The 144,179-nt window shown below is 36.4% G+C and overlaps 6 protein-coding genes across 11 annotated transcripts in view; 3 read left to right on the plus strand and 3 right to left on the minus strand.

Annotated features, from left to right (window-relative positions):
- Positions 1-21,550: 21,550 nt before the first annotated feature.
- Positions 21,551-30,520, plus strand: LOC105696167. 2 transcript variants are annotated; one of them, XM_012418405.1, is made up of 4 exons: positions 21,551-21,593; positions 23,792-23,931; positions 28,239-28,372; positions 30,220-30,520. In XM_012418405.1, exons 2-4 carry the CDS (start codon positions 23,805-23,807, stop codon positions 30,388-30,390), a joined length of 432 nt encoding a protein of 143 aa, XP_012273828.1. In that variant the 5' UTR covers positions 21,551-21,593; positions 23,792-23,804; the 3' UTR covers positions 30,391-30,520. The 2 variants fall into 2 exon arrangements, with proteins under 2 accessions (XP_012273828.1, XP_012273829.1); XM_012418406.1 differs by lacking the exon at positions 21,551-21,593 and having other exon boundaries at positions 23,788-23,931.
- A 20,204-nt stretch (positions 30,521-50,724) lies between these two features.
- LOC105696175 (ras-specific guanine nucleotide-releasing factor RalGPS1) lies at positions 50,725-79,816 on the minus strand. Of its 3 annotated transcripts, XM_023432906.1 has the most exons (13): positions 79,617-79,816; positions 79,402-79,482; positions 76,778-76,947; positions 76,234-76,427; positions 75,015-75,255; positions 74,196-74,359; positions 73,840-74,035; positions 73,562-73,734; positions 71,029-71,229; positions 58,493-58,675; positions 55,852-56,037; positions 53,872-53,993; positions 50,725-51,732 (listed from the first exon to the last, which is right to left on the minus strand). In XM_023432906.1, exons 3-13 carry the CDS (start codon positions 76,916-76,918, stop codon positions 51,605-51,607), a joined length of 1,929 nt encoding a protein of 642 aa, XP_023288674.1. In that variant the 5' UTR covers positions 76,919-76,947; positions 79,402-79,482; positions 79,617-79,816; the 3' UTR covers positions 50,725-51,604. The 3 variants fall into 3 exon arrangements, with proteins under 3 accessions (XP_023288674.1, XP_023288675.1, XP_012273838.1); XM_023432907.1 differs by lacking the exon at positions 79,402-79,482; XM_012418415.2 differs by lacking the exon at positions 79,617-79,816 and having other exon boundaries at positions 75,015-75,252; positions 79,402-79,598.
- An 828-nt stretch (positions 79,817-80,644) lies between these two features.
- On the plus strand, positions 80,645-85,717 carry LOC105696165 (small ubiquitin-related modifier 3-like). The gene is made up of 3 exons (XM_012418403.1): positions 80,645-80,837; positions 80,919-81,044; positions 83,983-85,717. The coding sequence occupies exons 1-3, from the start codon at positions 80,820-80,822 to the stop codon at positions 84,115-84,117; spliced, it is 279 nt and encodes a 92-aa protein (XP_012273826.1). The 5' UTR covers positions 80,645-80,819; the 3' UTR covers positions 84,118-85,717.
- Positions 85,718-87,726: 2,009 nt separating this feature from the next.
- LOC105696171 (integrin-linked protein kinase homolog pat-4) lies at positions 87,727-97,984 on the minus strand. 2 transcript variants are annotated; one of them, XM_012418408.2, is made up of 7 exons: positions 97,595-97,984; positions 94,909-95,074; positions 94,641-94,833; positions 92,550-92,630; positions 92,017-92,459; positions 89,960-90,190; positions 87,727-88,794 (listed from the first exon to the last, which is right to left on the minus strand). In XM_012418408.2, the coding sequence occupies exons 1-7, from the start codon at positions 97,681-97,683 to the stop codon at positions 88,648-88,650; spliced, it is 1,350 nt and encodes a 449-aa protein (XP_012273831.1). In that variant the 5' UTR covers positions 97,684-97,984; the 3' UTR covers positions 87,727-88,647. The 2 variants fall into 2 exon arrangements, with proteins under 2 accessions (XP_012273831.1, XP_012273833.1); XM_012418410.2 differs by lacking the exon at positions 97,595-97,984 and adding an exon at positions 97,438-97,545.
- A 1,678-nt stretch (positions 97,985-99,662) lies between these two features.
- Positions 99,663-108,098, plus strand: LOC105696172 (mitochondrial carrier homolog 2). Its single transcript, XM_012418411.2, has 7 exons — positions 99,663-99,828; positions 99,911-99,995; positions 100,760-100,940; positions 101,065-101,196; positions 101,280-101,466; positions 103,814-103,881; positions 106,227-108,098. Exons 1-7 carry the CDS (start codon positions 99,727-99,729, stop codon positions 106,390-106,392), a joined length of 921 nt encoding a protein of 306 aa, XP_012273834.1. The 5' UTR covers positions 99,663-99,726; the 3' UTR covers positions 106,393-108,098.
- A 15,607-nt stretch (positions 108,099-123,705) lies between these two features.
- LOC105696170 (USP6 N-terminal-like protein) overlaps positions 123,706-144,179 on the minus strand; it is a 53,742-nt gene continuing 33,268 nt past the window's right edge. The window contains exons 8-9 of one of the 2 annotated variants that reach the window (XR_001103684.1): positions 124,084-127,523; positions 123,706-123,946 (exon numbers count right to left, since the gene is read on the minus strand). Coding sequence is in view for 1 of the 2 variants with exons in the window: in XM_012418407.1 (XP_012273830.1) it covers positions 127,096-127,523 (428 nt within the window). In the remaining variant the exon portion in view is untranslated. Of the gene's footprint in view, positions 127,524-144,179 lie in introns of both variants that reach the window. The other variant, XM_012418407.1, reaches the window with a different exon arrangement.

A 144,179-nucleotide genomic window follows, 5' to 3' on the forward strand; every position in this document is an offset into this window, starting at 1 on the left:
TTCCTACGGTGAACCTGATTTCAAAAGCAAGTACTCTGCGACCCTCTTTGTGTGCATAACGCATGTTTTACAATTCCTTCCATTTTACGTGTATCCTTAGCTAATGAATCCAGACTTCGCAACATAATTTTGCAAATGCACTTTAATATTCTCACGTTACTTATTAATTTTGCAGCTAAACTTATATTATACTAAATATATTAATGACCTATCGCCTTGTTAGTAATATGCCCACATTTCGTTTATAACAAGTGCGTATTTCTGAATTATAAAACGGACAACCTTATGGCTGAGAATAAGTGAAGAATCATCTCTTAGAAAGGCCCTATCGATATTGTCCCTACTCGTGTTATTAGCGATATCGTGAGTAGCAAATTTGCAAAGTATTCTAGACCATTGACATTGTTTTTGTCACTAGGGGTACCAGATTTTGTAATATTTAATTGTCGACATCTAATATTAAAATTGTAGTGTCTATAAAATACGATTTTTAGGGTAAAAGGCTATAAACATTTAAGTGCAACTTTATCATAGACAATTATAAATTACGTATACTGACGTCGAATCGTAATGCCGTCATTAAATGTAGTTTTATACTTCCAAAATGTATATGCACGTGGAACAGAAGGGAACTGGATGTCCGCGGAAACGATGTCCGGTGACCACGAGAGAAGACGGTTGCGCCCGAGACCAGGAAAACGAGGAGCCCTCAACCCTTCCAGAAGCCTTCTTATCAAACTTGGGATTAATCCCTTTTCGTAGCGAATTAGTCAGTCCTGAGTAAGACCTCCGAACCCTTCGGAACGAAGCACCAGACATCCTCCGAGAACATTGTGCATTGTTATAAGAAACTGGGTCCAAGCCAAAAAGGGGAAAGTTTCTCTGATGAGAATCCAACCACCCTCCGCGTCATAACGGTATCGCCAACAATACCGCTCATGATAATAGCGTAATTTGTACGTTTTAGTAGTGGACCTACAATCGTGTCATAATATGTGGAATATTGATTATAACAGTTCCAGGAATGCTATTCTTATTAAGAATACTAGCATAATTACATGCAAAATCCTTCCTACTGGTATCATTAAGGTGAAGTGAAACACCCTCCAAATCAGTTGATACGAATACAACACTTTTTTTTAAGGGCATTAGACCAAACTGCCCGAAACTTTGACACATCACTCCTGATCATCTAAGAATTGTCCTGACACATTAAAAATTTGGATTGTACGAAAACGACAGGTGAAGTATGCCATTTGGTACAATACCCAATATAATTCGACACAGCTGTCAATATAAAAACGAACGTCGACAACGTAGGCATTTAGAAAAATCTTCTTTATCGACGTCGATCAAGTTCCTCGACGTGTTTCATTTCACCTTAAAATGTCCGTCTGTAACATGAAGGACCCCGCTTCCCTCTAAGGGCAACGACCCCACCATAATTCAATTACACCCTCCGACCGCTTTACATTACCCGCCTTTGTGAGATTTCTGGTAATCGCAACTACACACTTTTCCCCTAAGTTCAGCGGCCTTCACCCCTGGATATCGAAGATACGGCAGAAAGGATGCGCCATCGTAACCGGAGTCGGGTTATGTAGTAGCAATATGTTTATATTAGCCAGATAATGAATTCATGGTGCGCGCCGGGGTAACCTATTTGCGAACAGGTTGCATTGCCGGCTAGTAGATCGGATCGCACAGATGCTCTTTTGTCGGCAGATGAGCGTTAGCCCTGGGGATGGAGGGCTCGATGAGATCAGAATGCCCGGGGATTCTGGAAGGGTCCCGCCAGTCCCACTGGGAGATCACCACCGGGGCTTCGTGTCAATTTCGACTATTCTATACCACTCAAATGCTCGTTTGCGTTTCTTTCTGGGCGTTATTATCATTCCTGTTCCGTTATTTCGCACGAGCTCTTCCGAACCTCGTGCAGCCCTTCGAAGAGCCTGCGGTAGTCGTCGAGTTCTATCGTTTAACGCTGCCTTTTGGAAATGGTTACGAATGTCGATTGTTCCTTTTCCATTTTAATTGATAGAATTAATAGGAAGCGGATTTCAGCATACATGTTTAGAATGAAAATATTCAATCATGGACAGGCTTCAGGAAAGGCTAGTATGGGAACAAATTTCTCGACAAGTGTCGGACGACTTAAGGTGAAGTGAAACACCCTTCGCATCGATCGATTTGAATACAACACTTCTTTTTAAGGCTATTAGACCAAACTGTGCGAAACTCTGACACGCCACTCCTGAACATCTAAGAATTGTCCCGACACGCTCAAAATTTGGATTTTGTAAAAAAATTTTTTAACTCAGTCCAGACCAGAACCAAAATGGCGTCGAGCCCTCATATTTCGATCAATATACAATTATCGAAGGCTCTGATATGAGAAACGAAAGGGTCAGCACAATTTTACGACAATTTAGAACACTCTGGTAATCGATAAACTCGCATTTGAACGGGATAAAGGCAAAAAAAGTGTTGTATGCGCTTCTTTGCCAAAACGATGGTAATACGAGGTCTCGGAGTGGATTTAATTGGCCTGGAAATCACAGATTTCTTAGCTTTACTTACTTGCATGTACAGTTGTTAGCAGAAATATTTCTGCAAAAGTCATCTGTAATTGCAACCGAATATGTCTGTTAATATTCTCAGTGTTAAAACTGGTATATTTGAAGCATTAAAAAATAGTAGGTGTGGCGAACAATATCTACAAGCATTACAGATTCGGTCCGTTCAGTTTACTGTTTTTAGAACGATTAAGAATATTTGTAAGTATTACGGAATAAATTTAACAGATTCAATCTACAGATTTCTCCCGTAGAAGTACCATGAGCATAGAATAGTTGAATGCGCATGCAAATAGTTGCGCATAGGAAATGCCTTTCTGTTGCTGAACGATTCCCGCATTGAACCGATAATTCTTGGATCCGGTTTCATTTTAACAATATCTTTCAGTTATAAATATTTACATGTTTTACATGTCATTCCAGGAGTTCTACAAATCCTGGCAATTTTATACGGAGAGCCTAATTACACATATGTCAAAAACTCAAGAGAATAATTCTGTGCTAGAGGTAACGTTGAAAACAAATCGACTGTTTCTAAACAAAATAAATATTAATACACAACTGTTTTATACGTTAATTTATAGATTTGATTTTATGTTAGTTGTAAGAAACGCATCAATTTCTATTCAAACATTCTGGAGTTGCTGATTCCCACTAATTGTAAGAAGGAACACGTCATGTGCGAAGGGTTAAACACTTCACAGTTGAAAAATTGCTTTCAAAGGCAACAGAATGGCTTTCGCCCTGCTTTTATAAGGTAAATTAAACGTTCATCTGTTGTTTCTGTAATTTCACTTTTTGTGCCTGTTTTGCTTAGAAATTCATGGTAAATTACCGCGTAGCTCCCAGCAGGTAACATTTCAAAATTTTCAACCTCATTTTCCCTAAATGTATTTTTCGCATTTGCGTTATTTTTGCACCCACCCTCTGAAATGTAAATAAAACACCGTCACTCAGGACTCGCTAGGGAAATTCTTCTATTTATTTAACTCGACTGAGCTGATTTCCTTTTTTCAAAACAAAAACTCGGCGGTGGAAAGAAGTAGCTAATACATTTTCCACTTCTTGCTCTTTAATCAACTACTCCATGTTTGTTTTCAGATTAAAAAATTGTTAAACCCTTTACTGTCTGCATTTTAGCGATTCAACGGAATCACATTGAGTCATTCGTTTATTATAATTGCATTAATGCATCAATAACCGGGGATTTTCAAACAGTAATTTTTGTCATATGCGGACAATGGATCAATTTTATCGTAAGAAGGGAATCTGACTTGTTTAATTTATTAACAAACTGATTTCCCGGGTCGTTAACATTATTTTACACTCCTGATATAATATCAATGATACACATACATCTACTTTTCCCGGAAACATTTCTTCATACATCCGCTCCCAATCATAGAAACGTAAAATTGAAAACAGTATTGAAATAATTAACTCGAAGCTGCGTACGGTCTTTCGGATGTGCAAATACGGTGAAATGAAATTTGTTTAACCGTGTACAAACACACGATACTCGACTTAGACTGCTGTTTAACTTTTCGGGTTCAATGAAGCGCGTGGTGTATGTAGAAAGAACATGTATGTACAAACACGTAGGTTCGCCATGGGGGCGACCCGGCCCTCCTGGGATCGAAAAATCCCAGGCGGATATATCGACCCCCATAATATTTACGACCCGACACGCAGGGTCCCGATACATTTCAAAAGTACTGTAAAGAACGCACAAAACGCACATCAAATCACACTTGAAACCGAAATATTAGAATTTATGTCGGGCGTCATCTACCTATTCCCAAAAGACGCAATGGTGCCTTCTTCATCCTCTACGGCTTCGATTATTTCAGAACCGTTTCTTCGGCTCTTATCCAACTACTTATAATAACTGTTTTAATTAACAATTCGAGAACCCGGGAATATCCACAAACAAAGTAATTCTGTAATCTGTCTTATATGAAAGTAATGCAATTTTTACCGTGGCGCGCTATTTAAATGAATAACTTCAACTTTTACCACACAAATTACAAGAAAAGGCAAAGTAAATCTCGATATATAATAGATTGGTTGTAAAAACGTTTAAGGGGCTATACCACTGTGAACATTAAACAAATTACACATTTTTCACAATTTTTTTTTTCTCAAAAAGTAATGCATGTAATGGCATAAACTTGTTTTTTCCATAAATGGTCTAATGTAGGAGAATATAAGAAAATTTTTCTTTTTNTTCAAATCCTATTTAATGTATCCATAGTTCAATACATAATTTAAAAAACAGACCATTCTATACAGTGTTACAAAGATATTAGCGACATTTGGTGTTTAATAAATATGCATTCTTTACTAAAAAGAAAAATTGTCCTGCATTCTCCTACATTAGACCTTTCATGGAAAGAAAAGTTTGTGCCATTATATGCAGTACTTTTTTATGAAAAAAATTGTTAAAAATATGTAATTTTTTTGACGTTCACAGTGGTACAGCCTCTTAAGCTATTTTGTGTGCAAGAATCGATGCTCCTAGAGTTTACTTTATCAATATTAAATACCATTAATGATATACTTGCCCATAGGAAATTTGTTGGAGCATAAAATGGAACCCTTGCCAGGCGTAACATCTTTCATTCGTAAGATTTCAGTTAACCCTCCCTGATCTTCTCTCTAATGCTAATTTTACTTCAAAGGGTTAATGAGGAGTGAAATGAGGACCAGTCTTGGAAGATTAATGAACTTCTTATAAAATCTCCTTCCTTGAAATCATGATAATGCCATTAGGAAGAAAATATTACGAAACTTTTATAGAATACATGTCTTTTTAATAAATATCATTAGCGAAACGATGCGTGATTAACTTTTCAGAACAGACGCTGATTTAAAAAATAGTAATGAAACAATCAAAATCTACTCCATTTTAACAACCGGAAGACTTGTGCTTTCAAAAGTGATAAGGTTAAACTGTACGAGATAATGTTTTTCATTCGGTATAAAGTTTGTCTACATTGATATTATTATTATCAAAACTTTGTTAAATTAGGACTATACTACGTGGAAAAATTATTCCAGGGTGTGGATGACGTTAGGCATAACTATATTTTATTATAAAATATTATCACCGTATATCAGCAACTAAACCAAAGATAAATTTCGCTCAATGATCGTAAAGTGGATCGACGAAATCGTTACAGTACAAATGTTTCTTTATACGATAGGACAATGGAAGCCGCAGAATTCGATGACCCAGAAACGTATCCAGAAAATACGTACGTGGCCCTGTAGATAGTTATACTTAGTATAGTATCGGTCACTGTCGGGTTTAACCATCAAATCGATACGGAGAATTCAAATATAGCGAATCGTCCGAATTCGCTATCCTTCGCGTACAACATAGAAGGACTACAGTGATCATTCCCAACGAGTTATTGTACATGGATAAGTGCGATTTACATTTTTTCATCTGCAGGGAATTTACAAGAAATTATTATTCGACGTGATAACTGATTATTTTGCTTACCATTCTTTACATCATTTACAAGAGAAGACACGTATAGTGTGTACAACATAGAAGGGGTTGAGGCAATTCGGCATGCTTCTCGTTAATTGTTGAAACAAAATAGTAGTCTCTTTACAATTTCCATGCGCGCCATTTTAGATATTAGTGTTTTAGGTACATTATTGCATAACTACGCTTGTGCAACATAAATTTGGAAAATGCATGCTTCTCGTTTATTGTTGAAACAAAATAGTAGTCTCTTTACAATTCCCATGCGTCCCATTTTAGATATTAGTGTTTAACGTACATTATTGCATAACTACGCTTCTGCAACATGAATTTGGAAAATGCATGCTTCTCGTTTATTGTTGAAACAAAATAGTAGTCTCTTTACAATTTCCATGCGTGCCATTTTAGATATTAGTGTTTTACGTACATTATTGCATAACTACGCTTCTGCAACATGAATTTGGAAAATGTCTCTTCTTTGCGCGATTTTACTGTAATACCAAAGTGAAAGGTAAAAACGGAAGCTGAAATATGCGATACACATATTGTGTAACAAGAATGGGTTACTTCTTGAATTACAGGTGGCTTGGTTTCTTAATGACTGTTAATTAGTTAATAATATTAATACACTCTGCCTAATCAATTCCGAAATATTTTTTTCAACAGCATGAACCACAACGGAGATGTGGTTCATGGTTCAAAGGCATCTACAAATAGCGATATACATTTTTGCACGAAGTTTTAGAGTTAAGGTGAAGTGAAACACGTCGAGGAACTTGATCAACGTCGATAACGAAGATTTTTCTAAATGCCTACGTTGCCGACGTTCGTTTTTATATTGACAGTTGGGTCGAATTATATTGTGTATTGTACCAAATGACTTTTTTTTCCATAAAAGGTCTAATGTAGGAGAATACAAGAAAATTTTTCTTTTTAGTAAAAAATACATATTTATTTATTTATTATTACAAACGTGGAGTAGTAAAAAAAACCGTTTGCCGCTGGCGTAGTTGATTGAAGCCTTCCTGGCATAAACTTTTTTTTCCATAAAAGGTCTAATGTAGGAGAATACAAGAAAATTTTTCTTTTTAGTAAAAAATACATATTTATTTATTATTACAAACGTAGAGTAGTAAAAAAAAAAACAGGTTGCCACTGACGTAGGTGATTGAAGCCTTCCTGATATAAACTTTTTTTTCCATAAAAGGTCTAATATAGGAGAATACAAGAAAATTTTTCTTTTTAGTAAAAAATACATATTTATTTATTATTACAAACGTAGAGTAGTAAAAAAAAAACGGTTTGCCGCTGACGTAGGTGATTGAAGCCTTCCTGGTGATCTGAAACAAAAAATTAAAAAGATTCTTAATCCGTAAGGCCGTCGCTATCGCCCGTACCTCAATCATGGTAAAATTTTAATTTTAACTCACACCTTTGCCTCAATTATAGCGCAAAAAACGTATTTTCTAACACTTTTGCAAAAAATGCCGCCATTTTGTTAATGTATGGTATAAATTAATAATTGAGGTACGGGCGATAGCGACGGCCTTAAATATTAAGAATCTTTTTGAAATTTTTGTTTCAGATCACCAGGAAGACTTCACCTGCAACAAACAATTGTTTTTTTAACTACTGTACGTTTGTAATAATAAATTATAAGAATTGTCCCGACACGCTCAAAATTTGGATTTTGTAAAAAAATTTTTTAACTCAGTCCAGACCAGAACCAAAATGGCGTCGAGCCCTCATATTTCGATNTTAGATGATCAGGAGTGACGTGTCAAAGTTTCGGACAGTTTGGTCTAATACCCTTAAAAAAAAGTGTTGTATTCGAATCGACTGATTTGAAGGGGATTTCACTTCACCTTAACCTCAATGTCCTCGTGACTGGAAAGTTTATGCCGACAACGATAGCATGCAATTAGGGTTCATATCGTGAAACTAAAGGCGTTATTATGAACACCCCGACAGGAGTTCCGAGAGCGCACCGCTAACTTATTGTGTCTTTTCGTGGGACAATACTCTGTTCCTTCGGTTGCACGCTACAAGTTTTGTTAATAGTGCGTCAACTTTAGGAAAGTATAGTTTGGAAAGTATAGAGAAGGCCAATGTTCATCTGGGAAGGAATTCTTGCAAAGGATATTATAAAGCATCGCAGTAACAATTATTACCTGCGTTACGTGTTACGATTTGTTAGTGGTAATTTATGAAACATCCAATACCTTGGACATTATTTTTTTAATGGTAAATAGATAAAAAGAAATAGGTAACTGTTAATAATGAGACTTATGAAGAAAGTGCGTAATAGATAAAAAAAAAGTATACAACTTGTATAGTTTTCGAAAACTAGCAAAAAATAATTAAAGAAATCACAACATGTGATCGAGTGAAAAACGAAACCTATGCTTATCACGTCCTCATCGTCGTTAACTATGTTTTGTGAATAATTCGTTTGTAGATTATGATCCTTAGTAATTTACTTAACTTTTATATCATCGCCGATATTATCATTGTATCATGAATACATTAGCGAAAGTATCGAAGCTAAAGAACATCATTGACTACATAATGTAATATGTCGTCGAATATATGTGCGTGTTTTCGATGTTTTACGCTTCTTGGGGGCTTTGAATCGAAAATGATGAGTTACAGGACCTAGCTCGAACAATTTAGAATACCGTAGAAATAAAATATTACAGAGTCTGATGGGAAAATGTGGAAAATACTTTCATCAAGGAACGCAAAAAAAATGCTGGCTTGTTCCGGGGCTGACACGTGTTTTTAGAGCAAACATTTAGTTGCAGCTAAACGTCACAGATGGCGACGTTGGTCCGTCAAAATATAAACGATCATGAATTCACGGGATTTCGACAGCTTTACATCGATCATTTTATCATAACTTTACCGAAATGACATATGGAACGCTTCGGTTCGTACAATTCTCAACGTAGACTGCAAGAAACTTCAACATAAATATAAATGTCGATAATGGGACGTGCCAGGTTATGTTACCACTTGAGTATTCAAAACGGCATAACCACCAACAAAGGTATATATGAATTTCATTTTCTCGGCATCGATTAAGGTGAAGTGAAACCCCCTTCAAATCAGTCGATCCGAATACAACACTTTTTTTTAAGGGTATTAGACCAAACTGTCCAAAACTTTGACACATCACACCTAATCATCTAAGAATTGTCCTGACATATTCAAAATTTGGATTTTTCAAAAAAATTGTTTAACTCAGCCCAGACTACAACCAAAATGGCGTGGAGCTCTCATATTTCGATCAATATATAATTATCGAAGGCTCCGATATGGGAATCGAAAGGGTCAGGACAATTTTACGACACTTTAGAACACTCTGGTAGTCGATAAACTCGCATTTGAACAGGATAAGGGCAAAAAAGTGTTGTATGCGCTTCTATGCTAAAACGATGGGAATACGAGGTCTCGGAGTGACAATTTAATTGACCTGGAAATCACAGATGGCGCAGGGTGTCCCGCTGCAGTCAATTAGGGCCCCAGAAAGCTTGAATCCAAAGGATTTCTGGAGTTTTACTTCGATTTCTTGATATTTATTATACGAAAACGACAGGTGTAGTATGCCATTTGGTACAATATTCAATATAATTCGACCCAGCTGTCAATATAAAAACCAACGTCGGCAACGTAGGCATTTAGAAAAATCTTCTTTATCGGCGTCGATCAAGTTCCTCGACGTGTTTCACTTCACCTTAAATTTCTCAGCGCCTTTCGCATCAAATTGGCTAAAAATGTCGACTCGAACTGGTAACGTTGACGTCAAGTTCAGCGCGGGATCGTAAAACTAATGTAAATACATATATTAGGATAATCGCATAAGCCTTCGGCGAGTGGCTCACTCAACTTACTCATGGTGGATCAGACGATGATCGTTTTAAGTTCTGATTCGCGGGGAAGATCTAAAATCTTAAAAGCACGCAAAGCGCATTGAATCGGGATTATGAATAAGGGAGCGGACCCCAGGAGCACCGACGGATGAGATGGGCGGGGATCGAAGGGAAAGCGCCGAGGGAATAAACACGCTTGTTGCTCGGCTATGATACGGTGAACATATGCGATGCATTGTCGTCATGTGCCTACCCGGTTACGCACATGAATACGCGATATCTCCGTGTACGCACTCGCATGTGCGCGCTTACTAAGGCCCCATAAAAGATACGAGACATTGCCTGGCATGTGCTGCCCGTCATGCCTTTTTAACCCCGGGATACATTTTCCGAGGAAAAAAAACGTGCAAAGTGCGCGCGCGACACGCGCACTCGTCAAATATTCAGGAGGACACCCATTATCCGCTTATCTTTAAACATTACCCCACTGAACACCAAACCTAACAGTTACGTAACTTAAAACTAACAAATAACGTAACGTTTGTTGCAATGTAATAACCTAACGGTTACGTAACATAGAGCTAACTAGTTACGTGACATTTGTTACAATGCAGTAACAGTTATGTAACATGGAGCTAACGGGTTACATAGCATTTGTTAATATCATATGTATATAAATGTAGCGTAACTTTGTTACTCTCATCTTACATTATGTTACTGTCCTGATATTACTGTGTATATGCAGCACGTATTTGTAACAAAACAGAACTACATTGGTGCTAACTGTCATTTATTTTATTACATCGTCATCATCCGCATTGTCATAATACATCGTCAAATGACATATGATTAGTATATGTCATATTTTTTTTACTACTCGTATGAAAAAATGTGACTTTAATTCATACGATCTTTTTTATTAAATGTATGAAAAATTAATATTATTTTAAGGTAACTGAAATTATAACATTAATATAACATTAATATAACATGTTGCATAACATGTTACCTTACCGAGTGGGAAATAATAACTAACATCTAACTTCCATGTTACTTTTATGCTACATAACGTGTTAGTTTCGAAAACGTAACATTAACCCAACAGTTGTACAACAGTGTTCACTGGGACGTTATCTTACCATTTTCGCTTTCGTTGCAATTAAGTCGATGATTAATCGATTACTTTGTTCTACAGAGGACGAGACAGCGTGTTTTAACGTAAGAGGAATAATTTTCATTTCAACGGAAAAGTATAAGAACGATAAGGTAAGAAATTGAAAAAATTATTAATAGGTATGAGAAAGAAATTCTCGTGTTTAAAATAGTATATAGTAATAGAGCACATGTAAGGATAATATCTTCATTGGAAAAACAGTGTTTAGGAAATTAAGGTGAAGTGAAACCCCCCTCAAATCAGTCCATTCGAATACAACACTTTTTTTAAGGGTATTGGACCAATCTGTCCGAAACTTTGACACATGACTCGTGATCATGTTACTCATGACTCATATTTCGATTAATTTACAATTATTGAAGGCTCTGTACGAGAAACGAAAGTGTTAGGACAATTTTTCGACAATTTAGAACACTCTGATAATCGATAAACTCGCATTTGAACGGGATGAAGGCAAATAAAGTATCTTATGCACTTGTATGCTAAAACGATGGGAATACGAGGTCTCGGAGTGAAAATTGAATTGACTTCGAAATCATAGATGGCGCAGGGTGTCCCTCTGCAGTCAATTAGGGCCCCAGAAAACATGAATCCAGAGGATTTCTGAAGTTTGACTTCAATTTCTTTATAATTATTGTACGAAAATGACAGGTGGAGTATGCCATTTGGTACAATACCCAATATAATTCGACACGGCTGTCAATATAAAAACGAACGTCAGCAACGTAGGTATTTAGAAAACTCTTCTTTATCGACGTCGATCAAGTTCGTCGACGTGTTTCACTTCACCTTAATACAATAAAATTGGACATTTCGTATGTTACAAGCTAAATGATGTTTCATAAGTAGATGCGCATCTTGTAATGGGAATTGATCCTTGATTTCCATTTACGTACTTGCGTACATACACATACTATGAGAATTTGAATAATATGAGATATTAAATAATACGAGGTGACGCTCATCTTTTAAATCGGGAATTATGCTTCCGATGCGAAGCGAAATATGAAATATTAATATAGACTTAATATAGATATGAATTTTTTGGGAAAATATGAATTAACGGAATTAACCACTTATTGTCGATCACTCGATTACGGTTCCAATCAAATGATGCAAATATTGAAATTACATTAATAAATAAATGTATATTACTTACTTATTTTATTCGGCTAGTTCTAATTTTGTACTCGTGTTCGCAACAATCAATTATTGTAGTATAATAACAATATTAATATGCCACTTGTTTATTATGTATTTATTTACATTAAAATTACGTCATGATTCCATTGCTCTCATACATTCAAAAATTATAATAGAATAAGAAAGATAAAATTTTAAAAAGACAAAGTTTAAAATAAAATTCGACTAACATTACAAATTAAGTAATAATGGAATTTATCAAACTTCCGACATAAAATAATTTAATTCCTTCGAAAAGATTTGACTGACATTATTCAAATGTAATTGAATTAGACTGTCATAATCAGATATATTAAAACATAACCGTGTTTGTTAACAAAGATTGCTTGCAAAAAATAAATATTTCTTCATTACTCCTGTAATGTTACTCCATTCCAAAAACGAATGATTAATTTGTAAAAATGTTTCATCTATGTTTGAGGTATAATTTATTTATAATAATGAAATAATTTTTGTAATCAGAGGTATTTCTTGTAAGCATTGTTTTTCTTCTGTGGGACAAAATGTGAAAATTTGGTCGATCCTTAGAACAAGATCTCCTTGGGTGAATGTTTTCATGAGAAAGCATCATTACGGACGACTGGGATTCGTAGTGTCCAGTGCCCTTTCTAATCTACTAGCGAATGTCCGAGTGGTTCGTAATGTTCCCTAGGAATAAGAGACATCGCATCGGAGGCCAGAATGCAATAGCACCATGTCAAGTGACCCATGGGGAAATCAGTCCGGCTTCGCTGGAACTGCGCTCATTTTTCTACACCGGATAGTCGTAACACCGAAAGACCTACACACGTCCCGCTGCTCGGCCCGTTTACGAATTCGGCTTTTAAATCTTCTATATCCGCAAACTGCACACTCCAACGTTACCCGAACAAAAATGTTTCCAAATCTGAGAACTGGAAAAATTCATCGGCCAGATCATTTTACAGACTTTACTGTCAACATAGAAGCGAAATAAAAGTGTCTTAAGGTGAAGTGAAACACGTCGAGGAACTTGATCGACGTCGATAAAGAAGATTTTTCTAAATGCCTACGTTGCCGACGTTGGTTTTTATATTGACAGCTGTGTCGAATTATATTGGGTATTGCACTAAATAGCATACTCCACCTATCGTTTTCGTACAATAATTATAAAGAAATCGAAATAAAACTCCAGACATCCTCTGAATTCATGCTTCATTCACGCTAATAAAATAATTTGTTACGCGATATTGAACCACTTATGAAAAATAACCGTTAGTTGCAACTTCTGGACCCGGATAGTTAACCGTTGAAATCTAATGTAGGAAAACACTGAAACGTTGTTTCAATTATTCCGACCAGACCAATTAGCATTGTGCGGTCGCATGATATAAGCTGCACAAAGTTGATTGGCCAATTCGGAGTGGCCAACAGTGGCACCAACTTGGATTTCTTGCACGGCAACTTTATTGCGAGAACCAGTCTCTTTATGTCTACCCAACCATGAAATCTTTTGAAATCTCATAAAATATGGTGTACGCAAGAATTAATAATGGTCAAGCCCTTAGGCGGACCGTTGGGATTATTCGTGAAAGCCTGGGAACTTCTTTATGAGTAGGAACTCATTCATATCATGAATACCTACCTAGAATCTGCGGAAAGAAAACGCGTTCCTCTTTCGTTCCTCGTTTTCTCTTACCCGTATAGTTTTTTATGTCCACTACTTCATTTATAATCATTCGCTTTTGAAATAAAAATATATAAATTGATATGAACAATTCAGCGAATAGACCTTGTACATCTGAAGTTAAATTGAAAGTGATATTGTTTTCTTAAATATTTCGAGATTTCTTCCATCTGCTTTTTCGATTAATCCTGGAGGTCACTTAGATGTACGTACTCATAAATAGATCTACCTTTCAATGTAAAATACATAATTGCCCGTAATATTTTCACTGACAACGTGATGGGTATTTTTTTCGATTAATGATTTACATATTTTTCCATTCAATAAATTAAATGTATGGAGTTAACAAGTTAACGGTAAGGAACTAATGAAGGTGTTAAAATTGGCAATTATGTAAACAGTTAATTCAATGGTTCAATAAATTGAATCGAATTTGTTTGGAAATAGTTATTTCAAATGCTTTTGTTCTCAAATGTATTTAATGACAGTTTTCAAGTAATTACTCATTGTGGTACCGATAAAACGCAAATAGGTGGTATTCAACGAATGGAAAGAAATTGTAAATATTGTTTTGAGGTAAAATTTGAGTAAAACTACTTCAAACAGATGAACGGCTGGTTGAAGCTTTGTACATTACTGGAGTTCCATTTTATAGGTGTATGCCCATTACGAATGTGTGTCGCCATCTAGCGCAGACATATTGAACTTGGGGTTGAAATATTGATTTTGTGTCGGTATAGAAAACTTTTGGTGGTATTTTATTTATACGGCGGATGGCGCCAGCTACGCTATTCCGCGCGGGTAAAATGCTAACAGCTATAAATCTGAAGTTAAGCGAGACCGGTAACTCTCATCACCTAGTATAATATATGGTTATGTAAAAGATGCCAAAAGAGAAGTTCTAAGACATCACGAGAGAATTGTCTTTGTGCAATCGTGTTCTTAGAGTAGAGCGAAGAAAACAAAAGATGCTTCATATAAGGCATTATTACGAAGAATATTAGATATGTATTATTTTTGTAATGCAACAGGGAAACAAATTATCACTGATGGTATTGATTTTTTATTAGAAATTTGAATTTTGAATATATTATAGAGCCACAGAAATTAGAGGTAGAATGTGCCACGAAAGATCCAATCAAAGAAATCTTTATGCAGAATAGTATGTCACGTAACGAGGAAGGGAAATAGGCGATTGCGTACAAGGGTGAGTTTGTTGTACGAGCGAAGCAAGGGCAACACATGAATCGCTCTACCTGGTAAACTTCCGAGATACGTAAACTATTTTTCATCTTCCCTGCAAATCAGAAGTTCCCCTTTGAATGCCCGTACGCGACCCTGCGATATTATGGTGAAAAAATGGAGATTCCCAGTGAACACTGTTATATAACTGTTGGGTAAATGTTACGTTTTCGAAACTAACATGTTATGTAGCATAAAAGTAAGATGGAAGTTAGACGTTAGNGTGTCAAAGTTTCGGACAGTTTGGTCTAATACCCTTAAAAAAAAGTGTTGTATTCGAATCGACTGATTTGAAGGGGATTTCACTTCACCTTAACCGAACGGTACTTCTATAGGGCTCTTACATGCATCACAATGAAATTTACATAAATATAATAAAATATTCAAATCCTATTTAATGTATCCATAGTTCAATACATAATTTAAAAAACAGACCATTCTATACAGTGTTACAAAGATATTAGCGACATTTGGTGTTTCATTTGAACTATGAAACAACCTCCTTCGTTCGGCATTGAATGTCTGATGTAGTAGTCGCCGATATTTGCGCGATATTACAAACGCGCTTGGGACGAATCGATCATTTCAACCAAGTAATGACTTTTACTGTCAGTAGTTCATTTGATCGACATTGGGTAAATATCGGCACGGCACTTTCCCGTTCGGATAATCGTGTTGTGAATGCCAGCAGTGATCCAATATGAGGTTCATTTGGGTGCTGATACCATGTCAGTGGTATCGTTGATTTTATTATCTAAGCCGTCGACTATGTCGAACCAGTGATCTCAAAACGGAAATTCTTGTCAAATCTGCCAATCTTGGGGAGACGTTCCGATGCTTCTCTTATTGGCCTGCTAATTAAGGTGAAGTGAAACACGCCGAGGAACTTGATCGACGTCGATAAAGAAGATTTTTCTAAATGCCTACGTTGCCGACGTTCGTTTTTATATTGACAGNATAATGATTATGCGGCTTAAGTGTGAAGTTGGTCGTGAAAAAAAAAATTAAGTCCTCTGTTGGGAAACAACGAAATTACTTTCCGAACAACCCAATATATCTACCTCATCTTCTTAATTTCTCCAGCGTTCTTTCAAAACCCGGAAATAATGATCCCACTTGAATGGTTCTAGATGACGAATCGAGAATCGAGGTATTTTTGAGCGTCCGGAGAGAAGAGAAATTCTGCCTAAGAGTTTAACCAGTTACTTCTTAAGGTGAAGTGAAACACGTCGAGGAACTTGATTAATGTCGATAAAGAAAATTTGTCTAAATGCCTACGTTGCCGACGTTGGTTTTTATATTGACAGCTCTGTCGAATTACATTGAATATTGTACCAAATGGCATACTACACCTGTCGTTTTCGTATAATAAATATCAAGAAATCGAAGTAAAACTCCAGAAATCCTTTGGATTCAAGCTTTCTGGGGCCCTAATTGACTGCAGCGGGACACCCTGCGCCATCTGTGATTTCCAGGTCAATTAAATTGTCACTCCGAGACCCCGTATTCCCATCGTTTTAGCATAGAAGCGCATACAACACTTTTTTTGCCCCTATCGTGTTCAAATGCGAGTTTATCGATTACTAGAGTGTTCTAAATTGTCGTAAAATTCTCTTGACCCTTTCGATTCTCATATCAGAGCCTTCGATAATTGTATATTGATCGAAATATGAGAGCTCGATGCCATTTTGATTCTGGTCTGGGCTGAGTTAAAACATTTTTTACAAAAATCAAAATTTTGAATGTGTCAGGACAATTCTTAGATGATCAGGAGTGATGAGTCAAAGTTTCGAACAGTTTGGTCTAATACCCTTAAAAAAAAGTGTTGTATTCGAATCGACTGATTTGAAGGGTGTTTCACTTCAACATTCTTTCAAAACCCGGAAATAATGATCCCATTTGAATGGTTCTAGATGACGAATCGAGAATCGAGATATTTTTGAGCGTCCGGGGAGAAGAGAAATTCTGCCTAAGAGTTTAGCCAGTTACAAGGTGCGAGTTAAAGATTCAGCCTCGAGCCATGACTTATGGAGTGGCATCCGGCTTGGGAATTACGAGCACATCCAGCCGTTACTTGCCGCTGGTCAGACACCACCTAATGGAAACGAGATTCGCCCGGCGGTACGCGGGATGTGTCCACGATATCTCATACCGGCCTTCCCTTATCTATTAATGAATTCACCCGAATTACCAGCGGAGAGGAAACTGGACATTGTGGCCTGCCTCAAGTCTACCCTCGCTTGATCCAGTTATCCTTTTAATCATTCACCAAATATCACTATTTCACGGCTCGCCTACCGTATTTCCTCACGGTGGATGCTTCCGTATCAATCCGTTTAAATTCTGTTCAAGAATTTTATCGAGCGCCGTTCATAAAGGGTACACGAGCCTTAATTAGGAGCTCGTTCCTTCTACAATTAAAATATTATGCCTGATTTAACAGTTTATTAGTAAATATTTAATAAACACTTGTGAAGTATTTTTCCGCTAAATTGTTCATGCACACACATTAATAGTTAATGAACTGTAGCAAAAATACCTCCTGCTTGTGCAATAATGATCGATTTGTTTGATCTTTCAATTGTTGATACCTCCTCGTTTATTTACAAGGCTTATTACTAACAAATCGTTAAATTTGTAAGATGACGCTGTGACGTTATTTGAGCAGTTTATTTTGAAAGTGGCGTAAGTCCATTTATGTTCGAATCAAGATATTGAAGGGTTTGCGTTGGATTAAATATAAAAATATGGGTAACAGATAACATAATAGAATAATGTTTTTGAGTTTCTGAGGGTGTCAAATTTATCATCCCAATTAGCATAATTAACATTATTTAAGAAATGATATGTTTTTGATGGGTATAAATGGACTTACGCCACTTTCAAAATCAATGAAATGACGTTTTCAATTCTTAAGAAAGCACAAGTCCATAGGAAAAGTAAATTTTCCTTGAAATTAAAATAAATGTATACACTGTTATGTTATAAAATCAAAAAAATATTCAACTTTGATTCTTTGTTAAATAACTTTTACATTTAAATTAATATTGTTTTATTAATCATTATTCAGTCTTCTCCAGTTGGATTTAAAATTACGTTTTCGAAACTAACATGTTATGTAGCATAAAAGTAAGATGGAAGTTAGACGTTAGTTATTATTTCCCACTCGGTAAGGTAACATGTTATGTAACATNGGATCCGCAAGACCCCTAGTAGCACAAAGTATTTCTCTTATATTTTTTATACATTAAACGAATATCATACATTTTGTAAATATTTACCAGACATTGTTTTATAAATTATTATTCAGTCTTCTCCAGTTGGATTTAAAATAACTATTGTGTACAGGTGGTATAAAATGTAATAAATCCATTAAGTCCTTGTATTTTAGGTTTGTAAGTGGTCTCGGTTTTTTGTATAGTGGTGTCAACTTGATATTATTAAAGTAGCTCGGTCTTCCCCGTTGCGATGATAAATCCAATGTTTTGAATGGTGCATCCTTGTTCGTTGTCGTTTTGTAGAATAACTCACAAGGATAGCTTCTCAAAAATCATGGACCAATCATGGAGAAAGTCTTCAAGACCCCCCTGACGCCCCAACAGGACATCTACAGGCTTCAAGTACTCTACCTTCCCAGGACCTACTACAATCTGGCCCTTAGGGGAGCCACCGTGGGGAACCTACGCAAGGCGGATTGAATCATTCGAGCGGCGACCCGGAGATGATTGGCCCTGCCAAATGACACCCTGGTGCGATACTTCTACGCCGTTACGAAGGATAGAGGACTGGGCATCTCCTCCCTCAGGTAGACTACTTCCGCCATGGGTCTATCACAGCTCCAAGGATACCTCCCTCAACGAAGGTCTGGGATTGCTCTAGACAACAACTACCTGACAGCGAAGGTCTGGGATTGCTCTAGACAACTACCTGACAGCGAAGGTCTGGGATTGCTCTAGACAACTACCTGACAGCGAAGGTCTGGAGACGCACAAGAGTCACCGATCAGAGATAGCTCCGGATCACCAAAACCGATTTGAACACAATGTGGGCGGTAAGACTTCACATCATCGGTCGACGGAGCTTCGCTGAAAGACTCGAGTCTGGTGCACCAACGACACCAGTGGGTCACAGACGATACGCGCCTCCTCTCTGGGAAGGATTACATCAATGTCATCAAGACAAGGATCGCAGCCCTTCCCACCCTCTCCGGGCAACGAGAGGAAAGAGACAGGAACAGATGTGTCGCGGCGGCTGTCTCCACCCGGAGACCCTCAACCACGTTATTCAACATTGTTACCAGACACACGCTGCCAGAATGAAGAGACAATACCAAGGTGGGATATATCTCCAGGAACCTCCGCTGCCAGAAGTATACCGTCCAAGAGAAACTTCATTTCTGGACCCCCTCTGGCTCCAGAAAGCCGGATCTCGTGGTGGTCCAGGGGTGGCAGGCGGTAGTCGTCGACGTGCAGGTGCTCAGTGACCAGGCCCCTTTGATGCTGCCAACAGGACCAAGGGACGGTACTACGCTGATACCCCGAGCTTCAATGGCGAAGTTCACCACCTCACTGGAACCGCCGCGATAGACCACCCTGAATTGGCGGAGGATTTAGAGTTAGAAGCCGGCCCAATATCTGCACCGGCTGGGAATCGTTAGCATCAGAAATTTGGCGGTTACCCACACCAGGGTGCTCGTAGGGACGTACACTGCCTTGAAGGTGTTCTTCAACACCACCACCGTCACAAGACCCTATGCACCGGAACGAACAGAGATAGGCTGGGCAGAAGAAGTGGTATGTCTCCCCCTACTGAGTAGTACCTAACCCATTCGCTAGGTATAACATGTCCGAAACATGATGTAACGCGGCACACCGTTGATTAAGCTAAACAAATTGTAACAAATAAAGGAGTCCGAGAACAAATTTTTATTGGCCGAATATACGATCATGTTGTTAGAATTGTTAGGGATCTTTTAGAAGGCGGACAGTCCCCAATTAATGGGGCCTCGCCATTGTTTTGGAAACCGGTAGCAACGAGGATGTAACCCCACGGCATATAATAACTAGCATTATTTAGGTCGGGAATCCGAAACTGCAGGTATTCGTTGCCTCGATGATATAGTGCCGCCCTTCTTAAGACTGTAACAAATTGCAGTTCGCTGACGCTTGCCTTAAAACGGAAAGACATTCATGTCTGAATATCAAGGTGGATCATGGAGCTCCAGAACTCTGACACACTGATTATGCAACCGAACGCCGTGAGGGTGGAAGAATAACTCACGTAGATGGGCTTAGCGGCAGTAAATAGATAGGTATTGTAAATAAACTTAATTGTGGCGTAAAATAAAGATAACCGGATTGTCGACACCAGGAAACGTATCGAAATAGTGCAGGACAAGCTGCATGGATTAAAATATGGTGTAATTTATCGCAGAGCGGGTAAGGGTGATACACTTTTATTCTTTGTTCCAAATTTAAGGGAAAAAAAATATTTGATTTTAATATGAATTAGAACACCTAAAACTTGTAAAGGCGTATGAAACGGTGCGTAAAAGCTATTGGTTTCCGGATATAAAGAATAGGATTGCCGAGCACATGAAAAATTGTTAAAAATATGTCGCGTTTATGCCGATTTCATAAGATTGACGGCAAGGTACAAATAGTTCCCAAGGGTGATAAGCCTTTTAGGTTTATACACGTAAATCACATTGATATTTGCTGGATAATATTGTGTTTTCACCGTCCTTATACAGAATACGTTTATACCAAGTTTCGTCGAAATCCCCCCATTGCATCTATGAAAATTATTATACAAATTGAATTTTTGCCAAACTTTGGGGGGTTGTTTCACCCCTTAAATGCGGACCATTGCTGATATAAAAAAACACGTATCTCTTAGATTTTTGTGTTGTTCAACATGTATGAAAATCAATAAGATCGGGGGCGGACACTTGGGAATGTTTCCTTGTAAGTGACCTCGAGAGTTCACACCTTCAGTTAGTAATATCGTTGACTCCAATAATTACTTTGAATCGGTAACTGAATAAGGAAATGTAATGTAATGGAAAGTTAGGTGTTCTGAAAATAATTCAGGAGAGTAGACGTTCCGATTCGATAAAAATAACTGAAACATATGGGGATATGTTATAGTGAAAGATTGTTAATTTTTCGTTTATAACTCGTATTTAACAAACGTTATTACAGAGAAATATTCGTTTTACGGCGAACAGTATCCACGATATCACCAATCGAAACGGATTAAGATCCGAGCAGCACAATCAGGGTGAATCAATTTGAATCTGATAGGAAGGCGACGTGGAGACATCGGGTACCATTACTCCTTGCAGTGCCTCCGTGCAGGTGACCAGATAACGTTTTCTCCGCAGGTAGGATGACAATAAACAATAGTCATTACCAAGTCACCTGACCTATTATCAAATTAAACATTAGAAACACATTACGCTCTCTTCGTTTAATTGAACATTGCCCGTAATGCACACTTTTAGGTTACTAAAGGTTAACTTACGCTATCATGAAGTATTTTAAATATGTTGCAAAAGAATTGTATAATAGAGTTATAGAAAAGCGTTTAATACGTACGACCGAGCATTTTATTCTGTAGACTAATTTTAATATATTTAAGGGGCTACATACACTTTGGTGCGGTGAAAAGGACGATTTTTTAAGTTTTTTTTTGTAGGTTATACCTTTTAGCTATATTCCCTGAAAATTTTATTCCGAAATTCGTAAAATTAACGAAGTTAACACTAGGTTTACGGGCGTTTTTTATATACCTGTTTCTACGAGCACCCGTCAAATTGACGGGTAAACGAAAACACGCATTTTCTTTAAAAAATCGATTTATTCAAATTAAGTCTGAATTAAACAACACTAGGCTACGTTTAAATGAATGATTAATAAGTAAAAAGTCCTTTTTTAAAAATTATCACGGAAATGATTGGAATGCTCGTCCTCTCATCCTTGGAGTCAGAACTAGAAAGAATGCGCATCCTTTTCTTGCTACGACACCCTTTCAAGAAGTTTTCCTCTTCACTATCCGAAGATCCTTCTATCTCTCCACTTTCAATGCAAACTTTCACTCTCATCTTCGCCTTACACTCTCTGCAACGAAGCAAATATATATGGATTGCTCATGAAATTAGCTAATCCGTCAATTTGACGGGTTTCGTAGAGATAGGTATACTACATACAGATTTTAATAATTAGAAGGCTTAGGAAAAAATAATTGCGTGTACAAATTCTTTGGATGAAATGTTTAATTTACGACACAAAAATGGTTAAAATTAATGCTATGGTTTTTCCGGTATTTCTTTTTGAAGTTTGAATTCCGTCAAATTGATGGGTCCCGTAAACCTAGTGTTAAAGATTATGACAGGCAGGTATGCACGTAGACATAGCGCGCGAGCTAAGTGTAATCAAGTATACATTGATCTGCAAATTCTTCCAAACAGGCCGGGGCAAAAAAGGTGAAACTTGATAAATTGAAAGCCAATATATCCGCAAGGTAGTTACGTATGTACTTAAGTAATTGACAATTGAATGTCTGAAACGAAAAAATGACATTGGTAATACCTAAGTCGGAAACTTTAAACGCGTTTTTCTCAGAACTACATTTTTTAAAACAGTGTCCAATAAATCTCGAGAACTAATGGACCGATTCAATTGAAATTTTTCATAAATTTTCTTTATACAATTATCCACTTACTGGCATAGGGTTTTTTAAACAGTAATTATTTGTTATTGATAAAAACACATCGATTTTTATTTGAAAATCATACCTACATCTTCAAATGGCCGCAATTCTCGGAAAAATTAAATTTAAAAAAATCGATTATGACAAGTTCTCTTTCTTATGTACTTTAAGACGATATTTTCAGTTTTTATTCAACATAAGAACTGTCAGAATTATGATGGGAATCGCAGAAGCCCTTATCACCAAACCTAGATCCTACGGGATCACATGTACACGTTTTCTTTTATGATATTTATTTCGGAACATTTAACTGGACACACATAAAAGTATGAACTTTAAGAGGGATTTATTAATTTTGAGATGAAACAAACTTTTCTATGAGAAAAAAATCCCAAATTTCACTTTTTTTTCCTACTTCTAGGTGTATGTAGCCCCTTAACTGATGAAACGTTTTCGCATGCTTTGCATTTCAAAGAAATTAACCTAAAAGGAAGCAACATGAAAATTATAATAATAACTAGATTAGTAAATGAACGTTTAAAAAATTCGGTAAATCGCTAACAACAAATACAGTTTATGTTTCAATTATCTTGCTTACTCGCGTTCCTTTCAGACTTGCAACCATTGTACTTTTTCGATCTTGCAAAATTATATTAGGTTAAGGAATAAATTCCCGCCGTTTTAATTATGTTACGTTACGTTAAAAACGGCGGGAATTTATTCCTCAACCTAATAGTATTCCATCTCCTAGAATTAGATATCTCTCGTTCATTTCTTATAAATCGCATAATATTACTAAAACGCGATATTTATAATTATTACGATAAAATTATATTATTAGTAACTGTCAAGTCTATTTCTTTCTTCCAGTTATCAATTTAGAATGAAAGGCATAAGATGTCTTACAATAGCATTGATGTTGGCTTCATGGATTTCAATGACTTATCAACGTGTCATGAAAGATGCTTTAACTCCTGGTCGAAAACTCGTGGAATCATTACCGAAACATGGTACATATTGTGATATTAAATTCTCTAAGAATGTCAAATAATCCCACAAGCTACGTCGAACAACTATTAAACTGAATACAATAGTGTACGTAAATGTCGAAGGGGTTAATATACGCGATGAACTGTAAAATAATGTCTTATGAATACGTATATCCAGTGAACACTGTTATATAACTGTTGGGTAAATGTTACATTTTTGAAACTAACATGTTATGTAGCATAAAAGTAACATGGAAGTTAGATGTTAGTTATTATTTCCCACTCGGTAAGGTAACATGTTATGTAACACGTTATATTAATGTTATATTAATGTTAGAATTTCAGTTACCTTAAAATAATATTAATTTTTCATACATTTAATAAAAAAGATGACGCAATTTTATCCAAAATTATATAATTTTTTATTTTTAATTATTTTTTGGTACTTACAATAGTTAGATATTAAATGAAAAATCAGACTTTCAATGAAACTATGTAATGAATTAACTATCTGATTTACTCTTAAAGACAATTAGGATTTCATTCGACTAGCAAACAATGACTTTTTGGATAATATATATGCGCGTATGAATTAAAGTCACATTTTTTCATACGAATAGTAAATAAAATATGACATATATTAATTTTATGACGTATGACGATAAATTATGACAATGACGACGACGATGATGTAATAAAATAAATGACTGCACCAATGTAGTTCCGTTTTGTTATAAGTATGTGCTGCATATACACAGTAATATCAGGACAGTAACATAATGTAAGATGAGAGTAACAAAGTTATGCTACATTTATATAGATATGATAATAAGAAATGTTATGAAATCTGTTAGCTCCATGTTACATAACTGTTAAGTTACTGCATTGTAACAAATGCCATGTAACTAGTTAGCTGTATGATACGTAACTGTTAGGTTACTACATTGTATCAAACGTTATGTTATTTGTTAGTTTTAAGTTACGTAACTGTTAGGTTTGGTGTTCAGTGGGATGTGGGTGAACATGTGGCAGAATTTCATTTTTTACTTCTACGTGTTTGTTAATGAAGTTTCAAAATTAATATCATATTTAGGACTCGGCGACTCTACGAACCCCTTCGAAAATATATTCTGAATATTTCGGCTGCTTAACAATAAAATTACTTTTAGAGCAAATATTAATAACCAAAGAATGAACCATTTAACGCAACGGTTAGTATTATGTGAAATAATATAAAATGGATGTTAGCACTAATATAAGATGTCAACATACCTTTATGAACTCTTCCTTTTGATACATTATTCATAATTCTGCAAATTTGAACAGGTGTTTTTCCGCAAGATGTAGTGAACTTTGCTTGTGATTTATTTATTTAATTACAAATTTATTAAATGACGTTCTTAACTTCTTAATAGACTATATTTACAATCGATTCATCTTATTTACAAAAATGCATATAAAACCTCCGCTATTTGAAGAAAGAATTGCGAAATAAAAATAAAAGTCGATTCGGACCACCCGACCCCACTGAAGTATAATCATCCTGAAAATCGGGAATTTCTCGTGCGTTATTTGCCTGGAGCCGAATCGGGAAGTTGGGAGTGAACCTAGGGACTAATTTTTTTGCAGGAACTTCCGAGGGTGCTAAGTCAGAATCCATAGTTGGATTTCGGAAATTCCAATTAACCCTTTTAGTGCCGGGCGAAGAAGAGGTGCTTATGCGTAGATAACCGGCCGAATTTTACGATTTTACTAGGATTTAGAAAAAGGCTCATAAAAACCAAACGAAAAGCAATATTTACATAATTCAAAAAGCAGGGTATTAAGGACAAAATAGAGAATAAAACGGTGACGCTAATTTTTCTATATTCATTGAAAATTACATAAATAACAAAGGTATAAGTGATAAAAAAAAAGAAAAATTGAGTTCTCTGTTTCAAAACGTAATTGCACATAGGAAATGCTGCAATTTTGCTTGAAAGTGAGGTATTCGGAATCGAAAGCATACATACAACGAAACATCCAAAACACGTACAAATCGGCTCGCAACTTGCGGCAAGAATTTCGGGACCAATTCAAAATTGACTTGTGCAACTTCAACTTCTGCGAGCAGGCGTGTACACCAGATTGCGGGAGCGGGCAAATTCTTGCTTAAGGGGTTACACCACTTTGACCCACCCAAAAATTACGATTTTTCAAATTTTTTTTCTTAAGAATTAAAACGTTTTTATCCAAATTGAAGTACAGTAAAGTATTATACTACTATTAAACAATAAAATATTTTTTTGTATTTTTTTTATTTACAAAAATGGCGGCTTGAAAGGCGATTTACCGGAGCGCTGCGAAAATCGATGATCGTGCGGTAGGCACGATAACTCAGTCCAGGTTTAAGTTAGAACAATAAACGAAAAAGAATTAGGTTCTGTAGCCCGAAAGCTAGCGAAATACGTAGCCGTTTTCAAAAAAATGCATTTTTCACAAAATGGCATCGATTTGAATGGAAAGATACGTATTTTGTCCTAAATTTCGTTAATTAATGTTGCATAAAAAATGCGAATATCAATACATTGAAAAAACCATACGTATTTCGCTAGATAAACATATCGCGAATAAAATAAAAAAAGAATCAAGACGATTGATTGAAAATTGGCGGAGCTAGAATGCCCACCGATTTTTAAAATGCAGGTTTAAGAAAAATGCGTTTACACCTATACACCTGCCCACCGCACGATCACCGATTTTCGCAGTGAGCGAGTTTAATAGTAGTATAATACCTTACTGTCCTTTAATTTGGATAAAAACGTTTTAACTCTTAAAAAAAAATTCTTGAAGAAACCGTAATTTTTGGGTGCGTCAAAGTGGGGTAACCCCTTAAGTTCTCTTGCACAACCGTGTACACTATGGCAAGAACTCTGAGAGACAGCTCTCGCACGTTTTACTTGTACGTGGACGCGAGCTGTTGAATCATTCGACCATCACCGAAACATAGCGATCATTTGTCAACAATTAGGACCGCGACTTCATTTCTGCAAATACGGAACTGTTAGGACTAATCCATAATCTAACGCTAAATTTTAATTGGAATACTCTCTGCAGCGATCTAGGTATTCTATTTCTTTCTTATTTCAAATTCTGTTTATCTTTCATCGTGTCTCTCCATGTCATCTAGCACTATTAATTCAGTAACGTATTATGCTCATAACTTAAATTGCTGTATAAACAGAAACTCTAGCGCTTCGCTCTTTTATCTACTACCGCGGTCCTTTAGCCCATGATTTTTTTACTTCTAGGAACTCATGGTCCTACAGCCCATCTTTTTTATTCCCCACCTAAGCCTCCTTAAACAACATTAACTTTTCCCTTTCTCAGTCCACATTAACCAATCGCCTTCGATTAAAAATCCCACTCTTATTTCACTATGCCTATCAGCGAACGTTTTGCAAAAAACTCCGCCCTAGAGGACAGCATCCGAAAACGCTTAAAAAAGGAGTCCCTCTGGGCACAGTCAGAATCTTCTACATTCTCCGGCGGACTAACTTCAATCGCTTCGCACGCGACATTGCACTGGACTTAGTTAGATTTCCGCGCGTTATCGAACACATTGTACTTAAAGAACCGGACTTCAATTGTACACCTTCGAACATAAGCTCAGATCGTTAAAATAAATTGTTAAGTTTTTCAACGATCCAACACGAGCTATTACAATGTTTGGTCGATCCGACTCCGGCACGTGCCAGAAGCGAAATGTGTCGAACAGGGGGAATCCACATTAATTTGCTCCCAAATACATTTTTTTTAACAAATGCAATGAATATTTTAATTCAAGAGAAATATTGAAAGCAAAGAATCAACGATGTAAAATAAGGAATGTATATGGGATTCAGGCGCGGAACCCCAGGGCAAAGTGTCGAAGAAAAAGCCCTTTTCATTTATGATCCTTTTCATATAAAATGTTGGACGCAAGGGTCGCTTGCATAGTTAATCACATCGGAAAGTAATTTTTGATCGAAGCTCGCAGGTGCACCGAAACAAGAAAGACATTGCTCGAAGTATACATGCACAGTGGAACTTCTTAAAAGAAAGTTAGCTTAGAAGAAATTAAGAAATTAGCCATTTTGCGTAGGCCCTACACGGGTCGAAATTCAAACATTCGATGCACGTGTTATAGAAAATATCACTGAATCTAGCGGTATCCGTTTAAAGACATATAACGTATCTGCAGATTATATCCTATATAGAGATAAACGTAACAGCATTTCATATTAATTTATTTTAAATACTTAATTGCGTTTCATTATGTAAAACTAATTACTAATGGATTTCTTCAGAACAATCATCATTCCTGACTTACGAACTTAGTCACGCGTACATGCAACGAATATTCATAAAACCTCGAAGCAGCGGTGGCCTAAAGTTCCCGGAAGACTTGGATATCGACGGCAAGTTAATCGACAAATTTGAGGTAATTGCAATTTCGGAAAATGTATTAAAATTGCTCTAACTCTACTTCTTTACGTGTTCGTTTCTCCTCATTTCTGTGAAGTAATTCGTTGTAAAATCCTATAAACGGATCAAAGAAAAATGACCTCTGCGTTGAAATTCCATATCTGGGAGATAATTGCAGTAAAAGTTATTATTGATCCGGTTAATCCTTGATTGCCCCCGGACAAGCGGGTCGGATAATTTTTCTATTTTTAGTCCTTTGTGATATTTTTTACCGCTACTTATCGGGATTTAAAACTGAGTCTGATCAAGACATTCGGAATTTATAGCGGAATTACAGAATTGCATGATACAATGGATTTGAAGGATACGGCGGATTTATCGACGTTCTAGGATTAAACCGGGATAGAGACTTATCTAGAAAAGTACGCTCCTACCGCCTGATACGTCTCTAACACGAGCTGTTTTCCATTCTACTTTTTCTTCATCTGTTCGTTTATTACAAGAGAAACGTTTATTTGAAACTTACCCTAGTAGCACTAACGAGGGAACATTCCCAAGTGTCTGCCTCCTCCTCTATTTTTTCATAAAAACAGTGAAAATCCAATTTTATCGTTTCACCACGGAGATTGTATTACTAGTTGGAAACAGGTGATGACTGCATGACGTCGAATCCGTTGCGAAACAATTTTAGCCTCTGAAACTATTTTTTAATTTATTTATAAATAATTGCATGTTATGAAAATCAATGACATTTTGAAGAATTACCACGTTGACACGACTTATGTACGATGAATTGGTCACGATATAACCCAATAAAGGTAGTCGGGATATACCCTAATACCACCTACATTCATTGTTTACAACCNCGCCATTTTTTTTTCAGCCTTCACGATAAACGATATTGCCGAATTCATTATAAACGTTTTAAAACTATTAAATCATAATCCCGTGTTTTGCTATCATAATAAAATAGCGGACCGAAAATATTGCAAAAATTTGTCATGTTTTTTTTATACCAAATGAAGTGCCCGAATATAACCGTAAAGTAAAAAATGTATTTCTATTATATGTTTATAAATGGTTAAAACTGAATATGTCATTGAGATTTTCAACAAATATTTTTGATATCTTCAAATGAGATTTACAAGACATCCTAAAAAATCTGTCGCTTGGGATATTTCGCAAATATTATAAATAAATATTTAGAAATCATTCTGTGCTACTAGGGTTACCTGCAGTTCGGAAAATTCCTAAATCTCGGGTTGCTCTGGAAAACGTATAACTATCTTTAGAGTTAGTCAATGACTGTATCTGTACAACGTTCTCAAAATTATTTGTTTAACCAGATTATACAATATGATACTCTTTCTTGTCTAACAAAAAATTACCTGAATAACATTAAATGTATTTTTAGTTTTTTAAAACACAACTGTAGAAATTAGAATATGCTTTTAATATATTAAGAAACTTATTTATGCAATTTCTTAACCAACAGAATAACAAGAACAGCTAAGATAATAAACGTGCATAAATAATTTATAAATTCACATACCTTGACGTTTTTTAATCCAGAATATATTCCTTGAATCGTCGCTAAAGTAAAATAAAAATTTGTATTCAAATTCCTTTCTTATATTTAAAAGTATTAGATAATAAGTTTAAACTTCGTTTACAAAAAAAATGGTTACGTTATTCCCTTAAAAATGTTAGTTCCCTTTTTAGAAAAAAAAAACGTTCCTATAAATGGCAAATTTGTGGTACATAGAAGCATTTTACCGTAACAAATTTGTTTTAAATGTGTTTCTAAAACGATTATTTCCGAAGACTTGATCATGACTGTCTCATCTTTCACTTAAATTTCAGGATCTCAAGACTCCCGCTGAATTTTCAACAAATCTGTACGACTTTGTACGTTATGAATATAATCTCGATGATAAAAGGATGCTCGATTTAATTCTTCGTCGATTCGTTTGCTTTCCTAGTGGCAAATGCATTAATATTGAAGATATCGGAAACCTATGCTGCCCATTCTAACAATAATGCAATATGTAGATTGTTATATCACACTTGTAAAACATTTAGCCATAAGAATTAAGTGCTGTCAGAGAATGTAGTAAAATGTTACTTGAAATTTTATGTAATAAAGGTTAAAAAAAAATGGTAATTAATCTGTTTTTAATTGTAAGATATCGATTCAATTTCCTGTTTCTTCGTGTCTATTGACATCCTTACCATGCACCATTTATTGTCCGCCCTGGTCTTCTTAGAAAGTCGACACATATTCTTTACTATATATATAACAATAAGGTAAAAAGTTACNATACTATAATATTCACCAAAAATATATTAATGCATTTATTATATTTTTATAGATTACGGCTGCTTTATGCACGGAATACAGTAAATTAATATATTAAATTGACTCATTAAATATTTTTAAAGTTGGTCGTTGTACCCACATGTAACTTATCTCTTGTCCATAGAAATTTGTTGTAACCGATCCGATAGTTTTCATGTTCAAACTTGTCAATTTACTAGTTAGATATCTATTGCAAATTTGCACATTCGATATTGTGAAATTATTTTGACATTTATTGTCCGCCCTGGTCTTCTTAGAAAGTCGACACATATTCTTTACTATATATATAACAATAAGGTAAAAAGTTACTTGAAATTTTATGTAATAAAGGTTAAAAAAATTGGTAATTAATCTGTTTTTAATTGAAAGATATCGATTCAATCTCCTGTTTCTTCGTGTCTATTGACATCCTTACCATATACCGTTCATTGTCCGTCCTGGTCTTCTTAGAAAATCGACACATATTCTTTACTATAAATAATAATAAGGTAAAAAGTTACTTGAAATGTTATGTAATAAAGGTTAAAAAAATTGGTAATTAATGTGTTTTTAATTGAAAGTATCGATTCAATTTCCTGTTTCTTCGTGTCTATTGACATCCTTACCATGCACCGTTCATTGTCCGTCCTGGTCTTCTTAGAAAATCGACACATATTCTTTACAATAAATAATAATAAGGTAAAAAGTAAACGGAGAAAAAGGCAGATCATTGAATGAAAATTCCTTTATTAACTAATACATCTTGACAATATAACGATATCGACGAGACTACGGAAAGAATAACGCTATAACGTATACGAGGTACATTTTAATGCCTAATCATAATTACAACGTACAGTATCAACATTACAAACGAAACGAAACTATTGAACTTAAGAATGCTACAGGGCCGTTACGTACTTTAAATCTTAGTTTGTGTAATACATTAGATATCGATCTTCCATTCGACTACCAAATAATGGACTAACAATTGACAATGTCGAGTGGCATTCTGCCCTCATTTGTATACCCATATACAAGTGAAAATACGCTTAAATATATATCGAAATATGGTCAGACAATAGCCTACTGCACGTACATCGAAAGTTTGGCAGATTTTTCGACTCTTCGTGTCGGTTACATTTCCTTCCTTGTTATAAACAATAGACCCTTTTCTTCGACATGACACTTCTAATATCAGTCGTTAGTCAAATATCAGGCAGTAAATGAAGAATCTATCGACGATCGGTTACTCTAATTAATCCTCACATGTTCAACGTGTGCGATGATTTTTGCATATAAAAATAAAGGGGTGTACAAGCGCTTAGAGTGTGTAAAGTACTAATCTCATCTACGTACGTCGAGTAGAATTATTTCCTCTACCTCCCTGTCGTTTATAGTCGTAGTAAGAAAATTTCTCTCTCGAAAATAGTCGCGGCGTAACATCGTTGTACATTGGTCACATTTTTCGAAAAAATTCTCCGCTAATAGTTTGAAGATTCTGGACAAGGAGTGGTCTAGGGAATCCCGGGAAAGGTTCTCGAGGATCGTAAAGAGACAGCCTGTCGGTGTTCGTACAACCGAACGAAACTTGCGTACTCATTTCGTAACCATAAATTGCAATCTTCGAAAAATCTCAAGTTCTCTTAGAATTAATCGCTGCGGCGCGTCGCATTTTACACAAGCCACTTAGAAATAAGGCATTACGTGATATCAACAAAGGGTACGTTTAATTTACAATGATGTACGTGAACGAGCTTTACGAAACTAAGCGCCATTTTTTTTTCAGCCTTCACGATAAACGATATGGAAACGAAACTCGTGAAATCTTTCAATCGCGCGTTTATTAACACTAGATTGCCGGAACGAGTCAATTTGACTCATTTACGATTTTATTGCTACATATATCTGGAAAAACTTAAATGATTTATTTTTAAAACATGTTAATTTTTAATAAAATTATGAAATGTTAAAAGTATTAGATAATAAGTTTAAACTTCGTTTACAAAAAAAATGGTTACGTTATTCCCTTAAAAATGTTAGTTCCCTTTTTAGAAAAAAAAAACGTTCNAGTCAAATTGACTCATTAAATATTTTTAAAGTTGGTCGTTGTACCCACATGTAACTTATCTCTTGTCCATAGAAATTTGTTGTAAACAATCCGATAGTTTTCATGTTCAAACTTGTCAATTTAGTAGTTAGATATCTATTGCAAATTTGCACATGCGATATTGTGAAATTATTTTGACGGATATGAGTCAAATTGACTCATTAAATATTTTTAAAATTGGTCGTTTTACCCACATGTAACTTATCTCTTGTCCATAGAAATTTGTTGTAAATAATTCGATTCGATGGTTTTCATGTTCAAACTTGTCAATTTACTAGTTAGATATCTATTGCAAATTTGCACATTCGATATTGTGAAATTATTTTGACGGATGTGAGTCAAATTGACTCATTAAATATTTTTAAAGTTGGTCGTTGTACCCACATGTAACTTATCTCTTGTCCATAGAAATTTGTTGTAAACAATCCGATAGTTTTCATGTTCAAACTTGTCAATTTAGTAGTTAGATATCTATTGCAAATTTGCACATGCGATATTGTGAAATTATTTTGACGGATATGAGTCAAATTGACTCATTAAATATTTTTAAAATTGGTCGTTTTACCCACATGTAACTTATCTCTTGTCCATAGAAATTTGTTGTAAATAATTCGATTCGATGGTTTTCATGTTCAAACTTGTCAATTTACTAGTTAGATATCTATTGCAAATTTGCACATTCGATATTGTGAAATTATTTTGACGGATGTGAGTCAAATTGACTCATTAAATATTTTTAAAGTTGGTCGTTTTACCCACATGTAACTTATTTCTTGTCCATAGAAATTTGTTGTAAACAATCCGATTCGATAGTTTTCATGTTCAAACTTGTCAATTTACTAGTTAGATATCTATTGCAAACTTGCACATTCGATATTGTGAAATTATTTGTTGCAAGTCTTTTTTGTTGAAGGCTTTTATGAAAGCTCTGATAAAACATTCTTTGCGTTCTTCCATTTCGATTTATGGCATCGGAGAGAATAATGCATTTTTAGCAACACAAAAAAAAATAAATTTCATAAATTATTTTTTTAACGATTTTTGTGTACCAAGGTAATTTCAGAATTTATTTATAAGATGTATTTACGTAAATGTAAATAAATATTTTAGTTCTAGATAAGGGTTGCTATTATGACAAAAAATGTAGATCTTGAATTGCGAAAAAAACTGACCCAAATAAGAGAAAACCAATCAGATATCGAATCCGATGCATCTGATACCGAACTATATGAAATAGAGAATCAAGCTAATAGAATTGAATTTTCGAGCAGTAAAGATGAAGGTCATCATACAGCTCCTAGAAAAAGAAGAGCTTGTTTTCTATCTGAAAGTGAATTAAGGGCTAGTGATAGCGATCGTTATATAACTCTTGGCAAAAAAAGAATACGATATATTCCTGATTTTGAAACCGAAAGTGAATTAGACCCTGCAGATAGGTCCGATAATGAAGAAATTTCAACACAAAAGGCTGCTGATGGGACATTATTGGAAACATTGAAAGATGGCAAAAATACTGGTAGAGTTTCCGATTACCAAATTCAAAGACGTCTCAGGGCCAACTTCCTACTCCAAAAGAAATATTGTACTTTATACTGTTAAGAGTGCTTCCAGAATATATATGTAACAATTGTTTTGAATAAAATTTCATTAAAATAAAATTTCATTTTTTTTTTAAACTCCATTTTGATGTTTGAGTCAAATTGACTCGTTTCAGGCAAAATAGGTATATGCCCAAAATCCGGCAATCTAGTGTTAAATTACATATGCACATATCAAAAAGAAGCCGGCTACGGTTACACTTCCCAGTAGAACAAATGCGCGCGTACGTATAAGAAAACGTTTACTTATTTTACTTACATGCTGTGTAATTATACCGGAACAATTTATCTTGTTAATTATTCTACGATCTACGTTGAAACGGTTAATATTAATAAATAAATGGAAATTAAGCAATTCGTTAACGGAAACTGAAGCACTTATAGAGGAGTTTTTGTCTCGTGAATGTATTTTAGATCATATAATCGTAATGAAATGACATGTAATGAATACTAACAGTCCTTAAGAATATTACTAAAACATCAGGGGTTAATGTTCCTATATACTTGATTACTTTCAATTACTTTAATGATTGAACTAAAAAGGTGGCCCCTTCCAAATGCTCTTTAATAAGTTGCTTACAAGTTCTGCACAATTTTTACAGACGACACAACTTATATTACGCGATTATGGGTAAATTGTATTCGGTGTGTGCATTTTGTTCTACTAGGATTCTTACGAATAAAAGTATATTTTCCGGTAGTATAGTGACACGAAATCAACATTGTTACGTTAACTTTGATTGAAGCTACTTAAATCTGGCGTCGATTTATCGGCTCAGTCTTTTTACGTAACACGAGAATTACCTTACGCCCTTCTGTTATTACTTTAGTCGTATCGATATGAAATATGATTCCTCGCAATCTCCCTGCACTTCGGATTATTAATATTTCCTTATTCTCAGGCTGAGATCCATTGGTAGCGTCTAACAAATCCTCATTCTTGCACTCTTAATTAGGATTAATTATTAATTCTAAAATGTGTATGTAACGTAAGATTCAAGTTCTGCACCATAAACAAGACATTCTTTCGATGTTTGGGAATGTACAATCAAGATACAAAGATTCCTCGCCTTATCCCAAAATAATCACTCGTAAAAAAATATCTCATAAATATTTCCACCGTATTCCTCTTTATCCGAGGAAAATATTAAACGATACGTGAAAAAATATTCTGTGACAAAATTGTTGCACATAAAATTCTCGTAATACATATTGAGATATCCTTAACATTAGCAGCAAGTAATTTGAAAAAGAGCATAATGATTACAGGGAATTAGAATTTGAATTTCGCGCGGGAAATTTATGAAATTATCACGCCGAAGGATAGATTGGCACAGTAGGACGAAAACGAATTTCATAATACCGGACAAACTTGATACTATAATATTCACCAAAAATATATTAATGCATTTATTATATTTTTATAGATTACGGCTGCTTTATGCACGGAATACAGTAAATTAATATATTTTATAGAGGTAATAAAATGTTCATTTATTACACATATCGTATCATGGTCATCATTGTTTTTAAATGAATTCGATTAGTTGAAAAAAGAAAAAGACTGGGCATTAACTATCATTATATAAGCACTAGTAATATAAGAAAATTAGTCGAGTTCCTCATTCTTAATTTTTGTCATAATTAACAATTTTCTCTTATTTCAATTCGATCTATTCGGCAGCACAAATGAATCTGCATACAATTCCTCGTGATGAAGGAAAGCATTTTACATTCTTAGAGCAACCAATTAGTAACCGATTGTGATATGAGCCGCTCAGTGCACACATCGACTAACTCCACTTTTTGAAAAATCTTAAATTTAGGTGTCAAAGCACTTGGTATAGTCATAACTTTTTATATTTATAATATCTTTCCTGATTAATAGAGATTAACACCATTAAACGGCAACATTTTTTTGGGCATTGAATAATAAGTAATTTATTTCAGAAGCCATTTTGATTAACTCCATCCTCTAATGTAAATCATAGACGAATACCTGGCAGTATAGTATTATTGAATTATCTGTTGCGGCCGTACATCGACGCTTTTTTTTTTAAACAGCCGAAGATGCTTTCCCCCTTTCAACAATATGAGTAATAAAATCGCATCAGCAAACAGATAGAAAGAAGCGCATTCGATAATTGTATATTGATCGAAATATGAGAGCTCGACGCCATTTTGGTTCTGGTTTGGGCTGGGTTAAAAAATTTAAAAAAAAAATCCAAACGTTGAATGTGTCAGGACAACTCTTAGATGATAAGGAGTGATGTGTCAAAGTTTCAGACAGTTTGGTCTAATACCCTTAAAAAAAAGTGTTATATTCGAATCGACTGATTTGAAGGGGGTTTCACTTCACCTTAAGCTTCCTAGGGCGATAGAGCAATGAAATGTCCTACGTATTATCATAAGGAAGATATCTGTAGAAATTTAATAAAAATCGAACCCATCGTTTTCACGATTATCTCAAACGCACAAATAAATGTTCTCTCTTATTTTTATAGTATCATATAATATAATTTAGTATATAGAAATGTAAATGTTAGTTTTAGTCGAGCCAATGTCGATTTTTATTAATATCAGTTAATTTTCAATATTTTACGGAGACACCAATAAACTTCTCGAAGAGTAATTTAAAAAATGCTTCATTTATACTCTGTATTTAATAAAATGTCCATTAAATGAAACGTTGCTAGATGGTCACAAAAAAATTCGTTATCTTCTGAATTCAGATTGTCAGCATTCGACAGACTATTTCATTCCTTAACATGAATACCTACGAAAATATACCTGTTAAGATTTTTTTGTTGAACATCATGTTTCAAGAACAACAATCAATGTTATATGCTTGGGTCGAATTCCTTGTAAAATAATATTTAGAGGAGCTGCATTCCATAGATTCGAAAAGGACTTCAAAACAAAAGTGTGTAATGTAGAAGTCTTTACTGCTACGATTAAATGTTTATTAAACACTAATAAATTTTCTTGCAGAATATTCTTATAGGATGTATCTCAAAGATTGTACCGACTGCTACGATAAATGCCTTGTATGCTGTACCTCATTTTGTCACAGATATATTTTTTCCTGAAGGCATTCAACATTTTTCAAGTAAGGAATTCAATGAAAAAATTTAACGTGAAAAAGCTTTCTAACATTAACATTTTTACAGATATGTTCATCTCCTCCGCCATGAAACTTACACACTCGCTCCCATGATATGATGAAAAATAATACATAAGTCATCAATAATCACCGAAACACGCAACCACATACAAGCTGAGTCCAAAATCGAAGGCAGTCGCAACTTTTATAGTCTTTTTTTATATGACTTTGTCGGGACTTCAATTAACTGTATACGCTAATGAAATCTAGGTCTCGCATCTTTTTGTTACAATTAGACGAAATTTAACATTTTCCTGAAAAATTGAAACTTGCACTTGGGAATGGAGCAAGTCATTCCCACGTGTTTATGTACACAACGGCGCATATCGTCTTTTTTATATGACTTTGTCGTGACTTCAATTATCTGTATACGCTACTGAAATCTAGGTCTCGCATCTTTTTGTTACAATTAGACGAAATTTAAGATTTTCCTGAAAAATTGAATCTTGCACTTGGGAATGGAGCAAGTCATTTCCACGTGTTTATGTACACAACGGCGCATATCGTAACCTTCGCAATAACTGTTAAAATAGTTATTCATATCGAAGTTTTAATACATTTTTGAATCCTGACATTCATTAGCTCAGGATTCCGTAATGCAAATTAAATTAGGTACCGATAAAGCATTTATGCTTACTGCGGGAAAACTACAGTAGGACCTATGTATAATAAATGTTTTCTACTTTGGTGCCGTATTAAACCATGGCTAGAGTACCTGTTTTAATGGAGCGTGAAATTTCTATTAAAATCGTTAGAATGTAGATTTTATAGGTCGAATCGAAAACGCAAGGAAAATGAATATATTTATATTAATATCCATTAGCATAAAATCAATTTGCGTTAATTTTCTGCGATCCAGTTTGCTATGAATTCATTCCACGGAAAGGTCGTTAATCAGATACAAATTACCTTAAAAAAAAAGTGAGAAAACATATTAAACGAAATAAATTCCTTATTTTTTAGCCGTCCTTTTGAAACTAAAAAAATATTCTTTGATTTATGGAATCTACCCTCTCCTGGATAATTTTTCATGAAAAATTGAAGCCTATTATAACCACTCTAAGGCATATAAAGCAAAATCAACGATAATTAAAATAATGAAAGTAATGTTTACATGTTTGTTAACTTTACTAGAACAATGTTTCCACATTACTGATACGATTACGGTGTATAATTTTTTAGAAATGTCAAAATGACTGCGTTAATCTCTAAATTTGTCTTTTGTGTTAGATTTAATGACAATTGGAGGCACAAAATATTTCGATATAGTGAAATCAGCTCCGTAATTACGATATCGAATAATTTACATTAAGATTGTTATCAAAATATCAATAAATGTTTTGATATGTATAGTAACCCAATAGTTCAAAATTGTTGTATTGCCATTTTTATATTGCTACTGAAGAACTGCATATTTCCGATACCTTAGTATCGCTCTCGTTAAAAAAACAGTTAAAGCTACTTGATATTTACGAACTGTAATCTAATCTCGGTGGTTTTATTGCTCTGGTTAAGTATTCTCTAACTGCGATTATATAGTCACATTGAGGAAAGAATTATTTTCTATTTATCCGCATAATTGAAGAGGTTAACATTTCAATAAAATGTGTTATTGCGAAGTGTGAGATTATGTTATTAATTTTATCACCTTAGTAATGTTATTTTATTATTTTCGTTTTTGACATGTGCAAATTTCGATTTCTCTGTCATATTTAAATCGAATGTAAACCTTTGAAAAAATTATATATTCTCAAATTGATTTTTTTTTTTCGGTTATGTTGCAATGTTCATTCCACCGAACCGAACGTAATCTGTTAAAAACTGTTATTAAAAATGACATTTGTGAACAGTTGCATTACTGCGGTATATAACATTTTACTTATAATTATAATAATTGCCAAATGAATAGCAATTTATTTAAAGAACCTGAGAAAGTAATACCAAGCACATTAAATTCCCAAATGCACAGCTTCAATGTACAGGACAGAAATTCAATTAGGAAATCTACCATTTGCGGATTTTAATAATCTTATTGCGACTGAAGTCGAATTTGAACAAAGCTTAAATGACGAGTAGAAGAGTTGCAGTTTGCAACTTCAATTAGCAATAATATAATGTACACGCTGAATTACATTTAATCGTACTTTTATTATATAAACTAAAGTAGAATAATAAAAAAGCCAACTTTCTAACTGCCAACTTACATTAAAGAAAACGTATAGTTTGTTTTATAAAGTAATTATCGAGACAAGGTATTTTAGTTTCATCGAGGAAATATAGTTGTTGAAATTTGGATTGCTAAATTACTGATAACATTTCCGCAATAACCCGTTTAAGGTGACGTATGAGCACTATAAACAATTCAGAAAGACAAGTGCTTTTTACAAGAAGAAGAAAACATTAGATCAATTTAGTCATGTCGATTTGCAACCGAAAAAACATATGATGCACTGTTTTAATTTTCTGCAAATTAAAATGAATTATGACATAAAATTAGATCACACCGACTCTTCCATTATTCCGAAGCAACATACCTACTATATTATGCTAACACTACAGAATGTTAAACCGTAAATCAATCACTCTTAAAAGCTCTCTTAAAGATAGATGATTCTGCAGATGGAGGCACTTTCCTCAGCAGCATTAATTTTGGTGTTATTACGAATCAAGAGGCTTATCTTTGTATAAACTGTTCATTTGCCAACTCGAAGTTATGCAAAAATGTCAATCCTATTGTCAGATGTAATTACGTAAGACCTATTACGTAAATAATTAAATCATAAACTAAGTAAATGAGAAATTGTTTATGCACCTTCAAAATAAGGAACATCTTATGATACGGTGAGAACCAAAATCGAATTAGAGAAATAAAAGTGGGATTATTTTATGAATATGAATTTTAAACTAATTTAAGCAAAAAACAATTAAAAACTAAGTATTGTTGAGCAGACAGCTGTATTTTTATCACTCCCTTGTACTCACTATTTTCGCAAGGGAATTGCTCTCTTTAGTCTAGAAACTCGAACTTTGGTACGAATGGCAAGTCAAGTATCCAATCATATACTCATACTGTAAATGAAAATTGTTACAATAATTATACGAGTTCTGATACAGTCATAACATTTGAGTATTTCAATGTCCAAACATCGAAGCTTCGACTGTCATTTGTCAACTAATCACGATAAAAAAAATAGTAAAAACAAAAAGGGCATGACTGGTAATACAGTCGAAAATTATAGTGTTTGCATTAAAGTAACGTAAAGTATCTTGATGTTAATATACGCTTAACATAACATACTTTTATCGGACTTCTTAGAATAACTTGATTATTCGCTTAAGAAATATACTTTACATAGAATTATACACCGACAAAGTCTTGCGTGAAAACAAATGTATGCAAAAGAGCTCAAAAGCCAAATAAGGTGTTAAGAAAACGGCTGTCACGTCCCTTTTTTCAGGCCTAAATTCATGCTTCTAAAATTACTAGGCCTGCTACCTTATAAACCTCGATAAAATAAACGTACTCAAGTATAAAAAGTCGCTGGTAACCTTAGAGTCGCGCGGACCGAATTGTTCAAAACGAATTATGGATAATGATCGAAAAAAGAGATTCGAAGAAAAGAGAAGTGATATACTACCAGATACGTATAAAATACTCCTTAAAATTAAAGATGGCAACTACTCTGAACTATTTTTTCATTTATTAATTCAAGTAGGTAATACGAACGTACTTTTCTCACTTTTCAAGGATATTTAGTATCAAAATATTAACGGCATTGACCACCAAAGTGGGGACGATGACTTCCACCGCTAGATGGCATTAGCATCGAATTCGGTGGGAGGTAATCAACATATAGAAATTTAACACATAGAAATATAACATAATTAATAGAGTAAGTAAGAAATTCCCTAATTGAGGTTAAGAAAATGTAAAATAGTAATATTAGATATTTTTCACAAGAGCGAAAAGTGCTTATGTAAGTATATTGCGTACGCCTTTCGAAATTGTCATCATTTGCAAACCTAGAATGAGTAGCAATAACTTCCAGAAATAATCTCAAGATTGTCAATGTCAAATAGTTGCCACCTCTTATTTTAAGTCGCATCTTATCCTGAGTACTACAAGTCGTAGAAAACTGGAGTCTAGATCTCTACTGGCAGCTTTAAAGTTAAGCTCTAAATGAATGAAAACGCAACAGGAATTCGTAGAAACTACGTAAATACGTCATTTCATGTAAAACATGTCGAGCAAGTCGGCTACTTCGACTTATCTTGTACTCTTTGTCACAGTTTTGCGTTACCGTAGGTACGATATCACTACTCTGTATAATCTCTATATAGGTAGTATCGTCACTAACTACGCATGCATACATCGTCGAAACCGTTGCTTATCTTAGGGAAAACTTCCATCGGCTTAAAGTCGGATAAAGACGGATAAATGCGAAGAAATTCAAAGCGAAATAAATCTGTTTCTGTAAAAAGTTTAATCCCGATTTATACGTTGCTACCCGTTCTTATTCCGTTTTCCAACTAAGATTCTGTTAGCGCGAAAGACAAATGGCGACGACCACTTAGCATAAAAGCTACCCGGGAACTATGCTAGTCTGTCAGCGTGTAACATCATTGAACATCACGTCAAAGATTACGCGAGCTATAACTAAATCTGAATTCTTGAAAGTATAACCAGACCTGTGTTCCGTTTTTAACAGGCAGTGCTATCGACGGTGCTATGTTTTTTAAAAGTTTACATAACCTAGTCATTAGGACGAACAGTGAAAAACTGAGCATAGTTGGCACAAGCTGAGATGTTGCCGTTCGACATGTTGTATGCAAATGTGTTATCAATATTCAATGCAACATACATTGGTCTGTTCAGTTTAAAAAAAACAAGTGAAATGTATAGGCATTGAATTTCCAACACTGTTTTTCTTCGGTATAAAATAATTACACGTTTAAACGAATGAATATAATTATTAATTTTCATTATATTTAGAATATTTCTAAAGAACTTTTTCTAAAAACGGCAGTTGAATTCCGCGGATGCTCGATTGTTGCCATACATTCGCGATATGTGAGCAATTTAATTAAACAAGGCCAATTTAGCCAGGCAGAAAGTTTTAAATGAGTTCCCACTACTTGCGTAGATTATGTAATGTTCGATTGGTACCGAGAGCTCCGATAGATGTCGCTATTACCGTCGTCGCTTTCCCGACGTTATGGAGGCTCATACCTTCCTATTGACGTTATTAAAAGACCCATTTTTCTAACAGACGGAGGAAAAAATGAAACACAACTCGGAAATACACTTTAGACGTGTTATTCGCCATACTTTCAAGTGCATATCATCATTTTACATTAAAAAGCTGTTCTGAATCTTTAAAGCCATTTTCCAAACAATGCACATTTTTCATGCTGTCATATCTCAAAACGTTTTGGTTCCGCATGGTCTTCTTTTTGCACCAATGTTGATAGAATATGTCGTTATAGAAATGATCACCGACAACCATGTAGAAGCAAACTTACTCAAAATATTTATCTATTAATTTTTTGCCTATTTTTTCATACTTTGAAAAAATAACTGTTTAAATTGATTGAATACTATTGGCAATTAATGAAAATTCTAATTTCTGAACAGGTACTCATAATCATCCTTCTACTAATGCGAAATATTCTGGAAAGATGGGTCTGCCTGAAAACATAATAAACGAGGATGTACACCAAAATATGGTTTTTTACCATATCTTAAGTCAAACATTTTTTTATGTAACATGATGAATGATATCAATATGTTTCATTTTTTCCCGTATCTATTTGAAAAATTGATAGTTTTAACACCGCTAATAGGTACGAATCTTCTTCCGGCCTCACATATATCTCACATAATAATACCCAAAAGTGTAGTATTAAGAACTGGTCAATCAAATTGCCGAACGTAAAGCTTCATTTTAAAATGCATTAGCGATCGGAAAATTCCATCAGTTTGCAATTTTTATGGCTATGTAAACTGGTAAGGTGATGTGAAAGAGAGATCAGAGAAGCCTTATTTTTCAAACTTTTCTCCGAACTGAATTAATCGAATCGTTTTAAATTTGAACATGTGAATATAGAGGCTATAAGGAAGGTCCTGACACCCATGAAATTTAATTTTTTATAAACAATTCTTAAAATACCTATAAACAAATTTGTAACAAATTTAAGTTTCATGGGCGTCAAAACCTTCCTTACAACCTCAATACTCACAGTGTAATGTTTGACACGATTTGATACATTCAATTTGGTGAAAAGTTTCATAAACGAGACCTCTAACGCCGCTTTCGTATCACCTTAAGGGGGAACGCCACTGTGACGGCCGGAAAAAAAATCGATTTTCACGAATTTTGTTGAAAGGCTTAATTAATTATTAAAGGTATGGGGTTGTTGTTATTTTATTAAGTATACATTTAACTTGTTTAATATAAATTTTTATTCAAAAATTTTTAAAATTGANATTTGGCTGCACAGTTCTATACGTTTCTTATGTGATACTTTATTGATTTGGCGGTTTAGGAGAAACGATAAAACCATTTTGCACCGATGATATATTGATATATCGAATATAAGACACTTATCCACCACCCCTACGAATTTAAAATCGATTATACTTTATAATGAAATATTTGACTGCACAATTTTCAATATGATACTCTGATGATCCGACGGTTTAGTAGAAACAATAAAACCATTTTGCACCCATGATATCGATATATCGAATATAAGACACTTATACACCATCCCTTCTAGTTTAAACTAGATTATACCTTACAATGAAATATTCAACTGCACAATTTTGTACATGATACTTTGATGATCCGACGGTTTAGTAGAAACGATAAAACCAGTAACGACCAGGTGAACCAGGAAGCGCGACGGAAACGGGACCGTCCAAGCAGTGCGGCCTTTGCTGCCTACTTACACGGCTTCTTAGGGCAGAGGGCCAACGCAGGCGGACCGATCGGTCCCCGTTCCCGAGCTGGAGTTCCACGAAGAGCCCCGGGCGCCGGTCGGATCCCTCTCGGCTCGCGTGCGTTCGGCGCGGCGGTCGGAGCACGACTGACGCTCGAGTCCGCCTACAGCGTCCATTTGCGTCGGGGCTCCTTCGGAAGAATGAAATAAAGAGCACACGCAGAGGATCGGCTCAAAGGTCGGCTCGTCTCCGAAATATCCAGGTGCTTCTAACGCCGAGGAAAGAAAACAATCTCCTTTGTCCCGAATGTCCCGAGCGCAAATGTTATTCAATAAAGATTTTTCGCTAATGTCCCGAAAGGGACTGGGTCTCGTCAATTAACTGCGTTAAATGTGATAACATTTGATTAAACTAAATACCTAACATAGCAAGACTGTGGATTAAAGGGTACTTCACCCTATGATTAAACGAAAAATAGCAACATATTAAGGTGATATGAAAAGAAATCCCCCCTCCGTTGTCCTAGGGGTTTCGTGGTGAAAGGTTATCTGAAAAAAAAAAAAATGTTTTTAAATATCTATACGAATGTAGCTATGGTGCGGCGTAGCCGCTTTTTGAAATTTTGATAATTACTATTTTTCCGAGCTGCTTGAGTACAAAGAAAAAGGCCAAAATAATGAAACAAATTTCAATCCGTCGGCATTTTGCGAAAAATTAAAAAAAATAATGGCTACGCAGCGCCATAGCTACATTCGTATAGATATTTAAAAAAAATTTTTTTTCCAGATAACCCTTCACCACGAAACTCCTGGGACAACAGAGGGGGAGTTGTTTCCCTATGGTTAAGTTAGGTCTATATCATTGTCAATTTTTTTAATTTTTGAATAAAAATTTATATTAAATAAGTTAAATGTATACTTAATAAAGTAACGACAACCCCATCCCTTTAATAATTAATTACACCTTTCAAAAAAATTCGTGAAAATCGGTTATTGTTCCGGCCGTCACAGTGGCGTTCCCCCTTAAGGAGGCGCCACACATTCGGGATTCGGTCAGTGCTAAATATTCGCCAATCGCCGAGTACTACACGGGAAGTATTTATCAATAATTCAAAATGAATTATCAACAAGAGATGAGAGAGAACGAACACCGAATATTCGCTTCGCGTGATCCGTCCACATTGCTTGGCATTCGGCAAATTTTTGCTCGGTTATTGTCGAATGGCGAAATACGTGGCAGCGCCTTAATGTACGTGAGGCAGTGTTTTATTTATTATAGACCATTGATATCGTCAACTTTTAATTTGCGCGCCTATTAAGTAGAACTACCTTCCTTTGCAACCCACTGGGCATTTTTAGGTATGTAAATTGGGCTTATGTTTAACTATTGTGATTAAGTTTATGTTTACTTTATGCGAGATATGAATGAAGAACTTTACTGCTCATTAACGCTACGCGTAATTTTCAAAAAGAAAATTTTCATAAAAACAGGTTCAGAATTGTTTAAATGCAGGAACGAGCATGAACAAATTGTCAAATACGAAATTATACTGTTTTTTTACGTTCATTTGTAGATTTAAATAAATTATTGGTAATAGTGGCAGCCCCCCGTTAAGATATTACCATGGCATTTATTAAGGGAAAGTTGAAAAATTTGGACCGCATCCTAATAACTGGAGGGGGTCTGGTACCATCTAGCCGACAATAAAAGTATTATTACTTTTTTTTTTTGTTTCGCTGACGCGTGTTTATAAATCTCCAAAAATGAAATAGTTACGTTTGTTTTAAAAAATTCCAACTCGCTAATGTAACGATCCATGTTCTTAAAGTTACCCGTAAGAGATAACCGGCTCAGCAATCTTTGATATTGTCTTATTTGCAAAGAATAGACAATGGAAGGCACGATACTTAGGTGCATGATCGACGTGTAAATATTTCAAAATAATCGAAACACCACCTTTACAATAATTGTTCTTTGGAAAAATGGTGGTCCAATTTCGGAGACCGGGTTTCCAAAATGAACTCTTGTCAACGTTTACGTTTCTTATGATTTTCACAATTTTAATTTTTTTAATTTAATCCCACGTTACGTTAATTGCATTTTTTATTCGTAAATAAAAGTATGAGTACACAACTTTCCACGATGAATTTAACGAAAATCAATTGACTTAAATATGAAAAACATATTTTTAGGTAAATGGTCAAAGTTAGGCAACCTTGCCTTAAGGGGTTCCACCACTTTGACGCATCCAAAATTTACGGTTTTTCAAGAATTTTTTTTTTTAAGAGTTGAAACGTTTTTATCCAAATTAAAGTACAGTAAGGTATTATATTACTATTAAACTCGCTCACTGCGAAAATCGGTGATCGTGCGGTGGACAGGTGTATAGGTGTAAACGCGTTTTTCTTAAAACTGCATTTTAAAAATCGGTGGGCACTCTAGCTCCGCCAATTTTCAAACAATCCTCTTGATTCTTTTTTTATTTTATTCGCGATATGTTTATCTAGCGAAATACGTATGGTTTTTTCAATGTATTGATATTCGCATTTTTTATGCAACATTAATTAACGAAATTTAGGGCAAAATACGTATCTTTCCTTTCAAATCGATGCCATTTTGTGAAAAATGCATATTTTTCGAAATGGCTACGTATTTCGTTAGCTTTTGGGCTACAGAAACTAATTCTTTTTCGCTTATTGTTCTAACTTAAACCTGGACTGAGTTATCGTGCCCACCGCACGATCATCGATTTTCGCAGCGCTCCGGTAAATCGCCTTTGAAGCCGCCATTTTTGTAAATAAAAAAACACAAAAAAAGCATTTTTTGTTTGTTTAATAGTAGTATAATACCTTACTGTACTTCAATTTGGATAAAAACGTTTTAATTCTTAAGAAAAAAATCCTGAAAAAACCGTAATTTTTGGGTACGTCAAAGTGGTGTAACCCCTTAATCGATGCCTCGAAGTCAAGACGTAAAAAGAGACGTTTGAAATTTTCCGGTGGGAATTCGGTTAGACTTTTCACGTTTTCATTGAATTAACGATGCCGTAGCAATCGGTGGATGTGTAAAATGTATGGTACTAGCGGCACATGTTTGTAATAACACGTTTATTGTCGAATTATTGCCTTGGCCCCTGCATCGTCCGTCATAGATAGAACTACTGATACATTTCGTGATTAACCAGATTGATCATACCCTAAACTTTTTAGGCAAATGTCATTTGTTCCACAGAATACCCGTCGGGGATTCAACACGTGCCTCCCCTGCCTCTGACTTCACAATCCTAAATAACCGATTTGTCTTTATTCATCCCTAAAGTTCATTGTTCATTTTTCACGTGAAATAATTGCGGTACGCTCTTACGGAATACAGTAGGAAGGGCATTTAATATTTCATGAATTGCACGGTTAATATTGTTCTTTCTCATCTTTATGAGCAGAAATGCAACTAACACGCGACGCGGATACAAATAATTCTAAACAAAATTGTACTTCAACATGTCGAACGCGAACATCTACAAAAGACGGAAAATTAGGCAACGCTCATTCAACGCTGGTTTTTGTTGCCTGCAACAAGAACAAGACACATGTTCGAAAAACTTACCATTATCAACTGTTCGTTAAAATTACCCACGGGACAACTATGTTGTTCTATTCGAAGATACAACCATTTCTATGTTCCGCTTCTGATCGCCAATATAGTTGAACGAACGTACTAGCAATGAAAAATGGAAATACAACGTAGTCCAACAAGCATGACGCATGCAACATTGTTGAACCAAAACTCGAAAGCCTTGTCCACTAGATATGAAAAAAAGCAACGTTCATTCAGCATCGTATTGTTGCCTGCAACGATATTGACATGCGAATGATTTGAAAATACAGTAGAAGGACAAGCTACAATTCGACGTCGATTTGGCTTATAACATTCTAATAGCGGATTTAAATATATCGATTTGTCTCTAGCCTAATTTACGGATCCTAATCGGCCAATGCCCTCGATCAAAATCTCGTTTATGGAAAGGTGAAGAGAAATGCACTTCATTACCTCGTTAAATTTCTTCGCCGAAACATACGGATGTACGAAAATCTTCCTGGCCTAATATACAGAGAGCGTATATATCTAAATGTAGCATGACAAATGTTATTGCTCTCAAATCTGATAAATGTTGTATGTCGAACATACGGTATAATTAATCGAAGCTCGTTATGCTTATGACGTAGGTTATCGACAGGTTTCAAGGCTGATATTTTGCGCTCGAGTAGAAGCTACCTTTTAGAATTCTACATTCCGCTTTCGATTGTGTCTATGTTACCGTGAATGACCGAAATTGGAGAATGTCGACTTTCACCGGTGAATGTTAACCGATACCAAATACGTCGGTGAAAGATCGAATACTTCATTACATTGTTGTACATTCGGACCCTCTCCAGTGTGTGTCGACAATCACGCACCGGTGAATGTCAACATTTACCGGTGTAAGTCAGAAATAAGGGTATTTAGCAAATATTTCGGACATACACGAAGCGACTATGTGAATGTTGACATTCACCGGTGAAAGTCGACATTCTTCAGATTTCGGTGTTTCACTGTAACATCTACATAAGTCTTCTAAGCCGTAGGACCCTTGCCAAAAGACTTGCATAATCTCCACATTCAATGACTAGACTGCTATGTCCAGTTTAAATAATGGGACAAAATCCTTTCTTTCGCTAGACTTGTTTCAACAATTCTCAGGAAAAATGGGCCTTCCAAAATATGTATTTAAATCATCCTCGTAATCAATAGTTCAATTCTTTCTTCTTTACTTAGTATCAGATCTTTTTCTTCGGAAAAACTTCCAGGTTTTTCTATTGAGAATTAATGTCATGCAATTCTCATCTATGTAGATAATATCCTGAGAGCAAAATAACAAAGCAAAAAGTGAATTATATACATGATTTATCTATTTTACAGTGAAATTAATTCATCGTGATGTACGTGCAGTAAAGTAACCTTCTATGCGTGCACAATGTATTAATATATTTGAGCTTTAATTTTTTATTTATTTGAGAATTACGTAGATTTTAAAAAATTTCCATTTAATAACGTCAACGTTGTGTAAAAAAAGAACAAGTGAGATTAAAAACAATGTCAACTGATTAACGTGTTGCCAAGAAGAAACGTACAGTTCTCATTAACGGGCAATTCAAGGAATGAATATAAAAATTAAAAAACTACAACGAGTACGAAAAACGCCGCTTTTAAGGGCGTTTTACCCCTCTGAAGTAAGTAATTTTTGGGATGATATCCAAAAATATTCACGTTACTCCTGAACGATTGAAACAAATTAAAATGAACACCACAATATTCAGTAGTAACAAATGCTAGGACATTAAACTTACAAAAACACATATGCAAAGCTTGTGTGGTGCAAAACGATGCTGCAACTATTAATCAAATAAAGCACGTTATATTCTACGAGCCCACAACGAATCGAATCTATCATCTTTGAAGAAAAATTCAATATTTCACATTTTACTCGTAATATTGCTTGCACGCAGGTAAGACCACGGATATCAACGTAACACGTTTCTATTTTACCATGGAAGAAAATGACAATTATCCCAATAGAGTTGAATACGCGCGCGTTACTGTATGCTTTTGGCGTGATGCTCCACCCTGTCAACAATAGGTTTACGGGACCCGTCAATTTGACGGAATTCAAACTTCAAAAAGAAACACCAAAAAAACCATAGCATTAATTTTAACCATTTTTGTATCGTAAATTAATCATTTCATCCAAAGAATTTGTACACACAATTATTTTTTCCTAAGCCTTGTAATGATTAAAATCTGTATGTAGTATACCTATCTCTACGAAACCCGTCAAATTGACGGACTAGCTAATTTCATAAACAATCCATATATATTTGCTTCGTTGCAGAGAGTGTAAGGCGAAGATGAGAGTGAAAGTTTGCATCGAAAGTGGAGAAATAGAAGGATCTTCGGACAGTGAAGAGGAAAACTTCTTGAAAAGGTGTCGTAACAAGAAAAGGATGCGCATTCTTTCTAGTTCTGACTCCGAGGATGAGAAGGCGAGCATTCCAATCATTTCCGTGATAATTTTTAAAAAAGGACTTTTTACTTATTAATCATTCATTTAAACGTAAAGCCTAGTGTTGTTTAATTCAGACTTAATTTGAATGAATCGATTTTTTAATGAAAATGCGTGTTTTCGTTTACCCGTCAATTTGACGGATGCTCGTAGAAACAGATATATATAAAACGCCCGTAAACCTAGTGTTAATTCTGTTCTTCCGTCATTCATTTTCTGCAAGTCTTCAAGCAAAGATCCCTATGGGCACCTAAAGATGAGTTTCAAGTGTAGACTTCAAGGATCTCGATTTCGTGAATACAGCCGATATTCTGTATCTCAGGTAAGGAATTACGCTTTCACATGGAAGACACCAAGTACATGAAATAATGAAACTAGTTTCAGCACTAGCAAGAAACAAGACGGCTGGTTGCGAGTAACGTTGATACATGAAATGTAGAAACCATCCAATAAGAATCTGGATATATAACGCTATTTCGATATTACACTTGAAACTACAAATAACTTGAATGTGAATGATGAAACGTTTGTTCAAGCATTTGCGTAACTAATCACAAGGAATGCACACCCCCTTGTGAAAAGTATCGTGTAAGTGAAAATGACTGAGAAAGTAGCGCTGTCTTTTCATCCAGAATCATATTCTAAAGTTTCTACTTAAATGTATGAGTAGCAGTATATGTACTTGGCGCGGAATTCAATCGCGCCTCTTAACCAAGCATCTTCTACTATTGGTTCTTTACACGGCTCGGTGTGAATATCTCTAATCGAACTTGATCTGAGTTTCGAGTCTCGACTGACAGTTCCCTTTTGTCAATAACGATGACATTTCGTGGGTCAAGTCGAGTCGCGCATTCGCATGGAAGACGCCATGTACATCGAGTATTCTACTTCGCTTCAGCACTAGCAAGAAACGAGACGGCCGGTTGCAAGCAGTACTTTTCCGCGTTGGGCAAGCTGCACCCTGTAGTGGAGTATAGCAGTTCGAAGTATTAGGAAAAGTCATTCGAAAGACATGAGGTTGGCTGGTAATGGTTTTCTTTCCGTTGCTCCGCGTACCACCGCGCGCAGTTCCTTCAGCCATTGCTCCGCTAAGTCGCCCGAACCTGCCCGAAACTTATAAACGTTTCCTGAAATAAACGTTATCTTATTTCTTGAGAACGATTGCGAGTAAGCGGATAGGTAATACGGATTAGGAAAGAGTTCAGTATAATTGTCTCCCCTGTCCTAATCGAAGCGTACATATGATCCAATACTAGACAAGATAAATTTACTCTGTAATGAACCGTAGAAAATTAATGTTTTCTTATAAACGTTTCCTGAAATAAACGTTATCTTATTTTTTGAGAACGATTGCGAGTAAGCGGACAGGTAATACGGATTAGGAAAGAGTTCAGTATAATTGTCTCTCCTGTCCTAATCGAAGTGTACATATAATCCAATACTAGACAAGATAAATTTACTCTGTAATGAACCGTAGAAAATTAATGTTTTCTTATAAACGTTTCCTGAAATAAACGTTATCTTATTTTTTGAGAACGATTGCGAGTAAGCGGACAGGTAATACGGATTAGGAAAGAGTTCAGTATAATTGTCTCCCCTGTCCTAATCGAAGTGTACATATGATCCAATACTAGACAAGATAAATTTACTCCGTAATGAACCGTAGCAAATTAATGTTTTTCTTGGGTTCGAATTTATGTTCGTGATCAGCGGACACAATCGCATCTGGATACACAGAATGAATCTATTGGTCCAAAATCGATGGGCGTTATGTTAGCTCGTTTAGCAATAAACAGAAATGGAGAAACATTCCTCGATCGCATGATCGGGTTGTTTCACCCCTTAAATGTGGACCATTGCAGATATTCTTATTCTATAAACTCTATGTACACAAGACCCTATATTCCTAACTGACGCTAAAACATGCAAGAAGACCGACATGTCAAGCATAATAGGTAAAATAAACGACCATAAGTACAAATAACTATGTTTTGAAATAGATTCAAAAATCAAAAACGCTATGTGGACATTTAAAATTTACGATGATGTATTAGTTATGGTAACGATAATGAAGTGAAATTTTACTATACAAGTAGTAATCATTTTCTTAGTAAAAATTAATATATAAAAGTTATTCGTACTAAAGAAAAATATAGTAAATGTAGAATAGTTAATTCATTGCTTTCAAGAAATAAAAAATAAATAGCAACTGTTCCTAAATTTCCTAGTTCAGAAAAAAAAGGGTAATTTTACTATAAAAAGTATCCGAGCCCTTTTCGAACTATGAAAACAAGTTAAAAAAAATGATTTAACTTGAATTTTCTCTCAGTGTAGCCATGTTGAAATCAATTTGTATAAAAATAAGTAGCACAAAGATCTGAAGAATAAACCATTACATTCCTTCAGTTATCAGATGATTTTGTGTGCTATAATGCTTATTATTGATTTCAAAGAAGCGTTCGCATATCATTAATATGAATGATATCAACATTTAAAACGTTGTAAAAAGGGTTCACTAGTTACTTTTCATTTTATACGTATATAATATATATTATAATAAGTATTATAGCACACAAAATCATCGTAGTATTGTGAAAAAATGATAGTATTGTGATCTATCCATTCCGAATTAAACACTATCATTAAAACATATTAACCCGAAACATAAGAACAGTACGGTAAATTGAAAAAAAAATGTTCTCTTGCTTTACGTGCACTACTGTTCAACTTCCTCTGTACACAACCCAGCCCGAAAAATGAAAAGTAACTAGTGAACCCTTCGAATTCTTTTTACAACGTTTTAAATGCTGATATCATTCATATTAATGATATTCGAACGCTTCTTTGAAATCAAATAAATAATTGTCATTATATATTTCTTCCTGCATTTACTTATTGTAAATATTCCCTTGGAATAACAATTTCTGACGAACCTCGGCATCAAAAATTTGTCATTTTGTCTTTTTGTTTTAAATAGCATGCAATTTGTTTGTTGCGAAACTCAACACTCTAAACTAAAATCCGCATAAAACACCACTGATTATGCCAACCTCAGAAAAAAGTCATTTTCAGTAAAAATTGCAGAAAAACATTCAAATCATAATGTTAAATGTCCAATGAGGTTCTCCATTTAAATTCAATTATATTATAGACTCATAAGAACCGCCTGCATTAAATAAAATAGTCATCTAATAGGTTCATATGTTATAAATCATGCAACTAATTGCGTATATTGTGGCAAAACAAAGTTATTATAGTGAAATCACCTTTGAGCGGATCCGACAATAAGAACGTGTCGGGATGTAAGGAGCAGTCTAGTGGTTCGACGATCCATCCCAATATTGACACCATTTTGTAAGGCTCCCGTTTAAAGTCCGATCTATCGTTACTAAACAAAATCAAAAAATTCTTCATAACATACGGTAAAAGGTATTATTAGTCACTTCTCTAATAATATTCAACAAAATGCCCTGCAATAATGGTTTCATTAATCATGCAACAGTTCGTCTAATAGAGAGTGGGATGAAATATTCGAATTGTTGTACAAAGAAGCCCGCTAATTTATCAATTGTCGTTTCTTTTTTCATATGTAACAAATGTCATAACATTGTTATTGATGCACTTTTTACAATCACGGTATACCTTATATGTTCGAAATGGATCTTTTCAACAGCATATTACTAGATCTTTCTATGCCGTCTAATTGTCAAACTTATTTTGAGTTTACTATGTCAATGTAGACATTGAAATCATAACGTATAGTACTGAACACATCAAAGTAAACTATTGGGTTGTTCGGAAAGTAATTTTGTTGTTTCCCGACAGAGGACTTAATTTTTTTTTTTCACGGCCAACTTCACACTTAAGCCGCATAATCATTATATACTTTGACAGCTGATCTAGCAAGGCTTGCTTGTGAAAAAGTTTGATTGATTCTACGCAGTAGTTTTTGGTTGGTACCCTTTCAAATATGAAAAGTGAATAGCGGCATTTTCGGCATATTTTACTTTTTTACCATCGAAAAGGTAAAAATGCTGTTCGAGGAAGAAAAAAATTATCCGACGTGTATGGAGAAGATGTATTGACGGAACGCCAGGGTCAAAACTGGTTTGCAAAATTTCGATCCGGCAATTTTGATATCGAAGATGCACCACGTTCTGGAAGGCCACTTAAAGCTGATGAAAACACAATAAAGGCATTAATTGATGCAAACCGGCGGATAACAACTCGTGAAATCGCTGAGAGATTAAATTTATCGAATTCGACCGTTCATAATCATTTGAAACGCCTAGGTTTAATCACAAAACTCGACATATGGATTTCTCGTGTTCTTACGGAAAGAAATTTGTGTCATCGCATTGACGTCTGTGATTTGCTTCTCAAACGTCAAAAAAAATGATCCATTTTTGAAGCGCATCATCCCTGGGGACGAGAAATGGGTTGTCTACAACAATGTTACCCGCAAGAGATCATGGAGTAAAAAAGATGAACCGACTCAAAGAACTTCGAAAGCCGAAATTCATCAAAAAAAGGTGATGGTATCTGTTTGGTGGGATTTCAAGGGAATCGTTTTTTTTTTGAAATTCTACCGAACGACCCAACGATCAATTCTGAAGTGTACTGTCACCAGCTGGACAAATTGAATGATTCACTTAAACGGAAGAGACCAGCATTGATCAATAGAAAAGGTGTAGTGTTTCACCAAGATAATACAAGACCTCATACAAGTTTCTTAACTCGCCAAAAGCTTCTACAGCTTGGATGGGATATACTGCCACCCCCATCATATTCTCCAGATCTGGCACCTTCTGATTATTACTTGTTCCAGTCTCAACAAAATTTTTTAGACGGTAAAACCTTTACTTCAAATGAGGAGGTCAAAAATCACCTGGATCAGTTTTTTGACAGCAAAAACCAAACATTTTATGAGCGTGGAATCATGCTCCTGCCAGAAAGATGGCAAAAGGTATTGGACCGGAATGGACAATATATAATTCAATAAAATATTTATTCGCTATAAAAAAATCGTCTTTCATTCTCATAAAAAAAAACGAAATTACTTTCCGAACAACTCAATAGTATAAAATCAAAGTCATAAATACCGTTGATTAACCGATTCAGCGGAAAAACACCCTAAATGGAATTGTAAAATATCCTCAATGTCGTAAACAATATCTTCAAGATTAATTTATGATTAGTTGTGTACATTTCACTAATAACGCAAGAAGAAATTTATTTGCACTTACCCTTTAAAACACTTTGGCGAGAAATATACAATCGAGGATGCCCAAAGTTGTATCCAAAATCTCTGCCAGGTAGATACTGCAGGTTTACGTCCATCTCTCAAGATTACCTTCCGACGCAATGAACCTTGCATACCATAGCACGGTTCTGAGGAGCTTTGTAGCTCACAAGGTAATATTGTTAATGTGCTGCAAAAATAGAAAAAAAAATACAAAACGCATATTTAATTCAGTGTATCAAATAGAAACGAAAAAATATAGAGCTCGGAAGTGCATACGAGATCTCTGCGTCTATTATAATTCGATCTTAAGGGGTTATACCACTTTGAAATTTTCAAAAAATCAAACAAATTTTTACGCGTTTATTTTACGCGTTTATACTTTAAGGGCGCTCACCACTCTAGCGATTTTGTAGGGCCTCACGGGGACAACAATTCCGAACGTATTTCTAAACCGATCGAGCTTAACGAGTGCTCATATCGAAAATGAAACGTTGACCTGTGTTTATGTGGGAGCGATTTTCGATAAGTGATCATTTTCATATAAAAAAAGTGCAAAGACATAATTTCAATGCCCTTTTACCTAGGAAGGAGGTGCTTGATCGAAAATCGTTCCCATATAAACACACGACAAGATTTTATCTTTAAAACAAGCAGTCGTTGAGCTCGATCGGTTGAGAAATACGCTCAAAATCGTTGTCCCCGTGGAGCACCTTTTTCAGGATTTTCGAGTTTCTCGCGAGGAATTTGGGCATTCTTTAGTAACCGTTGCCGACTCTAGGCGGAGCGTCCAACTGGCGTGTGCGTGCGGCTGGGGGTCACACACGTTTCGGCGCCTAGTCCAGAGGCGTCTAGCCGTTGTGTGAGTCCTATACGTGCAAAATACGCACACATTTTTCGCCCGTTGTTAAACATCGCCCATTATGCGTCGCGTCTCCCTCATCCGAGCGAGAAAGTACGTTTTGGTTGCCTCCCACCGAATTCGATGCTAATGCCATCTAGCGGTGGAAGTCATCGTCCCCACTTTGGTGGTGAACGCCGTTAAGGTGAAGTGAAACACCCTTCAAATCAGTCGATTCGAATACAACACTTTTTTTTTAAGGGTATTAGACCAAAGCGTCCGAAACTTTGACACATCACTCCTGATCATCTAAGAATTGTCCTGACACATTGAAAATTTGGAATTATCAAACAAATCTTTTTAACTCAGCCTAGACCAGAACCAAAATGGCGTCGAGCTCTCATATTTCGATGAATATACAATTATCGAAGGCTCTGATATGAGAATCGAAAGGGTCAGGACAATTTTACGACAATTTAGAACACTCTGGTAATCGATAAACTCGTATTTTAACGGGATAAAGGCAAAAAAAGTGTTGTACGCGCTTGTATGCCAAAACGATGGTAATACGAGGTCTCGGAGTGAAGACTTAATTGACCTGGAAATCACAGATGGCGCAGGGGGTCCCTCTGCAGTCAATTAGGGCCCCAGAAAGCATGAATCTAGAGGATTTCTGGAGTTTTACTTTGATTTCTTTATAATTATTGTACGGAAACGACATATGGTGTACGCCATTTGGTACAATATCCAATATAATTCGACACAGCTGTCAATATAAAAACGAACGTCGACAACGTAGGCATTTAGAAAGATCTTCTTTATCGACGTTGACCAAGTTCCTCGACATGTTTCACTTCACCTTAAACGCGAGACATGAGTAGGGTCGCTTTTAACGGTGCTTCAAAATACGTCTTTTAACGCTAAAAGTAAGATATGAGTAAGGTCCTTAGAATCTCGAGTGAAGACTTCCAGGATCTAGCTCAAACAATTCAAAATACTATGGAAATCGAATATTACAGAGTCGGATGGACAAGTATGGATATACTTATCATCAATTGACAATACTTTCATGAACGATTGTAAGAGAATGCTTCCTTATCCCGTGGGCAATACGTGCTCTTAGAGCGAAAATTTAGTTGGTCAAACATGACAAATGGTCCGTTGGTCTATTAGTGTATAAAAAATAAAAAATCAAAGGGATTCCATCAGTTTTACTTCGAGTTCCTTATAAAAATTCTACTGAAATAACATGTGGAGTACCTCATTTCGTATAATTCTCAATGCGGAGTGTAACAGATGTCAGTATAAATATAGATATCAACAACATGGCACGCCAGGTTGTTACCACTTGAGTATCAAAAATGGTGTTATCGTCGAAAAGGGTATGGGTGAAAATTGTTTTAGCTACGTCGATTAAATTTCTTTGAACCTTTCGGATCACCTTAAAACACCTCATTTTGTAATAATGAGAGAACCTGCAGACGAAAAATAACTCTATATTGTCGTACTTTCTATTTCTATTTTCTTTTTCTTCTCCACTGAAAAGTACCAGTAAAAAATGGGTAGTACAGCTAAAAGTACAATTAAAATGCAATAATTGCCGTTTACAACATTTTAAACATTCCATGAATCATAATTAAACTATGCTCCAGGTCTAAATATAGGCGAAGTATCCAGCCTTTCTGCTAAAACTTGTACAAATTTTAAATAGCGTTTTTACTTGATTAAACTTAATTTGGAAAGTACATAGAACTAAAACTAAGAAAGTAATTTTAATTACAAAATAAATATCTACTCTTGTCACCTTGTTTTTGAGAGTAAACTGCAATCTTCATTCAGCGTCTCCGTGGGAGATCCAGGAGAATTTCGATCAAGATCAACGATTTGCGAAATCAAATGCGGTTCTTCCAAAACGGAATCGTCAAGGAGATGCCGAATAGTTCCCTGGCCTGGCTCTAGTGGCACCGCTGCAGCTTTGCCAAAGATACTGTAACAGTTTTATTGGAAAAGTCAAAACAAAAGTAGAATGGAACTCTACACGTAACTCATTTCATGCAACCGTATCTTAACGCAGTTTACGTGACCGAATATATCATTCATTATTCTTCTTTAAGACTGAAAACTAATAATATCATCTGAATTAAGGTGATGATAAAATGTGAAAGTGGCATCCGAGGGGTCGACCGTTCATGAAACTTTTCTCCAAACTGAGTATACCGAATCGTTTCAAACTTTACAACACGAACATGGATACTATAAGGAAGGTCCTGACAGTCATGAAATTTCATTTTCTATAACAAAAAAAAAAAAACGAAATTACTTTCCGAACAACTCAATAGTATAAAATCAAAGTCATAAATACCGTTGATTAACCGATTCAGCGGAAAAACACCCTAAATGGAATTGTAAAATATCCTCAATGTCGTAAACAATATCTTCAAGATTAATTTATGATTAGTTGTGTACATTTCACTAATAACGCAAGAAGAAATTTATTTGCACTTACCCTTTAAAACACTTTGGCGAGAAATATACAATCGAGGATGCCCAAAGTTGTATCCAAAATCTCTGCCAGGTAGATACTGCAGGTTTACGTCCATCTCTCAAGATTACCTTCCGACGCAATGAACCTTGCATACCATAGCACGGTTCTGAGGAGCTTTGTAGCTCACAAGGTAATATTGTTAATGTGCTGCAAAAATAGAAAAAAAAATACAAAACGCATATTTAATTCAGTGTATCAAATAGAAACGAAAAAATATAGAGCTCGGAAGTGCATACGAGATCTCTGCGTCTATTATAATTCGATCTTAAGGGGTTATACCACTTTGAAATTTTCAAAAAATCAAACAAATTTTTACGCGTTTATTTTACGCGTTTATACTTTAAGGGCGCTCACCACTCTAGCGATTTTGTAGGGCCTCACGGGGACAACAATTCCGAACGTATTTCTAAACCGATCGAGCTTAACGAGTGCTCATATCGAAAATGAAACGTTGACCTGTGTTTATGTGGGAGCGATTTTCGATAAGTGATCATTTTCATATAAAAAAAGTGCAAAGACATAATTTCAATGCCCTTTTACCTAGGAAGGAGGTGCTTGATCGAAAATCGTTCCCATATAAACACACGACAAGATTTTATCTTTAAAACAAGCAGTCGTTGAGCTCGATCGGTTGAGAAATACGCTCAAAATCGTTGTCCCCGTGGANTTTTTAAAAATTCAAATTTCCTGAGTTTCGGGACCTTCTTTGGACCTTCCATATTCACATTGTCAAGTTAAAAACGATTCAGTACACTCAGTTCGGGAAAAAGTTTCATAAACGGGACCTCTTCACGCCACTTTCACATCACCTTAAACAGTAAATAACCCGGCGGACAATGTAATAATGATGTATTGCCGATGATAAATTAAAAAAAATTTATCGTAAAACTTGTAACAGATTCGGACAACAGATTCCAGATTCATGCTGGTGCAATTCTATGAACGCATTATTAGCTCCAGTTGAATAATTGTGAATAAAGAATGTAAGTCCAATGTTTTATTGTACAAGTTTTCTAATTTCCCTAGGATATAAAATGAAAATAATACGTCAACAATTGAGATAACACATCTGAAGTCAACATAAAATATACGCTGTTACATAATACCATGCTACACTTCATGGAAAATTCTATGATGCTTGATAGAATACGCTCGTGCCAAGCCATCATAACACCATGGAACAAGATGAAGACATTAAATACAGTGGTCAAAACTGATAACGTTTTTAATAATTTAGAACTCATTAGCTACCAATAACTTGCTCTTTAAAGTAATATAAGTGCAACATTTTTAATTTTAACAATAAATTCGCGACAATTACATTTAAGAATTTAATAGAATTGCGACTATGTACTCAATTAACCATGATCTGTCCATTTGTTGATTACTTTTTTAAATACGACATAAGCATTAGTTCGTAAGTGAAATTTATTAATTCAAAATGTATATAGAATAATGGAATGGTTGCGTGACATTTTCTTATATCATTTTTCCATTTTCCAATCCAGTCCGATGACAAACTGCCAAGAAAAAAATTCTTTGACGTTTCATTTCATTAAACAAACAAAATTAAATCCTATTTTCCAATTCTTGGTCTTGACCTTTTAATACGTTACCGAATGCATAATCAAACAATAGACAACAAAGGCTCTCATTTTGCAGCATCAGATTCAAACAGGCCGATAAAGCGAAATTTTTCTATAAGCATGAACGACTATGATACATGTCAACACAAGCTCTACCAAATGGATGTTCAGGATTTTTAGCGAAAAACTGAAATTTCGAACTTATACGTTTAGAAAAAAATATTTATAAGTGTTTTCTACTTAAGTAAAATTTGTATATGCGGTGCAAAGGATGCTACATTGGTCGGAATAACATTTTTTCCAACAAACGGTACCACCCCACTAAGAATACTCATAAGACACATCGCTAGATTTAGCAGCAAACAAAGATTTTATAAATACTCCGATTTTTAATAAAATATGTCATATGAAAACTTATGTGGAATCTTTCAAACTATCAACTTTTTCACTTTCATGGTATTTTCAAAATAATGTTTTATCGATCGAATTTACCCTAGTTACCCATTAAACTAGTTAACCATCACCTAAAATATTGGCCCACGAATGCTGAATGTATCTGTTAAACTTGACGTATTTACATTATTTTACATCTGTTATCAAATAATGGAAAACAATAACTTAACCTATTTCGTAATAAAATCGCTAAGCATTTTGGATGTCTCTTGTCATGTTTCACTACTTTAAGTTACGCAAGGAGCAATATTATTTCAATAATACGTATTGAATATAAAAGAAATACCGCAATTTAGTACAAATGTTGTTTTTTTGTCTATTTTCGTGTTACGAAACGTTACGTTAACAAGATACATAATTCGCTAAATAGGGCGCTCATATTCTTGTGGGGTTTACCATTCACCTGTAACGTTGTTACTATACAATTGAACATGGAAATGTAAAACTGGAAAAATTGTAAACTTAAGGTGAAGTGAAACACGTCGATTAACTTGATCAACGTCGATAAAGACGATTTTTCTAAATGCCTACGTTGCCGACGTTCGTTTTTATATTCACAGCTGGGTCGAATTATATTGTGTATTATACCAAATGGCATATTCCACCTGTCGTTTTCGTACAATAATTATGAAGAAATCGAAGTAAAACTCCAGAAATCCTCTGGATTCATGCCTTCTGGGGCCCTAATTGACTGCAGAGGGACCCTCTGCGTCATCTGTGATTTCCAGGTCAATTAAGTCTTCACTCCGAGACCTCGTATTACCATCGTTTTGGCATACAAGCGCGTACAACACTTTTTTTTGCCTTTATCCCGTTAAAATACGAGTTTATCGATTACCAGAGTGTTCTAAATTCTCGTAAAATTGTCCTGACCCTTTCGATTCTCATATCAGAGCCTTCGATAATTGTATATTGATCAAAATATGAAAGCTCGACGCCATTTTGGTTCTGGTCTGGACTGAGTTAACAAATTTTTTTGAAAGATCCAAATTTTTAATGTGTCAGGACAATTCTTAGCTGATCAGGAGTGACGTGTCAAAGTTTTGGACAGTTTGGTCTAATACCCTTAAAAAAAAGTGTTGTATTCGAATCAACTGATTTGAAGGGGGTTTCACTTCACCTTAAGGGCACTTACAGAGTACGTATTACTCATGGGATATTCGAGAGTTTCACTATACACATGAACAAAACTTTTCTCGGTAATTTCCACACGAATCTGTAATGCTCAAGTACTATAGTGTTTTAAATTGTTCTACATAGGATGTGAAAGTGTTCATTTTTTAATTATAAGCTTTCAAAAAACATAGAATGTAAAAAATATGTGTTCTCGATTTAAGTTTGGGATAAAATAAACATTTCTGTTTGAAAAATGAAACTTCATGAGTATCACGTTCTTCCTTAGGACTTCCAAAATCACGTACTAAAGTTTCAAATGATTTGATGCGCTCAATTCACAGAAATGTTTTATAAACTTTTCAATACTTCAGAGGTTATTTTCATATCACCTTAAGTCAAAATACAGATGCCGCAATGATCGGTGATTATAAAATGTGTCAACCGATCCGTGTTTATGATGACACTGTACTTACTATCGCATTACTATTTCGGAATCGAAAGCCAATCACTAACTTTCAAAGACTAATATTTCGCTTCGTTGACAAGTGTTATTCCCACTGGGATTTTCACATGCTGCCCTCACCTCTGACATTACACTTCTATAATGGCCTGTTTGCTTTAACCGGTCCCTTAAATTTATTGTGTAAAATAACATTAAACCCTGCTCTGTTTGTGAGAACAGTGACATTCTTCTAAATTATAATCGCAACTAAAGATTTCACATGCATAAGGCGAAAACAGAAGAAAAAAAGCCTATTTCCGGTATTTCTGAAAGCGTCAACTACATGTTGCAAAGCCACGGCATCAGGGTTCGTAATACAAGTTGTGTTGCGAATTTCATGCATTGCCGCTTCGTTTCGCTTGAATTTGCCTGATCGCCATTGTACGTGCTCATAATACACCTCGTCTTAAAATAATCATATTATAATGAATAATGACGTCCACTATCAACTATGAAACGAATCAATGCAATCCACATGACGATCCTGTGCACCGCCCTGGGACTCACCCAGATGCCGCCAGGGTAGGTCCGATTCGCCCTCCTTGTTTATGGAAGTTGCGTGGAAGACTCGTGCTACGAAATCTAATAAATCCATCATAACGGTACGTTTCTTTAAGCAAAACAGAATATTCCCCAACATCTTGTCTTCTTAATGAGGACAATGTAATAATCAGTATGTCCAATAACACATTCTACAACTACTTTAAACGATTAAATTACGAGTATCCTGGATACGATTAGAAAAAAACATTATATACACCAAACATATGTACTTATATTTCAGGGTTCAATGTTGTATACAGCAAAATTTCTATTGACGCAAATAAAATTATGCGCAGCAATTAAATCATTTCTTTAACACGTAAAGCACGGCGTCAGTCCCTGGGGACTGGCATGGCATCAAGAATCCTGCACAGGATGTGACAGAATTCGTAGTCACTGTTTGAACGTCGCTATCCTTGTTGAGAAAGGAGTCGAAAAGTCCTGTACTGTTTTTTCCTACAGTGCACAAATTTCCTGTAATATCTAACATGGAAACATTCCCAAGTATCCGCCCCCGATCTTATCGATTTTCATATATGTTGAAGAGCACAACAATCTAAGAGACACGTGTTTTTTTTATATCTGCAATGGTCTACATTTAAGGGGTGAAACAACCCCCTAAAGTTTGGCGAAAATTCAATTTTTATAATAATTTTCGTAGAAGCAATGGAGGGATTTTGACGAAACTTGGTATAAACGTATTCTGTATAAGGACGGTGAAAACACAATATTGTCCAGCAATGCTACAACCCCCCAAGGGGGTGAACTACCCTTCAGGCGACATTTTTTTGTAATATCTATTAAAGAAGCACTCCTACTTAAGTTTCACCTACGCCATATGATTGCTCACAAAAAAATGAAGAAATACGTGTTTTTTGCTTTTTGCCAATAAATATTTACACATCGGTTGTAAACAATGAATGTAGGTGGTATACGGGTATATTTCAACTAGCTATATTGGGTTATATCGTGACCAATTCATTGTACATAAATCTTGTGAACGTACTAATTCCTCAAAATGTCGTTAGTTTTCATAACATGCAATTATTTATAAATAAATTTAAAATAAAGTTTAAGATACTAAAATAGTTTCGCAACAGATCCGATGACGCAGTCATCACCCGTTTCCAACTAGTAATACAATCTCCTTGGTGAAAAGGTAAAATTGGTCACGATATAATCCAATAAAGCTACTCGGAATATACCCGTATACCACCTACAATCATTGTTTACAACCGATGTGGAAATGTTTATTGGCAAAAAGCAAAAAACACGTATTTCTTGATTTTTTGTGAGCAATCACATTACGTAAGTGGAATTTAAGTAGGAGTGCTACTTTAATAGATATTACAAAAAAAAATGTCGCCTTAAGTTCATCCCCTTGGGGGGGTGTAGCATTGCTGGACAATATTGTGTTTTCACCGTCCTTATACAGAATACGTTTATACCAAGTTTTGTCGAAATCCCTCCATTGCTTCTACGGAAATTATTATAAAAAACGAATTTTCGCCAGACTTTGGGGAGGTTGTTTCATCCCTTAAATGTGGACCATTGCAGATATAAAAAAACACGTGTCTCTTAGATTGTTGTGTTCTTCAACATATATGAAAATCAATAAGATCGGGGGCGGACACTTGGGAATGTTTCCTTGTAAGTGAAGTACAGCGTTTCCCAATGGAAGGTATAACGGAGAGGACGCCGGTAGAGCTGCGTTCGGCTGTCTGCGAGGTAGCAACCTTTCCGGCGTCCTCTCCGCCGCGCCTTCGTTCGGAAACGTGATTGATTGGCTGTGCTTCACTTAGATATTACAGGAAATATGTGCACTGTAGGAAAAAATAGTACAGGACTTTTCGACTCCTTTTCCAACAAGATAGCGATGTATAAACCGTGACTATGAATTTTGTTACTCCCTGTATATAAATAATTGTGCCGCCTGAACGAAAAGCTGAGCAAAATTGGCTCCGCGATTAACGTGTTAATGTTTCCGGAGTATTATTAGATTACTTATTGGATACAGATAACTTATTTTTTCAAGACAAAAAGTAAAGATCCTTTTATCTGAGAAATAGACAATAATAAGGCACCATTATTAAATCTATTGAAGTAACCACTTGCACTGGAATGACGTCAATTATTGACTATCGCAAATATGTAAACTACGTGCATAGCACGATGTTTGGTTTAGCAGCTCGAAAGTGGTTTTACCATAAGTTGCCATCGCGAGAGGACATTTCAAATGATATTAAGTATTAATTCGCTGTAAAGTAATTTTTACTGGCTTGCCGCGCATATCCGTTAAAAAAATTCCATCACAAGTGGCTAAGATTAATTAGGGGCACCGCAAAGCACAGTAAAATAAGCAAAAGTATTGTGAAATAGAGTAAGTATAGCAAAAATTCCACGTATCCGAACATATCGAAACATAAAGCCGTTTAATGATCTAATTTGTATAACTGAATTTGAGAATATTTGTCAAATGTCCTTATCGCCCGATCTTCGTCTACAGGTATTTACACAACCTGAATGCTACGAAGAGCGTTCACCACTTCAACAACTTTCGATACTATGAGAGAGCAATGATTGAGAACGTTCTGCTGCAACAATTAACTCGATCAAGTGTTCATTTCAGAGCTACTAAATAACCACGTGCTTGCAAGAAAGCAAATTTTAAAAAACGGCTAATTTCATATGAAACATTCAATAACGTAATTTGTAAGCACTTTTAATTCAGATGAAATTGTTTGCGCACGCACATATTTTATCATTAAAATAAGCACGTGCTGAATAAACCCATATTATTTTCTTCGAACTAAAGACTTGAACGTCTGCCCCGTTTCGTTATACGACTTTCGAAGGAGAAATTTTGGGCAAACAATTTAGAAGTCTCCAAAGAAGCCCAGAAGAATACTGACGTTTGATGCTAAATAGTATGTTAGCCAACGGATGGCGGCGCTGCAATCATCTCTCCGTCTATTTTAATCTTACGGCCATGTATAGCGAATTGTATTCTTTTATTATCTTACACACACTACTTGCTAACCATTTGTTAACCGTTGGCTAACACACGCGATCTCTTTCTTACCCCTATTCCTGGTTTGTTAGCCAACTTTTAGAGCATCAAGCGCTGACAAAATCTGGGCTTCTATGGAACATCTGAATCCTTTGTTTTTGGCAACAGGAGAAAATCTAGTTCCAGCGATTATCGCTTTACGCCAAAGTGGCAACTACCCAGGCACCGCACAACGTGGAGTATCCGCATATTAGCCGTATAAATTAGATCTGTAGGTATATAGCAAATGTATATCGTCTAGCATCCGCCTAATAAAAATCTTCTGTAAGTATATAGATCTATTTTATGTATGTGGCTGTAGAATATATGTAATAAGTATCTAAACGATCTATACGAATATCTATGTCTCTTGCAAACGAAAATTATATATCCACTATTGATCTATAAATATCTACTTATTTCTTGATGCATACAAAATATATAGTAGCTTTGGTAGACATCTATCAAAGGTTAATCAACATCATTGATAATACATTTAGAACAATAAAAACACCTCATATAACCTAACATTTTTCATACATAATGTTTATACCTAAATTCCAACTTGATAAAACTGTTATTTTCGTCCATACTCTGATTTTTTATTTACTTCCTCTCTGGCTAGTGACCATACATCATGATTTGAGAGACGTATAAAAGACGGTTGGAAAAGAAGTGTGTACCGGGTGCCCGGATACAACAATATATATTGTGACGGAATTTCGCCCATCCCAGGACCACCACCACAAAGATAAGGACAATTCGGGATCTCCGGGGACTCCAAGGGTAACGCGAAAAGGTTAGAAAGTACCGTACATTTCCAGGCCCCCTTGGGGCCCACGAGACCGTGCGAAGGGAGAGACGTGAGGAAGTCGGGACGGAATCCCGGGGGCTAGTACATCCGGAAGGTGAGACTCATCATATATATGAACTCTATTTTAGATACACTCAAAGGCTAGATGTCCAGATATGATACGTAATACTATAAATTGTAGATATCTACCATGGATGGTTAATCCACGTCTTCATTTCGATTTACCCGGGGAATTCGCGAAATGAAAAATCTATCCAAATCCTACTCAAAATTCTAATAAAAGCTCAGACGTTCAAACCTCGGGCTCGGCGAGTGCGACGATGCTCCCTTGGTGGCAGGCCACCAGGTGCGACGACCCTCCTCAGGTAGCTGTGAATGGGCAAGAAGGCCGCGACAGAATCGGCGAGGTCTTAAAGGCAGCGATGCAATCGGTGAAGTCTGGAAAGCAGCGATGCAATCTGTGAAGTCTGGAAGGTAGCGATGAGAGATTCGGAAACGTCCAGTCAGCTCGACGCTCGAAGACCAAGAAGGCCGGGTCCTCGCCGTGGTCCTCTGGGCAAGCTAGGCGGCTCCTCGGCGGCGGCTCAAAGTTCTTGATGATTGGATGCCATCGGCTGTCAACTTGCGCCGGCCAATTGACAGCGGTCAAGCTCGGAACTTTCCTAAATTCCGAGCTCTGTCAGCCGCGGCGTGAGCCGACCTGGCGCGCGTATTTGCGCGCCGGAATTGAAGTCGCGCCCGTGGTCCAATCGGGCGCTCGACTGGAGCGTGACGTCATCGGGCTGGCGGAGGGTGTTGTCCAGGGGCGTGGCTTCACGGGGACTCGGTGGCGCCGGTCCTGGGCTCCCTTGAGCCAAAGTTCCTCGAGGTGTAGCCCGGGGTGCCGACAGCCCCTGTTACGACGGCTCCCAAGTGGGAGGACCAGTGGGCCCTTCCGCTCTGGGGTCACCGCACCCTGGCCTCGGCGCAGGAGGGCGATGCAAATGAGACCCCCCTCGCCGCCCTTGTAGGGGCTCCCTAGAGTCAAAGGTCACGGCCTCCGGCAATGCGCCCTCCTCTCACCATCGGTGAGGGGCCGGAAATCCGGGTACGGACGCGGTGACCCAGCGACGCCGCCATGGGTCGACCCTTGCCGTCAGACAAGCGCGCTATAGGCCTTGCGGCCCACCGTACCTGGAGCCAAAATGGCTTCCTACCGCCTCCCCATTTCTGGGGGGTTAGACAACCATCTACCTCCAGCGCCCCCACTACCAAGGGGGCCCGGAGGCCCAAGACGGACTGGAAAAACCCGAATGCTCCGGACCGATCGTCAAACCCCGGGGAGGCGCTAGCCGGGTCGGGGCCTCCGCGACGCACTCCCCGAAGGGAGGCCGCTTGACCCCGTCCGTTGTCCGCGGGGAACCTCGTAGAGGTCCCTCCCCTGCACCCGCGTGGTGCGAGCATTCGTGCAAGGCCCTAGCTGAGACGCAATGCTCCAGCATGGGTTGGCGAGAGTTCCAAGCTAAAGCGGATGGGAGCACAGCCCAACGGCCGAGATAACTCGGCGAAGTCGAACGGGGCGTTCCCATCTATCGGTCTGTACTAGCTCGCCGCCTTCTTATTACGGCCGGTGGGCCTTGCCGTCAGACACGGGGCCGTGGGTGGCCCGGCTTGGCCCTACTCCGCGTGGCCCCAGGATCCATGGGCGACGGCGGGGCGAGGCTCCTTTGCCACCGCCGCTCGTCCTCTTCCGGAGTCCCTCGAAGGCGCCCTTGTCCCGCGATGGATGTTGCCGTCTTCGTGTTGTCCACACTCGCCTCACCGCGAGAACGTCCTAACGTCTAAACTATATGCAACTTATGTTATCAAAAAAAATTAAAGGTAGCGCAACGGATATTCGGCCTCCTCGGCTCCTCGGCCACGAGGCGTGCTGAAATAAGACGTGGATGAAATAAATGCAAATAAAATATAATTCGACTGCCTTCGGAGAGGATTTAATGTTTTCCAGGATTAATGATTAACCTTGGGAGCCCTGGGACGATCGCCCATAGGGTGCATCGTCACAATACATATATATATTCATTCAATAAACATTTATATACGGGTAATATACAGATATTTCACTTCGTGCGGTGCCTGGTTACACTGGCAACATTGCCATCCATTAATTTGGAATCTATCTTTAAATATGTATGCATATTTGCTTGTGTATTCAATTGCGCTCTGCCCTTCTCTTTCTGTTTCCTTTTTTCTCAGCCCTCGACTCTCGAGTGAAATTTTGTGCTACGAAAGAAATTCAAATCCTAGCAACTGACATCGCTCTACGTAATGGTGGCAACTATGAATTACGTAGCGCTAGCAACATCAATTTGGGTTTCGGTAAACTAAATTTAATTTTTTAATTATAAGGTTTTGAATTGTTGAGTGATTTCAAAATAGAACGCAATTAAGAATACTTTCTCAATAAAATATGGATTTACAATTCTTTTTTATGTATTCATTTGTAAAATATTTAAATAAGTGATTGTGTAAAGAATTCAGATGTTCCATAGAAAACCAGATCACATGTCAGCCCTTATTACACTGAAGGTTGGCTAACAAACCACAAGTGGGGATAAAAAAAGAGAGAAAATATTTAAATAAGTGATTGTGTAAAGAATTCAGATGTTCCATAGAAAACCAGATCACATGTCAGCCCTTATTACACTGAAGGTTGGCTAACAAACCACAAGTGGGGATAAAAAAAGAGATCGCACGTATTAGTCAACGGCTTCTCACTTATGAGAGGAAGGAGACACGACTAGAAAGACAGGTACTGTAAATAAAATAAAGAACGCATGTTAACCACTATATATTACCGTAAGATTAAGAAAGACAAAGAAATGATTACAGCGCCGCTATTCGATGACTAATATAGCATTTCTCGAGCAACAAATTTCCGTATCTATCTGAGCTTCTATGGAAACCTCTGATTTGTTTGCCATGACTGTGGTGCCACTAAAGTCGTAGTCTGCCATCTGGAGGTAGATGCCCCAAGCTCAAGGCGTGAATAATTATAGATGTGGCATTGGAAAATTCCCTCCCGTTATTTCAGCAGACTTTTTATATTTTCGTAAAAATCGGTGCCGTAATACCAAGTGGATGTGTCAAATATATCAGCCTGTCCGTATTTATAATGAAGTATTTATTGTTGCATTATTGTTGGAAATCATAGGCCTATCATTGGCCTATTTCGTTTCCTAATGCATGATCCGTCAAAAACTGACCGGCTGACACATTTCGTAAATATCTAAGTTTCATCGAGTCCCAAACAATGCCTAGAAATGTCATTCGTTTCGCAAAAATACCGGCTGGGAATTTCACGCGATTTTCTCGCCTCTGACGTCTTCGAATTAAAAATGACCGACTCACCTCTAATGGAAGTCTTAATTGCTAATATTTAATAGCTGTCTATTCGATGACCCGATACCGAAAAGAAAATTTCATTTTTTTTCAAGAGCAGAAGCAAACATGGATAATTCTGCTCCATATGAAGAATAAAACTATAAACTCATTTACGCAAACGTTATTAATATAAAACATTAGGGATTAAATTGGACATATACAGTGCAATAAATATGGAATGTATGTACACTAATAATACAACTTTCTGGGAACTAAAAGAAGGTACAAATTTTGAGCCCCATTTTTACACCATGACCTAATAACAATTAATTATTACTAATGATACATCGATTGTGTAATTTTACTTACTTCGTTCCGAGACTCCTACATTTGCGGTGGCCAGGGACGAATTTGTTTGCTGCCGATGCTGCGTGTAATCTTAAAGATCCTGCGCATCCTCTAGCTGGAGACAGTGACAGAGCTGCAACACCGATAGCTACATCTCCAACTGACTCTTTGCTGCTGCTGGAGGATGCAACCGGTGAATTTGGCTCTAATTTTACAGACAATCTGAAATGTGTAGAAAAAAGAACACGTATAGAATTACAACGTAGAAAAAGGAAGAACATAACAGTAAGGTTATTTTAAATAAATTAGAGCATGGGTACAAAAGAAGTTAATGACTAAGAGTCTTCTGCTTAAAAACTCCAATTAAAACGGCAGTGTGGACCTGGAATCCAGTTTGAGGCATAAACAAAATTAACAGGCTTATTGGAATGTTTCTGTGATGTAGGCGTTTGTGCCATGTTGAGTTTCGTTCATGCCATTTTTTTACAAAAACCAGAGCTTTAAAAAAAAATAAACTAGTTCTGAAAATGACCATTTTAACGTTTTTAGGATTCTGGGAGGCTCTGCATTTTCCTAGCTGTCAAGACCAATCCCTATCGGTTTAAAAAAATTCTGAATTCAAGTACTATCCCCAGGGTACGCCCACAATTAACTCAAGCTACTGTCGGAACCTTGAGCTACAGAAAAAAAAAATCATAAAAATAGTGAAAAGGAAGATTTTAACGTTTTTAGCACGTTCCGTGCCACGCTGTGTACCACCCGAGGTACACCGCTTATTATCGGTGGTACACGTGGTACGAAACGTATTAAGGACTTTAATTTTGTTCACACCATCGGTCCCAAAAAATTCTGAGTACAAGTACACCCCGCAATTTACTTGCGCAAATTAATGCAAGTCACTGCGAGAAGCCTAAGCCATAGAAAATAATTGCATTATTCAATAATTGCCAAGGTCACGCAGAACGACATCAATCGCTAGGATCTGGATTTCTCTCGAAGCTCAAAATCTCACTCAAGAGTCGGCTGACAGTACGACACAAAGAAAGAAAAGGACAGGGCGCAAGCAAACACACATACACGTGTAGAGACAAATCCAAAATCCATGTATAGCTATATTGCCAGTGCGATCTGTAGTTGTCACTTCGGCATAAAGCGATAATCGCTAGAATATGATTTTCTCGTAACCTGACATTTCCCGTTCGAGCACGATCGAGACTCATTTAATAAAAAGGATCGAATCTTACGTTCAAGTATTCGGTTCAAGTGAACTTTGATGAGTTTATAATGCCCGATACAGACTCTCAGATATTTATTCAAATAATAAGGATCTCCTATAATGCATCTAGTCTGCCATTTGGAGGTAGATACCCCAAACTCGAGGCGTGAAAAATGACAGCTAGAACATTGGAAAATTCCCCTCCAGTATTCTTCCAGGCTATTTATTTTTCCGTGAAGTTATCAGTGCTGAAGTAATCAATAAACGTATAAAATGTATCGGACAGTCCGTGTCTGTGACGATAGTATGTCTTGTGATTGAGTCGTAAACCTGTTACTGGCCTTGGTAGACCAATTTTCATATATATTAGTCAGATAATATGTCTGATATATATATTATCAGATTAGTTAGATAGTATGTCTTGTGATTGAGATGTAAACCTGTTACTGGTCTTGGTAGGCTAATTTTCAGGACGTGATATCTTATTTCCTAGTGCATGATCCGTCAGAAACAGACCTACTAAGACATTTCGTGAATATCTAGTTTCTCCCAGTACTTGTCTTTGCTGGAAAATGTCATTCGTTTCGAAAAATACCGAATGGAAGTTTCATACGATTTCCTCGCTTCTGACAAATGAAGAAATTACTGACTCACGTTTTTTAGGGCCTTAATAAGACAATTACGAAATTTCTTACATGCTTTATAACCTTCTGAAGACGTTTAATTTGTTTTGTATACTCTCGAATAGAAAAATATCCAACATTTATATAAACTTTCCTTAGTAAACGTGCAAACTGCTTTTAACCAAAAAGAAACCGGATACAAAGTTTAAATTCATTTCAAGAGTGATAATCATCTTTATGTAATCTTACGTGTACCTATGAACATGCGAATCGGACACTACGTTTATGTTTTCTCTATTTTATCGTTTTGTCCTATACAATCCAATATGTTGTTTGTTTTACCTTCTTTACAATTTATATAGTAGCGATGGAAAATTGGATATTTTTTTATCGGTAATAAATTGTATATGATATTAAAAAATCTATTTTAAACTGATCTCCATATATATCTCTAATTTTAATTTGGTAGAGTTAAGATGGTTTTCCATGAATCAAAAATTAAGTTTATAGATATAAGAATGGCTCGAAGCTCTACCGAGTTTCTTAATATCATTTATGTTTAGACCAAAATTAAGTTGCACCGTCTTTCTATTTTTACAGAAGGTATATCGCTCAATTTTCATCAACATTCGTTGAAGATTTGTTCAACATTTGGAAGACTTTTTTTAAGAGAAAAAAAAACAGGACAAAACGTTTTCAAAAATGTAGCACGTACTTAAAATGATCATCTTCCAAAAATTTCTGTAACTCCTCGATGTAGCGGACGCTATTTAAGTACCGCTGAACATCGGGTAGTGGAACTATTCCTGTGTACTCGCTAGCTTGGAATACCGCTACTCTATTCAATACTGTGTCCATTTTTAAAGTCCTCTGATGATTGTCGCTGTTCTGAAACAGAAATATACTTTTGCACAACATTGCAGACGTTACATTTCTTACGACATAACCCGCTCCGTTCACACGTGTCGCTTGAATCGTTTCAAACATAATTACCTTTGAGGCGGGGTGAGCCATATCAATATATACAAGATCGGTAAGAAACAAGCCCAAGTATGGAATGCATGGAAGTTTAAGGGACTCGATGTGTTCTCGAAGATTCATCCAATTGTTCTTGTCACTGAACACTTCTGCGAGCTTATCAAAGGTTCCCTTATCCTTCTTCGAGAGGTATGACCATGTTTTATTTAATCTAGGAGTTATATCATTTTTATGACTAAGTTTAATGAATGCACTCAGAATTCAAAACTAAGAGCACAATTGATCAGATAATAAACTAATCCCAGTTACTACGTAAATAATATTTTTAACACTCTGCATGTAATGCGAATATTTGACAATTCACTACGTACCTATATATCGAAGCACTTTGCATTCCAGATATAACTGCAAATAGTGAGTGCAAATTGTTTAGGTCGTAAAGTTTCTTCGCTATTCTAACAAAGTGAGCCAAGATCTCTGCTCGTTGCTTTGGTGTAGGAGCATTTAGAATTTCTTGGACAGTCCAAAAACTGACCTAAAACAAATATAAGTTTGGCCAACTGTAGTAATTAAGTACAACGTTTTCCTTAATATTGAGCACAGAAAATTAACATTTTCATTTCTTTGAAACAAAATTTTTGTTTCCCCAATTTTTTAAAGAATTCTGAATATACCGAGTGCACATACTTTACAAACCCGCGAAAACTCTCTCATCGGAACATTGCATTGCAAGACAATATGAATAAATATGATGTGTGGTTGTTAAATTATACTAATATACAGTATTTGCTAAAAAGATCATTAAACTTAATATTCAAGAAATTTCACAATAAATATAAACTCTCTTTTACTCCTCTAAATATGCATTACAATGCATATTCTGTAACAATAGCGGTCAATATCTAACATATCCTGGACAATACAAAGATAATTGCCCTGTCTGAATTAACTGGACAATACTTTCGTTAGAAACATAAAAGTTCAACATGAAAAGCATATTGTTAACAAATGCATACGCTGATTTAAAAACACTGCTTATACTTTGTTAAGATTTCCTCATCAATCTTTAAAGATTATATTTTCTGAAATTTTTTTATATTGTCTAGACTGGTATCATAACCTAAGTAATTTCCTGCACACATTATTAACAATTTACTCCAATGTATATAAACATTTAATGTTATACTAACATGATTAAATCTTCTTGTGAAACCGACTACATTCGGCGCTACTATGAGCTTATTTTTCTTGTTCCATGAGCAACTCGATAATTCTTCTGGACGAATCGATCTAAATGCTGGTAAGTCCAATAACGTCAGCTGAGTCGCCAAATCTTCCGCTGGAATATTTGTAGCAACCATTGTGCTAGACGGCGACGTATTGCTGTTGCATCGTCCTGGTAGAGAATTAGATTTGCATGCAGCTGAACTTCTAAAGAAAAATAAAACACCGTTATAGGATAAGGTATGGTAAGGTCATTACTTCTCTAGGCCTTTAACATTTTATGATGTGAGTTTACTCCTTTATTAACAGATATAAATAAATTATAATTCCAAGCTATTCTCAATAATGAAAGCACTACACACTAAGTGAAACAGTACTTAATTACTTTTAATTCATGTTACCGACATCTTGGTTTTTGTTTTTCTACGTTAATGCAAGAAAATCTTTAATGTTCCGATATGCACTATCATGAAACATTCCAATCATTCATTGATTGGACAAATTTCATCCAATTGGTCAGTACTTTAACTCGTACCAAATTTACCATATAAAATGAACAAGGTGAGTCAAAGAAAAATGCAAAATAAAAAAAAACACAGCATACATTTAAATCAACCTGAATAATCATATTTTTATTTAATTACATAATTCTGCTAATTAAAAACTGACATTTCCATTTCATAAATGAATGTTTAAATATTTCCCAAAAGGTTACTCAAATTTAAAAAAATAGGAAAAAATAGAGATGTTCGTAAACTCACATAGTAAAGACACATTTTCATGCTTTTAATGAAATTGAAACTTATCAAAATGTTGCTGCAACTTTATACATACAATTTTCATATTTAAACTCATAAACAACTTTACTTATTTATTTATTTAGATAACTTTTGTAACTCGCTAAAAAAGTCTTTGCGTGCTGAAATGGATATTTGTAATTAACGTTTGCACTTACACATTTAAATATGGTGAAAGAGAAATTCTTGGTGTCATCGAATTTATAACTGAATAAATAATGCATAATCCATCAATGGTTTTAAACTTACATTAAAATCATTTAAAATACGGAACAACTCAAAATTATAAAAAAGAAATGGTTACTAAACAATTAATTTTTAAATGACATTACAGATATTGAATGTACCTGAATTTGTATAATTCTTAAGGTATTAATGTATTACAAACCCATAATTATCGTATCCACTATCGACAACGGATGGAATTAATTCAGAATATTTCCTGTGTGTTTTATATTTTTCCCGATTCTCCTTGCCACTCTTAGGACCTTTCTCCCCTTCATTCGCGTCATCTGACAATAAAAGACCACTGAGAGAGTTTCGGTCAGGGTATGACTTATCTTGGCAATCCAGGGATCCATACTTTAAAAAACAAAATGATTAATCAATTGTTTTAATTTAACAATTAAGATTAATGAACAGGCATTGGAATATGCATAGAAGATAAGTATTATAAAATAAGTTCCCTACAAATCTAGAAATATTAACCCATTTTCCATAATCCATACAGCATATAAAAATAATGTAAATTCATACAATATTTATGATCTTTACAATTATTAACACATTCAATGTTATATTGATTATCAGTAACCTCGAGTCACTTTATGTCAGCATGCAAGTCAGCGGCAGAAAATCTTTTAACAACCTTTTATAGTTTGTAATGAGAAAAGCTAAGACTGTGAGAAACAAAATCAAAATTAAATATATACCTCAGATAATCGCAAAGCAGCAATCGATTCGGTAGACAAATCACTTGGCATAGAGGTATAACGTGCGTCAGCCATGAGGCCAAGACGCTTAACGAACGCATCACACCTATTATCGGTCCACCGGACACAACCCTGCCGCATCCATACACTAAACGAACTGCATATACGATCTGGAAACAGAATCTACGTTTAAAATACTGTAAAACAGATAAATCTGTGACAACTAGGAAAAAAGGGCGTGCAGGCATGAATTAGACCTATTTATATCTTTTAAATACCTAAAAAAATAATATTATTAAGCAGGAAGCAAGTACCATTATTTATAATTATAATTCATGTATTCACAGAAATAATCACAGATTAACATAATTGTTATTATCACTCTCAAAATTAAGTTGTTAGATAATATTGATAATTAAACTTTATAGCTCTATCTTTAACCAATATAGTCCTATATTTTTTATACATTATCGACGAATATAATTATACATATATGCACATTGCAATAATCTGGCACTGAATAATCTTTTATGTTCAAATAGAAAACTATATATAAAGTATATTAGGACACTCTTGCTATTAAGTAATCCTTATTATCACTCTCAGATATAAATCAAATATTATATCATTCCATAATATAATATACATTCACTTAATAACAATTAATTTATCCATTAACATATGCTTCATTTCCTATATGTTAATAAAGAAAATATAAAGAAACCATGCTTCCTGTGATTTCATTTTACATTCACGAATCTCATCCAATGCCCAAGGTCAAATTCTATCAATAACCTCTTGAATCTCCAACTACATGTCTGATAATTAACATGGATGTAGTCGGTTCAAACTGATACAAAACGCAAGCCACAACTTTCTCCTACATAAATGTCATAGCTTACAATTCATGACAAATTTTATTATCAAAAAATGTCTTAATAAACACAAAAATAGTTCAAATACTTTTTTGTTAATCTAATGATAAATTTAATAATACTGTGCTCGCCTTTAGCATTTTACAAACATTCTTATGTTATCTATTATAAATTTTGTAGCACTCATTCCAAAATTATAAACATAAGAGGAGCTCATATATGTTATACAAGATTTTTCGACAACTTTAAAACATAAAACCACCAAATTTTCATATCCTATGAATTTTCTTGAAAGAATAAAATCCATAAATGTTAATTAAAAAATAAGCAAAAGTAAACATTCACACAACAATTAAAAAGTAATATTAATTTTAATTAATATTTTGAATATGCAATAGAGTAACTTTAAGTGCACTCTTTCAATTAATATGTAACGCAATCATGTACGTAGTAAGCTGTATATTGATTACTGAGCATGATCAGAATAGCATATGTTAAAATATAATTCATGTAATTAGAAAAATAACTTTACCCTTTAGATCTTTAATGGACTTTCGCGCAAACATTCTGCAAGAGCCATTCACTTAATGTGAAAGAGAATAACACAGAAGTAAATTACAAAGCAAGTGATTATTGAATTCATTTTAATATTTAACCAAACATCCAAGCTGAGTGCCAGTAAATTAATTTCATATATATTGTTATTCATCAAATGTTTATATAACAATATAAAAATAAAGTATCAGTACATTCATGAAAAAAGCCTACCATCCAGTTATTCTTATTAATTAAGATTACAAATTGTTGTTTCAGATATAGACCGAAGCATTAAAGAGTTATGAATGTAATTCCCAACTAAGTACAACTACTGAACTAAATGAAACTGCTTTTATTAATAAACAATGCGATAAATGATATTTATTCTTAAAAGAGTATAATACAAATCGTTATGTTTAACAATAACCTATATAAATCGCTTTACGTCAGTCATTTCATTAAACAGTACTGCAAGGTCGACTACGATACCCCCATTTCTTCGCTACAGAAAATGTCTTATCTAATAAACCACATAGGCTCAGTGTACACCGATCACTTAATATAAGTACTAAATGTGTAGTTTTATGAAATTCTCAATGCAACAATGGTGTACCAAGATAGTACATCACGCATTTTGAGTGTACCATATGAAGTTAACACAATCGTTTATCCTGACAATTTAATAAATCCATACCTTTAGTACGTGGACCAAATGATTACTGTAAACTAAGCCATACCATTGCCATTTGTTTCCAGGATACTTTAAAGATGGACAAAACTAAACGTACATGGAATGTCGTATTGCAGCACCATGCCAGTCGTCCACTTACAAAATATTTCAATGAGCAGTACACTTGTCTAAACTGTTGAATAGTGATATTCTTGAGGATAAAATACATGCTAAACTGGACATAATATAAGAAAAAGACACAGGAAAGACCCAAATGATAACAAACTGAAAACTGCAGATTAACGTATCGAATACAATGTTAAGGAAGCCGAACAACACTTAACCTCTCAAACATTCCACCAATGTAAATACACTCATATAGACTCAATCGTCTACATATTCCCGTTCACGAAACGTTTATATATTGATATATACGTCACATTTTTGTACGTTAAAAAGTGAAGTGCGTTTTGTATCATTTCTCTTCACTCTATAGGTTAAGAATTCGGATTTGCCTGCCAGGGTCGAGTTGAATCAATTACCTCCTTAACCTCTTAATTGCGATGACAACGCCCGGACTTTTCCCGAAGACGAAAGGGAAGAAGTACGTACTGGAAATGCCCCTTCTCGAATCAATCGGAACGAAACAAATTTTAGTATCTCACGAAAATCACTGCCCTCTTAGGTTACACTTCCGTTGGAGCTCAAGATACAAATAAACATTAAAAACCAGCCGAAAGTCGAAGCGCGGGTTTACCTGAAAGAGACCGAACGGCGAAGATTTCCGTGTTCTTTCGGATCGCCCACGGCGAAAATCTCTTAAAAATGCACCGATCGTTTACGCACTACATAACCCACTCACAAACGAATACCAGCGGGCAAAAAACAAAACTGAAGAGCTTATTTTCTCGCAGCGGCTGCTCCGTGCGGGAGTCGGGTATTTTTATCCAGCGCTTTGAATATGGCTATTTTTCTTTAACAGACTTAAGTCACACTCTTCGGCACTTGATGGCACTAGTGGAAACAACCTGTAAAGCCGATATTTCATTAGCACTACAGCGACAGACGACGTAACGCGAATAAGAGATTCTGATTGCCTGCAGAGAGGACTAGAGTTCTAAATCCAGTAAGTTACGTCAGAAACGAAGAGAAATTCCCGGTAACTTATCGGTAATTTCTCCAAAGCCTTTTTTATCGAGAAATTATGAGAATTTGAATTTTTCAACAGAGCAAACGAGAGGTTTCGATTAGCTATAGAGAAACATCGTAGAGAGGAATTTCCGTTGTACGTTCTCCGTAGCCAATGAAAACCTCCCATTCGCTTCGTCGCAGAATGAAATATCAGTTCGTTTGAAACAAATCGCATGGAATTTTCCGTAAAGTTGTAGATACGTGAATATTTTTAGCTGGAGGTAAATACGACAATAGTAATTATTACTCTTTAGCTTGAACTTTGAAGTTGATTGAAAAAAAAAAAGTTATTTAAACGAAGAAACCTAAAGTATAAATAACAAAATTAACGTTCTCTTAAATTCTCAACGTTCCCGGTAACTTACGGTATGTTTCACAGTTACCTTCTCCAATTTAATGTTACCGAGAATTTTCGAACTCTATTCTCGGGTCGGTAAGTAGTGTTTGAATCAGACGCGGAATAGGGATCTTGTCCATGGAAGTGCGGAACAATTTCGATACTTGGCCAGTAGGCGGCAGCAGCGAAACTACGGGAATGGGTACTCTACTACGTACTCTTTGCGAATACTCTTTGGTTTCCGGGTTTTGGTCCTAGACAACGCGTTGCTTTCACACTATAAATTAAAAAGCGGGATCTTTATTGGGTGGGTTTGCACTTAATGTTGGTGTTTCTGTAACAAGTTTAAATATTGTAAATTATACGTTAATTTTTCTGAAGTGTGCTTCCCAACCTAAGAATAAGAAACGTTTTATATCGTAGATCGTAAAAATGTCAGAAGATAAGAAGGTAATATATTTTAACCTCGAAATCAGTGTTGTTTCGGAATTTCGAATGTTTAAATATATAAATACTGTTTATTCTATACAGGAGACGAAGTCGGAATCAGAACACATAAACCTTAAAGTTCTGGGCCAAGATAATGCTGTAGTTCAATTTAAAATAAAGAAACATACACCACTGCGAAAGTTGATGAATGCGTACTGTGATCGTGTAGTAAGTTATCTGCAAATCTTAGTAATCCACCTTTTAAGATTTGCATTAATTAAAAGTTTACGAACATTTGATAACAATGTTTCTGTTAAACTTGTTTATAGATATCTTATCTGAATGTTTTTCATTTACTTCTGATGATTATTTCTTTTATAAATGAGTAAGAAGTTATTTGAGAAGTCTAAACAATCAGAGAACGAGAAAAAACAATTGTTTTATTCACAGTTGTTATACATTGTCATTAAAGTGATAAACACGTGTATAGTTTTCGAGTGTTTTAAATCGAGCTTGTAATACTCATTGTTTTCATTGACTATCAGCAACTTCAATCAAATATATCCAGACCTCGTATTAGATTTCCCACTCTTAAACTTTCAGTAAGTAGAATAGCTTTAACTGTGAGTGAGTGGTTGGATCACATGGTATATTTATTTACCCCTTCTACTGCAAAGAAAAATAGCACATACATGGTTTAAGGTTCTATTGGGTCCAATATTTACATGTACACAATGTGCACTAGTTTGTGCGGTTGATTCACAAAGTACATTCGAGTTTACCCCTTTAACAGCAATGCGAGGTCTAGATATCTATGGTTTAAGATCAGCACAGTGTTTAGGGTTAATACATGCATTTATTATATGCGAATGGCTGAGGCAAGTACATTTGAAAATGATAGATTTATTACTGTGATTTTCAATATCTACTGTGTAATTTTGTTACGCTGTGAACAAAGGAGTTATAAAACTATATTATTCATTATCATTTTTAATGACAAGATATAATACATTTTTCCAGTGTATAAAAGAATGAGTTAAATCTGTAATAAGATTAAATGCAATGAGTAAATTGTTTCAAAATATTTCTATGTATTTATGATAATTGAATATGAATAGCTTTTGTCTGGAAGGTTTCACCCTTTGCGGACGAGAGGCGACTCTCAGTCGCCCGAAAGCCTTTATAATGGAAAAGTCTTGTCCGCAAAGGGTTAATGTGTATACTTTCGATGGATTTACATTTGTAAATATTTTTATTTAATTAACATAAAGTATGAAAAATAAATATTACTCAACTTATAAATGGTTTCTCTCTTTGCTTTTTACAAAGTATACTATATTGGAATAAAAATTAAAACATTAAAAGCCAGGTGAATACTGTTGATTTAGATTAAATAAAGAATTAAATATTGACATAATGTTAGATGGGTTTATTTTCAATTAGTGTAGTAAATATTCTTTTTAAACCTTTAGTTAATCCCATTAATTTGTATTAAATTAACATTTATTAACATAATTCTTTAACGTTATCGTGGTATTAATTTAATCTTTAATCTTTAATCTTTAATCAAAAAAATTCCATATTTGCCTTAAAATTACCCAAAACAACTTCATAAAAAGAACTGCTAGAAAGTACATTCGTACATTAACTTTAACATCTTCTAAGAGTTCTTTAATGATGATACATGTCTGTAGGAGGAACATTTTAAAATGGACAATTAACAGTGTACAACTTGCTTCATTATTTGTGTAAATAATTCTCAGTGCAAATGATCGGAAAATGTGGGTACTCGCTGCTGAAAATATCCTATTTTTATTTCCTCAATTGAATGGATTCAAGTAAAGTCCTGGGGATCTTGCTTTGTACATTTTTTTGCACTTTGAACTGCTGCAATGTTTTTGTTCTACAACACTGATGAACTATGATATACGTAAAATGTACAAATGAAAAAGCTGTATTAATAAATCCAATAATAGAGGAATACAAATGCATTTATGGTTAACCATAAAACATGCATGTAAAAAAACTTCGGTGAACATGCACTTGGGTTAGAATGACCAGATAAAATTTCAAATTGCTATATCTTTTCCAATATTCCATGGATTTTAACCCCAAAAATATTTCTTTATGTTTCTAGTTCAACACTAAATTATTAAAAGTGCGTTTTAAGCAAATTAATAATTGTTAAACACAAAAACGTTAGGCAACTGTCTTTTTAAAAACGTGAAAAAATTATTTTCATTGAATTTTTATAAATCGCAAAAATTACTTACAAGAACTTTAAATAACAATTTTAGAATCCGGTCGTTTACAAAATATAATTATGTAAGGCATTGAATATTACTAATATTCGAATGAACGTTTTATGAAAAATTAATGGATGTTTTATATTACTTAACGTGAAATATATCAATTAATTTGTACTTCGGAATTCTCATGATTTTCAATGTTATGCAGGCGATATATCAGTAAATGGTTTCATATTTACTGACTTTGTTGAGACATCTTGTTTGACATATGTCTATAACAAATTACAATAACAATGTATACAATATTGTTACTACAACTGTTTACCAAGCATCTTCATTATAACGACAAATGTCTGTCGACGGCAGCAATGTCATGTAGCATTCGATGTTTAAATTATGCAAGTGGTCTGTGTCCCTCTGAATTGTCCTGTATTGTAATTCCATTTGTTGGTTCCGTACATACAAATATTGATTCGAAAATACTCAAAACATCACGTATTACAAAAATAATGTCTGTACGTACGAGAAAATACATTCAGCAGTTGGAAATTAAAAAAACTTAATTCATAGTAACTCAAAACACTTTGATTAACCCGCATGTGAGTCACAGGAACCATTTTGAAAAATTAATTTGCTTCCTGCTGCACTACTTGAAAACAACCAACGGTTATAACGGTACAGATTCTTAGTACAGTTGAAATATTTTTCCTCCCCTCGGTCTGGGACCTTGTAACGGAAATGACAAAAGAGAAAAAACATTAGAGGATTATTTTGATCCACGGGCGGGTACTAGGATTAAATACTGGGTATAATAATAGAAAAAAGTATCGAATTGATTTATTAATAAAAATACAGAACATGAAAATTTCAGGATTTTCCACAAGAGTCCGAAACATAAAACTTATAAATTGTTTTAGGGCTTGGCGATAGCAGCAGTAAGGTTTCGATTTGACGGCCAACCAATTAATGAAATTGACACACCAACGTCATTAGAGATGGAGGAAGGAGATACCATAGAAGTTTATCAACAACAAACGGGAGGATTATGTTGAAAAATGATTCAGTTATTATCTTCTGGTTTAAGAATGAACTAAGTGAATACATTTCTTTTCAGTGTGATAACCTACACTTTCACAAGTTTACATTGTTTCGATATTATTTAAATATACTTAATAAATTAATTGGGATAAATTTGGATTGGCAGACTTTGAGCAAAAATGTAACATGTACATAGAAACATAATCTACATGAGGTACAGTGGATCAGGCTCGGTAACCAATATTATTTATTATTATTAATATTGCCAACACAGTAAGAACATCATAAACATTCCTTAATTACCGATTATTGTTAACTCTAGACCTCATGTATCATTTTTTCCAGTCTGAAGTGAATGGTCAATAGCAAATTCATAATTTCATTGAAGTTTAGTTGATAAAACACCCATTTAATGAATAAAAATTCTCAGTGCAGGAACGAAGCTTGAAACCTGTTAGGGTGGGTTTATACCCCGCTCATGAGTTTGAGGGTTGAATATCTTACTCATCTGATTATTCTTTCACACATGTGCGGAGGAATAATGCCCCCTGGCGTACATGAATTCTCTTTTTACAAATATTCTGCTACCAGTGTTGATAGAAGGTTCATTGTTTCAGGTTGAGGAATAAGTTTCCGCCGTTTTTAACGTAATGTAACGTAATTAAAACGGCGGGAACTTATTCCTCAGCTAATATTTGGGGGAATGACCCACGTTCAATGTTTCGCACCCAGAAACATTACAATTCGTTTCATCAAGGCAGACTGATAAAGTGAAACGTCAACTCATTGATAACAACGGACGCTGTCATTCCCAGAAACCACAAATTTAAGAAACAACTTGGACCGTGGTAGCATAAAATCTGTAAGACATTCATGTTAGCCAGTATACATAAAGTTTGCATTTGTTTTATTTGTGTTCTTAGTCTTCAGTTTTTCTCACTCAGTCCTATATTTTTACGTTAGTGAACTCCTCGTTAACCCTTGACTGGCAAGGTAGATATTTGCAACGTGAGTGGTTAGAGGAGGGTACAATTAAGTCAATTTATGATATTTTATGATAACGAGGGAGAGAGAAAGAGAGTAATAAAATATTGAATAATATAAATATTAAATTGTATCTTTTGATAAACAAAAATATGTATTGTTGTACTTACATTTTCCCGTAATTCAGTTTTTACTATCGTGAAGTCTAGAATGTTATATTGCACAAAGTTACATAGAAATGTATAAACTATATCGAATATCGTCATTTCAATTTTTACTTCACCAGTCAAGGATTAATTGCCGACTCTTATAAATCAAGAAATATAACATCTCAAATATACTCGTGTCTTTTTTTTTTACACCGAAGGTGCTCTTTTTGGGATGTGCCTGTTGGAAATGTCTTTAAAAGAATCTAAAACGTATTCAAGGGTTGAAAATCATAACAGTATGTCATTGATTTACTCGAATGATTCTTTGTCGCTTTGTCACAATAATTGATGGTTTACAAGCCGTGCCACTTAAACGTAGTAGTACCTTATATTGGCATTTGCAAACCTTTGTACGTCAGATTATAAGGTCTACGATGTAAAGGTTTTGAACCTCTCGAAATAAAATAAAAGTTTTTATATACCTTTGTTGTTCATGTACAATAACCTACGATGAATATCACCTGATTCGGTTTTGAATAAAAACATTAGAACAACTGCGAAAACCATTTCTATTTATGTATTTCAGTCCCAGGCTACAAGGAATTCTTAAATACGGAGGTATTAATTCTTATGGGTTTAACAAGCCCAAATTTGGCGTCAGAACTCGGTGGCGTTTTACGCGTACGTATACAACGCATGTAAGTGTATTTTTGGCGCGAAACTCTACCGAGTTTCCTGATTATTTGAATTTCGCAGATTTAAGGTGAAATGAAACACGTCGAGGAACTTGGTCAACGTCGATAAAGAAGATTTTTCTAAATGCCTACGTTGACGACGTTCGTTTTTATATTGACAGCTGTGTCGAATTATATTGGATATTGTACCAAATGGCGTACACCATATGTCGTTTCCGTACAATAATGATAAAAAAATCAAAGTAAAACTCCAGAAATCCTCTAGATTCATGCTTTCTGGGGCCCTAATTGACTGCAGAGGGACCCCCTGCGCCATCTGTGATTTCCAGGTCAATTAAGTCTTTACTCCGAGACCTCCTATTCCCATCGTTTTGGCATACAAGCGCATACAACACTTTTTTTGCCTTTATCCCGTTAAAATACGAGTTTATCGATTACCAAAGTGTTCTAAATTGTCGTAAAATTATCCTGCCCCTTTCGATTCTCATATCAGAGCCTTCGATAATTGTATATTGATCGAAATATGAGAGCTCGACAAATGGAAATGGCAAATGGCTACTAGGGAACCATGAGAGATGCTCGCTCTGCGGAGTTTGATCGCACTCTTGTTCCCCGTAGAGTTACCGGCGAAAGGTGGCCCTAATCATGGGAATACTTCTCGACCGGACGGCTGGGGTGCGTCGGGTAACCCGTCCCGTGTCCCAGTTTTCCGGGTGCGGGTTGGGGGTAGGCCCCACCAGCCGTAATAAAAAGGCCGGCGAGCTAGTACGGGCCGATAGACGGGATAACCGATCCGATATTTGCTGGGTTACTCGGCCGATGGATCGAGTTCCCATCCGACCTGGTCAGGAAAGCTCGCCAAACCACGCTGGAGCATTACGTCTCAGCTGGCGCCTTGCACGAATGCTCGCACCACGCGAGTGCAGGGGAGGGACCTCCACGAGGTTCCCCGCGGGCAACGGGCGGGGTCAAGCGGCCTCCCTTCGGGGAATGCGTCGCGGATGCCCCGGTCCGGCTAGCGCCACCCGGGGTTTGAACGTGCGGTCCGGAGCATTCGGGTTTTTCCAGCCCGTCTTGGGCCCTCGGGTCCCCTGTGGTGGTGGGGTCGCCGGATGTGGTGGGGAGTACAACCCCCCAGAAATGGGGGGGCCGCTAGGGGGCCTCTAGGTGCGGCCGGCTCCGGCCGTTACGAAACACTGTATGAACTAGACCTTAGCGTATACGCCAAGCTTGTTTCAGAGAGAGATAGATTTATTTACATCTTTGTTGCATGAAGTCCAATAAGCATTTGTGCGAGAAAGATGAAACGATGGGTGAATCTCCATCACTGTTCCACTCCCAATTAACCAATGCACGTGTACCGTTTGTACCGTCTAAAAGGAAAGCTTAATATCATACACAATCAGCGATAGTGCCAAACTTAATTTGTAACTTGACTGCACGATAACGAACTACATTGGCGAGCGTTCTAGTTTACTATATGTTCTAGTGGGGATCTCCCACGCTATCTAAAATCCCCTTCGTTACATAATATAAGTCTCGTTTAATGTTTGGTTATAGAAGTATTTCGCCTCCTCCTGGTTTATTGCTAAGGAAATGAAAAAAATGTTCCTTGTTCATCAATAAGTAAGTTCATGAAATAAAGTTAAGAGGTATTCGTGAATGAGTAGAATTGGAGGTTTTTTCCTAGCTCTAATCGATATTTAAGATGTCCTTTTTTACTTATACAGCTATTCCACGCATATGAAAACATGAAACGGTACTGGTATCGGTAGATAAGAAGTACTATCACATGTAATAATTAATAAACATTTATTTTACCACTTCCGTGGTTAAAGAAACAATAATACCAAAAGTGACAGTTCCCCAACGGGACACATCAACACAATAGTATTTTGGTCTTATTTTACATAATTAGCACAAATGTATGCATCATAATTACAAAACAAACATAGTTTAATAAAATTGAAATGACATGTTCTTATCGCGTGAATGAGAATTAAATATAGAATTGTGTTCGGATGTGCAATGAAGAATTAAACGTATTAATTATTTGTTAATATAGTGATAAAATTATATTTGTGTACATTATTTGTATATAATATGTAAAAATCCCTACGTAGAAAAGCTTAATTAGGCACATCTATTAGATTGTAAAATACAGTTTTTGTAAAACACGCGTGAAAAGTGTCTTTCCACGCGTATAGAACATCCGGAAAGTGGTCGGTTTCCGATCGGTGAGAACAAAACACTTGCGCATGCGCAGCTCAGGCCACCGCGATTTTTTGACCTTTGATTTTTCCTCACTTTTAGTTTCCTCCTTTAACGTTTACTGTCGAGCTAGCACGCATCGATCACAAGACGCATGGCCGATGGGATTCGCAAATTGACCACACTCTCTATAACAGCTTGTATGTCACCATTTCCTTGCGGATTTTGCAAAAAATATCGTGTGTGCTTCGGTGATAAGAAGGCATTTACCACACATATGAAGACTACAGCCTCGTGTTAGAAACTTCACATCGGTCCAGCAAATGTCTACTTTCTCGCCCAGATGCACAATATTCTATCTATCGTAAGTATACATTCATCGAGGCACTTTGTTAACAGTTAGTAATCGCAGATTACAAGGACTAAAAATTCTGTTGCGACTATTAGTATACATCAAGGCTCAATACATACTGAATACCCGCGTGGGAGGGTAACAATGAATCCATTAACGTTTCATTTTATCAAGAATGGGGACAACCATATCAAATGAAGGGCGTTTGCCTGGGTCCTCGTTCATGCAGATCCTTACGAGCTTGGCAAGGTGAGGAGAAATTCCTGGTGGAATGCTCACTCGCAGATCTTCCAGAGCAATCTATCAATGAAAGTGGACATTAGCGTTATTACGATACATATGTATGTAACTAATGTAATTACAATATGACAATAGTTGACCCAACAAGTTTGACGCGCCAGACTGAACATCGCAGATAATGACTAGCTCAGAGTTTCTTAATAAGAAATACCCTAGCGCGCGGTGTTAAGGTGAAGTGAAACACGTCGAGGAACTTGATCAACGTCGATAAAGAAGATTTTTTTAAATGTCTACGCTGCCAACGTTCGTTTTTATATTGATAACTGTATCGAATTATATTGGGTATTGTACCAAATGGCATACTCCACCTATCGTTTTCGTACAATAATTATAAAGAAATCGAAGTCAAACTTCAGAAATCCTCTGGATTCATACTTTATGGGGCCCTAATTGACTGCAGAGGGACCCCCTGCGCCATCTGTGATTTCCAGGTCAATTAAATTTTCACCCCGAGACCTTGTATTACCATCGTTTTGGCATAGAAGCGCATACAACACTTTTTTTGCCTTTATCCCGTTCAAATGCGAGTTTATCGATTACCAGAGTGTTCTAAATTGTCGTAAAATTGTCCTGACTTTTTCGATTCTCATATCAGAGCCTTCGATAATTGTATACCGATCAAAATATGAGAGCTCGACGCCATTTTGGTTCTGGTCTGGACTGAGTTAAAAAATTTGTTTGAAAAATCCAAATTTTCAATGTGTCAGGATAATTCTTATATGATCAGGAGTGACGTGTCAAAGTTTCGGACAGTTTGGTCTAATACCCTTAAAAAAAAGTGTTGTATTCGAATCAACTGATTTGAAGGGGGTTTCACTTGACCTTAAATACCTTATCTCCGGGGTACCTTATGTAACAAAAGAATAGGATACGCGTTTTTACACGCGGTACCTTATGTAACAAAAGAATGGGATACGCGTTTTTTGTGCATGCGCAAACATGTGTACTTTTTCGTCTTAGGACATTTCGAGATTCTTTTCTGTACTACTCTCAGTCCCTCCCGTTTATTGATATTCATCATCGCAGAAAGGCCAACTTTAGATTCTTAAGTACATGGGTATTCGACAGCTGCGAAGAGACATATTCGCCATGCTTGCGTTATAGGCTTTTATATGAAAACATTTAAAGTGGCGAAACTGTGAAATGGAAAGATAATTAAATTTACCTTCATTCCGCACTCCATTGGCGATAAATCGGCAAACGGAACTTCCCTTGTAGCCAGCTCCCACAGAAGTACCGCAAAGCTCCACATATCACTCGCTTCGAGATTTATATCTGCTGGGCGTTTACTGAGTGCTTCCGGAGACATCCAGGCAGGCTCGTAAATTCGTCCAACTTCTTGGAAAGAAAACTTTGAATCTGCCATATTTACTCGAGCAGTTAAATCCTCGTCAATCTGAATAAAAGAGGTTTCATGTATTTTTGAAGAGAAACTTTTTTGGCAACGGTAGCGCAAATCCGATTCATGAGAATTCAAAAGACTAGGAAGTATAACGTTTAGAGGAGGTTATTCGTTTGGATGAGAAGGGGCTGCTTTGCTTTCTCGGACGACTACCAAGGAAACATTCCCAAGTGTCCGCCCCCGATCTTATTGATTTTCATATATGTTGAAGAACACAAAAATCTAAGAGACACGTGTTTTTTTATATCTGCAATGGTCCTCATTTAAGGGGCGAAACAACCCCCTAAAGTTTGGTGATAATTCAATTTTTATAATAATTTTCGTAGAAGCAGTGGAGGGATTTCGACGAAACTTGGTATAAACGTATTCTGTATAAGGACGGTGAAAACACAATATTGTCCAGCAATGCTACACCCCCCCAAGGGGGTGAACGAATATCGCTAATTCTATTTTCGTAAAAACAGTAAACATCTAATTTTACCGTTTCACCAAGGAGATTGTATTACTAGTTGGAAACGGGTGTTGATTGCGTTATCGGATCTGTTGCGAACCTATTTTAGTCTCTTAAACTTTATTTTAAATTTATTTATAAATAATTGCATGTTATGAAAACCAACGACATTTTGAGGAATTAGTACGTTCACAAGATTTATGTACAATGAATTGGTCACGATATAACCCAATATAGCTAGTGGAAATATACCCGTATACCAACTACATTCACTGTTTACAACCGATGTGTAAATGTTTATTGGCAAAAAGCAAAAAACACGTATTTCTTCATTTTTTGTGAGCAATCATATGGCGTAAGTGGAACTTAACCACTTGCGCTAAGATTTAATTTCGGTTGCTGTGCCGCGCTCAACAATATAACATCCTATTGACGTGGTATACATGTCGCTGGCAGTTTTGGAACAAAAGCATCTCGACGTGCGTCGCACGTCTTTATAACGCAAGTAGTTAAGTAGGAGTGTTTGTTTAATAGATATTACAAAAAAATGTCGCCAGAAGGGTAGTTCACCCCCTTGGGGGGTTGTAGCATTGCTGAACAATATTATGTTTTCACCGTCCTTATACAGAATACGTTTATACCAAGTTTCGTCGAAATCCCTCCATTGCTTCTATGAAAATTATTATACAAATCGAATTTTTGCCAAACTTTGGAGGGTTGTTTCACCCCTTAAATGCGGACCATTGCAGATATAAAAAAACACGTGTCTCTTAGATTTTTGTGTTGTTCAACATGTATGAACATACAGAACACGTTTATACCAAATTTCGTCGAAATCCCTCCATTGCTTCTATGAAAATTATTATACAAATCGAATTTTTGCCAAACTTTGGGGGGTTGTTTCACCTCTTAAATGCGGACCATTGCAGATATAAAAAAACACGTGTCTCTTAGATTTTTGTGTTGTTCAACATGTATGAAAATCAATAAGATCGGGGGCGGACACTTGGGAATGTTTCCTTGTTAGTAACTGTTGCCGACTCTAGGCGGAGCGTCCAACTGGCGTGCGCGTGCGGCCGGGGTCACACACGTTTCGGCACCTAGTCCAGAGGCGTCTAGCCGTTGTGTGAGTCCTATACGTGCAAAATACGCACACATTTTTCGCCCGTTGCTAAACACCGCCCATTATGCGTCGCGTCTCCCTCATCCGAGCGAGAAAGTACGTTTTGGTTACCTCCCACCGAATTCGATGCTAATGCCATCTAGCGGTGGAAGTCTTCGTCCCCACTTTGGTGGTGAACGCCGTTAAGTAATTCCCTAAGATCTTTGCACTTAATTACGAATGACCCAGAAGAGTAAGAGAACGTACCATAACGTGTTTACTGTTGAGATGAAACCTGCATCTGTTTTGTCTCTCCAATCCATGCAAGAAAGCCATCGCTCTAGCTACGTCTAAAGCTAATCGAAGAGCTCGAGCTGTGTCAACGACTACCCCAGTTCCACCATGAAGCAATCGGTGAAGGCTACCTCGAGGCATGTATTGTGAAACCGTAACCAATTGCGGAGGCTGGTTTACGCACGCTAGGACAGGCAAAACATTAGGATGAGAGAAAATTCTGAGTTTTGGAAACTCTTCGTTGAAATCTCTAGAGGTTCTTGCAGTGCACTCTCTTAAATGTAATATCTTCACTACTACATCATTATTTTGCCATCGACCTCGCCACGTCTCTCCACTTGGACTGCTCGCTAAATGTGTATGCAAGGCCAAATCCGCCATGCTTATTCCTTTGTGTCTGGATAATGTCGCATCGCCTAAAAAGAAAAACCAAGATACATGTTCCAATAATTAATGTATAATTAGGCATAGATTATTTACCGCGGTACATTCTGCACAGTACTTACGACTTCTAGTTTTTAGACCAAGCCAACTTTGGTCCTTGAATTGGATCTTTTTTAGGTCTTGCCCAAAATCCACTGCCAAATCTATTACAAACGAAGAAACATTGATATAAATATTCTTTAAAATCACAGTCCAGCATAAGCATAACACAATACTTTATACAGTAAATCAAAAATCGTATGCAAATACCCTGCAACGTTAATTTCGAATAATGAAATTTATATATTTTAATTTTATAACTCTTTCCTTGAGTAGCGAGTAAGGCCGAGGTAATAAGTAATAAAAAAAAACTTTGTCCCNATTCAAATGCAATTCATGAAATATCTCGAAACAAGAAATATATGACTTGGACCACTTTCATAATTATGGGCACAATTGAATCATCGAATAGCGGATAGTCCACCCCCGTGGTCATGATTCTGGACTTTCTACCGGTCAATGCAGTCTCGAAGAATGATGTCTATCCGCTGACATACATAGAGAGAATTATGGACAAACTAACAAGGGAGGTTCCCCAACCCGGAAATTCAAAAAGTTTTGAAATTTGGGGATATTTAGAGTATGTCCAGGTGAGTTACAAACAATGTCTTTATTTTCTTTCTTGCGAACGAAGAGAAATACGACAAAATATTTCCAATAAAAGATCATTCTCTTTTAAAGTTTAACACATGGGGAAAACAAAAATTAAACAAGTTAAACACAATTGCAAAAGTTATTGCAAAATTTCAAATATCAATTTTTATCAGGTTGGTTTCTTCGTGAAATATTAGTATATATTGAAAATAAAACAACCTAGGCTCGATATAATTTTTTTCATTTACGACAGTCACCGTTAATTGTGGAAGTTTTACTTAACCGTTTGAGTCCCAAGCATCGCGATCGCGCTGTTCAGATTTTACGTCGAGAAAACCCAACACATTTCGAGCGTTGTGGACAACTAGCGGTGCATCACCGATTGTTGAAGTCGCGCGCTCAGATTTACTGACCCAAGTACATCTCCTTCTATTAATGTAAATAATACATCTTACAATTTAAGAAACGCTATCGGGCCGATTAGGATTCATCGACATAAAATAAATGAAGCGCTATCGCGCTGTTTGGATCTTCTCGTACTCATTTAGAGAAAGCGCGATTGCGCTGTTCGGGATTCTTCGACAGGGTTTTTCAAATACCCCCTAGGACTCAAACAGTTAAGGATAATTTTTGGAATTTCTTCTTGTAGTTTTGGTAAACCGCTCGTAGCACCTATTACGTCCCACGTAACGCTCCTTACCCGCGGAACCTATCATCCACGTAAACGAAGATCGAGAGTCCCAGGATTTTTAGAAAAGAAAAAAATCCCCGTTCTTCCTGAATTGTATATATTAACATGGGCGTACAGAACCTCTAGGAGTAATTTGCAAAATTCCCTAGCCTCGCTAGCCACTCAATCGCCACATTACAGAACAGGTGACAGCGGTGGGATTCAAATTCCATAGGATCCGATTAATTTAAGTCGGATATTCCCCCAACCTTTTACTCTCTTACCAAAATCTAGTAAGCTCATTCACAACACTCGGAAATTTCATAATTGTTATCCTTCTTGTCCAAACATTAACTTTAACAGAGTCTCTTCTTGATTAAAATTTGTAAACGATCCTTCATCCTGAAAGAGTCGCATCGACCTTCCCTCGGTAACTTAACCAGTTAATTGCGTTCGACGTGTATACACGTCGGTAACCCGTAACGTTACCGTAAATTCCGCAGTTAACGGGTTAACTTACGTTCATTCGGCAGTCCTCCACGTGTAGAATGAGCCCTACAAATTTGAAGCCGATCGGTGAAATACTTCTTGAGATATCGTGATCACCGCGAAAAGAAACTTTTTCGGAGAATTGCTGTACCTCGCCAATTTTTTAATATATCTTGACAAAAAAAAAATCATATATTAAGTTCAATAATTATACTATGAGATCACGCTCTGTTTTCGATTAAAAGTGCATTTTAGTTATGAAAAAAAAAAAATGCTTGAATTTCGCCTATAACAACTGCATACATCCCCTTAACTTAAGTCGATACTTATTTTATATATCTCCTTCAAGGAATACTCATACCATGCAATCTTTTAGCCAAAGAGCCTCGAGCTTTGTCGAGAGGAGTGTCGCCGTCCTTGTTAGCAATGGAGACCAGAGCACCAGCAGCAACCAGCTCTTCAGCAACAGCCTGATCTCCCCAGAAACAGGCATAATGCAGTGCCGTGTTTCCGTGCTCATTCGTCACATTAACGTCTGCTCGATTACGTAATAACTGCCGATTACAAAAATACAGTTAAAAAGGCATAATTATTGCTAATTAATACATAACAAGGAATGTTATTTTTACCAATTGAACGATTTCCTTATGTCCATGCGCCGAAGCAAGATGTAATGGAGTGTCATCTCCTCTATTGGTTGCATTTATGCGAGCTCCTCTGCTGACCAGTAATTCGGCTAATTTTATATGACCTTCTTTACAGCACCAGTGAAGGGGACTGAATCCATGGTCATCGCTACAGATTCACACATCAATGTATAAGATTAATTGACTTCAAAGTGAAAATTACCTAATGTTACTGTGTAGCTGTACTAAAGTGGCAATGCCAGCTTTACGTACATCATCGAAGAGGTTTTGTTTATAAAACTTTTCTCCCAACTCGATTTACCGAATAGTTTGAAACTTTAGAACGTGAATAGGGAGACTATAAGGAAGGTCCTGAAACTCATGAAATTTCAATTCTTTTCAAATTTGTTTATAGATATTTTTAAAATAGTTTATAAAAAATGAAAATTTGCGAGTTTCAGGACCTACCTTAGGGTTTCCGTATTCACGTTTTAAAGTATGAAATGATTTGAGACACCCAGTTCGTAGAAAAGTTTTATGAACGATTGAGCTCTCAGATGCCACTTTCACATCCCCTTAATATCTTCATATTCATAATCATTCGCATAATAATGTAAACATTAGCTATTATAATTGTTAATAATTATTTTATTATAAATGAATTTCACAGAGAAACGTTGTGAATAAAATCTTGAATCAGGGTTCATAAAAATTATGATTTCATTTAGAGAAAATAAAAAATTACCGATTTTTTAAATGTCTTAATTATTTAAATTAACTCCTCATTTAAAAGATTAAAATAAGTCAATATTACTAAAAAATTGTCATAATGTGTTTCCTCAATTTGAGAAGTTATAAGCCACGATCTAATAATTCCCATTTTGTACATTGTAGCGTCATCTGCAGAAGTGTTAAAAAAATGTTTCCTTTATTGTTGTACGTTCGTATGTAATAATTAAACGTACAAGCGTACGTTCAATCATATTATTCGTACGTCCAATTATATAATAATTGCCTAGTTGGTGCAATCAAAAAGCATCTTACTTCGTTATTTTAATTAATGAATTTAAAAAAGGAATTCGTGAATTTAAAAAAGGAAAATCAGTTCATTAAGATTAATGATTTTAATCGTGATTTAAATCAGCTCAACCCTGTCTTGAATTATGTATTAAATACTTGTAATGCATACTTGTAAATTTACAACTATATGTCAAAAAATGAAGTGAAAGATTACATGTGTAATTCTACACATTCCTTTGCAAACATAACGATCAAAAGATAATGATATGCAAACACATGATACACAGTAAAGATAATGCAACCTTTGATAAACATGCATAAGACTGTAGTTTTGTGCTATTAAGCTTAATTACTTTTCATTAACAAGAAGCGAATACAAGAACTGGAATTTGAATATCAATTTTCTTTTTTTGTTATTTATTTAAGTAGGCCTTCGTTCCCTACAGAAATTCTAAAGAAATTTCATTCAATGAGCCTCGGTTTGCGAGATATTAAATGAAAAAAAATTTGAAACAAAGAGTGTATATTACTTTGGAAACAAGTGTTACACAATTAGTAGTGTAGTTTAGTTGACGAAACAAACATCTGTCTGCTGTAAATACGGGTTTGAATTTCAGATATTTTTTCAGATTCTATTTCTTTCTTTTTTTTTACGATAATTATCATCTCACGCACTGGCGATGTTCAGACGAATAGAGCACAGTTTCCTGCGATGAATAACACTTTATATTTATTAACTTTTTTGTTTTCTAAAAGGGGAAACGTTTTTAATTTTCCCCTGGTGTTTTGTCTATGTAACAAAATAAAATCCCAATGTAATTGTTTAATTCAGAGTATATAGATTAGTAGCTAATGGAGAAGTTAAAGGAAAATAAAATTTGAAAAAAAAATCAAAATGTCAAGAATCAAACCCAAATCTGCAGAGGACAGTCGCTCGTTTTGCTAACTGAACCATGCTACTAAATTTGTAACACCAGTTTCCGAATTAGTATACATACCATCGCAAATTTTTTCGTTGAACATTTTGTAAATCAAGGCGCACTGAACGAAACCCCTTTAGAATTTTGTAAAGAGAGCTGAGGCCTACATAATAAAAAATTATTCAAATTCAGGTCCTACTTCTCGTGTCTCCTAAATAGACATGTCAGATACCATAGTGGGATTCCACATAGACTATTTCAACTGATCCAAACAACTCGGAAACTTACGGAATTTAATTGACATTAATGTTTATAAACTCAAGTGCTGCGAAATTCAAATGGAAGCGGAAAGTGCCATTTTAGACTCAAAGATGAACCTTGTTTAAAATTTCCAAGAGACGCTGGAAATTCATGGAAAAGGAAAAGTCTATACAATTATTATAATTCCCTGATTATTAAAAAATTGAACATCTGATCATAATAAACTCGTTCAACGTAATCATTATAGAATCGACGATGGAAAAATCAACCCGAGGAAAAATAAAGGTCTTTTTGGAAACGAAGTTACTACCAAAAGAGCATAGTTTAATACCCTTGATTCATGTCGTGTTCCGTGTCATCCAACCAAATGCGAATAATAAACTCGTTCAACATAATCATTATAGAATCGACGATGGGAAAATCAATCCGAGGAAAAATAAAGGTCTTTTTGGAAACGAAGTTACTACCAAAAGAGCATAGTTTAATACCCTTGATTCATGTCGTGCTCCGTGTCATCCAACCAAACGCGAATCTGCATAGCGTTTCCTTCGCGACACCATTGGAATATATCCTCCATTTTGGCTGACGAATTTTACAAGGTTTATAAACAGAGCGCCCAAGTGTCGTCACAATCCAAAACGACTAATCGTCATCCGCTAAATATAGTCATGCTTCCGTTAAACACTAAATTCAACAGCCTGCATCGTTGTCACTCGACCAGTGGTACACCAAAATGGTTACACATTTACGATCACCTTTTAATTCATGGAAACACTTGTCAGTCCCGCGCACGTAAAAGTCCTGTGCAATTTTCAGTGTCACCCACGATATATTTGATCACTACCTTGCCCGTATTTGTTCATCGGACTCCAGAATCAATCTACCCATAGACAAGAGATACTTATAGACTGGCGACTCCGCTACCCCCAAATTATACCAGTAGTTCTGGACTAAACCGTCGTAGCGCTTGTGAGCCCTACATCATTTTGCGCGGAGTATTCAAAACTTTGTATTTTTCTAAATTACATTATTTTTTACGTATATAAAAGAACTGTAATTGAAAATTATCATTTATTGCTTCTATTCTGGTTTGTAGGAAATGTTTGGTGAACACTAATGTTTGTCACAAACTCTGCGGTTTTTATCAGTGTAGCGGATCGGTAAGAAGAATAGTTCTTCCGATTGCTTCAATTCAAGCTCGGAATCCCTATATGAAGAATCATTAATAATATGGATAGTTCATATGCATACTACATAAATATATAATATGTAACAGAAGTAGTAGTCACGGTTTATTCAGCGCTATCCTTGTTGATAAAGGAGTCGAAAAGCTCTGTACTATTTTTTTCCTACAGTGCATAAATTTTCTGTAATAACTAATTGAAGTATAGCCAATCAATCCCCAGTGAACACTGTTATATAACTGTTGGGTAAATGTTACATTGTCGAAACTAACATGTTCTGTAGCATAAAAGTAACCTGGAAGTTAGTTAGTTATTATTTCCCACTCAGTAAGGTAACATGTTATATTACTGTTATAATTTCAGTTACCTTAAAATAATGTTAATTTTTCATACATTTAATAAAAAAAATGACGCAATTTTATCCAAAGTTATATAATTTTTTGATTTTTAATTATTTTGTTGGTACTTGACAATAGTTAGATATTAAATGACAAATCAGACTTTCTGTATAGTAAAATCATGCATTACATTTCGCACTACTTACCTTTAATTATTGTACTCCATAATTATCTAAGGATAGTTATCTATGAAGAAAAAAATGTGTAGTGCACCTAGTAGTGGGGATGACTTGAAGGATATCTCGAGCCGAACTCTATGGTGAGCGTTCCAGATTACTATATATTTCAGGGGGTAGGAACGAAAAAATTCTCATGCCTGAATTTGATGCGGAACGGGAATCTTGTCTAGAGTTCTAAATCCAGTAAGTTACGTCAGAAACGAAGAGAAATTCCCGGTAACTTATCGGTCATTTCTCCAAAGCCTTTTTTATCGAGAAATTATGAGAATTTGAATTTTTCAACAGAGCGAACGAGAGATTTCGATTAGCTATAGAGAAACATCGTAGAGAGGAATTTCCGTTGTACGTTCTCCGTAGCCAATCAAAACCTCCCATTCGCTTCGTCGCAGAATGAAACATCAGTTCGTTTGAAACAAATCGCATGGAATTTTCCGTGAAGTTGTACATACGTGAATATTTTTAGCTGGAGGTAAATACGACCCTATAATCAATATTTTCTAATAGTAATTATTACTCTTTAGCTTGAACTTTCATGTTGATTGAAAAAAAAAGTTATTTAAACGAAGAAACCTAAAATATAAATAACAAAATTAACGTTCTCTTAAATTCTCAACGTTCCCGGTAACTTACGGTATGTTTCACAGTTACCTTCTCCAATTTAATGTTACCGAGAATTTTTGAACTCTAATCATGTCCATGGAAGTGCGGAACTGTTTCGATGCATGGCCGCTAGGTGGCAGCGGTTCGCGAATAGCGGCGAAACCCCGGATATGGGCACTCTTTGCTACTCTCTGCTGTTACTCTTTGGTTAAGACTGGTTGAGACAAAATTTGGGAACCGGTATTGAAAGTTTCAAAATATGATTCGATCGCGAGATGATCCATTATGGTCTAATATCGCAATTCGAATGGTGATGAATACGGTTTCGCACCCAATAGAATATGCCAAAGTACTAATACAGGTAAACTTATGTATACCGAGTTAAAACGTCGAGGTTAGCTGTGTGAAATGAACTGACTTCTGACCTTTTTTCACTTTTTCAGATTGGACACGAACCTATTCCACCAAGACCAACTGTCAGGTTGTTCGGTCAGCCTGCATTGAGTTTGCCAAATATCTTTTCATATGGTAAGTTGCACTTTAAGTAAATAAAGTATATACCAATTGACCTTTGACACCGAAGCTGGTCTAATCATAGAAACTAGTCCTACTAACAAATCAAGATTGGCTGACCCATATAGAATTGTTGCTGCGAGTCTGTAGTTTACTTACTTTTCATTTCCGATCAGTTATTGCATTTCCAGTAATTAACATTAACTTTTATAAGATAGAGTAGAATTTTTTAAATCATTAATATTTTGATTATAAATTTATATTATAATGTGATATTTCTGATGCTTTAAGTTTTCTTTGCTTTGTTAATTGATCACTTTATATCATTGTTCATACAAAGGAAGGAAAATAGATATTTTGTATAAATGATGTATTAAAAATAAATAAATAGGAAAGCAATACATTTGAAATAACATGTTTAAGTTTGTCAACATGTTAAGATTTTTGTAATTTATGTTCCAAATTTTCTTGGTAACAAAGATTATATATAAAATGTTTCGTAATATTACCTGTGTTCATATTTAATATAAAGTAATGCTTACCTTTTATTCACACTATGCGGTCTGTCAAGATATTCCGATATAATCCATCTAGGGACACTGGTTCCATAATGGATTGATGTCCTTTCGCATCCGATACCTGAAATGAACATTTTTGATTATTTTATTAATGATTTCAAAAATGTAGCTTCTTAATGTGCCGTGTAAAATATTCATTTTTTTATTCATTACCCTTGCTATTGGATATTTTCCATTTATAATAAATTTATTGGTTTGCAGTCAAATATATTAAAAGTGTTGATGGATTTACGGGATGTTATCGAGGCTTTGCTCCAAAACTCTGCTCTTATACCCTTAGTGCAGTTGCCGTTGAAAAGACTAGGGAGTGCTTCACATTTACAAATGTACCTGATAGTCAGGTAGATGATGAGGATGATGAGAATTTACCCAAAAATGAAAGGTATTATACCCATATGGTATGGTGAATTCAAATTTAGGAATGTCTATGCTTAATATAAAAAGTAAATTTTGTTAGATTCACATTAGTGGCTGTTCAATAACAACGTATTTTTCTGTGTTTGCAGGAGATGGAGATGTATTAAAGAATTTTTAAAAGAATTTTTTAGTAGAATCGTAGGCATAATTGTTAGTCATCCTCTCGATGTCATAACATTGCGCATGATGGCACAATTTGTAGGGGGTGAAACAAAATACACGTATGTCATTTATTTTAGTATGTACTATTTATTCAGTCATGATAAATGAATGGTATTTTTTAATATTATTTCTGTATTTACAGTGGCATATTTAAGTCGTTCATTCAAATTTATAAGGACAATGGTATCGTAGGATATTATGCTGGATTGGTACCTCGTCTAATTGCCACTGCCTCCACTATGGTGCTGGTTGCTACCTCCTCGTATGCAATCAATAAGTATATTATCCGGGATCGTGAGCTAAGAGCTTATACCACCTCTACTATGACAGTAAGTAACTTTTTACTAAGGGGACGAAAATATGTTTTGTAATCGTATGACTGTATTAATATGCTATATTTACTATTTTAAAAAGTAAATGCAAGAAACGACTCGAAATTGTAATATTTGAATATTCAAATCAGATTATTAAGGTGAATTGATAATGGCCTTTGGAGCGGTAAAATGTTTATAAAACTTTTTTCTGAACTGGATGTACTAAATCATTTAAAACTTTAGCCTGTGATTATGGAGATCCTATAAGGGTCTTGAAAATCATGAAATTTCAAAGCAAAAAAAATTTTTATTTATCTCAGACAGCACTGAATATTACTTAATATTCGGAGGATATGGAACAATGTTTGAAAATATTGTGAATGTCTATTAGTTCCCACCTACTTAGGTACATGGGAAATCTGGCATACCTGATGAGTCACCCTATATTAACAAAATATTGGTAAATAGATATTTATAAATCAATATTTGTGGAATATTAGAAAACGGATGTCTGAAAAATAATATCAATAAAAAAACTAAACAACGTAAGGTAGAAAAGTTTGGTTCCTTTAGTAATACATGTTTCAGTGATAAATAATGAGTCTAGTTGGATTTAATATATTTGCCCCAAAATATATATAATTCATTATTGGCCCATAGAAAGTATATCTCTTGACTGACGTTATGAGAATTCGTGACAGGATCATCTGAAATATAAAAATTTTGTAATAAAAAAAAGAAACACCGATTTCAAAAAAGGCACTACAATGTAAAAAATAATTATGCACAAACTACTTATCTACTAAATGCGGTAGATTTATAAGGATTTATTGCTTTGCAAGTTTGAAGTCGAAATGAAGTGTATTTATAGGATATTTAATGCTATTTGGGACGAACTCATTTTTAATATTTTGCACCTCTTAAAAGCTTAGAATCGAAGACAAAGACATTCAGATCGCTGATATAATAATGTAGAAAGCTATAGTAATTAAACATTACAGATTCATGTGGGAAATATCGAGTGAGAAATATGTGTCGTGAAATTTTTGGATATCCAGTAAGCAACACGTGCTCTGTAAATGTTCCTATAACAAAAATTTAGTTGCTGCTAAATGTGACAGTACTGTTGGTCAATTAGAATATTAAAAATCCCGAATCCAAGGGATTTCTTGATTTCTTTTACTTTACTCTCTTTATCAAGAAACGGTAGGCAGTTACAGTACGTAACCAAGTATACTCCTAGCATATGATCATTTTGGTGCTCGACAAATAAAATATTGTTTTCAAGTTTAGTTTCTAATTTTTTTATTTGTTTCGATATAGTTTTTAATATTTGTCTTCAGTTTGAGGAAACAGAAAATCTTGTACATACAACATACGTGAAACCAAATGTACTGTGACATTTGGCAAAAAGATTTTAGCTGAGACTTTAATAGAATGAATGTTCTAATATATTTGGCAAAAATAGTTGATTTGAACTTTCATGGGAAGGGAGCAATTTGAGCTATTTTTGCAATTATTTGAATAAAGATAAATGTATTTGGCTAAGTTTTTGTACACCGAAGGTGTTTTGAGGGTAAACATTTTACTGAAATGACCCACTGAGTGTTTCATGACGTATAATTTTTAATATAGAGTGTAACAGACCTCAACATAAATATAAATATCGGTGACGTAGCACGCCAGTTCATATATCCACTCGAATATCCAAAATGACGTTACCGTCGAAACGGGTATTGATGAATTTTATTTTATCGACTCCGATTAAATTTCTCGTCGCCTTTCATATCACCTTAAGTATTGGTGTAATACTACCATTTAATAGAATAGAATATAATTCGACAGCTGGCAATATAAAAAAGAACGTCGGTAAAAAAAAAAGGTATTTAGAAAAACCTTTTTTTTACCGACGTCGATCAAGTACCTTGACGTGTTTACCGTCACCTTAATGTTTTGGTTGTAATTAGTAAACTGTATGAAACATAAGCTTTTCAGGTATTCTTATTTTGCGCGGCATAATATTGGGAACTTGAAAAAATATTGACACATTTCAACCCATGCTGGAATTTTTGTTTAGTCCGTTTGATATTTTGCTTATAGTAAGAACCAAAATCATGAAATAATTCCAAATATTATATGTTGGTGCACAATTATAATGTACATTGAAATACCAGAACGTGAATTACCAGTGACCAATGCAGCCTGAAAAATAATTTACATAGCTCAGCGCGAAATATTTTAAATACATTTTTAAGGGCAACATGTTTAAGGATGGGAAAATCATTTATTCAGTTACTAAAAAATATATTAATAGTTGTTTTATTGCAGAAAAATCACTTAAGAATTAACATTATTTTTTCAGTTCCTGGCAACGACTGTTACGTATCCATTCTTGGTCGTGTCACATTGTATGGCTGTAAATAACTGCGGGTAAGTCAAATGTAGGTTTTATACTATTTCAATTGTCCTCAAACTCATTCATGATTGGGGATAATTTTGTTGTACAATTCGGGGTAGTTATGTTTTTCATTTGAATATAACATCGGTCGGTTTCAGTTGGGAATTATGAAATTATAATGATTTATAATATTAGCTCATCTTGCTATTTAACTTATTTCTGGATCAATATTACATTCTTTAACCGTAAGTTTTATGTATTAACCTATTGCTCGATAATGTTTTTAATTACAAAATGTTACATTTTACTCTTATCTCTTATGTCTATCACCAAGTCACACACACAGCTACTTTCAATTTAGAATATATTACAACCCCTTACAAGAAGAGATCGCACCAATTGGCTCAGGGATTTTATAGAACTTTACACGGATTAATCTGAAGCTAAGATAAGACACTTATCCAAGCGTTCGTTCGAATGAGGCTAATTTTGCAAGTTATTAAGGGCGCTCACTACTCCAGCGATTTTGCAGGGCCTCACGGGGACAACGATTCCGAACGTATTTCTAAACCGATCGAGCTTAAGGTGATGTGAAACCCCCTTCAAATCAGTCGATTCGAATACAACACTTTTTCTTAAGGGTATTAAACCAAACTGTCCGAAACTTTGATACATCACTTCTGATCATCTAAGAATTGTCCTGACACAATAAAAATTTGGATTTTTGGAAAAAATTTTTTAACTTAGCCCAGACCAGAACTCAAATGGCGTCAGGCTCTCATATTTCTATCGATATACAATTATCAAAGGCTCTAATATGAGAAACGAAAGGGTCAGGACAATTTTACGACAATTTAGAACACTCTGGAAATCGATAAACTCGCATTTGAACGGGATAAAGGCAAAAAAAGTGTTGTATGCGCTTCTATACTAAAACGATGGTAATACGAGGTCTTGGAGTGAAAATTTAATTGACCTGGAAATCACAAATGGCGCAGGGGGTCCCTCTGCAGTCAATTAGGGCCACAGAAAGCATGAATCCAGAGGATTTCTGGAGTTTTACTTCGATTTCTTTATAATTATTATACGAAAACGACAGGTGGAGTATGCCATTTGGGACAATATCCAATATAATTCGATACAGCTGTCAATGTAAAAACGAACGTCGGCAACGTAGGAATTTAGAAAAATCTTCTTTTAACGAGTGCTCATATCGAAGATGAAATGTTGACCCGTGTTTATATGGGAGCGATTTTCGGTAAGTGGTCATTTTCATATAAAAAAGTGCAACGACATAATTTCAATGCCCTTTTACCTAGGAAGGAGGTGCTTGATCGAAAATCGCTCCCACATAAACACACGTCAACGTTTTATCTTTAAAACGAGCACTCGTTGAGGTCAATCGGTTGAGAAATACGCTCAAAATCGTTGTCCCCGTGGAGCACCTTTTTCAGGATTTTCGAGTTTCTCGCGAGGAATTTGGGCATTCCTTAGCAACCGTTGCGTGCGGCCGGGAGTCACACACGTTTCGGCGCCTAGTCCAGAGGCGTCTAGCCGTTGTGTGAGTCCTATACGTGCAAAATACGCACACATTTTTCGCCCGTTGCTAAACACCGCCCATTATGCGTCGCGTCTTCCTCATCCGAGCGAAAAAGTACGTTTTGGTTACCTCCCACCGAATTCGATGCTAATGCCATCTAGCGGTGGAAGTCATCGTCCCCACTTTGGTGGTGAACGCCGTTAATCTCCATTGTGTGAGTCCTGTACGTGCAAAATACACACAAATTTTTCGCCCGTTGCTAAACACCGCCCATTATGCGTCGCGTCTCCCTCATTCGAGCGAGAAAGTACGTTTTGGTTACCTCCCACCGAATTCGATGCTAATACCATCTAGCGGTGGAAGTCTTCGTCCCCACTTTGGCGGTGAACGCCGTTAACCAAAGAAAGTAACAATGTTGGCCTTGTGACGCGTGCGCCAAAATGCCACGTCACACACATTATCCGTTAAAGAAATAATGCATTATTTTTACATTGAATTTTTTGCAACCCTGGGTACCTATAGTTTGAAGAAAAGTTTCATAAACGACTGATTCCTCATGTATCACATTCACCCCACTTTAACTATTTGACTGTCCGTCTTGAAACGATTTATGTGATCTATAGATGCGCGATTGTCTAAACGTTCAATCTGATTGGTGTTTGGAACACTTCTATCACGCATACTGTGCACTTTGAATGCATGTTGTACTTTTCTACTTCATTTTGTGTCGGGAATTACGTCTGGTATTTTTTGGACCTTCATTCTAGAATACCCTATGTACATAGGCAATATGTTATGTAATCATATAATATAATTTGTATCATTCTTGCTCATAAGGTTAGCGGCCGGTCTTCCCCCACAGATGCCAATTTATGAAAATTGGTTGGAGTGCTGGAGCCATCTTTCCTCGAGGAACCAGCTGAAGCGTGGTAGCAGTCTATTATGGCGTTATTATACTGGGCCAATACCGATTGATAAAGGCAGCATGCTGCGTATGCAATGATCGACGTTGCTCAATTATGGGAGCAAGTAGATACTAATGAAATACTTTAAAACACTCAGGAATTTATTGTATCATAATACCAGACTCGCATTGTACAGGGTCTCCCTGATTGTACGACATTGTTTTCAAATGGAAGTATACAACGTTCTTCATGAAACGTTAGGAAATTAATAAATTAATTTATTTATTAATTTATCTGTATCGAATACATTAAAATCATCAAAATAAGGGCTTACGATACGGAGCCGTGGATAATTAAGGTATATGGATAGGTGCCATATCATCACATTACATTTTCTACGATTCCATTCTTTTTTTTTTTTCCCTTCAATAAGGTATGTTGTCAGACGTGTCGCACTTTTCAATCTCAGATATACTACAATGCTACCGCACCAATTTAATAACAATAGCTTATGTGCTAGTAATAAGCATAAAGTTTACACAACCATACTTTTTGATTAATTGAACTTAATATACTTTGTTGTTAAAATTGATGCAATGTTTTTAACGTTGCTTTTTCATTATTCTAGTGTTTCACGGAGAACATTGTTTCATTATCTTGATTCGCGAAATTTGGAATATCCAATATTAACCCCTTGCTGTAGTTTGGCGAGCCTAACTCATGATACCAATTTTGAGCCGAACATATATATCACAAGTCCTATTCGTGATAACAATTTCGGACCAAACATTTACATTACGAGTCCGACTCGTAGTGAGAGTTTTCAATGGAACAAATGTTTCCGTTCTGTGAGTATCTTTCCCCCATGGACGTACACTGGGAGACATCAATGCCCTCCCATCCAGCACAGGCGATGTCGTATCTGTAAGGGAGGCGCATTCATGTCCGCCATTGTACAATATATGGACCGCTCCCTCCTTATACTTGTACAATATATGGACCGCTCCCTCCTTATACTTGAACAAGGAGGTGACTGGGTCTAACAGAACGGTGAGAGAACAAAGAACTGCCGCGACCGGGCCTATGCTTGTTCATGCAACAGGAGTGCGCAGTGAAATAATTTGCGTATGTGTGTATTGCTGTCAACCAACTGTCAAGTACTTACTACGCATTCGATCAGCGCAGACAAACGGAGATCCGATCACGACAGTTCTCGTTCTCTCACCGTTCTGTCAGCGGCACACAATGAGCGGGCCATATATTATATATGTATATGTTCATGCTTTCCCCGCCATTTTGGTTCGATTTTCGAGCGTGTCCGCGAATTACTTCGGCCCGTTCGGTAAATATCGTCCCCCTTCCGGTTTAGCCCGAACTTTGCTGAGCTAACTTGTACGGTAATGGGTTCATATCTTTATAGGTAGGGTGTATATTTATTAGAAGAGCCGAAACTTCTTAAGAATGACTCCTCAAGATAATTTTTATTTCGATTTCATTTGATTAAATTTCATCGAGAGACTTTCCAATAGATTTAATTTGCAAAATTATATGAATTGTAACACTTTTAAAGTTGTAATATATGACTGAAGATGCATTGTAGATCTAGGATTAACATTAATTACTGTGGATATTTAATTGCCTTATCAGCCTTTGCTTGTAATCTTAAATCCCTTTGTAAACACACTGCCAAATTGGTCGTTAAAAGAATATTAGTTAATATGGGAACTGATAAGCTGATATGAATATTAATAATGTTTAATTATTTAAATGTATTAAGTGGAATTAAAACATGGATGGTCGAAAAGCTGAAAAATGTTATTACCTTTGTATCGTCGCGAACTAATATATTTAGAACTTAAGACTACTAATTGCGGGTTATAACGAACGGTGATTGTGAACTATAATTCAAACATGAATGTATGTCGTTTATTTTCTGTTGGCCTCGATTTTAGGATTAGGGCGACATCTGCAGGCTGAGCAATCAACAGGCGTACAATATGCTCGGTAGGCAGCTGAACCCCCAAGTGGGTAAGGTGAAGTGAAACACGTCGAGGAACTTGATCGACGTCGATAAAGAAGATTTTTAAAAATACCTACGTTGCCGACGTTCGTTTTTATATTGACAGCTGGGTCGAATTATATTGGATATTGTACCAAATTGGCGTACACCATATGTCGTTTCCGTACAATAAATATCAAGAAATCGAAGTAAAACTCCAGAACTCCTTTAGATTCGTGCTTTCTGGGGCCTTAATTGACTGCAGAGGGACCCCCTGCGCTATCTGTGATTTCCAGGTCAATTAAGTCTTCACTCCGAGACCTCGCATTACCATCGTTTTGGCATACAAGCGCGTACAACACTTTTTTTGCCTTTGTCCCGTTCAAATGCGAGTTTATCGAGTACCAGAGTGTTCTGAATTGTCGTAAAATTGTCCTCACCCTTTTGATTCTCATATCAGAACCTTCGATAATTGTATATTGATCGAAATATGAGAGCTCGATGCCGTTTTGGTTCTGGTCTGGACTGAGTTAAAAAATTTGTTTGAAAAATCCAAATTTTCAATGTGTCAGGACAATTCTTAGATGAACAGAAGTGACGTGTCAAAGTTTCGGACAGTTTGGTCTAATACCCTTAAAAAAAAGTGTATTCGAATCGACTGATTTGAAGGGGGTTCCACTTCACCTTAAAATGCTGTTGGAAAGAATTATGTCTGCTATTTTTTAATATTCTTTTAAGTTATTATATTACCGGCTTTAATTATGCCATTCAATTCTGGAATGGTAGAAAAATTAAAAATTGTAAGGATTCAAAATCCGATAGTCCACATGATCCTTAAATACCTAATTTGTAGTCGAATTTTAATATTTGCGACTAGAACGTGAGGAGAAGGGAAATGAAATTGTAATCGTACAATATTGATATTGTTTCAATTAATTATTTCAATGTGATTTATAAATACACGAATGTTGCGTCCTGATTTTTAAGCGAAAGTTTGGACATCTAGGTGTTTAAAAAATAGTAAGCAAACAATTTGAGTAATTGAGGCCCTTAAATCAAACTATATATTCTGAGCACATGTTCTAAAGTTAACAAAATTATTAAATAGTCATCTTACTTAGGTGCTTTGGGGAATGCTTATACTTAGAGGAATGTAAATAGATACTTATGAAAAATATTCTGCGCGGCTCTCAACGAAAGGAATATTAAGTATTGATAATAGATTTTCTAAAGTACAGTAATCCTTTTAACACCTAAAACTTCTTCGGCGCTTGACATACATGGAACATTATATGATAGGAAAGGTAAATTATACCTTTTCACAGACGCATTTATTCAAATCAGGAGTTTCAATTTCACTGAACTTCAGTCGCAGTTGAATTCAATACGATTAGGCCAATTAATACCACAGAAGAATTCGTGAACCTCTTTACTATAAACTAGGACGACAGGAGAATTATTAGCAGTCTCTGATGTATATATGTTACGGTGAAACACCGAAATCTGGAGAATGTCGACTTTCACCGGTGAATGTCAACATTCACATAGTCGCTTCGTGTATGTCCAAAATATTCGCTAAATAACCTTATTTCTGACTTACACCGGTAAATGTTGACATTCACCGGTGTGTGATTGTCGACACACACTGGGGAGGGTCCGACTGTACAACAATGTAATGAAATATTCGATCTTTCACCGACGTATTTGGTATCTGTTGACATTCACCGGTGAAAGTCGACATTCTCCAATTTCGGTCATTCACGGTAACATATATATACATCCGTGTATGCTTTGTATAATTGTCACTGGCGCTCGGGTGCAGTGTATAAAATATTGACATCATTGTTGAAGAATTTGTCGCAAGAACCAAGAAAAAAGATGACAAACCATGCAAGAAATATATGCACATCGTTTATTCTGTACATTATATGTCCCACCAAACACAGTTACGTAACAACAATCTAACCGTTACATATGTCCCTGTAACATGTAATGTAACATATATGTTATATGTTCATAAAACGTATATCGCTATTTCCTACGCAGTTAGATAACACTGTTATAAAACGATTAATATAACACACATAACATATCGGTTACATGGAACACTGCTAGGTTTGGAACAATGTTACGGAACGGTAATATTTTCATATTATATGATATCAATGTTACTTTTGAATAACGTTCGTTATATATCATGTTATTCCAGTGTTATGTAACTGTAATATAGTGCGCTTGGTGGGATGTCTCTGCACGTTTTTACGTGGTTCTAGACAATTTCATCGATTTCCATCGGATGTCAATAATTTTAACATGGATCGTTGATTTATTGAAATATTCAAGAAATGTTTCGGACACACGTAGCAAGAACATATATGTAAATGGTATGATGTAAATACCTTTGACGCATTTTTTACGTCAAGGTGAAGCGAAATACGTCGAGAAATTTGATCGACGTCGGTAAAAAAGATGCTTTCCAATTCCTACGTTGCCGACGTTCGTATTTATATTGACAGTCGTGTCAAATTATTTTGGGTATTGTACTAAATGGCGTACTCCTTATGTCATTTTCGTACAATAATTATAAAGAAATCGAAGTAAAACTCTAGAAATCTCCTGGATTCATCGTTTTTATGCCCTAATTGACTACAGAGTGCCACCCTGAGCCATTTGTAATTTTAGTGTCAACTAAATTTTCTCTCCGAGACCTCGTGTTACCTTCGTTTTAATACAGAAGCGTATAAAACAGTTTTTTTTGCCTTTATCCCGTTCAAATGCGAGTTTCTCGATTACGAGAGTGTTCTAAATTGTCGTACAATTGTCCTGACACTTTAACACTAGGTTTACGGGCGTTTTTTATATACCTGTTTCTACGAGCACCCGTCAAATTGACGGGTAAACGAAAACACGCATTTTCTTTCAAAAATCGATTTATTCAAATTAAGTCTGAATTAAACAACACTAAGCTTTACGTTTAAATAAATTATTAATAAGTAAAAAGTCCTTTTTTAAAAATTATCACAGAAATAATTGGAATGCTCGTCCTCTCATCCTCGGAGTCGGAACTAGAAAGAATGCGCATCCTTTTCTTGCTACGACACCCCTTCAAGAAGTTTTCCTCTTCGCTATCCGAAGATCCTTCTATTTCTCCACTTTCAATGCAAACTTTCACTCTCATCTTCGCCTTACACTCNTCACGCCATATTATTTCAAACGAAATTAATTCAATGTAATTTCGAAACAAAAAATATATGACTTAGACCACTTTCATAATTATGGGCACATATGAGAGCTCGATGCCATTTTGGATCCGGTCTGGGCTAAGTTAACAATTTTTTTCAAAAATCCAAATTTTCAAAGTGTCAGGACAATTCTTAGGTGTTCACGAGTCATGTCAAAGATTCAGACGCTTCGATACAATACCCTTAAAAAAAAATATCTTATTCGAATCGACCGATTTGAGGGGGGGTTCATATCACCTTAATATGTACATGTATCGCACGCGTAACAATTTTTTTCAAAAATCCAAATTCTTCAAGTGTCAGGACAATTCTTAGGTGTTCACGAGTCATGTCAAAGATTCGGACGCTTCGATACAATACCCTTAAAAAAAAAAATATCTTATTCGAATCGACCGATTTGAGGGGGGTTCACATCACCTTAATATGTACGTATATCGCACGCGTAACAATTTTTTTCAAAAATCCAAATTCTTAAAGTGTCAGGACAATTCTTAGGTGTTCACGAGTCATGTCAAAGATTCAGACGCTTCGATACAATACCCTTAAAAAAAAAATATCTTATTCGAATCGACCTATTTGAGGGGGGTTCATATCACCTTAATATGTACGTATATCACACGCCTAACAATTTTTTTCAAAAATCCAAATTCTTAAAGTGTCAGGACAATTCTTAGGTGTTCACGAGTCATGTCAAAGATTCAGACGCTTCGATACAATTACCCTTAAAAAAAAATATCTTATTCGAATCGACCGATTTGAGGGAGGGTTCACATCACCTTAATATGTACGTATATCACACGCGTGTGCAAATAATTAAATGTCTTATAATTCATAATTAGTTATCGTAAGGGAAGCGGAGAGCCTTAAATTTCTTTCTTTCAGAAAAATACTTTTTTTTAAATTATGTACAAGTAATAAATAATAATCCTTTGCGGTTGTAACGCATCTAGGCATGCTCATATTTTGTTAGACATAGCTATTACGATCGCATAGGGTTTAATTGTATCTGCGTTATTTCATAAAATATGTTCAGGGCAGACGTTCATTAATTTAATAATTTTTTAAGTAACTCGTGGATACTGTTCGCCAAAACATTCAACTGTTTGTTTCACTCTCGTTTCATTAAACACATACCACGTACATACATGTTCTCGATGTACACATGTCAGACCAGGATACAGCAATGAATCCAATAACTGTACCTAACGAACGCTTATAAAATAAGGAATTCATTAAAGAATGTCTTAAACATAGAACTATTCGGACAAACAAAAATTACAGGACCATTGTACATAATGACGATTTTAACTTAAAGGGGTACATAGTCCGAACGAGACTGTTTTTTAATACTTTTTGCGGATGAATTATAAGCAAAATACTTTGAAGTATATCATTAGTTTTGTTGTAAGCATTGTACAAAATCAAAAGTCCGGCATAATTATTTTATATCTATGTTGAATTATTGAAGAAGCATAATATATCGGGCAAAAGTGTAATGTACTGATAGTATGACTGTAATGTTGAATTGATGCCTGACCGTACCGTGACAGTTTTCCTTCGTTTTGGTAACAATGCATCGGAGCCTGGGAATAGGACAGATCCAAGGAGCGACGGATGGGCAATCTCCAAGATCCATGCAAGGAAACAACACGAAAAGCTACCGTGTTTCGGTCCCTTCTCCTAAGGGCCAAGTACCATTGTTTTTGCCCAATACCACGCGATGCCCCTTCATGACGGCCACCCATATAAAGAGGGACCGAGCCCATCGTCGCTTAAGGTGAAGTGAAACACGTCGAGGAACTTGGTCAACGTCCATAAAGAAGATTTTTCTAAATGCCTACGTTGCCGACGTTCGTTTTTATATTGGCAGTTGTGTCGAATTATATTGGGTATTGTACCAAATGGCATACTCCACCTGTCGTTTTCGTACAGTAATTATAAAGAAATCGAAGTAAAACTCCAGAAATCCTCTGGATCCCTGCTTTCTGGGGCCCTAATTGACTGCAGAGGGACCCCCTGCGCCATCTGTGATTTCTAGGTCAATTAAATTTTCACCCCGAGACCTCGTATTCCCATCGTTTTAGTATAGAAGCGCATACAACACTTTTTGTGCCTTTATCCCGTTCAAATGCGAGTTTATCGACTATTAGAGTGTTCTAAATTGTCGTAAAATTGTCCTGACCCTTTCGATTTTCATATCAGAGCCTTCGATAATTGTATATTGATCGAAATATGAGAGCTCGACGTCATTCGGGTTCTGGTTTGGGCTGAGTTAAAAAATTGTGTTAAAAAATCCAAATTTTGATTGCGTCAGAACAATTCTTAAATGATCAGTAGTGATGTGTCAAGATTTCGGACAGTTTGGTCGAATACCCTTAAAAAAAAGTGTTGTATTCGAATCGACTGATTTGAAGGGGGTTTCACTTCACCTTAAGGTGAAGTGAAACATGTCGAGGAACTTGGTCAACGTCAATAAAGATTTGTCTAAATGCCTACGTTGCCGACGTTTGTTTTTATATTGACAGTTGTGTCGAATTATATTGGATATTGTACCAAATGGCGTACACCATATGTCGTTTCCGTACAATAATTATAAATAAATCAAAGTAAAACTCCAGAAATCCTCTACATTCATGCTTTCTGGGGCCCTAATTGACTGCAGAGGGACCCCCTGCGCTATTTGTGATTTCCAGGTCAATTAAGTCTTCACTCCGAGACCTCGTATTACCATCGTTTTGGCATACAAGCGCATACAACACTTTTTTTGCCTTTATCCCGTTAAAATACGAGTTTATCGATTACCAGAGTGTTCTAAATTGTCGTAAAATTGCCCTGACCCTTTCGATTCTCATATCAGAGCCTTCGATAAATGTATATTGATCGAAATATGAGAGCACGACGCCATTTTGGTTCTGGTCTAAGCTGAGTTAAAAAATTTGTTTGAAAAATCCAAATTTTGAATGTGTCAGGACAATTCTTAGATGATCAGGAGTGATGTGTCTAAGTTTCGGACGGTTTGGTCTAATACCCTTAAAAAAAAGTGTTGTATTCAAATTGACTGATTTGAAGGGTGTTTCACTTCACCTTAAGGTGGAAGTATCCCAATCCTGCATACGTTTATATCTTACGTTAGTAGAATGTATCATTTGCAATTTTCCAATTTTTCCACAATTTCATCTTATTTCATACCCTAACTAAATTGAGCTTTCGCAAAAGAAAAATAGTAGATTTTTATATTATTTTCAGACATCAAGGGAGAACTATGGACCCCCTTAAGGAAAATTATCCAAAAAAGGAATAACTGGAAATAATGTCGGGATGATTTTTACTTGCGCGTTGAATTGTACAAAATGACAATTATACATGGTATTAGGAAAGCATTAAACTTTAGTAGCAAATCATACCTTTTCCCTGGTGAAATAAGACACTTTTGTAACGATCTGTATATTACAAGACAGCTGACATTGCTCTACTCCTCACTTTACAGATATAAAAAAATATAATATCAATTACATACGTTTGTCGATGATTTATTACCTCGCGTACATTATATTATTCATATGTAATTGATAGGATATTTTAGGTACTTTTAATTTCATATGCATGTAATATTATCGCCACAATATAGTACACTATAATATATTATATATAATGTTAAACACACATATATAGTGCTTAACATGGTTGCGAATCTAAGGAGATAATAAAACATGAATTTCGTATTGACTTCGAGCAATTTAACGTTCATTATGTATAATTATCGAAGTATAAAATTATGTAACTTCTCATACGTATACATACTAAACATACATTTTTGGTAGCGTTTCAACAATTTGAACTTGCTGTTTATTACAAATGTATCCAGTAATCAAGACAAAGTAGTCGAATAATACTTCAATTTAGTCGCATGTTCATATGTGCCCATAATTATGAAAGTGGTCTAAGTCATATATTTTTTGTTTCGAAATTACATTGAATTAATTTCGTTTGAAATAATATGGCGTGAAATAACTGATAAACTCATTTTTTTTTTTTTAATTTTGACTTAGACCACTTTCATAATTATGGGCACATATATCGGAATGTCAAGAATTTTATGTATGAAAATACTAAATCACCTGAAAATACAAAGGGCATGATTATGCAGTGTAAATTAGGCCGAATTAAATTATTCATCAGATGACCGACATTCACCGCAGTTATAAGATTCGACTGGAATGATATTACATATTTATGTGCGATTTCCTGATGGCCGGTGGTAATTGATAACAATAATCAGTTTCCAAGAACATACCTCAACGATAGAGATTAATTTAATTTTTCATATTCTGTTAATATCCTTTAAACGCTGAATGCCAAAAATTCCTTAAAATGCCTTTCCGAAGGAAGATGTGCGTAATTTAATTTTTCATTTGTATTGTGTTTTCCTGATATTTTGAAGCAGATAATTGCTGTCGATCTTTTAATTAATTGTTCGAAAATTGCCCTGCCGGTGAAAAATTTCGAACATCCTAATAACATTTCTGTTGTATATAGTTTGTTGTGTGTAGTAGGTTAGCAGGAGAATAGTAGACAGAACAACTATGTGGTGCTTCAAGCTTATGACCGGCAAGGTATTTGAATGTTAGTCGAAAAATGAAAACATTCATAAAGTGAAAAATATACTTATTTACTAACATCAGTACAGAATTATCAATAGAAAAATTAAATGCTGGAGTATAGACAATAATTCGTTACGAGATGAACATAAAGGTAACCTAACATACGTAATAATAATTCGATAACTATTTTCGTTCCTATTACTTTTAATGGAATACGAACATGTTTGAAGAAAGTCAATATAACGTGACAAAAAGAGGTATTATCTGAGCTACATTCAGCATGAAATGTATGAAATTTACGAAAGTTACCATTTTGTTTCGAGAATGGCTAAATTATTATTTTATACGATGAGAATATGTTATGACTGCATATGATCTGCAGTTTGTTGCACGGTCAATGGAAATAATATAGAGATAAGATTGCAGTTAACTCCAAGAATTAAATTACCGTTTAACTTTATAATTAAACAGAGGAAATGTTTAAAATCATAAGGCAATGGGATTTTGTCTCACGGTCGATACGGTCTTAAATGCAACGAGGTTACAAATTAATATTTTAGCATTGATGATTAATTTTAATTTCTCTCGATAGAAAAAATAAATTATTTTTAAACGTTTATAATAAGCGAAAGGTAGTTCGGAATACGATTAATGGAGGCGCCATAGTTTCGTGCCGTGAAGAATGCTTTGAAGTTAGTACTCGGGACGTTAATAATTTTCACATGTAACAAAACGATGGCCTCACATTAATCACTTCAACTGACTAACCTACGCTACCTATCTACCGATCCGTATATATATATATGCATATAACAATTGTTACAATCATCTATATTACAATATATCCATAATTAATTTATCTTCAGTACTACAGCTCCTTTCAAGACCATACATTGAATTGTAATTAGTGATGGACAAAATGTAATTAGACATTGAAGACTGAAAAAGAACCCAAAATTATTATTAGCTATTCAAAAATATTAATTGTCTTATCCACTTTTCTTTTTGTTCACAATTCCATCAAAAATGTCTAGACATCCAGTTACATTAAAATCTTAGAAAAATAACAATTAGTTTCGGTTGTATTTGAATTACATTTTGTCTATCCCTGTGATGTAGTTTGATCGAATATCGTGACTTAAAATCGGTTGTTGGGGAATTCTTAATTGGCCATTAATTTGTTGGTAGCTGGTCTTGGAAAGAATTTCTGTTTTTGAGTAGAAACGTTGTAACTCTATTTTGTACTGTTTCTTGTAAACAGTATTTCATATTTTTTAGTGAAACATTTAGTTTAATTAAATGCACTGTTAGAACATGAAAAAAAATTCATCTATCAAAGCAGAAATGACAGGGTTTCTCAAACCCTGTAGTACACCCGGAAACTGAAAGGAGTTTGCGACGTTTTAAGTAGAAAGTTCTTTTACCTTTTTTTCAACGTGATTATTTACCGAGTTTGATAACTTATATTTTATTATTTAAATTATAATTATTTTTAATTGGTTGATCAAATAAAAATAAAAAGATTAAATTAAACAAAAATCAGCGTCCGGAACTGTGGGGCCCCGGGGCGCTCAGTTATTTAACAATATCTCGGTAAACAATCACTTTAGGAAAAAATGGTAAAGGAACTTCCGATTTGAAACATTGTCAATTCTCACCAGTTTCCGGGTGCACGACGAAGTCTGTAACATCCTGTACAGTAATGACGTATTTACTAAATGTAGCAAATCAAGTCTGCACGGAGTTGCGCGCGTATCGTTTCAAAAGGGTTAGAATGAAACTTTTTAAGAGACGAATAATTCTCATTGATAAATTTATAAGTGATCAAGTTATAAGTAAGCTGGCAAAATCAAAGGGAATAACGATTGACTTCACCTGCTACTATACATTAAAAAAGTCAAGAGTGTAAAATTATGATACCTCAGTAAACAGGTGGTTGCAATAGTACACAGCATGCTCATCAAATAAGTATGGGGTTAAACGTAGACTACACGGGACAATTTGTTGCAATCGTAAGCAATTGATTGCAGACAATTATTAACCAGTTAACTGTGATTGACGAGTATACTCGTCATGGAGAAGTGGCACGATTTTGTGCATTGACGAGTATACTCGTCAATACACAAAGTAGTGACCATTGGCTATTTAAATTTTAATTTTTGCGAAAAACAAAACATATTCTGAAATTTCAAGATGTTTAGAATATTTTGAGGCCAAGCCGGAATAAAACAAACGAATAAAAAATATAAATAATTTGAGATAAACTCATGCGCCCCGTATGCACCGGCTGAAACAGCTTGCCATCTATTAGATATTATTTATTTGAATTCATATATATTATACAAAAAAAATAATGGAACTCCAGGTTTAAGTTAGAACAATAAACAAAAAAGAATTAGTTTCTGTAGCCCAAAAGCTAGCGAAATACGTAGCCGTTTTCAAAAATATGCATTTTTCACAAAATGGCATCGATTTGAAAGGAAAGATACGCATTTTGCCCTAAATTTCGTTAATTAATGTTGCATAAAAAATGCGAATATCAATACATTGAAAAAACCATACGTATTTCGCTAGATATACATATCGCGAATAAAATAAAAAAAGAATCAAAACGATTGATTGAAAATTGGCGGAGCTAGAGTGCCCACCGATTATTAAAATGCAGTTTTAAGAAAAACGCGTTTACACCTATACACCTGCCAACCGCACGATCACCGATTTTCGCAATGAGCGAATTTAATAGTAGTATAATGCCTTACTGTACTTTAATTTGGATAAAAACGTTTTAAGTCTTAAACAAAAATTCTTGAAAAAACCGTAATTTTTGGGTGCGTCAAAGTGGTGTAACCCCTTAACTGAAACATTAAACGAGAGAACTTGAAAATTGTAACTTCGTAATATATGTTGCCCGTAATATGTCCATGTATGTGTCAGTGAAACTGCATTATTAACAGTAGTCGACATAATAGTTAAATACGTAGTGCATTTTATCATTTAATATATCTTAGTATGAACATACTTCATTCGCTGTTAATTGCATATTACTTTGTAATATGCAAGACATAGTAGTAATTATCAAACAGAAAATTATTTGTTAGTTCTCTGGAACTATGTATGAATTTAAATCACAAATCAATAACATTTTTTTTACTTTTCTGACGAAGCTGAATTTAGCACAATATTGTTCTATAACTCCTTTGTGACCAAGAAGTTTATGTGTGGTCATGTGTAGTTTCTGTTTCCCACCCCATGGTACTTACTGATCAATATTTGTTTTAAGACAATAAATAAGGGAGACCGGGGCAAATTGACCAACTTTTTCAGTCAATTGTGCTTAATTATGAGTAAGATAATGAGAGTTTCCGAACACATTATACACTGAAAGACGTGAACGAATTACGTTTTATACATGTCGAATAAACGGGAAAAGATTTTTAGATCCGAAATAAGACTATTATATAGGATGTCCCAGATCTCGCAAACAGGAAATATATCACGATAATCTTTAAGTAATTTTGAAAAAGAATATCCAATGCAAACTTGAATCCAAATTGTAGTTACAAAACAACAGTGGTTTAATGTTGACCAATCATGGAGCAAGATTAGTTGCCGTTACAAACATCCTATTATCTGTGTCATCGTTAACATTCAGTGCTTGTAAGTAACAAAAGATGTACCTTGCCATCTTTGCAAAAAATCGAATTATTTTGCTATACTGGCAAAAATATCCCAAGAAATAAACAATTTTGTGATTATTCTGTTAATTAATTATTTATTTAGTAACTTGTTTTTATCTTTCTCTATATCTTAATGCAACCATATCAGATCATGCAACATGTGTTCGTGTTTAGTAATAGAAATGAAGGAAAATACACTAATAATAGTCATTTTATAGTTTGTAACAGCGAATTACGTGTATATCATTGCTGAAAGAGGTAATTACTCGAATTAATTGCACCAAATTTTAATCATATTGTGTTAGAAAGCATTATTTTGTGTAATAATTCAAATTCATTTGACATCGTGCCAATAGATCCATTGAATGATATAGCTTTCTAGTTTCCAAATATTGCAGCAGAAAACGCGATAGGGGACCTCGATGAAGTTTCGTGCCAAATACATATAAGAAGAATGTGCAAATATATTATTATTAACAGGACAATTTACAATAATGCAATTGACGACATTCATAAAAACGGAGATAAGCAAAACGAACGCATGAAGAAAGCCCATTTTGCAATACGGACTACGTGATGTTTAGAAAGGATTGTGACCAAACAAGTTGCTTGAGTATTCTGTCCTAGGGGCGTAAATCCGGGATCTCGCGATTTGCAATTAAACTCGCGAACACGAAGATAACGCGACGACCGTACGCTAACTTAACCCTTTTAGTGTCGGGCGAAAAAGAGGTGCTTATGCGAAGATAACCGGCCGAATTTTACGATTTTACTAGGATTTGGAAAAAGGCTCATAAAAACCAAACGAAAAGCAATATTAACATAATTCAAAAAGCAGGGTATTAAGGACAAAATAGAGAATAAAACAGGGACGCTAATTTTTCTATATTCATTGAAAATTACATAAATAACAAAGGTATAAGTGATAAAAAAAAAGAAAAATTGAGTTCTCCGTTTCAAAACGTAATTGCACATAGTAAAAGTCATCTTTTTATCATACATTTATATAGACCGTTTATTGCAAAGTATATACTTTAAATTTCCAATATATTTTTTAACAAAATAAGTAATATTGGACAAGAAACATGAAAAATAACTCCAAGGCACATGGTAGGCGCCGGACGGATTAACTCATTCGAAACAAGTAATTGTTATAGGTTATAGGTTGTTATAGGTGTTGTATCGTTACTTTAATTATCTCGTAATGAAATTAGACTATTTATAACGTATTATAAATTTATTTTGAGATAGAGATCTCTCGCAAAGCGAATAGTAAAGCGCTACAAGGTGCGGGCCGATATATCGGCCTTCGGCATTAAAAGGGTTAATATTGTACGGCTGGTTTTTAAATGAACGTGGACCTGAGCTAAGCTGCTCTTATGGTCGGGTGATTTCTGTTGAAATCCGTATGCGATATTCTCTTGTTGAGAATTGACTGGTTGAAGTTAGTGAATCAAGTCGACTGGTTAAAATGTGGGAACCAAGTCGACCGATTGAAAGCAGTGAACCAAGTGAAGCTCTTCGAGGATCGCAAAGCTCTCGAAGGTAGCGTCCGCATGCCTCCCTCGCGGAGTGGGAGTTTAACAAATTTGAGATTCTCGAATCAGAGAATCGTGTGGGAGGAGTAATGTTGGAAATTCTGAAAATACTTGAGTTTTCTCCGGAAAAAACCCTGAAAAAATGTAAAGGAGGGATTCCTCCAATGCCGATTGGTTAACTCCCTTGGACGTGCCAAATTTTTAGATGCCGCCCTTTACTTCGCCCTTGAGTGTCCTAGGTGACTCGCACATGGGGTCGTCCGAGATCGACAAGAGTTGTCCGAGCACGGAAAATTCCAAGTACCACTAGGTAGTCGAACACTTGGGCGCCTTGGAGTCAACCTTTTTATGGGTTTATTAGGGTTGGACCATTTGAAACCGGAAATTTAGCAAATCCAAGGGTTTTTTGCGAATAAATGAAACCGTGAGCGTAAAGCAATATACGTCGCTCGGTTCGACGTTTAAAATAAATTGTTACGACCGCTGTAAAGCAATAAAGAAACGCGAAAGAACGTTGTTTTCGGCATTGGGGCTGAAATCCTGAGAACTTGAGAAATCCGATTATTAAACATGTGGTTGAATCTAATGTGTCAGGATGTATGTACGCAACACAGGGCAGCAACTGAAAAGTACATTTCTGCTTCGTTTAGGGCAAGCTTCAACTCGCTGTCGCTAATGTGTCTCAGTTGATAGCAAATCTTGTACATGTTATGTTACAAAACTAGAGAAACAAAATCCCATGCAACGCTGCGCGATCAAGTTTTATGTAAAACTGAAATCGTACCAGAAATGAACGAAACATTGAAATCATGTTATTCACGGAAATCATGCTGTGCAGAAGGTACATGTGGTTAGGTGATACAATGTATTTTTGAATAGTTTTAAAAAGGTGGAGGACGAACCTCGTTCTGGGTACAAGCTTGCATATTTGCAACGGGGCGACAATGTGTCAAAGGTAAGGGTTTTCGTGCCATATAATCAACAAATTGTGACCCAGCAGTGTTACTGCGAGTCCCCGAATGACTGGAAAAAAAAAAATTAATCTAGTTATGCCGCAGACCACAGACCCTTGATTAACCCTAGTGGCCACATGCATTTATTAGTAAAACGAAATTTAATTGCACGAGTGACTATAATGGTGTTTAAATTACAGTGCACACAGTATAATAAATAAATTTGAGCAACCAAATAACTTGTGCTTTAACACGAACTAATTATTTGCAATGCAATACCTTATGGACCGATGGTTTTAGTTGCGCATGTAGCACCAGAGATGAGCGGGCACACGTTTCACGCTTTTTGAAAGAGGGGCATGGCGCCATCTACGCCCTTTACACCTCTGTAAAAATTGGAACTACTTTCAAAGGGGCGAAATCTTCGTAATCGGTAAAACAGAGTATACGTGGGTGCCGTGTCATAATCTCAATCGTCCAGGCATAACAACTTTATTTAGTATTCGTAGTCTACTTTCCCAACCTACGTTGACCCTGAATCCTAAAAACGAAAAGGCAATAACTTCATTCCATTGATCCTGTGTTGTATTTGAAATGAAATGATGGGTGATTCTTTATTGATGGAGAACATTTCGCCCCTTTGCAAACAGTTCCACGGTGCTAGTGAGCCGTGCCTCTTTTTCGACAATGGCGTGAAACATCTCCCCGCTCATGTCTGGTAGCACGTTTTAGACAACGACGAATCAAGATGGCAGGTGAGCTCAGGGGGTCGACACTCCTTATGGGAGAGGTGTAACGCTGAAGTTAGTTCACCTACTCCAAGCAAAGACAACGCTGGGGTCGTGACTTTTCAGTCTAATAGAAAGAGAAGAACAGAGAAAAAATTTTCTAACCAATAGCAAGAGACTCCAGGAGGCGCAGTGTAGATGCGCATAAAAATAGTCGGGACAAGTGAACCAAAGTGAACCTAACCTCGATTAGTGGCAATATTTTTACAAGTTTCAATTACCTCGGGTATTAAATCGCGAAGGTGAGTTTGTGAGTAAAAGTGTAAATCAAGAACAGTTTGTAGTTTCTTACTATAATAATTGTAATAATTAAATGAATCATAACAAAAATTAAATTTGTATAGAATTTGTATATTTATACATTCATAATAATTAATATTTTTATCTTAATATGTTACTTTTTAACTAATGTATAATGTAATTATTTCAGTTCTTACAGTGATTTAAAACAGGCGTTGCGCCACTGACACTTTTGTTACTTCTTTTATGTTTAATATACTGTTTTCTTACATTTGTGTGTCACTTTAAGCAACGTCTGTTTCGATCATTGCAAGTACTTTTTAAATCTCGAAAATATCCCTTCGTTTAATAAATGAATTTGAATAGCCCGTCAAATATTTTAGTTCGCAAAGAAGGTTTACTCCAACCGAAGATGGCGGTAGTGCATAAAGCGTTACACCCCAATACATGGCAGTGTCGACCCCCTGGGTGAGCTCCATACTGCATCACTATGACGCTCCCTCTCACCCTGCCATTTTCGTAATTGAAATTTTCACCAAAAAAGGTATTTCCGTAGTTCCGCAGCTTTCATACTAGTCTGATTTCAGTCCGTGTAACTTCTTTCTTTTCTCGACCTTCAAATTCCGTTTCAACGGTTACTGATTTTAAATCCTGGGCAACATCTATCGGACTGTAACAGATCAGTTGAAGAGTACTTTCAATTGAAGACTTTATTACCAATGAGGAGAGTACGAGCAATATCTTTAAAGACCTTCAAATTCCGTTTCAACGGTTACTGATTTTAAATCCTGGGCAACATCTATCGGACTGTAACAGATCGTTTGAAGAGTACTTTCAATTGAAGACTTTATTACCAATGAGGAGAGTACGAGCAATATCTTTAACGGCGTGGCACTTCTCAAAAGAAGTTTGAGGGGAATAATACCTATTTGTGGTTTAATCATTACTATAAAATTGTATCGCATTAGTCGCGTTGGTATTGCAGATATGCCACAGACGCCATATGGTGTTTTTATTCGTTAGTGGTCCCTTCGTTAATTCACCAGCTGCAGATTAAGGGGGGAACTCCATATACTAATCCGCCGGCCAGTTGGAACTAGTTAAACAAAAAAAAATGGTTTTATCTTTGTTTATCTAAATCAATACTTATTCATATAGAGAATATGTTTCTAAAGTTATGGAGCGATACTCTACATCTAAACGAAGCTAAAGTTGAATTTACAGCTGCGCGTTGACAAAACGCAGGTAAAGAAGCGGGACAGAGGTTTGAACTATTCCCAAACAACAATAAACTGAACAACAACAGTTTCACGAGGAGTCAGAAGGTTTGCTGTATAGCCCTGGAATCCCAGATTAGCGCGAAAAGGGTTACAAGCTTCCAAAATAAATACCTTTTTTCCCCGATTACTTTAAACGCGGTTTTCATTAAACGCGGTAATCGAAACAATAAAAGTAACTGTTATTTTGGACATCTAGCTGAATGACATTTTTCAAATTGGTGGACACAACAACGAAAAAAATATTATACCGGTTAAATTCTCCCGGTGAAAAACTATAGAACATTAAATTCTTCATCTAATGAATCTACGACATTATCAATATTATTGAATTATGTACATTTTATTGCAAAATAGAAGAGTTGTTATTTGCTAAAATTGTAACATTATTTTCTAAGCCCCTAAGAATGACTCGCTGTGTAATGAAGAAAAACAAAGTTTTTGCATATTTTATTGTATCCGATTAGAGCGAATTGACGCCTCTGACATGTTATTATTGCATATACTGTTATACGTCTATATACAATAATGATTATTACATGAAAAAATAATATTTGCTCTTTGTATTATACATTAATATAAACATGAAGTTTCATTGGTGTTCAATAAAGAGTTCGACAAAAATGTCCCAAAGTTACCAACATTTGAGCCATCTATATGGAGTTTCCCTCATAATGCATACCTCAGGTCACTAATCCTTATAATAAGGTACGATATTAATTACATAGGTATGCAGTTGGTGGATTCACGTTTCACGTAATCAAACCAAAGCATTAGAAAGACACATTGCAATTGAGGTCTTGTTGACAACTTATCTTGAGTATTATTTTATTTCCCGAAGTGCTTAATACGTATTCAGGAATACAACATGAAAGCTGTATAGGTCTGAATATAGATGTTAAATAGAGTTAACAATAAAGCACTATTCGCTTAATTAAAGTATGCTTCCTAGTCATATTTATAGTTGTTAATAGGATAACATTAGCGGAGTGGTTATCCATATGTCAAATGCAACAATATTTATTCAACACCATAAGACGTCTATATAAGAAAATGAGAAAATAATGAGAAAAACTTTGAGTCTAGCTCGAGTGATATCCTTCAAAATCTTAGGAATAAAGAAACTAGATTCTTATAGAACCTGGACAAGAAGTTATTGGTGTACCAGTAATAAGACTCACACCATCATAGATTTTCTGAACATAGGACACAAATCATTTCTGTCAGTTATTGGGAAAGGGGTCGTCTCACGAAATCTGTAATCAGACCTTTATCCATATGTTATCACAACCATCTGTTATCGAGGTCCCAGAAAATCAAATTTAAACAAAAGAGATACTTTACCTGTGCTGGATATTTAGATACCATTTCGGATTTGAAAATAAATATTTAAATAATTTTATCTTATTAAAATTAGCTGCTTCAAATTGAACGCAAGCATCATTCACGAAACGACCTATTTGAAGAAAAAAAAGAAGAGTCAAACTCAATTCCTATTACTAAACGTATTGGCATAAATCGTTGTTTCAAGAAGTGGGACTTGGAATGAAAGAGGACATAAATTACGGACATTCCACTTTGAACAGACGGCCAAGATCCGCACGAATATTAATCATATTCATTTCTAATATTCTCGGTAGATGGCGCAAGACAGCACTTGCATCTAACCTGCCCATTGTGATTCAGGATTCTGCAATAAAATCTAAATTACAATACGCAACGGAAATCGGCTGCTACAAATTGACTTAAGGGGCTATACAACTGTGAACGTCGAAAACATTACATATTTCTGACAATTTTTTTCTCAAAAAGTACTGCAAAGAATGGAACAAACTTTTCTTCCATTAAAGGTCTAATGTAGGAGAATACAGGAAAATTTTTATTTTGAGTAAAAAATTCATATTTATTTATTTATTTTTACAAACGTAGAGTAGTAAAAAAAATTGTTTGTTGCTGGCGCAAGTGATTGAAGTCCTGGTGATGTTAAACAATAAATTCAAAAAGATTCTGAATCTGTAAGGCCGTTGCTTTCGCCGGTACCTCAGTCATGGTAAAATTTTAATTTTAACTCATACTTTTGCCTCAATTATAGCGCAAAAAACGTATTTTTTAACACTTCTGCCAAAAACGCCGCCATTTTGTTAATTGATGATATAATTGAGGTACGGGCAATAGTGACGGCCTTACAGATGAAGAATCTTTTTGAATTTTTTTATTTCTAATCACCAAGACTTCAATCCCCCGCGCCAACAACAAACAATTTTTTTTAGTACTCTACGTTTCTAATAATAAAAAAGTAAATATGTATTTTTTACTAGAAAGAAAACTTTTCCTGTATTCTCCTACATACGACCTTTCATGGAAAAAAGAACAAGTTTGCGACATAATTACTTTTTGAGAAAAAAAAATGGCAAAAAATGTGTAATTTTTGTGGTATAGCCCCTTAAGATGTCCCATTTGTGGACGTTTTAGCTAAACATACGGAATTATTTCAAGTCGAGCTCGAGTTCAGGGCTATCTAATGTAAAGGGTTTTAGGTTTTCCACCACTGGAGTACGGTCAGGGTCTACCCTGATGCGAATCTTATTGGTTTCTAGGGTCCTGGGCAGATGTCGCGGGACATCGTTTGTACCCAGTGCCGGGGAAGGAGGGGTATATGGTACATAGATCCTGACAATATCCGGACTAGGCTGATGAGAAGTGGCTCTTGGAGTCGGAAGGCCACCGCTGCCAGAACTTCCGTCAGAGATGTTGCTCTGGGTGTCCAAACTATTGTCCAGGGCCTGGGAACGGGCGGCTGAGCTGAAGACGGAGAGGTCCGCTGTCGAGGTCACCGACGTGTCGGCCAGGGAACGTCTTGACCCATTCGGAGACACCCCGTCCTCTAGGCTCGGATCGAATGAAAACTTGCTCCCTGCACACACATTTCACAGCCCAATTATAGCGGTACCCTCTAATAACATAAACAATCCCCGAATGTTTATGCATGTCATGTCTGTTCTGCCCTGAGAAAACGAAACTTTAATCGAGCTTGAAAATAGATCGCTTAAGGTGAAGTGAAACACGTCGAGGAACTTGGTCAACGTCGATAAAGATTTTTCTAAATGCCTACGTTGCCGACGTTGGTTTTTATATTGACAGCTGTGTCGAATTATATTGGATATTGTACCAAATGGCGTACACCATATGTCGTTTCCGTACAATAATTATAAAAAAATCAATGTAAAACTCCAGAAATCCTCTAGATTCATGCTTTCTGGGGCCCTAATTGACTGCAGAGGGACCCCCTGCGCCATCTGTGATTTCCAGGTCAATTAAATTTTCACTCCGAGACCTCGTAGTCCCATCGTTTTAGCATACAAGCGCATACAACACTTTTTTGCCTTTATCCCGTTCAAATGCGAGTTTATCGACTATTAGAGTGTTCTAAATTGTCGTAAAATTGTCCTGACCTTTCGATTCTCATATCAGAGCCTTCGATAATTGTATATTGGTCGAAATATGAGAGCTCGATGCCATATTGGTTCTGGTCTAGGCTGAGTTAACAAATTTGTTTGAAAAATCCAAATTTTCAATGTGTCAGGACAATTCTTAGATGATCAGGAGTGATGTGTCAAAGTTTCGGACGGTTTGGTTTAATACCCTTAAAAAAAAGTGTTGTATTCAAATCGACTGATTTGAAGGGTGTTTCTATTCACTTTAAAGGAATATCATTTCAAAATAACCAAGTTATGGTTAAAAGGAAGCAAGTGCTAGCTGTCCATCGCCAAGCTAAAACGGTTCAATTGAAATGGTTCAAAGTAACGCATTCATGGGTTATCGCTACCGACTTTAACTTTGAAAAACTTAACCGAGTAGTTATCTTCGTTAAAATCAAATGAATTCTTCGGTTATAAGCATCCACCAGTATTGTTAAAATTTACTGAGGTAGCCCTTAATATTTTGCGTGGTTGATTTTGGCCAAGTGAAGATAACTTTTAATCGTGTACTTTTGAACTTGTATACGTTCTAACCTGTAAGATAAGAATTTGTAATACATAAAATAAAGAGTCAAGCGGTACCAATGTACAATTACAGAGGCGACTTAAAATTTAGAAGAAAATAATATTTTCTAAATGTTGCCCTCTTGCGGATGTAAAAGGAAACCGAAATGAGGTAAACCGGAAAGAGCCTTAACGGTGTTCACCACCAAATTGGGGACGATGACTTCCACCGCTAGATGGCATTAGCATCGAATTCGGTGGGAGGTAACCAAAACGTACTTTCTCGCTCGAATGAGGGAGACGCGAACGGGCGAAAAATGTATGCGTATTTTGCACGTATAGGACTCACACAACGGCTAGACGCCTCTGGACTAGGCGCCGAAACGTGTGTGATACCCGGCCGCCCGCACACGCCAGTTGGATGCTCCGCCTAGAGTCGGCAACGGTTGCCAAGGAATGCCCAAATTCCTCGCGACAAACTCGAAAGTCCTGAAAATGTGCTCCACGGGGACAACGATTTTGAGCGTATTTCTCAACCGATCGAGCTCAACGAGTGCTCGTTTTAAAGATAAAACGTTGACGTGTGTTTATATGGGAGCGATTTTCGATCGAGCACCTCCTTCCTAGGTAAAAGGGCATTGAAATGATGTCGTTACACTTTTTTATATGAAAATGACCACTTATCGAAAATCACACCCATATAAACACGGGTCAACATTTCATCTTCGATATGAGCACTCGTTAAGCTCGATGGGTTTAGAAATACGTTCGGAATCGTTGTCCCCGGGAGACCCTGCAAAATCGCTAGAGTGGTGAGCGCCCTTAATCGCATCGTCGATTGATGACACTCGGGGTCATCTTGGGCAATCACTAGTACTAAGTATGTGTTATGTATCGTGTTTTCGAGGACATTCGTGCAAGATTTAATATTTCGGGCCATTGTCATTGTCGGCCCGAGTCGAGAAGGGTTATTCGGGGAAAAAACTTCCATCTGGCGAACAACGGATGGAATTTTTACGAAATGCAGGCGTTTACTCACTGAACACCAAACCTAACAGTTACGTAACATAAAGCTAACTAGTTAAATGACATTGGATACAATTCAGCACACTTAACAGTTATCTAACATGGAGCTAACAGGTTACATAACATTTGTTATTATGATATCTATATAAATGTAGCGTAACTTTGTTACTCTTATCTCACATTATGTTGCTGTCCTGATATCGCTGTGTATATGCAGCTCATATTTGCAACAAAACAGAACTACATTGGTGCTGTCATCTATTTTAATTCATCATCGTCATCGTCATTGTCATAATTCCTCAGCAAATGTCCTAATATTACTATATGTCATATTTTGCTTATTACTCGTATGGAAAAATGTGATTTTATTTCGTACTCGCATACACATTATCAGTAATGGTTTGTGAGTCGAATGAAATCATAGTTTTTAAATAAAATCATATAGTTTATCATTCACATAATTTCATTTGAAGTCTAATTTATTATATAATACCTAACTATTGCCAAGTGTCACAAAATATTACAAAATAAAAAATTACATAATTTTTTATAAAATTACATTATTTTTGTATTAAATGATTGAAAAATTGATATTATTTTAAGGTAACTGAACTTTTAACATTAATATAACACGTTACATAACATGTTACCTAATTGATTGGGAAATAACAACAAATATCTAACTTCCATGTCACTTTTCAAGGCGTATTCCTTTTCCTTTGGACCACGTCACCCCATCCAGTTCTTGAGGAAATCTAAACAACGCGTGGGCGAGGACGACCAAGCCTTTGAGAGGCGACGGAGGACGAGAGCTTGCAAGGACAAGAAATAGGAGCATTCGATAAACGGACTTCTTAGAGACACGTCGCATCCATCGCACAATCCTTCGCTAGACATTCTTAGAGACGTTTTGTTATAATAAAGTTTGAATTTTGTCTATATCTACTTTCAAGGGAATCCCATTTTAATATTCTCCTACGAATCAGATGTGGGATACACACACGACCACACGCGAAAAGAAGAACTGAAATTTCGGATCGCGTAGTGACGATAGCCGAAGTGCAGTGACCTGTGAACCGCAAGACCAAATCGCTTCGGACGGAAGACGATGCTGTGCGTTTGATGGGATCAGCAGGGTATCGTCTATTATGAGCTATTGAAACCTGGTGAAACTGTCAGTGCCCACCGCTACCACCAACAACTGATCAAATTGCACCGTGCTCTGCGTGAAAAAAGGCCAGATTATCAGCAAGGACATGACAAGTTGATTTGCCTCCACGACAACGCACCATCGCACACGTCAAAAATGGTCCGAAACTACTCTCACTCAACTGGCACTCAACTCGAGGCACTCAACTGGAAGGTGCTACCCCATGTCGCTTATTCACCAGACTTGGCCCCTTCTGACTACCACCTGTTTTCGTCGATGGGCCACGCGCTCGCTGAGCAACACTTCGATTCTTACGAAGACGTCCGACAATGGCTTGATGAGTGGTTTGCCTCGAAAGAGAAGGAATTTTTTGGTGTGGTATCCAGAAATTGCCGGAGAAATGGGACAGATATGTAGCTAGCGAGGGCCAGTACTTTAAATAAATTATTTTTTCTCTTTCCATGAAAAAAACATGTTTTTCTGACTAAAAAACAGCGGATTTAAGCTTATACACCTGGTAGTGTTAATTTCTTCTTTAATACATTTTTTTTTATTTCGCGCTCTTTGCCCTTAATATATCTTGTGACCGAAGAAGCGCTGACGTCTATGGTCACTTTCAAATTGTCCTATTACCAATGCAGCAAGTATACGACAATACCGTATCCAGTTTATATATATATATCAGTAGTACCGAATATGGGTTCCTTCTGAAAGAAAGATTCGGTCTTCCAGAGTCGTGATGTTCTTCAACGATTTCGAGAGAGAAGGAGCACACTAGGACATTATTGATGAAGCGACAACGAAAGGTGGTTTCAAACTTTACCAGGAAGGCGAGGAGACACCCCTCATCCGAGAAACTGATATCGCTCACAGCCCACTGAACCTGGAACAACCCGCTCGGGAACCCGGTTGGATCGAGGAGAGGTTAAACAGGAACGAATACCCGAAAGCAATGATCCGAGCCGAACGTGCGTCAGGACGACCTCTAAAGATCAAAATCCAAAGGTCCGGAAGGCCGAAGAAACAATTTCAGACAAGACGTGACGATAGTGAGATCGATGCAGAGGCGCAGCGAGACCAGCCTGTTCAAGTCGACAAAAACCGGCCCATCGACGAAGGCGCGGGCGAGAATAGGCACCGACAGAGTGACAACGAAAATTCGAAGTGGTACGATGCTGTTCTAACTCTGAATGCTTCAGAAATTCCAAAATAAACAAATGACAAATAAATCCGCGAGATTCCGGACTTACCTTAGGGCCTCCTTATTTATATGGTAAAACCAGAAATTGCATGTGCGGGGCTGAAAAGCGCCGCATGAAACAACAACGGTTGAGGGAACAGACGCGAAAGCCCAATCCTCGACCGGTGTATATACGGGTGTTGGAGGTGCTGAAGGGCAGGCCGGGCCAAAAAAAGATCCAGTGTCTGAACACGACACTCCCAGCCCAGCTACTAGCCATCAAGGGAAGAAGCCCAAGGTCTTGGATCAAAGGTTACACGCCCAGGTGGTGAAAAGGACAATCAGGGTGACAATCCTCTGCCTAACGGTGTAGACCCCCACCTTTGAAGGCATCCGAGGCATGGGGCAGTTGTCTTCAACTGTCCCAATGAAAAGACGGGGAACCGGCTGAGAGACCTATTCCCCGAAACTAAATTTAATGACGGGGCCGGTTTGTCTGCGGTGCCGCATAATGAGGTACCTAGACGGCATCGTGTAGTGGCACCCGCAAAGACCTGTCAAGGAAGCTTTAAGACTCCTTGTTAATCAAAATGTTAGCCTGATTGCGTGCGACTGGATTGTAGTGAGAGGAAACGAGAACAGGTATGCGAAAAGCGCGCACTTTGCGGCCTTGATTTCCGAGCTGGCGTTAGCGGTCTTGTAGGCCTGCAATTTTGAACAACACTGCGAGGTATGATGAGCAGCGGTTACGCACGATGGACCCCAATGAGCAGACGGGACCAGACCCCGCTGTCTGTAAGGAGGAGACGTTCCAAAGAATGGCGATCTCAGTCTTGCAGATTGCGCAGATTAACGCGCACCACAACAAAGGCGCATCAGCGATTCTTGCTAGGAGCCCAGCTAAGATCAATACAACAATCGCACTGGATCAGGAGTCTTAGCTTCTGAACAATACTATTGTAGAGCGAAAACATTGTAAGGATTCCTCGAAATAAAATCCGTTAGGTATACGAACGATTGAGCGAGCGAAAACAAAAACGGGATAACAGAATTCCGAGAAACGGAAGGGGAGGGGCGCTCTACGGCAGTTGTCGAAAGGCGAGCGTCAGAGTCGATCGAGAGGTCGAGCGATCGAGATCAGCCGAGCTGAGTGCGAAACGGCAAACACGAGTGGAATGCGTCTTCTCATATCTTTTTATTCCTAATTAATAAAACTTAATTATTCTTTCTCCATCTTCATTCGATGTTGTTTCTCGCCAACCTGATCCAACACTATTAAAGACCTGGATGGACGGGGGGACATTTTCCACTCGAGCACCTAGGAGAAACTAAGGACTTTAATCCTAGTCCAGAGAATGAAGGCAATCTTCGTTACACAATTTAGTGGCGGATACCTCACTGTTATTGAAGTGAGGTTTCAGCTTGGTGTAAATGAACACTTGGGTGCCCTTGTGGGCGTGACATACATGCCCTATGACACCAAAGAATCACCATGCCCTATGACACCAAAGAATCACCCCCACCTGAAGTTTGGCCAGTTGAGTTTATGGGAGAGTGGAGGCTGGAACTCCTGGGAAGTGATGCCAACGCGCACCATGTACCGTGGGGTAGCATGGGCGTCAATCAGAAGGAGGCCTCCAAAAGGCAAGTACTGAGGCAGATGCACACGACCAAGAGCCACCCGTAGAACCTCCTCGTGGTGGAGGCTGGATGCATATCCTTTCAATGGATGCGTAACTAAATGGCAAATGGCTACTGGGGAACCATGGGAGATGCTCGCCTGAGGGATAGACCGCACTCCTGTTCCTCTGCAGTTACTGGCGGGAGTGGAGCCCCTATAGGGAAAGTCCCCCCGACCAGACGGTCATAGTGCCGGGTAAGCGGGACGCGTGACGGGGCCGGAGTCTCTGACCACTACAAGAAAGCGGGTCAAGTGACTCGAGGCCGGAGGTACACATGTATGAATCGATTTCGTTCCGAGAGCTCCCCAACCCACAATGGGGCATTGCGTCTCAGGTGGGGCCCTGCACGAATGCTCGCGCTACGCGAGGCGCAGCTCCCCGTAGGCAGCGGGCCGGGGTCAAGCGGCCTCCTTCAGGCGTGCGTCGCGGAAGCCCTGGTCCGATTAGCGCCTCCACAGGGTTTGTCGAGTCGTCCGGGGTATTCGGGTTTCTCCCGGCCCGCTCCCTTGACGGGGGCAGCGCTAGGTGGTGGGTATTTTGTACTCCTCCGCAAAGAGGGGTCCATAGGTAGTCCTCGACTAAAGGTGCGGTTAGTGCAAGCCAGTACGACGGATCCTGTCAATCAGAAGGAGGTGGAACTCCTCAGCTTCATCCTCAGCACTGGCCTAATAATTGACAACAGGGGAAATGAGCCAAATTTCCCCGATCGCAAGAAATAGAAGGTTATAGACTGTAACGTGGCGGGCCGTGGAGCCTCCTTCATGTTTCAAAGTGGTGCCTATTCCAGTCCAAAGGCCTCCAACGTACGGGAGGAGGCCGCGGGATCGCGGTCCAAAAGGGTTCGAGGCAGGTGCCTCCGCGTAGCGGAAGCACCGTGTCAAAAAGGAGCCCTCCCTCAGACCGCCATATTGGGGAACACGGACCCTAGCAGACCATTCAAGACGTTGCGGAGTCGACCGGGCCGATCACGGCGCGTCCACGAGGTCAGGGCTCGAAGAGGAAGACCCGGAGCACTGGTAGCACCGTGGGACTCGGGCATCGAGGTCCCTCTATCGGACCTTTGCGAGACTGTGTGATCCTGCGGGGCCCGGAAGGAAGTGACCGCGGTGACGGGGGAGAGGAGTCGCGAAGATCTCGGCGAGGTGTCGTTACGATCCGACCCCTTAGTCTGCGTCGAGCCTGCACTCGAGTTTCGGTCAGTCGTCGAGCGTTCGATTGGGCTTTCGGAAACCGTGTAGAAAACGTCTATTTCGGTCTCGCGAGTAGTGGCGGGTCGGGTTTGCGGTACGTGAAGTGCTGTACGTGAATGCGCCGGAGGTCTGCGGGGACGGTGGCGCAATCCACCCCGAGGTCGCCCGCACGCTACGACGATCGGGACGGGACCGGGCGCCTGAGGGAGGCTGCGCGACCGAAGGGAATACTGTGGGGTTTGTGAGTCGCGTTCTGCGGGGTCCATTCAGAGGCCTTCGCAGTAAAATACACGCGCCGCCTCGTGCAGAATTAGAGGGCTCTCGAACGAGGGAGATACGCGAGTGAGTCTTGTTCTCGTGGGTGTAATTTGAGCTTCCTGTATATATTTGCACTGAAGCATGTGGGATTTTTTGAAAGTATTGATTTTTTTTCAAAATGGCGTCTATTTTTAGACATGTTTGGGATAAAATATGCATTTCTTAAATAACTGCCAATTCTTTAAATATCAATTTTTTTTTATAGATCCCTCGTACTTCAGTAGTCTATCATATGTAGAAGATGTACGTTTTTGGAATTTTATCCTAGGGTGAAACGTGACAGAGAAACTTTGCACGCAAAATGGCATTTGTGAGAAAAGGCGATTCCGCCAATAGTCCAGTACAACGCCATTTTGGGCACGAAAAATTAACAAAAAAAATATCTTTTTTCTCCTTAATACTTAGGTAATAAAGTTACATTCGTTTAAATAAAGTTATTAATTTACCCAGAGTACCGTCCCAAATATAGACATCATATTAGGGCTCACAGGGGGGCGTCTCCCTTTAAGGTAATATGAAAGTCGCGAAGAAATTTAATCGACGCCGATAAAATAAAATTCATTTATGTCCTACTGTTATTCAGACTACTTTTAATTTTATTGTGTCTTGAGAGACAAGTTGTATTTAATTGTAGGATACTGCGCTTTGATTGTAATTTCCACAATACTACAATCATCTGTTTTTGAGTCATGAGACGAGTTGACAAATGTGTAAAGATTACTAGAGTAGAATCTTTTCCAAATTTAGATTTGATGATTCAGTCACAATACTCATTGCCATTGGCAATAGTAAATAAATTTCGAAATTTAATAAGAATTTAGGATGAAGTTGTAACTTTTTGAACCGAAATACGATCTCTCATCTCATTACAAGACAGTTAATTAGTATATTAATAGTGATAACAGTAGATCCTGAGTAAGGCCTAGCAACTTTAAACGAAACGGGGAACAGAATCTATACAATTCTTCAAAGTAAGAAAATAAGTGGCCAATTCATTCAAATGAGTTTCAAGAAATCATTGTATATACCTAAGTTATTGTTTATTAACAATCAATGTTCCGAAAGGAGCCTCATGTCGTCGACATCGCGCTTCTTAGTTGCACGTGTATGTTCGTTGAACCACGGACGGATGTCAATCGGTGATGTTTCTTGAACGGTGAATCAAATTCCATAATTTCCATTGTTAAAGGGAACCATTTTGATGACGCGAGAGTTATGTAACGCCAATCCGTCTCTATTGGATCAATCATCTGCCTTGGGTCTATTGTTAAAACAACGATAGAACAATTATTAATACCGCTGTAGAACTATTCCATATTACGACTTCCCTTGCAAATTTTAATGTAATAGTAATCATCACAAAAATACAAGGCACCGCTGAATGTACAGTATAGGTAATATACTCGTATGTAAATTTCTATTGAATGTATGTAAAATATAAATCTTGATATAGTTCTTGGAACGCTATTTTAACATACTCAAAGGCTAGATGGCCGGATATTGAATATATATATATTTATGTATACTATAGATGATGTAAGTTTTCTAGATCTCTTATATCCTAATTTGTGCGTCCACTATACGTGTATTATACTTCATACGATCCCTGGTAATGTATCATAATATTCATAATGGTTAAAAATCATGATCTTTAGTCACCAGCCAAGGCAAAAGCAAAAGAAAAATGAGTATGAACGAAATTAACAGTTTTATCAAGTTGGAATTTAGATATAAATATTAAGTATGTATTAAAAATGTTAGGTTACATGAGATGTCTTTTTATTCTTCTAAATATCGTTTACATTCTATAACTATCTGTCGCGGATGTAACATTAATATATTTTGGTATACATTAAACAAGCACATTTTGAATGATGTAGCATATGTACGTTTACCAACGTGATTAATTAAATATTGGTAGATGTGTACTGGAACTATTAAATTTGTTGTGTGCGTCAATAAATATATATATATATATAACAAAAACGGGAAGATACAGCTTTCTAATTGACCAACCAAGTTGTCCGATTCTCGAGTTAAGTAACCGTTAACGTAATAGATGGTATAATTGTAACGATAGAACTCGGGGCCTGCATATAAATCCGTGCGGACCTCGCGTGCCTGCGGGAGACATATGCCGCGAGTGGCCGCGTTGCGGCCGCGGTCTGCACTAGTTTCGTGCACCGCGTTTGCGAGAGTGGGCGTGTAAGTTCGGGTCTCATGACGCATCACATAGTTATCAAATCTATTTCCTTTCGGAACCAAACCTTCCTTCGGATGGTGGGATTTGAACTGAGACCCTTGGATTATCAGTCAGACTCCTTAACCAATAAGTTATCTAGTTTCCTACTAATCAGGTATTTGAATCATTGAAGCCGTGTAGGAACTTTAGGCTTATAAAATATGTGTATAATATTATATAAAATTAGGATCAAATTAAGGCTCATTTCTCGCCAAAGATTGATCAAAACAATGCAAATTACGCGGTTTCTTTATACAGGGTGTAAGAGAACTCGTAGTCACGGTTTATACAGCTCTATCCTTGTTGAAAAAGGAGTCGAAAAGTCTCGTACTATTTTTTTCCTACTGTGCATAGATTTTCTGTAATTACTAAGTGAAGCACAGCCAATCAATCGCGTTTCTAAACGACAGGATTAGTGGAGAGGACGCCGGAAAGGCTGCTACGCCACAGACAGCCGGACGCACTTCTATCCACTATGCCTTCAGTGGAGGAACGCGATTGATTAGCTGTGCTTCGATTAGTTATTACAGGAAATTTATGCACTGTAAGAAAAAGCAGTACAGGACTCTTCGACTCCTTTTTCAAGAAGAATAGCGGTGTATAAACCGTGACTACGAATTCTGTTACTCCCTGTATACGTACAGGGGTAGTGCGGTACTAGTGCGCAACTAACGCCAAGTTTTGCCCTACTTTCGCACTTAAGGGGGATGACACTCCTTATGGGAGGAGTGTAACGCGGAAGTTAGTTCACCTACTCCAAGCAAAGACTGCACTAGTGTCGTGACTTCTCACTCTAATAGAAAGAGAACAGAGAAAAAAATATTCTAACCAATAGCAAGAGACTCCAGGAGGCGCAGCGTGGTCCCTAACTATAATAAATTGTAGAAAAACCTGTAAACGGCGTAAACCGATTGGTCGGGACCAGGAGCGTTCCGGATCACAGACAACAAATTTCATACTACACAAGATGCCAAATTCAACCCGTTGAGCATTAAGATTGCGACCCCGCCTCGTCGACGACACCACCAAAGTCCCCCGCCGACGATATCGTCGGCGGCCACGCGATAGGGCCCAGGGACGGACTTGTGAGACGGGTACAGAAGGGGCACTAGACAACAACATCCCACGATTCCGCCTTGTGGGGACACGACTTAGCACCACACCAAACTATAAGTAACCGGTGACAGGCGTCGGTTCCACCCTGGGCAATTCAGATGGTGAACCAGCCAGGGTAGGGCGCCGGCAGTGGTCCAGAATGCGCCCGCCCGCGGGGTGGGCCCCGACTTTCCGGTGCAATGCAAGACTGGAGGGTACATGCTCATCTGCGACCTACCTAGTCACCGCCGACACCAACCGTCCGGACCCGTGAAATACGTCCAAGGGAATCCCATTGACGACCTAATACGAGGCAATGGAACGAGGGAGCTCTAAATAACCGAAGCGTCCCACAGATAATCAGTGCCCTTGGACACCTTAACATCACGTGGCCACGCAGCGCGAAATGCCTGAGGTCGTGTCGTGAGACTAAACGAGCCTAAGGATGACCGGGACACCACGGTGGCACTCCGAGACTAGGAGCCCAGCAGAAATTTATATCCCGGATTTCGCCGAGGATCCTGGCAGGAGCGATGAGGCACCACGGCCCCAGAATAGGAGTTTCGATGCGAGTCGGTCGCGAGCCAGCAGGACCTCTCGCCGCTGCCCTGTTCGGGGAGAATCACATCGAGCGCGCAGTCCGCGATCCTAACTGGGCCAAGGAATCCCACTAAGGGTCACGATCAATTAACGACCTCAAATGAGGCCGTAACTCTAGCCTATTTAAGCGGGTCCCTAAAGCCGAAAATCCTTCTTCTTTCTGACAAGTTCGTGCCGCACCTGTAAGTACCGCCTACACCGAGTGACACCTATCGAAGACTGCGAGGCGAGGCGAGTCATGGACATATTCTCAGGTACTTAAAAGTGGGTCCCGTCCTCTGTGCCCAAGCCGCACCGGCGGCCCGTCTTTCTATTTCCTCGTCCCTTTTCGTTCGCAGCGTCGCTCTATTCTTTCCTTTTCTTTTCTGTTTTGCGTAGGGGACCTCTCAGGCGCGCGCATCATTTGTACCGCGCTGAAGCCCCATTTCTCGTGCTCTTTTGTGCCATGCAGGCAGTTTTCCTTATCGCGCTGGCGCGCGGTCCGCCTGGTACGTGGTCTGAGGAGGAGGCCCCGACCCAGTATCGCGCTACATCGCCCTCGTAATCGAATAAACCGAGAAGAGGGCTATGGTCGCGTAGTCCGTGTACATGTTCGAATAGCGCAAGAGCGCTAGAATTTTGAGACCGTTGCGTTTCGTTCGTTCAGTTTTAGGCTAAGAAGGACAAAATCAGGTGTGGTCATCTCAGATTTTCTTATTACTTCATTATTTTGTGTTCTTGCATGTATAAAACCATTTGCCAAGGACTAGCGCGGACCTCTTAGGAATTTTAGAGTAATAATGGTTTAAACATTTAGTATGTTCCTGATAAGGACATCAATTATATCAACCCTTTAACGGCGTTCACCACCAAAGTGGGGACGATGACTTCCACCGCTAGATGGCATTAGCATCGAATTCGGTGGGAGGTAACCAAAACGTACTTTCTCGCTCGAATGAGGGAGACGCGACGCATAATGGGCGGTGTTTAGCAACGAGCAAAAAATGTGTGCGTATTTAGTACGTATAGGACTCACACAACGGCTAGACGCCTCTGAACTAGGCGCCGAAACGTGAGTGACCCCCGGCAGCACGCACACGCCACTTGGACGCTCCGCCTAGAGTCGGCAACGGTTGCTAAGAAATGCCCAAATTCCTCGCGAGAAAGTCGAAAATCCTGAAAAAGTTGCTCCACGGGGACAACGATTTTGAGCGTATTTCTCAACCGATCGAGCTCAACGAGTGCTCGTTTTAAAGATAAAACGTTGACGTGTGTTTATATGGGAGCGATATTCGATCGAGCACCTCCTTCCTAGGTAAAAGGGCATTGAAATGATATCGTTACACTTCTTTATATGAAAATGACCACTTATCGAAAATCGCTCCCATATAAACACGGGTCAACGTTTCATCTTCGATACGAAGACTCGTTAAGCTCGATCCGTTTAGAAATACGTTTGGAATCGTTGTCCCCGTGAGACCTGCAAAATCGCTAGAGTGGTGAACGCCCTTAAGCGGCTGATAGTCTCGAATCGCTAGGGCGCTGGTTCGATCCTCGGTCGGTAGTTTTTTTTGTTCACTTGCAATTGCAGTGTCCATTTTTCATGTGTAGTTATATTTATATTTTTCATGAAATTACATACCTATGTAAATAGAATGACATTTGTATAGGGTGTGGCAGTGTTATGTCCCACGTAACTCTCATGTTCAAAAATAGGTTAAGCCGCGGATCGCAACTTAGAACCAGCAAGGACGGGCCCAAAACAAATATCGATAGCGGTCTCCATTCAGGGACTAAGACCCTATTAGCGGTTTAACGATATAGTGAGACTATTTGTAAAGAAAAGGAAACCAAGCGAAAGCGCTTTCAAGCCTCAAATATGTGGAAAGCGGATGATCCTGTTGGGACACCGAAAAAACAGTCTCTGTTGCTCATGATTTGTCACAAAACACATCAGTGAAGCATGGCGGGGGAAAATATTTAAAAACCGAGTAGTCGAGCTAGTTTTGTCGTTAGCTTATCCAAGTTCACCAGTCTTCACGGCAGTGCTAATTCTGCCAGTTCAATTTCTAAGCTTAACTGAGATATCGGAAAGCCTGAATTCTACGGCGTTGCAACTCAATGTATCCGGAGATTCCAATAATTTTATAGTTCATGAAAAAATATGGACAATATTCACGACGAAGTATGTAATAAGAACCCCAGTCGTTGGAATTGTGGCGCCGCTCGTTTTCGCAATAAAACATAAATACGTTTAAAAGCGACAATTTTTCACGCCACAGGTACTGTCACCGTGAACGCTGCAAAGGCGGCTAGAGTTAGAAAAAAATTGCATAGGACCAATCTTGTAGAACACAACATTTCCTTTAAGGAAGTACGTGACAGCTCCTGTCTATCTTCAATGGTTTATCCATGAGAGCGGTTCGCAGGAAAACCTCAAATAGGCTCGGTTTTCGTGAAAGCCTCGGAGCCATTTTAATTGTTAAATTCATTTTGGATACGTTAATGTTAATGAAAAAAAAATTACTAAATTTGTATATTCAATGGTATGTATGAAACAAGAAATTCCATTCTTGAACTTTTTTTCTCCTGATTTTGATTTTTGACGGCCATTTCTTGATCATTTCTTTTCGAAATTTCGTTTTTTGGCAAATTGTATGTAACTTTTGACTTAATCATCGAAGCGAAATGGAACCGAATGCAACCGTTCCATCCTTTGAGGTGATATGAAAGGGTCAGCCTATATATTAAGGTGATGTGAAAGTTTGTTCAATTAGACCATTGTCTTTAAATCGTTATAAACAACTGCGATAAATTAATATTTTTTACTTTTGATTTGAATGAATTTCTTCTTTTATTTTCTTCCTTTATAATCTTCAATATTAAACAAATTTTTAAAATTTGTAATGCCAAAATCGATTTTTGAAATAACAATACACATTTACAACAGTTTCTCACATTCTCAAAGGGATACATCAAATTATTTGTTCTGTTTCACAAGATGGTGATTATAAAGAAAATATATTAGCTATATTTATATCATTTGTTTGTAACAATTTTCTATCAAAAATTGTGTTAACGTCAAAAAATATATTTTTTACATTCCTCTATCGATATCACATATATTTCATTCCGTAGGAAGTCCGTTAAAATGTAACTGTATGCGTATATAATTTTGTTATTGAATGTTATGCACATTTAACCGTTTGACGTCGTATACTTCCAAAATGACTCGAAAAATAACAAAAGTTTCTAATAAAAAAAAAAATGGGTGCGATAACCGGCCGAATTGTACGATTTTACTAGGATTTGGAAAAGGCTCATATAAACCAAACGAAAGGCAATATTTACATAATTCAAAAAGCAGGGTATTAAGGACAAAATAGAGAATAAAACAGTGACGCTAATTTTTCTATATTCATTGAAAATTACATAAATAACAAAGGTATAAGTGATCAAAAAAAAAAAGAAGAAAAATTGAGTTCTCTGTTTCAAAACGTAATTGCACATAGGAAAAGTCATCTTTTTATCATAAATTTATATAGACCGTTTATTGCAAAGTATATACTTAAAATTTCCAATATATTTTTTAACAAAATAAGTAATATTGCACAAGAAACATGAAAAATAACTCCAAGGCACATGGGAGGCGCCGGACGGATTAACTCATCCGAAACAAGTAATTGTTATAGGTTATAGGTTGTTACAGGTAGGTTATAGGTTGTTATAGGTGTTGTCGTATTGTTATTTTAATTCTCTCGTAATGAAATTAGACTATTTATAACGTATTAAAAATTTATTTTGAGATAGAGATCTCTCGCAAAGCGAATAGTAAAGCGATACAAGGTGCGTGCCGATATATGTGCCCATAATTATGAAAGTGGTCTAAGTCAAAATTGAAAAAAAAAAATGAGTTTATCAGTTATTTCACGCCACATTATTTCAAACTAAATTAATTCAATGTAATTTCGAAACAAAAAATATATGACTTAGACCACTTTCATAATTATGGGCACATATCGGCTCTGGCACTTTTCGCCAGTGCAGCGAGGGCCGATATATCGGCCTCCGGCACTAAAAGGGTTAAATATCCGAATTCCACCAAGAATTGCACTTATTGTCCGCGAGATGGAAGTCTTTCCTCCGAACCGACCTCTTCGATTCGGAGCGGTAGGGCAATGATCTGAATTATGAAATTCCACAGGCCTATCGGCCTCGAAACCATAATACCTAACAAGACCTATAATAAAACTTACAAATACAACAAATACTTACAACTAGTGATCGTTCAAGATGACTTCGAGTGTCGCCAACCGATGCTAAAATAAAATAATGACCAAATTCGGTACTTACCGCCATCGCTCCGCTCCGGCTTGTGATGGCAGAATTCTGCACGTCATAAAACAAATGATATAAATATTACTAAAATATTTTCTATAAACACCATCCTATAGAGCAGAACAAATAATTTGAAACATCGCTGTGAGAATATGAATAGCTGTTACAAATTAACACTGTTATTTAAAAAATCGATTTTGGTATTACATTTTTTACAAATATTTGTTTAACGTTGAAGAGGGTAGAGGAAAAAATGGGGTCACATAAAAAATAAAAAATATTAATTTATTACAATTGTTTATAACAATGTAAACACAATGACCTAGTTAAAAAATTGAAATACTGAGATATTCTTCAGCCAGAACAACTTAAATTAAACAAAAAAAATTGCGCTAAAAGTAATCTGAGATTGTTCAAAATCGCGAGAAACATGTTTTCATTTGTTTACATGCGAATAGCGGCGGTACACCCGTACGTATGTACGGCAAAAAGATGGACCATTAAAGGACAAAACGATTGCATACGTTTTCATTTTGCTCCAATAATTAGGTCAAAAGTTATATCTTACTTACCAAAATATGAAATTTCGAAAAGAAATGATCAAGAAATGGCCGTCAAAAATCAAAATCAGGAGAAAAAAAAAGTTCAAGAATGGAATCTCTTGTTTCATACATACCATTGAATGTACAAATTTAGTGATTTTTTTTTCGGTAACATTAACGTACCCGAAATGAATTCAACAGTTAAAATGGCTCCGAGGCTTTTGTGAAAACCCAACTTATTTGAG

Source organism: Orussus abietinus, unplaced genomic scaffold (genome assembly GCF_000612105.2).
Source record: "Orussus abietinus isolate OABI.00-Male unplaced genomic scaffold, Oabi_2.0 scaffold136, whole genome shotgun sequence".
In the NCBI taxonomy this organism is placed as follows: Eukaryota; Metazoa; Arthropoda; class Insecta; order Hymenoptera; family Orussidae; genus Orussus; species Orussus abietinus.

Bases quoted from the DNA above. Each gene is read 5' to 3' on its own strand.
- LOC105696165 (XM_012418403.1), top strand. The intron at 81,045-83,982 runs GTAAGTTATCTG...AAATTGTTTTAG, and splicing joins ATGCGTACTGTGATCGTGTA to GGCTTGGCGATAGCAGCAGT.
- LOC105696172 (XM_012418411.2), top strand. From the start codon at position 99,727: ATGATTCGATCGCGAGATGATCCATTATGGTCTAATATCGCAATTCGA. The intron at 99,829-99,910 runs GTAAACTTATGT...TCACTTTTTCAG, and splicing joins ATGCCAAAGTACTAATACAG to ATTGGACACGAACCTATTCC. The intron at 101,467-103,813 runs GTAAGTAACTTT...TTATTTTTTCAG, and splicing joins ATACCACCTCTACTATGACA to TTCCTGGCAACGACTGTTAC.
- LOC105696175 (XM_023432907.1), bottom strand. From the start codon at position 76,918: ATGCGGCAGGGTTGTGTCCGGTGGACCGATAATAGGTGTGATGCGTTC. The intron at 74,360-75,014 runs GTTAGTATAACA...TATTTGTTTTAG, and splicing joins TCACAAGAAGATTTAATCAT to GTCAGTTTTTGGACTGTCCA. The intron at 58,676-71,028 runs GTAAGTAAAATT...AAACTGTTACAG, and splicing joins TGTAGGAGTCTCGGAACGAA to TATCTTTGGCAAAGCTGCAG.
- LOC105696171 (XM_012418408.2), bottom strand. From the start codon at position 97,683: ATGGAGGATATATTCCAATGGTGTCGCGAAGGAAACGCTATGCAGATT. The intron at 95,075-97,594 runs GTATTAAACTAT...GTGAATCTGTAG, and splicing joins GAGCACGACATGAATCAAGG to CGATGACCATGGATTCAGTC. The intron at 90,191-92,016 runs GTACGTTCTCTT...TCTTTTATTCAG, and splicing joins TCAACAGTAAACACGTTATG to ATTGACGAGGATTTAACTGC.
- LOC105696167 (XM_012418405.1), top strand. From the start codon at position 23,805: ATGAAAGGCATAAGATGTCTTACAATAGCATTGATGTTGGCTTCATGG. The intron at 23,932-28,238 runs GTACATATTGTG...GGATTTCTTCAG, and splicing joins GGAATCATTACCGAAACATG to AACAATCATCATTCCTGACT. The intron at 28,373-30,219 runs GTAATTGCAATT...CTTAAATTTCAG, and splicing joins AGTTAATCGACAAATTTGAG to GATCTCAAGACTCCCGCTGA.